The following is a 144179-nucleotide window of genomic DNA, read 5'->3' as shown; positions in this document are numbered from 1 at the left end:
TCATTCATGACATACTTTGAAAGACGTTGCATTCAAGTCGTTGAGTTCATCAAGATTAATATTAAGTCAATTATAGTTGGATGTAATATGAAATGGTATGCATGCCGTCAATTTTTTATGTAAAGAAAGTTTGTCTTTTAAAAACGAATGCAATGTTTGTAAAACGTATCATATAGAGGTCAAATACCTCGCGATGTAATCAACTATTGTGAATCGTTTATAATGTATATGAACAGGTCCTTTCATGAAGTCAAACACAAATTAATATACAAGTTTCAGACTTCAGTTTATCGTTACAGTGTTTCTATTACAATTGTCATACGGTATCATGACAACGGTGCTCAAACAATTCCACATAAGTCAAAATGTGTGTTACCTGGAATATGGAACTTGGTAGGTGTTTAGGTTATCCAATTACCTTTTCAAATATGTAAGCCATCATGTCATATCATATCATCTATAGAATGGTACATATAGTTCAGATTGCACACAACAGTTTCAGCTCGCGCATCAGATTTGAAACATCTACTATTTTATTCTAGAAAAATGAAAAACAAATAAAACTAGTGGGAGGTGGTCACAAACATTTCACTTGTAAAAAGGGCTAAGCTATTGGTGTAGCTAATTCGTATAGTTTTGCACCGAAATCTGAGTTCTGATTTGGACAAATTCTAGACATTGCATTTTATGACCCATATAGCAAACAATGAATAAGGTTTTACATGTTGACATACAAATGAAATTTGCATCTTAACATGTAAATATTTACATATCAAAAGACCAAGTCTCAAAATAACACAAAACTCATGTTATGCCATTTTCTGTGTACTCGGGACAGATTCAGTCCCATTCAGGTGGTCATTTTTGAACGCATATATCTCAACATCTAAGAACATTTGGGATACAATACCTATATGAAAATTCAAGTAATAATACCAAAATTTTCAAATATCATATTCATATGTTCCATAAATTAAAGAAATTAGCCATGCAAGTTTGTTTTAAGTTAAAATTAACAAACATTGTCACGAATAATCAGATGAGCATAAAACGAGTCTTAAGAATCCGATTTGTGTGATATCTTAGCCTAACTTGTTTGATTTTTCAATAGATATATTTTAATGAGAATTTCATATATCTAAACACAAAGAAATTCGTACAAAAATTAGTTTTACACAAAACACAAACTGAAAATTTTATTAATCATATCTTGCAAACCGTTAATCGAAACTAGGCGATTCTTAAGCCTAACATTAGTAGTTTTTTGAGGAACTTTCAAATATGAAATAACATTTTAAAATTTATAAGTCAAAGTTTCTGTTAGAGCATGTTTCAAATTCGGGATTTTACACAAACATACCAATCGAGCAAATTATTGAATATAATCAAGCACATACACATGGACTAGAGCAATAGACACTAAATACATATGTAATCATCAAAAAAGTTGAACTATAAGAATTTGGGTTACATGATTTATACCTCAAACAATCAAATTGTTTATGTCTATTTGTAGAGGAAGATGGAAGGAGCAAGTTTGATCAAAGAAGCACAAGCTAATTCTAAAAAATTGATGGTGTTAAGAGAGAGAGAGAGAGAGAGTGTGTGTGTGTGTGTGTGTGTGTGTGAGTCATCGATGGGAAAGAGGAGGGAGACCAAACAAAAGCTGCGTTTGATATTTTTTTAATTAGGTTAGGGAATGATTTTGTGTTGTATCTTTTATGTGTCTAGTTAATTAGGGCTTAATTCAATTATATGGACTAGCAATTAACAAGACATGGACAAAAACAACCCAACAAGGGGTGTGGGGTGAGGTTCGGCTGAATGGCCAAGTGGGGTGATTCTCGGGCTCGTTTTGATTATTTAGGTGCTCGTATGGCCCATTTCTAGTTGCCGCTAAACGTACCGAATTTCCGGAATGTTAACCGGACGTTTAAAAAATCCACAAATTTTAATTTATTAAACCTATTAATAATTTAATTATTATTTTCTAAGTTAATAATTATTAAATAAATATTAATAATTACTCCGGACGTTTCGTTATCCCGAAAAACATCTTTTGCAGTTATCAAAACTATCGTTTTCTTCCTGATTCATTATCTAAAATAAGTTATTCAATTAATATAATATCATATCATATTAATCTAAGTAATCCTGTAAGGATCAAGTATGCATTTATTAAACTAAACACATAACGTTCAAGTAATCACCGTAAAATATAAAAAATAAAATAAATTAAAAATTGACGTAGGAGAATCGTATGATTTAACTAACGATCGTCTAGTATTTAACGAACGTTTTAACAGAATAGCTCGGGTTGTTACATTAGCTACACGTTATTGAAAATTTTGTCCCAAACTTTTGGTTCACACTTGTGGAAGGTGTCATGAAATTAATGTGATACGCATGGGATATAAATGTTAAGTAGGTTTGTTGAACAAGAACGTACTCGTGACTAGATTAGGATTCCTCGCTATCCTCTGTAGCATTTATGTTGAATACACGCCCACGAGTGGGTTCGACATTGTTGTTCTTCGGGCAATCCTTCACGAAATGACCCAGTTATCCGCAACAAAACAGTTCTTAGTATTGGTCCTGCAATCCTTGGCCAGATGGCCATACTTCTTGTACTTATCTCAAGTCAACCTATTGTAGACTCCAGTGTGGTGATTGCCACATTTATGACATTGTGGCAGTTTACCCTTATACCCAAAGTTAGTAGTTTCGATAGTGGTGTTATTATCGGGAATCTCTTACCTCTTATAGGATTTCTTATTAGAGTTCTTGTCTTGATCATCGTTCCACTTTCTTTTACCATCACCAGATTTAGTCTCAGTAGTCACAAAAGCCTTACTCCCACTAGCAGCTTGATCAATCAACAGTTTAGCCATATCTATAGCGGGTTTTGATGTTGTTACACCCCTCTGAATTTCCCCAGTCAGACCATCAAGATATTGTTCAACTATCAGATACTCTGGCGTCACCATACCAGGATACATTAAAGCTAGCTCGAAAAACCTCTTTTTGTAGATGGTTAAATCAGTACCAACTAGCTTCAACTCACAAAATTATTTTTCCAATCTCTTAATCTCGTTGCGTAGACAATACTCCTAAATCATCCTTGCCTTCAGATTTTCCCAGGTTGATTCAAAAGCCTGATCAAGACCTACAGATTGTGAATATGAGTTCCACGATGTGAGTGCGCCATCAAATAGCGTGCATGTAACGAGCTTAACCCTTTTAGTATCCCTGCACCCAAAGAGATGAGAAACACTGCCTCAAGTTTCTCTAACCATCTTGTGAGACTAACAAGCCCTTCAGTTGCACTAAAATTTTGTAGATTACAACTCATGAATGCTTTGTATAGGCATCCACCTCTGTTGTTGTTGTGGTTGTTGGTTGTCTTCATTATTGGTATTGGGGGTATTATTGGTGTTGTTGGTGTGGTTGATATCAGATAACGCAGTGGCGATTCCTTCAACAACAAGCCGTCAGACTTAGGTGGTGGTAGACTCCTTGGGAGGCATGATCTTCGAAACAGAATACACACCAGGTTGGTGTCAGTGAAATCAACAACTTAAAATATACTAGTAACAAGTAGTGATGCATAGTAAGTAGTAGTAAATCGTAGAGATTCTATTAGTAACGAGTAGTACTTAGTAGTGATAAGTAGTAATAAATAGTATTAAATAGTAACCAGTAATGACAAGCAGTGTAGAGTAGTGATCAATAGTGATAAGCAGTGATAAGTGGTGTTGAGTAGTAGTTAGCAGCGGTAAGTAGTAAGGAGTAGTGGTATGAGATGATGAGTATGTCCAACCAGTGTCGTTGTAGTGCGAAGTAGCGACAGGTAATGGCGGGTAGTATCAAGTAGTGATGAGTCGTGACGTGTATACATGCTATCAATAGATTCTAATAATGATATTTCTTCATAGTATACATCTTTAATTATATTTGAGACTATCAGGTTTATATTCTAAGAGGTATTTACCGAAATTAATTTCTTTGTCTCGCTTCCAACTCCTTATGTCACGATGTCGGAACTTCTATATGAGTTACCGTAATATGATCCAGGCCATTATATTACTCTAACTCATATTTTGATTTCACATTACACTATAAGGTCAAGATAGCGTTATCAACTTAATTCAATTTAGATCTTGTGTCGTGTGTATGTACGATTCGTGATACAGTATGCTTAGTTCTAGTCTATATCCGTATAGATATATGTATGTATGTATGTATATATATATATATATATATATATATATATATATATATATATATATATATATATATATATATATATATATAACATCTAGGCAACACAATATCAAGTAAACAGTATAAGCATGGTGTATAGTTTCTAGCAAGCATACAGTTACAGATTAGGTTCACTGATGAATTCGACGATCTGACACACTAATGCATCCTAATTCCCTATAACAGATAGCTCTGATACCAACTTTAACACCCCGCCAAATTTTATTTGACGAAATGTTATAATTCGGTCCCACAACATAACAGTTATGCCATCTATATGAGATGTTTACTGAAAATCATTCGTATTAATTTTTCATTAAAACATTTGACTCAACAAAAATAGTCAACCATATGTTTCAAATACCAAAATTAACGTAGTAAAGGAGCAACAGTATTTAAATGCAACAGTTTTAAAAAATGCGAATGTAAATAATGTCTTTAGTAAATGCCGTTAAAAAAATGTCTATAGTAAATGATGTTGGACCCCATCAAGTAGCTAATCACCTTATTACACAGCGGAAGCAATAGCTCTAAGGACCTGAGATAAAACATACAAAACAAGTCATCAATAATGTTGGTGAATCTACAGGTTTTAGCAACGCATACCAGTATGTTTCATAAATCGGTTTTTAGAAATCCGTTGTCAGTAATCGGTTTTCAGAAATCAGTTATCAGTAAAGTAAGTTATCAGAATTCAGTGTTTAGAATTCAGTCATTTGTAATCAGTTATTCGAAATCAATTATCAGTTTTCGATTATGTGTATTAGACCACGAGTTTTTGTACAACCCAGTTGTATAGCATATACGTTTTTATATGCACTTGAATACAAAGCTTAACCAACACATAGCGAACTTTGTAATCCTTTACCCTATTATTTTATAAAATTTTCTTTACTTTACGTTATACTAAGTAATAAGCACCACAATATGAAGCAGTGAGGTTGTCAAATCTAACGGATCTGTCCCTATGACACGCGCTTCCCAAGTAACTAAGGTATTCAAGCTAAGGAATTTTTAGGCATCAACTCATATATATAAAGATTTAGTACTCGTGTTTTAAGCGTTAAATAGTTTAGAAATCAACATGTTATCTCATCCCAAAAATAAAAGTGAAAATGGGACTGTAAACTCACTTTGTGTGCTCAGTAAAGTAACGAGGTAAGTACAAGTAAAGAAGAAGGTTACAACCGTGTAAAGAAACCAAGAGACATGTCTAGGTTTTCACATAAGTCTATTCCAAGTAGTAGTTTATTCATAGTATTAGTTGTCCTATTGCTCAGTCCGACTCGATTAAGTAGTAAAAGCTAACACATAATCAACAAAGTTCATGCAAGTCAACAAAAGTTAAACTTAGTCAATAATGGTCAACCTAAGTAAAAAACATCAGTAGTTCATGCTATAAAGGTCATGGAGTCAAAACTAAGTCGATATACAAGGTTCAGACCTCAGTTTATCGTTACAGTGTTTCTAGTACGATTGTTATATGGTTTCATTTCAATGGTGCTCAAACAACTGCACATAAGTCAAATTTTGTGTACCCTAGAAATATGGAACTTGGTAGGTGTTTAGGTTATCCATTTATAGAATTATACATATAGTTCAATTTCCACACAATAGTTTCAGCTCGCGCATCGGATTTGAAACATCTACCATTTATTCTAGAAAAATGAAAAACACATAAGACCAGTGGGAGGTGGTCACTAACATCCTAAAGTTTCAATGGTAAAAAGGGCTAAGCTATTGGTGTTGCCAATTCGTATAGGTTTGCACCGAAAGTCTGATGTTCTGATTTGAACAGATTCTAAACATAGCATTTTACGACCCATATAGCACACAATGCATAAGGTTTTACATGTTGACATACAAATTTATTTTCTTCTTAACATGTAAATATTAACATATCAGAAGGCAAAGTCTTAAAATAACACACAACTCATGTTATGCCATTTTCTGTGTACTCGGGACAAATTCGGTCCTATTCAGGTGGTCATTTTCGAACGCATATATTTCCACATCTAAGAATATTTGGGATACAATATCTATATGAAAAGTCAAATAATAATCCCAAATTCTCCAAATCTCATATGCATATGTTCCAGTAATCAAAGCAATTAGCCATACAAGTCAGTGTTTAGTTAAAATCAACAAACATTGTCACGAATAATCAAATGAGCATAAAACGAGTTTTAAGAATCCAATTCTTGTAATATATTAGCCTAACTTGTATGAATATTCAATAGATATCTGTTAATGAGAATTTCATATATCAAAACACAAAGCAATTCGTTCAGAAATTCGTTTTACACAAAACACAAACCGAAAACTTTAACTAGTCATATCTTGCAAACTGTTAATCGAAACTAGGCAATTCTTAAGCCTAAAATTAATAGTTTTTCGAGAAATTTTCAAATATGAAATAACATTTTACAATTTATAAATCTAAGTTTCTGTTATGGCATGTTTCAATTTCGGGATTTTTCATAAACATACCAATCGAGCAAATTATCGAATATAATCAAGCATACACACATGGAAAAGAGTAATACACATTAAATACATATGTAATCGTCAAAAACATTGAACTTTAAGATTTAAGGTTACATGATTTATACCTCAAACAATCAAATTGCTTATGTCTATGTGTAGAGGAAGATGCAAGGAGCAAGTTTGATCAAAGAAGCACAAGCTAATTCTCAAAAATTGATGGTGTTAAGTGGGTGTGTGTGTGTGTGTGTGTGAGAGTCGGTGGGAAAGAGGAGGGAGGCAAAAAAAAAAGCTGCGTTTGATATTTTTTTAATAGGTTAGGGAATGATTTTGTGCAGCGTCTTTTATTTGTCTAGTTAATTAGGGCCTAATTCAATTATAAGGGCTATCAATTAACAAGACATGGCCAAAAACAACCCAATAATGGGTGTGGAGTGAGGTTCAGACGAATGGACCAGTGATTCCCGGGCTTGTTTTGATTATTTATGTGCTCATATGGCCCGTTTCTAATTGCCGTTAACCGTACCGAATTTGCAGAACGTTTACCGGACATTTAAACAAATCTACAACGTTTAATTTATCAAAACTATTAATAAGTAAATAATTATTAAAATAAATATTAATAATTACTTAGACCGTTTCGTTATTCCGAAAAACATCTTTTGCAGTTATCAAAATCGTATCGTTGTCTTCGTATATCAATATCCTAAGTTATTCAATTAATATAACATCATATCAATCCAAGTAATCCTCTAAGTATCAAGTATAAATTTATTAAACTAAACACATAACGTTCAAGTAATCATTGTTACATATAAAAAAATTGACGTAGGAGAATCGTTTGATTTAACTAACGATCGTCTAGTATTTAAAGGAATTTTTTAAAGAAAAAGCTCGGGTTGTTACAAAAATCATACCGCATTATTATTACCTATTAATAAAAGTGGGAAAAAATTATTATTTTAAATTAAATTTTGCTAACAACTGCCACAAAGATTTTTATAAATACGCATAAAACACTTGTACAATCAGGTAACCATCACCACAAAATTAATAACCAACTGCTCAATACAAGTGTGTTAAACGTGTTAACGACATGTAAAGGTTGTTGTTTGTAACAAATTTTTAAATTTTTAATGAATAGATAGAAAGTCTCTGTTATTCGAAAAATGAAAAAAAAAATAGAATTTTTCTAGAAAAATATTATGCTTCAATAGATTGAAATAAACATGAAATATTCATTTAAATTTTTAATTTTTCTTGAGATCTTACAATCACATGTGATTGGATCTTTACAATCACATGTGATTGTCCGACATTTTTAATTTTATCAATTGATTATATTGATCCAAATGCTGAGATTTATCCCTTGATTTCAAGCAAAATTAAGAATGCAAATAAATATTTCTCTTAAATAAATCTTATTTATCCGTTCCAATTTAATTATCTACAGATAAAAAAACACACAATTTCAGATAAAAACACATAATTTTTATATCTTACTTTATCCTTACCATTTTGTATTATGTATACACTAATGGTACAATAGATTTTACCATATTATATTTATATATTTATGTATTTATATAAATAGATAATTAATTTTAAATATTTTAAAAGGAATACTATATACTTTATGGAGACATGATTATCATACAATTCTAAAAAAACATCTTTTGTATACGGAACGGAAGTGATATTTATGGGTGTTTTTCGAAGTGTTTCTTACTCCGGATATTGGGTCCATATCTCTACTGGATACTGGCTTGTTGCATAGTAAACGTTAATGGGTAATTAATAATTTTGAGCCCCCATGGGATATGGGCACTTTGCACTTGCAGAGGTTGCACATGCCCAAATCCGGCCCTGCTAGTAGGAATAGCAATGGATTGGATATGGATCGATGATATCATATCCATTTAATTTTTGTTCATCCATATCCATATCCATTTAATTTCAGTTCATCCATTCATATCCATATCCGATGGATTAAGCGGGTTAATGGATATCCGTTGGATATCAAACGAAATGTTAATCTAATGACGATTTTATCAATTTAAAATAGATTATAACAAATGTAATATGTAATCTTTATGTTTTTTTTATTTGTTATACTTGTTTTGATTGTAATTTGTCACCGATTGTAAATCTAGTTGAGCAAAATACGTTATAATATGAGTAAATATACGTTTAACCTAATCTAAATATGTAATTTTGAACCAACGGATCTTCGGTCCAGCGGTACCGCGGTTACACTTGTGTACTCGCAGGGCTAGAGGTCTCGGGTTCGAACCTCGTCACCCGCTCTAGGATTTGAAATATATTCCTTGAAAGTGGCCCAAAGGGAAGGTTTTACTGACCCGCTCCGGGACTAAGGTCCGGCCCGCCTGCCCCTCGGGATGGTTTAAGGGTCGGATCCTCAGAGTGTGGTTCGGGTTTCCTGCCCGAAAGCGCGTGTGTGTGTGTGCAAATGATGAGTGTCGTTGAAATAAATGATACGCTGATGCAACCTTGCCTTTCAAAAAAAAAAATATATATGTAATTTTAAATAATGTTCGCAACAGTTTAATAACTGTGACTATCACAACCCGTATTTTTTCGTTAATAATTTTAGAATTTGTAAGTTATATGTATATGTATATCGATATGTAGATGTACACACATATTTTAGTAAGTAAACATGTATATATAGATGTATTTCGGGTGATAATGAATATATCCGTGGATGATAAATTGTCATCCATATCTGATCCACGAAATATTTAGATCATCCATATACATATCTATATCCGTTAATCGTCCATTTACATCATCCATATCCACTACAAATGGATCGGATCGGATGGATGTCTATGGAGCGCTGGTGGGGAATGGGAACGAAAACAGAGGTAATGTGAATATTTATGTTGAGAGAAACTTCTATCAGTCAAAAACTAGAGTACAGGTGTGGGTAGTTACCCCATAGTTATTGTATCTTCAAATCATTAAAACACGTGATTAAAATTAGGGATGACAATACTGAAAATATACAAATACATCTACATATTGATAGACATATACATATAACCTATAAATTTTATAGTTATTAACAAAAATAATGGTTATATAAATCACAATTTATTAAATTGTTACTAATAATATTAAAAGTTACACATTTCGATTGATTTAAACATATATTGTAACATTGTAACATTGTAATGTATTTTCCTTAATTGAAATCACATTCAGCGATCAATTACAATCAAAACATGTGTAATAAAACAAAAACATAAAGATTATACGTTCGTATTTGTTATTATCTATATTTAATTTCCAAATCATCGTTAGATTGATATTTTATTAAATATCCAATTGATATGTGTTAACCCGTTTAATCTATTAGATATGAATATTGATAGATGAAATAAAACTAAACGGATATAAATACGGATATTGATGAATAAAAATTAAGTGAATATGAATATGGATATGGCATTACCCGATCTATATCTAATCCATTACCATCCCACCCATTATCACAACGTTTGACCACAACATCAATATTACATCTCAGTATGGCAATGGATGTTCGATTCGTCGGATATCCACCCGTTCCGATTTATTAAAATGGAAATGGATGATCTAAATAGATGATAAGTGGATATGTATATGGATATGAATGATGTTAAAAATTAGTGGTTCGGATAGAGATGACAACTTATCTTTCATAGATATATCCATTTATCATCCGAAATACATATATACATATTTACTAAAATGTGCAATACACATTTACATATTCTTATACATATACACTATAAACTATCAAAGTAGGGGTGGTCAGTATTTGGTTTGAAACCGTGAAACCCGAGAACCAAACCGGAAAAAAACCAAACCGGAAAAAAACCAAACCGAATTTGAAAAACGGTTTTCGGATCGAGTCAAACAAAAACCGAATTTGAATTCGGTTTTCGGTTCGGTTTTCGGTTTTGAAAATTCTGAATTCGGTTTAACCGAAAACCGAATTCAAAACCGAATTCAAAATATTAATATATTTAATTTGTATATTTATGTTTTAATGTCATTATAATTTGTGATCCAATCAATAAACTATGTTCTCACCCATATGACGATTTGGTACCTTACATTATAATTATGTTACTCAAATTATTATATTCTTTTTCTTAATAACAGAAGCAGTAAACTTCATAATTAAGCTGTAAATATTAATAAATCATCGAATTCTTAATAATTTAATAGTACACCATTGTTTTAGGATATAAATAATGACGAAATCAGTAACGCTACAATTAAACTACCACCGTTCTCAGTTTTTCCTTAATATTCGGTTTTAACCGAAAATCGAACCGAATCCGAATTTGAATTCGGTTTTCGGTTTGGTTCGGTTTAACTTTGAATTCGGTTTTCGGTTCGGTTTTCGGTTTTGCTAAAAAAAAAATTAAAACCGAATACACCGAACCGAATAAACCGAACAAACCGAAAACCGAACCGATGAACACCCCTATATCAAAGTGTTATCGTGTTGCACAGACATACCTAGGTATGCAGTTCTATGAAATGGAGATGCTTCATTTTCTGTTTTAAATGTGAATGCATGCATCATGGTATTTTGAATCAGAATTATTTACGAAACGTATGAATGAAATTTTATTTAATTGGGTGTTGTTTGATATCTAACAACCTAAACTTAATTAAAATAGATGGATGCACATGATTACGTTTTTATATGAAATGGAAGTCAAGAATTAAAGTAATGATATAGACGGCTGCATGTGAATATACAGACGGATCCGGGAGTTTTTTGAAGGATGATGGTAAATTTAAAAAGTATTTAGAAGAGTCTTGTACTTTGAAAAGTATTTATAACATTCATTTTTTCTTTTTAGTTTTGATTAAATTTAATAGAATTCTCAAATTACTTGAAAGCTATTGGTTGAAATCTATGTAATAACTACGTGATCGAAATATTTGAATCAGATTATACTTATATTATTTTTTGTAATTATTTAAATGATATCAACAACCAAAATAACATTAAAATAGTATTTTCGTTAAAAGCAAACTATAATTCATTTCATTATATAATTATTAATTATATAACATTATACAATGGGCCTAAAGCCTGCATTTACTGCAACCTTCTAGCACGAGTGAACGATAATATCTGCAAAATTGGGAAACATAATAGACACTCATGTAAACACACAAAATAAACACTATGAACCTATACAGCGATTTACTCTATGAGCGTTAAATTAAATACAAGCTAAAGGATCTAATTTTATACTCTCCAAGTAGATTAACCCATCAAATATTTTTTAAAAGACCACTCATGGATTTTATGCTCAATGATACCGTTATCTTCTCCGAACGACTCCTCATTACCCCTCAACTTGAATTTATATCGTAGTCTAGTCTACTAGTTTAACCCATCTGAATTGCTCTAGAACAATATATTTTAAGAAATTCATAAATCCACCTCCATTGATAAGCAACACTCTTATGAAAATAATTTAAAATACTTGACTTTTTAGTTAAATCATAAAATTGTTTTAAATTTAATCATTGATAAAAATAAAAATATCCTTGTTATCTTGTAGAAAAACGAAAGAAAAAAAAAAAGTAATGCAAGTGTATAATAATCTTATTCAAATATTTTGACGAAGGTAGTCAGTACGTGGAATAGCACTTCGTAATTAGTTAGCTTACATGTAATTTTAGAAACTCTATTAAATTTAATTTAATTAATAATAAAAAGAAAAAATGAATGTTATAAATACTTTGAAAACTACAGGACTCTTTTAAATACTTTTTTAATTTAATATCATCCCTTAAAAAACTCCGTGTGAATATATATACGAAATGGATGCAGTGGCGATGTGTTCATATATACTTTTTGTTAGTAATGGGTCATCACATGTACATATGAATAGAGAAGATGAAATTTTATGTTGTTGACTTGTAAGATATTTACTAGTAGTAATTAAAAATTAAAATTAAATTAAAAATATAGACAAGGGAGATTAAAATCAACAGTAGAGTTCGGTAGTTATGAATTGATCGAATTAGTTGAATAAGGATTTACGTTTACATGCTATACCAAGATTCATTTTGCGAATTAGACGGTTACAAGAGTAAAATACGGTTTGGGAGTTCACATATGATTTTGATACCTTTCCTACCCTTTCAAGTATTTTTGATTAAATCAATATTTTATATTGATTTTAAAGATGAATGGTCAAGAAGTGTTCTTACCAAAACATAAGACAAGAACGTTTGCATATGAACGCTCTTTTATATATATATATATATATATATATATATATATATATATATATATATATATATATATATATATATATATATATATATATATATATATATATATGATCATGCATATATTTTTCATAGAGTCAATATGCCTGTTCAATACATAAAAAGGAGGGTGTAAGGATCTTAGAACAAGGCTCTCCGGTCCGGCTACCGTGAATAACTCTGGCCGACATGATGCTGTCAGCGGGGTGACCAAGTGATTAAGTCCACCTTCGATGACGGTCGTCGATCAGAAGGCCCCAAGCAAGGTTGTAGGTACTAGCTAACAAGAAACTAACCTGTAAACCTCGAGAAGATGATCGCTTGTTGTGTATTAGATGGTGGTTACGTAATGTGATGATCCCAGAATGATAATTAGGGTTGGTATATATAGGCCATCCCTAATTCTAGAATCATCTTAGATAATGATAATCTTGTCCATAACTGACTCCCCCGAATCACGGATATAATTATGGAAAAGATATTTACTTGATAACCAAGTATCCGCTGTACCGGAAACAAAGGCATTCGATACCAATCCGCATGCCGCATACCGCATACAAGTGCACGCATACGCATACTAGCGAGTGCCCGCATACGTATACATTGCGCATGCGGGTTGCAGTATCATTATGTCCCCCCCAGTTTGATGTTATATGACGCAAGACATATGATATCAAACTATTAAGCGAAAAAGAAGGAAAAAGAAAAAACAAGAAAACTGCTAGCATTTAAGTTTCCGCATCCGTTTCGAGGTCATTAAATGCCTGTCACTGTCGCAGAAGCCCATTCGGCTGACAAGACGTAAAGTGGCAGTTGGCAGGCGCGTGTCAGCCAGGCGCTCCTAGTGATCCATACCAAACTGACATCCACGCGCGTACAGAAAATGCCATCCGTTGTTTGCGTTACACGTGTACAGCCACGATGAAACCATTTCACCCCATGACTCCCAATCTTCACTATAAATAGACCCGATTCACACACATTTCCATTTTTCTGCCACAACCTTCTCCAATACGCTGCTAATTTACATTCCGATCAAATCCCGAATATTCCGGCCAATCTTCAAGAGGTTAGTTATTCTCCGATCACTTTTAGAAAATGACTAAAGCTAACGAGACGTATGTAGATAGTGTAGTATCGATTATAGAGCAAAAGCATATAGATTCTTTAGTGAAACAATACCCACCGTTAGCACAGTACAACCCGGTGCCACCCCTGTCTAATCAACGTGCCCACGAACCACCGGAGAAGAAGGTAGACATTTACGAGCATGCGTTTAAGCATGGCAATTTTAGGGTTCCTCCCTCCGACGTTTTCCTAGGCGTTTTAGATCATTTTTGCGTAGGATTAGGGCAACTACACCCTTACGCCATAGGGAAGATTGTATTGTTTGAGATGTGGTGCGTTGCACTCAACAAGGTACCCTTGGTTAAGGTATTTTGCCATCTATACCGCTTAGCTAATCACCACAAATCATGGTTCACATTCTTTGCCCGTCAAAACTTCACCAAAACCCCAAAATCGAATGCGGGTCACTGGAAAGAAACATTCTTTTTATTGACCAAACTGTTGTTGGTGCCAACTTTCCGCAAACGGTTATCTGGTGCGAAAATGTGGCGAAGGACGTGAACAAAACCCCCGTCCTTGATGATGAGGAAACAAAGCTGTTAGCGGAGTGCACTAACGCGCAGCTTGTGCACCGGTCATATGGGAACGTGATGCTGCGGCTAGGAAAGATATCCGCGCACTGGCCATGGAAGGACGTGCGCCCAGCCATAGTCGCACTGAATGGCAAGGGTAGGAATAGTATAAACACATACTAACATAACATTTTGCTATATACTTATATGTTCTAACTCATGCGTGTATGTTTGCAGAGATAAAGATGAAGAAAGTACTCACTGCGGAGGCCCAAGCAAGATGTTAACCAACATTTGGAACAGGAGAGGACTGGCGAGAACGTGGAGCCAGCACCTGCCACCTCGGGCAACAAGCGCAAGGCTGCCGAAGCCCCCCAAACCCAGCAGAAGAAGAAGAAGCTTACTCCCAAACAGAGGGAGGACATGCGGAACGACAAATTCGTTCCCATTGAGCCAGCATCTGCGGATCTACCTCCCCCACTACTGGTAAGCATCCCTTCCCTGCGTAAACACCACATACTCAATGCATGTGCTAACGAGTTACTAATACGCAGAGCATGTTGAGGAGACGCATCAGACTCCACCGCGAGTCAATCCGGAGCTTGAAGCTACCGCCACATCGAGAGATAAGGCGATACATCTGGATTCTGATTCTACACCGACTCCACCCCGCGGTAGCTTCCACCTGGCTAACTTGAGCCAACTCACCCAATCCTCCGCAGAAAATTCCGCCGAGCAGTCGACGTTTCTGCAACAAATATTTCCTGTGGAATTCCGCGATCAACTAGCCGCACTGCCCTTCAACCAAGCGCACAATGCCTTTGTCCAAAACGGCCTTGTGTTCTTTGGCATGTTTGCAGATCAAGCCCGCCGTTCTACTAACTTGTATCAAGTGGCCCTGCGTAAAGAAACAGAGCTAGGGCTACTGCAAGCGGGGGTTGACTAGGTTAAAAAAGACAGGGATGCCGCGGAAGAGGCGTACAAGGCTGTGGAGTTGACTGCGGCAGAAACAAAAACCGCACTGATCGAGGAAAGGAAGAAAAACCGCGATTTGGTTAGTGCGGTTGACCAAGCTAAGGGGGAGATTGAGCACTTGCTATTGGAGATAGAAAGGGTGAGCAGGGAAAAGGATGATGCAGTAACAGGCCGCTAGCTAGCAGAGGCGGACTTGTTAAAGCTACGCACCGCCCTTCCGACCATTGCTCAAAAGGTGATGGACTCGGGGCCCGTATCCGACAAGTTCAATGCCTATGTTGATGCGGTGAAGTATCACGAAATCAACAAGGTAATGCTGGAGGTGATCAAAGGCTGCGGTATGACGCCACCGTACCCCGACATTGTGCAGAAGTACCTGAAGGAGGGTACGGCCGCGGTGCTCATGGAAGCGGAAGATGCCATCACAGCCATCCCAATCCCCGTAATCAATGCTTTTGCTGTAGACCCGAACATGTCGATTGATGGGTTCCTCGAACTTTTCGGATACGGGCCCCGAGTCCATCACCTTTTGAGCAATGGTCGAAAGGGCGGTGCGCAGCTTTAACAAGGCCGCGGTGCTCATGGAAGCGGAAGATGCCATCACAGCCATCACAACCGTTTGCGCCGTAAGTCCTATGCTTAGGCAGGCAATTGTAGATACAATTTTTAGACCCTAAGTCCCGTGTCGGGCAGGCGTTTGAAACAATTGTGATGTGTAATAACTTAATTTTTGTATGTATTATTGTGTTATGCATGCGTTACGTATTTATTGTTTGTATATCGCGAATCAAAATAAAAGATGAACCACATGCCCATGCGCATAGTTAACCAAAACTCATGCGCATAGGCAGGTACTGCGTAAAATAAACCAATATTTTAGCGATTTTACCTTTAACAGTTAGACTCAAAAGCTACTGCGTTATTGCTTTGTCATGTGCTAGAGGTGCACTTTAGCTGTATGGTAAGCAACGCAACTAAAAACAAACCAATGCTTTTATACTTAAGAGTTCCTCAAGCAAACCAATGCGAGAGTAATTACGCACAAGCAAACCAATGCTTGTATTTTTAAGTTGACTTGGCAGCCATCTAGTCTGCGTGGCGCTTGGTTAGGGGAAAGCCAATTCCCTTCACCTGCCGTTAATGTCTAGCCTTGTAACCAAACAGGCTTCTGCCGCACGGGGGCTAGAGGACACCCCTTAAGTAGGCAGGAACCGCATACAAAAAAGAAAGTAATATACAACAAAAGTATGCGCGAGTAAATATTTGAATTGTCATTAATCATGATTACAACCGCGACACATCCAAACGGACGAAAAATACATAGAAAAAATAATGTGCTAAAATAAATTGGAGTGATCAGGTCCATCCAGCTACATACAACATTTTTTCAACAACGTCGCGTGCCAAGTGCGTTTCACAGGTTTTCCATCTAATGTCTCGAGATGGTATGCCCCGCTGTTTCTTGCTTTTGCTACCTTGTATGGACCTTCCCAACGGTGGCCCAGCTTTCCAGTATCTTCCGCATGACTCGCATCATTCTGACGCCAAACTAAGTCCCCGCACTTATAAGAGAGCGAACGCACACGCTGATTGTAGTACTTTGCAATTTTCTGCTTATTATAGGCTTCGTTCACCGCCGCAGAGAGTCTGCGTTCTTCAAGCAGATTAAGATTCTCCCGCAAAGCTTCTGAGTTATTTTGCTCGTCAAAATTTTGTATAAGGAATGTTGGCACCCCAATTTCTGCGGGTACAACAGCTTTTGATCCATAGACCAAACTGAACAGAGTCTCACCAGTGCTTGCTTTGAGTGTTGTTCTATGCGCCCACAAAACCTTTGGTAATTCGTCCACCCAACCAATTCGACCATGGCCCAATCTAGCTTTGATTTCAGCCACTATATCTCGATTGGTGACTTCGCACTGGCCATTCACCTGCGGATGCGCGACGGATGTAAATGTTTGTTTAATATTAAGCTCCGCGCACCAGCGGCGAAAAGGATCCCCCGCAAACTGCGTACCGTTATCACTAACGATTTTGTTTGGTATGCCGAATCGACAAACAATGTCTTCCCACACAAAATTTCGCACCCTTTTTCCTGAAATTGTTGCCAGCGGACGCGCTTCAACCCACTTCGTGAAATAGTCAATTGCAACAATCAAAAATTTGATATTTCCTGCGTGTGCAGAGTATGCGTAAGATACTGATGCAAGCAGCATATGATATAAAATAAATGATAAAATTACATCGGCCTTTTGGAAATGGCCCGACTATGTCAATTGCCCATTTGCAGAATGGCCATGGTGAGGAGACTGGTATCATTGGATGCGCAGGTGCTCTGCTGATAGGTGCATGTATTTGACAAGATTCGCATTGTCTAACTATACGCTCTGTATCTGCGTACATAGTGGGCCAATAATAACCTAGTCGCATAATCTTTGACACAATAGATCTGTGCCCCGAATGAAGAGCGCATGCACCCTCATGCACATCGCGTATAACTTCCTCTGCTTCTTTTGGCCCAATGCACCTTAAATGTGTCCCTAAATAATTTTTTCGATATAAGACCTCTCCCTCAAGGGCGTACAGTGGTGCCTTAGTGCGTACTTTCTTGGAATCAACAGAATCCGCAGGTGAGGTGCCATCCCGCAGAAAAGCAATGATAGGTGTCATCCACGTTGAGCTGGATTCCTCTACAGGTGCCACTAAAGGCATCATAACAATGGATTTCACATGCAGTTCTTCTATAAGAACTTTCTTCCCCAAATGATCAAAAGCCAAAGCAGCCAATTTGCTAAGTGCATCCGCCTTCTTATTGTGCCCCCGCATTACGTGGGAGATTTGGAAAGCCTCAAACTGGTCAGCGAGGTTATGAACAAGCGATAAATACTGCTGCATGGCTATGTCATGCGTTTCAAAGTCTCCGCTGACTTGACTGCATACCAGCTTTGAATCCACATAAGCATGCATAATTTTAACATTTAATTTGTGCGCAATACGCATACCTGCTAACAAAGCCTCATATTCTGCTTCGTTGTTCGTAATAGCAAAATTAAACCGCAGTGCATATGTGTGCTCTTCGCCATCTGGGCCAGTTAAAATTATACCTGCACCCGTGCCACCTGTGCTGCAGGCACCATTGGTGTATAACTCCCATGGTGACAAAGGTGGTACAGGCGTATCCTGATGCTCTGCTGATGCCTCAACATCCGCAGGTAACTCTGCTAGGTAATCCGCATGTATTTGACCCTTAACCGCGCTTCGCGAAGAAAAATTTATTTCATGTTCTTCTAACTCAACTGCCCATTTAGCCATTCAGCCAGAAATCTCAGGCTTGTATAACATCTGAAAGAAAAATGATTGCATTAGTCAATGTGGTAACCCCGGACATTAGCGCAAATTAGGCATGTGTAGTGACCCGAACTTTTCCATGTTTATATATATATATTAAATGAAATTGTTATTTACATGATTAAGTGTTTCCAACATGTGAAGCAATCAAACTTGTTAAGACTTGATTAATTGAAATAGGTTTCATATAGACAATTGACCACCCAAGTTGACCGGTGATTCACGAATGTTAAAACTTGTAAAAACTATATGATGACATATATATGGTTATATATATAGTTAAAATGATATTATGGTAAGTAAACATATCATTAAGTATATTAACAATGAACTACATATGTAAAAACAAGACTACTAACTTAATGATTTTGAAACGAGACATATTTGTAACGATTATCGTTGTAACGACATTTAACTGTATATATATCATACTAAGATATATTATATATCATAATATCATGATAATATAACAATTTAACATCTCATTTGTTATAATAAACAATGGGTTAAAAACATTCAACAAGATCGTTAACCTAAAGGTTTCAAAACAACATTTACATGTAACGACTAACGATGACTTAACGACTCAGTTAAAATGTATATACATGTAGTGTTTTAATATGTATTCATACACTTTTGAAAAACTTCAAGACACTTATCAAAATACTTCTACTTAACAAAAATTCTTACAATTACATCCTCGTTCAGTTTCATCAATAATTCTACTCGTATGCACCCGTATTCGTACTCGTACAATACACAGCTTTTAGATGTATGTACTATTGGTATATACACTCCAATGATTAGCTCTTAGCAGCCCATGTGAGTCACCTAACACATGTGGGAACCATCATTTGGCAACTAGCATGAAATATCTCATAAAATTACAAAAATATGAGTAATCATTCATGACTTATTTACATGAAAACAAAATTACATATCCTTTATATCTAATCCGTACACCAACGACCAAAAACACCTACAAACACTTTCATTCTTCAATTTTCTTCATCTAATTGATCTCTCTCACGTTCTATCTTCAAGTTCTAAGTATTCTTCATAAATTCCAAAAGTTCTAGTTTCATAAAATCAAGAATACTTCCAAGATTGCAAGTTTACTTCCAAGTTTTCTAAATCCATTCCAAGTAATCATCCAAGATCAAGAAACCTTTGTTACTTACAGTAGGTTATCTTTCTAATACAAGGTAATAATCATATTCAAACTTTAATTCAATTTCTATAGCTATAACAATCTTATTTCGAGTGGAAATCTTACTTGAAATTATTTTCGTGTCATGATTCTGCTTCAAGAACTTTCAAGCCATCCAAGGATCCTTTGAAGCTAGATCTATTTTTCTCATTTCCAGTAGGCTTATCCAAGGAACTTGAGGTAGTAATGATGTTCATAACATCATTCGATTCATACATATAAAGCTATCTTATTCGAAGGTTTAAACTTGTAATCACTAGAACATAGTTTAGTTAATTCTAAACTTGTTCGCAAATAAAAGTTAATCCTTCTAACTTGACTTTTAAAATCAACTAAACACATATTATATATCTATATGATATGCTAACTTAATGATTTAAAACCTGGAAACACGGAAAACACCGTAAAACCGGATTTACGCCGTCGTAGTAACACCGCGGGCTGTTTTGGGTTAGTTAATTAAAAACTATGACAAACTTTTATTTAAAAGTTGTTATTCTGGGAAAATGATTTTTATTATGAAACTTGTAACTTATTTTTCTGACTATAAATGTATACTTTTTCTGTTTATATTCATAAAATAGAGTTCAATATGAAACCATAGCAATTTGATTCACTCAAAACGGATTTAAAATGAAGAAGTTATGGGTAAAACAAGATTGGATAATTTTTCTCATTTTAGCTACGTTAAAATTGGTAACAAATCTATTCCAACCATAACTTAATCAACTTGTATTGTATATTATGTAATCTTGAGATACCATAGACACGTATACAATGTTTCGACCTATCATGTCGACACATCTATATATATTTTGGAACAACCATACACACTCTATATGTGAATGTTGGAGTTAGCTATACAGGGTTGAGGTTGATTCCAAAATATATATAGTTTGAGTTGTGATCAATACTGAGATACATATACACTGAGTCGTGGATTGATTCAAGATAATATTTATCGATTTATTTCTGTACATCTAACTGTGGACAACTAGTTGTAGGTTACTAACGAGGACAGCTGACTTAATAAACTTAAAACATCAAAATATATTAAAAGTGTTGTAAATATATTTTGAACATACTTTGATATATATGTATATATTGTTATAGGTTCGTGAATCAACCAGTGGCCAAGTCTTACTTCCCGACGAAGTAAAAATCTGTGAAAGTGAGTTATAGTCCCACTTTTAAAATCTAATATTTTTGGGATGAGAATACATGCAGGTTTTATAAATGATTTACAAAATAGACACAAGTACGTGAAACTACATTCTATGGTTGAATTATCGAAATCGAATATGCCCCTTTTTATTAAGTCTGGTAATCTAAGAATTAGGGAACAGACACCCTAATTGACGCGAATCCTAAAGATAGATCTATTGGGCCTAACAAACCCCATCCAAAGTACCGGATGCTTTAGTACTTCGAAATTTATATCATATCCGAAGGGTGTCCCGGAATGATGGGGATATTCTTATATATGCATCTTGTTAATGTTGGTTACCAGGTGTTCACCATATGAATGATTTTTATCTCTATGTATGGGATGTGTATTGAAATATGAAATCTTGTGGTCTATTGTTATGATTTGATATATATAGGTTAAACCTATAACTCACTAACATTTTTATTGACGTTTAAAGCATGTTTATTCTCAGGTGAATACTAAGAGCTTTCGCTGTTGCATACTAAAATAAGGACAAGATTTGGAGTCCATGTTTGTATGATATTGTGTAAAAACTGCATTCAAGAAACTGATTTCGATGTAACATATTTGTATTGTAAACCATTATGTAATGGTCGTGTGTAAACAGGATATTTTAGATTATCATTATTTGATAATCTACGTAAAGTTTTTTAAACCTTTATTTATGAAATAAAGGTTATGGTTTGTTTTAAAAATGAATGCAGTCTTTGAAAAACGTCTCATATAGAGGTCAAAACCTCGCAACGAAATCAATTAATATGGAACGTTTTTAATCAATAAGAACGGGACATTTCAGCATGTACCAACCTGTTTGATCGGTTGATCAGTTAGAACCACAATTGGATGTGCTTGAAAATACCGGCGCAAACGCCGCGCCGTGTGGACTAGCGCATATACTAGTTTTTCTATTGGTGTATAGTTTACTTCGCTTGATGTCAGCGTCTTGCTTACGAAGTAGACCGACATTTGCGTCTGAGAAAACCTCAGTGTTAAATTTCTGTGAAATAAATAATGCATGTAAATAAAAGTGGATTACTTTTCCGCGATCTGTGAAAAGAACCGAGCTGATAGCCTCTTTCGATGCCGCAAGGTACAGCGTAAGCGTTCTCCTGATACTGGCGCGGTGAGTGTTGGTAATTCAGCGAGCACCTTCTTCATCTCCTGAAAGGCTGTTTCTGCTTCCCGAGTCCATACGAAGTCCTTTTTCTTCAAGCAATTCTTTAAAGTATTGAAGAATGGCAACTGTCGCTTTGCAGCTTTTGACAAAAACCGTGTGATTGCCGCGAGCTTCTCGGTTAAACTCTGCACATCTTTCTTTGTTCTTGGAGATGGTAAACTATCAATGGCCTCAATCTTTTTGGGATTCGCCTTGATTCCTCGCGCCGTAACTACATGACCTAGAAACTTGCCTTCCTCTTCCCCAAAACTGCATTTTAGCGGGTTAAGCTTCATGTTAATCCTGCGCAGAGATGCAAACGTTTATAGGATGTCTGCGAGCATTTCTTCTTCGGTGTTACTTTTAATTACCAAGTCATCGACGTATGCTTCAATATTTCTACCAATTTGGTGCTTGAAGGCTGCGTCAATTACGCGCTGATAGGTTGCGCCCGCGTTCTTTAATCCGAAAGGCATCTTCGTATAACAATAAATACCCTGCGGTGTGACGACCCGGAAATTTCGGACTAAATTTAAACTTTATCTTTATATTATTCTGACACTATAAGCAATGTTTGTTAAGTTAAATCTCAAGGATTTTAAACTATGTTTATACATTCATTTAAACCTCGACCAAATTCCAATGATTCACGAACCATTAAATGAACATATATGAATATGTATGTATATGTGTATATGTTATAAATTGAAAATGTCAACAACGTATTTAAACGTATAATGCTTTATATGAACGTATTTGTTTCAATATGATTATCGACGAAATTAAAAAATATATATATTAAATGATTGGATTATCAGAAACATTGAATTATGATTACAAGTCTCTGTTGAGAGGTCCACTATGATTTGAGAAAATCTATTCCTCTTAACGATATTCGGAATAATTTGTAAAGCTATTTATAAATAAAAATAAAAAGTGTCATTTACGAAAGTTAGACAAAAGCTAGTGGAGAATTGGTTTCCATAATATTCTATTAATCTATTTTCAAACGTACAAAAACGTTTTCAGTTTAAAAAGAACTTTATTATTAAAACGTATATAACTTTTATAAATATCTAGAATCACTTTTGACAACTCATTACTTAACCAGTATAATAAATATAACGATGTTTATATTTTATTTCATTAAATATATATAACGATTTAAATTAATATTATATATATTTATACGCGTATTATACATACATAGTTTTTATACTTTTACTATACTTTAACTTTACCTTTACTTTACTTTTACTTTACTTTAACTTTAATAATTCACTTTAATAATTCATACTTTAATAATTCACTTTAATAATTCATACTTTAATAATTCACTTTAATAATTCATACTTTAATAATTCACTTTAATAATTCAAAAATCTATTATAAATAGAATTCAATAGGTTTCATTATTTCATAGAAACTTGAAAATATATTTCTCTAAACTCTCTCAATCGATTTACATATATATATATATTTGCTCTGTATTATTTCAAGATATTATTAGTATACATAAAATATTACGACAGAGTGATGTCCGAGTGATTTCAAAATAGTTTTTTGAATGAGTCGAAGCTAAGGAAATTATGGGTTATAGCTATGGAGGTGATGGGTATGGTTCATGGGTATGCTCGTGAGGTCAATCTAGTGTTTATCATCTCCGTTGCATCTACGTACTTTCCTGCAATATTGAATCTCAATATTGATACGTGAGCACTCATAACTTAACTTTTATATATCAATAGTGTATCCCTGACTAGTGCTCGAGTATATAGGATTATGCATGCTTGTACATTCGATATTGTCCTTAGATAGGATTGTTGAATCCTGAATCAGATACATATGCTACTGAGATAGGGTATATGATATGCATGTCATTGGAAAGCTAGTGAAAAATTAAGAACTTTTCATTTAGATATCGAATGGTTTCAATGAACGGATTTGAAGTTATAGCCAACTGAATTTTAGTATTATTGTTAAAATAATTATTATTACTATCGTCGTTATTATTTTAATAGAAATATCATTGTTATTATAAAATATCATTATTACTATTATGTTAGTATTATCATTTTATCATAATAACATTTTTAGTAAATATAAATATTGTTATTTTTTTATAGAATAATAATAATTATTATTACAAAATAATACAACTTTTACTTATTATTATTATGATCAATATTATTTTATCAAATAAATAGGGGATACAAAGATATTTTTCACCACGCGTAATATAATTACATTAATAATACTTACCACTATAGTTTTACGATATTAAGTGAACTTTATAAATTTTACTACTTAAGATATATAAAAGTATATTTTATCATATATAAACGTTAATATAAATTTTTATTAATAAATGACTTTTATTATTATAAAATCTAATAAATATATTTAAATATATAAAACGACTATAGTTAAGTTAAATAATAAACACGTATAAATTTTAGAAGTCATTTTGGGTCAAGTTGACTTTTGCTGACTTTTGCATATTAGTCTCGAGCATTAGGATTGTGGTACACTATGACTTGACCAAAAATTGTTAGACAAATATTGACCAACATATAAATATATATAATTAATATAGGTTCGTGAATCCGAGGCCAACCTTACACTTGTTAAATGACGTTATATGTATTTTTACTACGAAATACAGTATGGTGAGTTTCATTTGCTCCCTTTTTAATTGCTTTTGCAATATATATTTTTGGGCTGAGAATACATGCGCTGTTTTATAAATGTTTTACGAAATAGGCACAACTACTAAAACTAATTCTTCGTGGGTTTAAACCAGAAATATACCCTTAGCTTGGTAACATTAAACTACTTGTCTATGTACGGTAGGCGCGAATCCTAAAGATAGATCTATTGGGCCTGACAAACCCCATCCTGACTATGGGATGCTTTAGTACTTCGAGGTTATTTTAAACACACCTGATCTGGTGTACTTCAGAGGGTAAAACATGAACGTTAAGGCTTTTTACCGGGTGCCTACAATTTATAGAATACTTTTTTACACTTGCGAGTGTACATATATTTATAAACGGAAATCTTGTGGTCTATTAATATATTGAAATGATTGTTATGATAAACCTATGAACTCACCAACCTTTTGGTTGACACTTTAAAGCATGTTTATTCTCAGGTATTAAAGAAATCTTCCGCTGTGCATTAGCTCATTTTAAGGATATTACTTGGAGTCATTCATGGCATATTTTGAAAGACGTTGCATTCGAGTCATTGAGTTCATCAAGATTATTATTATGTCAATTATAGTTGGATGTATTATGAAATGGTGTGCATGCCGTCAACTTTCGTTGTAAAGAAAGTTTGTCTTTTAAAAACGAATGCAATGTTTGTAAAATGTATCATATAGAGGTCAAAATACCTCGCGATGTAATCAACTATTGTGAATCGTTTATAATGTATATGAACGGGTCCTTTCAGTTGGTATCAGAGCGGTGGTCTTAGCGAACCAGGTCTGCATTAGTGTGTCTAACTGATAGTCGTTAGGATGCATTAGTGAGCCTGGACTTCGACCGTGTCTGCGTGTCAAAAGTTTTGCTTATCATTTTTGTCGGAAATTGCCTGCTTATCATTCTTAGTCTAGACACGTCTTACTGCATTGATTACATGAATAGTGTATAGACAAAATTCATATCTTATCGTATCTGCTAATCCATATCTTAGCGTATCTGTTACTGTAAACTTTGCCTGACATATCCCGTAATTTCCTCCGTAATCTACGAAATCTTTTGCGCTATATATATAGATATTCTATGTAATTAGAATATCACCCGATAGTCGAAAAATCATTTCATAACAAAAAATTCTTTATTCAATCGAACGAAATAGAATTCGTCATTAGTTCAAGTCCCTCGAATTCCGATATGGAATCCCACTCAAGCTCTGAAAGCAGTGTGACCGGAATGGATCAACCAATTAGCCATCATCTATTCTGGATGAATTGGGGATAGGTTCGTAGCCTCCTCAATAATTGGAGACAAGAAGAAGGTGATCCCTTCCATCCACCACATTGCCCTCTTGGCGATGAACCTGAAGCACTTACCTGCGAACCGGTCCGAAACACCATTTTCTCTCTCATTTCCAGAGTATCTCATCATGATTATATACTACATAAAATTCTAGATTTTATTTATCCGCTCGTCTGAACCGACAATCACCCCGGTGTAATAGAAGAAGTCAACGAGCTTCGCGCTCGAGTAGTGGCTTTAGAGAATATGGTGCAAGGGTTACAAACACCAACAAATAACGAAGTGTTAATTCATAATTTCAATTTTATTGAATAAATACTCCATAAAAGTTATGTAATTTCTAAAGTCTTTAGGGATTATTCAGTTCTAGTTTCAACCGTAAATCAAATGAGTTTAATTTAATATTAACTCATTAAATCTATGTTACATCTGAAGAAAATATGCACATATATATTTTCATAAAGACTGTAATAAAATTCTGTTGTACAAAATATTAATTGTGAAATTTTTTTTAACGGGTAGGTAATACCCGAGAGATATATAAATTCACAATTAATATATTACATTTTTCGAATCTGATTAAGCAAATCATCAACTATACTCCCAAAATCTCACAACAATATACATTCTTGTATAGAAATCAAAACAACCATTCTCACCCAAATTTGATTACGCATTCTGATTTTGACAAATCAAAATCCAAGTCATGATTTAACAGAAGACATCACTCTTAGATTCCTACATCTTTCAAAGCTATCATTTGACTTCAAAACTGTGTTAAAACATCATATGTATATTAACGATTACAAACTGTGTTCAAACTCTCCGAAGTTTCTGAAGACACTTCAAACAATGAACAATCGAGATGATGATCCAACCACATATTACCCACATTTATGTACCTAAAAAGCTCTCGAAGCCAAAGTCATAGTTCGACGCGTATCCGTGTCAGACCCTTTGGCATTTATTAGCTAAAATGACTTTTCAATTTCTTTTCAAAGTAGACAGTTTTGTCACAGCTCCAGCAAGTCAACTTAGACTTTTCAGTCAGACTAGTCTTATTATAACCTCGATAGATACGTTGCCCTTTTGTCATCATTACTGGGGACCTTTCATATCTCGCCACCTTAGCAATAAACTTACCAACAACTTCAATTATCTTTGACTTTTCGAAAAATCATTATATTTATTGAAATCACATCATTTACTCATTCGCATCTTGTAACGAGAATTGTCATACGAATCATCGGAAAACAGTAACCAGTATTTTAAAATCTCGCAGCATGTCTACGCTAACAGTTATATGTGTACGTAAAACGTCTATCTCCTGGACTTACATACTTTGAATGTGAAGTTCTGAAAAATATTTTGAACTGCAAACTAGTTCTTGAAATGCTGATGAAGCATCAAAAACTGTAAACGATCTTAACAGTAAAAAGTTTGATGACAAAGAATAGTAAGGTGGTAAAGCTGAGAAAAAGAGAAGGTTTGGAACTGGAAAACGGATTGAACAGACTATGAAGGAGCCTGTGGACAAATCACAAAGACTAAATCTGCCTTCAAAGAATCCAAATGATTCAGTACCTGCTAAAGTCATTAACGAATACCTTACTCTTTATTCTAAACCTTTACAGACAAATCTTCATCATCATCCATCAATATTAGAAATTCTAAGATATTATCATATCTTTCATTATAAATATCCGCGATATTTCTGAAGATATTTTCACAACTAATCTTATCTGAAGTCATTTATCTCTTTGCGCTATCAGTGTTACATCATATAAGAAACTATTAGTTTCTATATTCTATAAACTTTCGAGTTTAAATTATGAATGTTTTGAAGTAGTGTTGGGAACTGAAGCATGAGTTAGTATAATATAATGACACTTGATCAACGTGATTATATTACAGTAAGTCATGCTGAGTTTCTAATGGGACATGACGATTCACAGACCATTCCGTCATCATGTTACACGACTCTTGTATTCTATTTAATCTCTAAAAATATCAAGAATATATTTTCTTGATGATTCGGTCTTTTCAGGGTATTCTGGTAAATTAACAAATCAAGATCGTGCCATTACCATTTCCTTCTTAGAACATTAACTATGTTCATTCTGAAATTCATATCTGCGAATACTGGACCATTACAAACGTTGCTTAATCGCAAGAAGAAGAAACGAAAGGACAAAACTCTAAAATAGAAATTGGAGTATAAAGCGCAGCAAATAGAAGGGAGCATTAACTGTGGATGTCAATGATTATAGAAGACAAAAGCCGGGGCTTTGAAATATAAGGGAAGATATAAAACCCAACAACCACCCAAAAATTATAAACCGTATATATCGATGCATATAGCAATATAAAGACACGGAAGAACTAAAAACACTATAAAACCAAGAGTATAGTAGAAGTAAATAGATTCTTCCGGAGGCAGATGAAAAAGAAGAACGACAGATATAAAAGTGAGGAGTATATCGAGAATCAGTACTGGATGAAGCATATTGACAAATACTTTAAAATATGAGTTGAGGGAGAAAGAATAGAAGGTGTGAGTTGTATGGAAATGAAGGAGGTGGATTTATAGTGAAATACCCGACAGAGAAATCAAGATGGATTATCGTATTAATTCGAAGAGAATCATAATCTCCTTAATCACCGAAGCATCAAATCCAACATAGATTACAAAGATTTTCTTTAAATTCGGAGATCAATTGTGATGACATCAAAAGATATGACGAATCACTATAATCTTATTTCCTTCATTTACGATAACTTCCCTCATACGCTTTGAGTAATCGAATTATTTTATCCATACTTCTTAGACAAGATAAAACTTCATAATCGTCATAATAACATTCTCATTGTTAGCCATAACGACCTCTAGAAAATTTCGGGGACGAAATTTCTTTAACGGGTAGGTACTGTGACGACCCGGAAATTTCGGACTAAATTTAAACTTTATCTTTATATTATTCTGACACTATAAGCAATGTTTGTTAAGTTAAATCTCAAGGATTTTAAACTATGTTTATACATTCATTTAAACCTCGACCAAATTTCAATGATTCACGAACCATTAAATGAACATATATGAATATGTATGTATATGTGTATATGTTATAAATTGAAAATGTCAACAAAGTATTTAAACGTATAATGCTTTATATGAATGTATTTGTTTCAATATGATTATCGACGAAATTAAAAAATATATATATTAAATGATTGGATTATCAGAAACATTGAATTATGATTACAAGTCTCTGTTGAGAGGTCCACTATGATTTGAGAAAATCTATTCCTCTTAACAATATTCGGAATAATTTGTAAAGCTATTTATAAATAAAAATAAAAAGTGTCATTTACGAAAGTTAGACAAAAGCTAGTGGAGAATTGGTTTCCATAATATTCTATTAATCTATTTTCAAACGTACAAAAACGTTTTCAGTTTAAAAAGAACTTTATTATTAAAACGTATATAACTTTTATAAATATCTAGAATCACTTTTGACAACTCATTACTTAACCAGTATAATAAATATAACGATATTTATATTTTATTTCATTAAATATATATAACGATTTAAATTAATATTATATATATTTACATGCGTATTATACATACATAGTTTTTATACTTTTACTATACTTTAACTTTACCTTTACTTTACTTTTACTTTACTTTAACTTTAATAATTCACTTTAATAATTCATACTTTAATAATTCACTTTAATAATTCATACTTTAATAATCCACTTTAATAATTCATACTTTAATAATTCACTTTAATAATTCAAAAATTTATTATAAATAGAATTCAATAGGTTTCATTATTTCATAGAAACTTGAAAATATATTTCTCTAAACTCTCTCAATCGATTTACATATATATATATATATATATATATATATATATATATATATATATATATATATATATATATATATATATATATATATATATATATATATATATATATATATATATATATATATATATTTGCTCTGTATTATTTCAAGATATTATTAGTATACATAAAATATTACGACGGAGTGATGTCCGAGTGATTTCAAAATAGTTTTTTGAATGAGTCGAAGCTAAGGAAATTATGGGTTATAGCTATGGAGGTGATGGGTATGGTTCATGGGTATGCTCGTGAGGTCAATCTAGTGTTTATCATCTCCGTTTCATCTACGTACTTTCCTGCAATATTGAATCTCAATATTGATACGTGAGCACTCATAACTTAACTTTTATATATCAATAGTGTATCCCTGACTAGTGCTCGAGTATATAGGATTATGCATGCTTGTACATTCGATATTGTCCTTAGATAGGTTTGTTGAATCCTGAATTAGATACATATGCTACTGAGATAGGGTATATGATATGCATGTCATTGGAAAGCTAGCGAAAAATTAAGAACTTTTCATTTAGATATCGAATGGTTTCAATGAACGGATTTGAAGTTATAGCCAACTGAATTTTAGTATTATTGTTAATATAATTATTATTACTATCGTCGTTATTATTTTAATAGAAATATCGTTGTTATTATAAAATATCATTATTACTATTATGTTAGTATTATCATTTTATCATAATAACATTTTTAGTAAATATAAATATTGTTATTTTTTTTATAGAATAATAATAATTATTATTACAAAATAATACAACTTTTACTTATTATTATTATGATCAATATTATTTTATCAAATAAATAGGGGATACAAAGATATTTTTCACCACGCGTAATATAATTACATTAATAATACTTACCAATATAGTTTTACGATATTAAGTGAACTTTATAAATTTTACTACTTAAGATATATAAAAGTATATTTTATCATATATAAACGTTAATATAAATTTTTATTAATAAATGACTTTTATTATTATAAAATCTAATAAATATATTTAAATATATAAAACGACTATAGTTAAGTTAAATAATAAACACGTATAAATTTTAGAAGTCATTTTGGGTCAAGTTGACTTTTGTTGACTTTTGCATATTAGTCTCGAGCATTAGGATTGTGGTACACTATGACTTGACCAAAAATTGTTAGACAAATATTGACCAACATATAAATATATATAATTAATATAGGTCCGTGAATCCGAGGCCAACCTTGCACTTGTTAAATGACGTTATATGTATTTTTACTACGAAATACAGTATGGTGAGTTTCATTTGCTCCCTTTTTAATTGCTTTTGCAATATATATTTTTGGGCTGAGAATACATGCGCTGTTTTATAAATGTTTTACGAAATAGGCACAACTACTAAAACTAATTCTTCGTGGGTTTAAACCAGAAATATACCCTTAGCTTGGTAACATTAAACTACTTGTCTATGTACGGTAGGCGCGAATCCTAAAGATAGATCTATTGGGCCTGACAAACCCCATCCTGACTATGGGATGCTTTAGTACTTCGAGGTTATTTTAAACACACCTGATCTGGTGTACTTCAGAGGGTAAAACATGAACGTTAAGGCTTGTTACCGGGTGCCTACAATTTATAGAATACTTTTTTACACTTGCGAGTGTACATATATTTATAAACGGAAATCTTGTGGTCTATTAATATATTGAAATGATTGTTATGATAAACCTATGAACTCACCAACCTTTTGGTTGACACTTTAAAGCATGTTTATTCTCAGGTATTAAAGAAATGTTCCTCTGTGCATTAGCTCATTTTAAGGATATTACTTGGAGTCATTCATGGCATATTTTGAAAGACGTTGCATTCGAGTCATTGAGTTCATCAAGATTACTATTATGTCAATTATAGTTGGATGTATTATGAAATGGTGTGCATGCCGTCAACTTTCGTTGTAAAGAAAGTTTGTCTTTTAAAAACGAATGCAATGTTTGTAAAATGTATCATATAGAGGTCAAAATACCTCGCGAGGTAATCAACTATTGTGAATCGTTTATAATGTATATGAACGGGTCCTTTCATGCGGCGTATGAAAAGCAGTTTTGTCCTCATCTTCCGCAGCTGTAGCGACCCGACAAAATCATGTTTGACGGCACCGTCTACGTAGGTCCCATTACATGGTCATAAGTCTTTAAGAAAAAGTTTGACCGAAAATATGTCGCATTCATTTCATAAGTGTGGATGTTTCAAAGTTTACAAAAGTAGTTTCCATAACTAGTACATAACGATGTTTAAGTACAAATGAAACACGTGCGACACAGTTTAAAGTAGTCAAAAGACACTCCACATATGCATGTATACTCGACATCCAAAGCAAGTATCAAAAGAATGAGCGGAAGCATGTATCACCTAATGTTCAAGGACCTGAGAAAAATATAGAAATCTGTCAACGAAAACGTTGGTAAAATCATAGGTTTAAGTAAGTAAGTGAGTAAAAGTAAGTCGAACCACAAGATTTACATCAATGATAAAATAGTAATACATTCTAAAAGTTAATATTCACGAGCACCCAATTATCAAGGCTTAACATTTCGTCCGTTGAACCCCATTAATAGTGCTAGAACAACATTGTTTCTCGAAAATATATTTCATCTGTGGACGGTAGCGAACCGTCCGAGATGAGGGTTTGTCAAACCCATATGGCCATACAACATAAGTTCACGCCTACACTTACACCCTGCAAGTGTAACTAATGATAATCTAATTGAGGATTTCGTTCTAAACTCTTATGTAGAATGTTTGTTTTCCTCTACTTGTGTTCACTTAGTTAAAAAGAAATGTTTATGTTTTCTCATCCCAAATGTAAGTTCAAAAGAGTAAAAGTGGGACTATGATCTCACCTTGAGCACAAGAGTAAATAAGTACTTCAACAAGTAACGTGTGCAAAGAACAATGCTAGTCTTGACCTAAACAAATAGGTTGTATCAATAACGATAGTCACGATTGGTCAAAGATGTTCAATTAGTCCTATGGCTCGTTACGACTCGATTATGTAGCATGTGAATCAATTTGTCAAGTTTCATGCAAGATACAAGTATAGAAACAAGTTAGGAATGTTGCATAATCATTTGGTTAAGTTTGACAAAAAGTCAAACTTTGGTCGGTCAAAGTCAATGAAAAAGTCTACACGTTCGGGTCGGGTCAACTTGTATTGTATATTATGTAATCTTGAGATACCATAGACACGTATACAATGTTTCGACCTATCATGTCGACACATTTATATATATTTTGGAACAACCATAGACACTCTATATGTGAATGTTGGAGTTAGCTATACAGGGTTGAGGTTGATTCCAAAATATATATAGTTTGAGTTGTGATCAATACTGAGATACGTATACACTGAGTCGTGGATTGATTCAAGATAATATTTATCGATTTATTTCTGTACATCTAACTGTGGACAACTAGTTGTAGGTTACTAACGAGGACAGCTGACTTAATAAACTTAAAACGTCAAAATATATTAAAAGTGTTGTAAATATATTTTGAACATACTTTGATATATATGTATATATTGTTATAGGTTCGTGAATCAACCAGTGGCCAAGTCTTACTTCCCGAATAAGTAAAAATATGTGAAAGTGAGTTATAGTCCCACTTTTAAAATTTAATATTTTTGGGATGAGAATACATGCAGGTTTTATAAATGATTTACAAAATAGACACAAGTACGTGAAAGTACATTCTATGGTTGAATTATCGAAATCGAATATGCCCCTTTTTATTAAGTCTGGTAATCTAAGAATTAGGGAACAGACACCCTAATTAACGCGAATCCTAAAGATAGATCTATTGGGCCTAACAAACCCCATCCAAAGTACCGGATGCTTTAGTACTTCGAAATTTATATCATATCCGAAGGGTGTCCCGGAATGATGGGGATATTCTTATATATGCATCTTGTTAATGTCGGTTACCAGGTGTTCACCATATGAATGATTTTTATCTCTATGTATGGGATGTGTATTGAAATATGAAATCTTGTGGTCTATTGTTACGATTTGATATACATAGGTTAAACCTATAACTCACCAACATTTTTGTTGACGTTTAAAGCATGTTAATTCTCAGGTGAATACTAAGAGCTTCCGCTGTTGCATACTAAAATAAGGACAAGATCTGGAGTCCATGTTTGTATGATATTGTGTAAAAACTGCATTCAAGAAACTGATTTCGATGTAACATATTTGTATTGTAAACCATTATGTAATGGTCGTGTGTAAACAGGATATTTTAGATTATCATTATTTGATAATCTACGTAAAGTTTTTTAAACCTTTATTTATGAAATAAAGGTTATGGTTTGTTTTAAAAATGAATGCAGTCTTTGAAAAATGTCTCATATAGAGGTCAAAACCTCGCAACGAAATCAATTAATATGGAACATTTTTAATCAATAAGAACGGGACATTTCAGTTGGTATCCGAGCGTTGGTCTTAGAGAACCAGAAAATTTGCATTAGTGTGTCTTATCGAGTTTGTTAGGATGCATTAGTGAGTCTGGACTTCGACCGTGTTTTCTTTAAAAATGATTGCTTAACATTTTTGTTGGAAACTATATATTATTAACATGTATATATTATGTGATATATTAATCTCTTAACATGTTTGATATTGTGTGATAGATGTCTACCTCTAGCACAAATCCCATTGACTCACCTAATAATAACGAAGAGTCAAATATATATTGGACTGATTCACAAGTTCCCGAAGAAGAACCGGAAGAAGAATCAGAACTGGAAGAAGAATCAGAACCGGAAGAGGAGGAACCGGAGGAGGAAATAGAACCGGTGGGGGAAATAATAAAACGGTTAAGTAAAAGAAAATCCTCAACCAACCGACCAAGGTTAATTATGGTCAATAGTGTTTCCGCCAAGGAAGCAAAATATTGGGAGGATTACCAATTCTCCGATGAATCGGATTCTGACGAGATATCCGATGATGTTATAGAAATTACCCCAACTGAATTTAAAAAGGCAAAAGAAAATAATAAGGGAAATGGCATAAAAATAGAGAAATCTAATTCCAACCCCAATGAACTTTATATGTATCTTCAACCCCCGAAGCCCTTAAGTTGTAAAAATGACCCGGGAACCTCTAAACCACCAGGTTTTTCTAAACCGTTGTAGAAAACGACAGCTCGTATTAGGGGAACATCATATATCCCTAGAAACTTGGCAAAACGAACCAAAACCGAAGAAGAAGAAACGAGCGAGTCGGAATAAGATAGTTGTATTCGTGTGGTGTAATATATGTAATATAGTGTGCTTATGCTTTATGATATATGTAAAAATTGCTTGTATTAATAAGTATTTTTTTTTATTATGAATCTAACTTTTGTCTATTTTACAGTATAAAAACACAAAATGGATAGACAACCCAATATTTTAAGAGACCTACCCGGAGACATGATTGATGAAATCTTGTCTAGAGTCGGTCAGAATTCCTCGGCACAACTATTTAAGGTGAGATCAGTTTGTAAGACATTCGAAGAACGTTCCAAGAATTCCTTGGTTTATAAAAGGCTTTCGTTCGAAAGATGGGGGATATCACATTGGGAAATCCATAAGTTACGATGTGTTTACTTTGACGCATATATTGCGGAGAACCCAAATGCTATTTTACGCAACGGGTTAAGAAATTATTTTGACTCAATGTATCCGAATATAGGACTTCATGATTTAGAAAAAGCGGCTAACATGCAACATAAAGAAGCATGCTATGCTTACGGGTTAGTAATGTTCGCTTCTCACCAAAGTGAGAAAAAGAACATCGGGCTACAACTATTAAACAAAACGTTCCCACAAGTGACGGAGTCGGTAATTGGGGTAAGAAATGAGGTTTTTAGGTTATTACGAGACTGTTGGTCATTACGTAACCCTCGTCCCTTTGACGAAATTACAACACGCTGTCTTATCAACGGCCATAACGGTTATGTTCCATAAGACCAAGGATGGGAAGTAGTCCTAGTAAAACCAGAATGCATGACTTGTTTCTGGACGTATGAATTACGTGTCTTTATTGCCTTTACTGAACGACTTGTGTACTAGCTAGAATTATCTTCACAACTATCTTGTATCAAAGTTATTGTGTGCTATATTTCTTGCTATATGTAAAATAAGCGGTATTGTAAGTTTGTAAAATATTGTGTAAAAGTTTGAACGCGAAATATTATTATAATCAGTTTTTCATATAGAATTGTAGTAGTTGAATTGTATATTAGCTACTAAGTATGAACTTAACGGGTAGGTACTGCCCGAATTTAAACTTATAAAACGCTAATATGAAGAAAAAACTTTTATAAATGAGTTCATATTATGCTACGAAATACTATTAACTACTCTTAATATTCTGTATGATTAACTTGTTCCATTTGACTATTTTGAAGGAAATGGCACCGACTACTCGACACACCGTGAATATGAATGAAGAGGAATTCCGTACTTTTCTAGCTTCAAACATAGCCGCAGTACAGGCTGCGCTACATACCAACAATAACCTTGGATCTAGCAGTACAGGAAATCGTGTAGGATGCACCTACAAAGAATTCACTGCCTGCAAACCTTTGGAATTTGAAGGAACCGAAGGACCGATTGGATTGAAACGGTGGACCGAGAAGGTTGAATCGGTGTTTGCCATAAGTAAGTGTACTGAAGAGGACAAAGTGAAGTACGCTACGCATACCTTCACAGGTTCTGCGTTAACATGGTGGAATACCTATCTAGAGCAAGTGGGACAAGATGATGCTTACGCACTACCGTGGTCAGCATTCAAGCACTTGATGAACGAGAAGTACCGTCCCAGAACTGAGGTCAATAAGCTCAAGACAGAACTTAGAGGGTTATGAACCCAAGGATTTGATATTACCACGTACGAAAGACGATTCACAGAATTGTGCCTATTGTGTCCGGGAGCGTTCGAGGATGAGGAAGAGAAGATCGACGCGTTTGTGAAAGGATTACCGGAAAGAATCCAAGAAGATATAAGTTCACACGAGCCCGCCTCCATACAACAGGCATGTAGAATGGCTCACAAACTAGTGAACCAGATTGAAGAAAGAATTAAAGAACAGATTGCTGAAGAGGTCAATGTGAAGCAAGTCAAAAGAAAGTGGGAGGAAAACGGTGATAAGAATCACCAATACAACAACAACAGCAATTACAATAATAATCGCAACAATTATCCCAACAATCGTAACATCAATCGCAACTACAACAAATGGCCCAACAACAACAACAACAACAACAACAACAACAACAACAGCAACTACAACAATCATCTCAACAACAATAACAACCGCAACAACAACAACAATCAGAAGCAGCTATGCCAAAGGTGTGAAAAGTATCACTCGGGGTTCTGCACCAAATTTTGCAATAAGTGTAAAAGAAATGGTCAGAGCGTGGCGAAGTGTGAGGTCTACGGACCAGGGGTTAACAGAATAAAAGGAACAAATGGTGTCGGAATGAGTAATGGTGGAGCAAGTAGTGTCGGAGCAAGTTCTGCCAATGTAGTTTGTTATAAATGTGGAAAAACGGGCCACATTATTAGAAATTGCCCGAACCAGGAGAACACGAATGGACAAGGCCACGGAAGAGTTTTCAATATTAATGCGGCAGAGGCACAGGAAGACCCGGAGCTTGTTACGGGTATGTTTCTTATTGACAATAAATCTGCTTACGTTTTATTTGATTCGGGTGCGGATAGAAGCTATATGAGTAGAGATTTTTGTGCTAAATTAAGTTATCCATTGATGCCTTTGGATAGTAAATTTTTACTCTAATTAGCAAATGGTAAATTAATTTCAGCAGATAATATATGTCGGAATCGAGAAATTAAACTAGTTAGCGAAACATTTAAGATTGACTTGATACCAGTAGAGTTAGGGAGTTTTGATGTGATAATCGGTATGGACTGGTTGAAAGAAGTGAAAGCAGAGATCGTTTGTTACAAAAATGCAATTCGCATTATACGAGAAAAAGGAAAACCCTTAATGGTGTACGGAGAAAAGGGCAACACGAAGCTACATCTTATTAGTAATTTGAAGGCACAAAAACTAATAAGAAAAGGTTGCTATGTTGTTCTAGCACACGTCGAGAAAGTACAAACTGAAGAAAAGAGCATCAATGATGTTCCCGTCTCAAAAGAATTTCCCGATGTATTTCCGAAAGAATTACCGGGATTACCCCCACATCGATCCGTTGAATTTCAAATAGATCTTGTACCAGGAGCTGCACCAATAGCTCGTGCTCTTTACAGACTCGCACCCAGCTAGATGAAAGAACTACAAAGCCAATTACAAGAACTTTTAGAGCGTGGTTTCATTCGACCAAGCACATCACCGTGGGGAGCTCCTGTTTTGTTTGTCAAGAAGAAGGATGGTACATTTAGGTTGTGTATTGACTACAGAGAGTTGAACAAACTTACCATCAAAAACCGTTATCCACTGCCGAGAATTGATGACTTATTTGATCAACTACAAGGCTCGTCGGTTTATTCGAAGATCGATTTACGTTCTGGATATCATCAAATTCGAGTAAAGGAGGATGATATTCCAAAAACTGCTTTTAGGACGCATTATGGTTATTACGAGTTTATGGTTATGCCGTTTGGATTGACTAACGCACCAGCTGTGTTCATGGACCTTATGAACCGAGTGTGTGGGCCATATCTTGACAAGTTTGTCATTGTTTTCATCGATGACATACTTATTTACTCAAAGAATGATCAAGAGCACGAAGAACATTTGAGAAAAGTGCTAGAAGTATTGAGGAAAGAAAAACTGTACGCTAAGTTTTCAAAGTGTGCATTTTGGTTGGAAGAAGTTCAATTCCTCGGTCACATAGTGAACAAAGAAGGTATCCAGGTGGACCCGGCAAAGATCGAAACCGTTGAAAAGTGGGAAACCCCAAAAACTCTGAAGCATATATGTCAATTTTTAGGATTGGCTGGTTACTACAGAAGATTCATCCAAGATTTTTCCAAAATAGTAAATCCCTTGACTGCATTAACGCATAAAGGGAATAAATTTGAATGGAAGGATGAACAAGAGAAGGCGTTTCAATTATTGAAGAAAAAGCTAACTACGGAACCTGTATTGTCATTGCCTGAAGGGAATGATGATTTTGTGATTATTGTGACGCATCAAAGCAAGGTCTCGGTTGTGTATAAATGCAACAGACGAAGGTGATTGCTTATGCATCTAGACAATTGAAGATTCATGAACAAAATTATACGACGCATGATTTGGAATTAGGCGCGGTTGTTTTTGCATTAAAGACTTGGAGGCACTACTTATATGGGGTCAAAAGTATTATATATACCGACCACAAAAGTTTTCAACACATATTTAATCAGAAACAACTGAATATGAGGCAGCGTAGGTGGATTGAATTGTTGAATGATTAGGACTTTAAGATTCGTTACCACCCGGGGAAGGAAAATGTGGTAGCCGACGCCTTGAGCAGAAAGGACAGAGAACCCATTCGAGTAAAATCTATGAATATAATGATTCACACTAACCTTACTACTCAAATAAAGGAGGCGCAACAAGGAGTTTTAAAAGAGGGAAATTTAAAGGATGAAATACCCAAAGGATCGGAGAAGCATCTTAATATTCGAGAAGACGGAACCCGGTATAGGGCTGAAAGAATTTGGGTATCAAAATTTAGAGATATGAGAGAAATGGTACTTAGAGAAGCTCATAAAACCAGATAATCAATACATCCTGGAGCGGGGAAGATGTACAAGGATCTTAAGAAACATTTTTGGTGGCCAGGTATGAAAGCCGATATTGCTAAATATGTAGAAGAATGTTTGACGTGTTCTAAGGTCAAAGCTGAACATCAGAAACCATCAGGTCTACTACAACAACCTGAAATCCCGGAATGGAAATGGGAAAACATTACCATGGATTTCATTACTAAATTGCCAAGGACTGCAAGTGGTTATGATACTATTTGGGTAATAGTTGATCGTCTCACCAAGTCAGCACACTTCCTGCCAATAAGAGAAGATGACAAGATGGAGAAGTTAGCACGACTGTATTTGAAGGAAGTCATCTCCAGACATGGAATACCAATCTCTATTATCTCTGATAGGGATGGCAGATTTATTTCAAGATTCTGGCAGACATTACAGCAAGCATTGGGAACTCGTTTAGACATGAGTACTGCCTATCATCAACAAACTGATGGGCAGAGCGAAAGGACGATACAAACGCTTGAAGACATGCTACGAGCTTGTGTTATTGATTTCGAAAATAGTTGGGATCGACATCTACCGTTAGCAGAATTTTCCTACAACAACAGCTACCATTCAAGCATTGAGATGGTGCCGTTTGAAGCACTTTATGGTAGAAAGTGCAGGTCTCCAATTTGTTAGAGTGAAGTGGGGGATAGACAGATTACGGGTCCGGAGATAATACAAGAAACTACCGAGAAAATCATCCAAATTCAACAAAGATTGAAAACTGCCCAGAGTCGACAAAAGAGCTACGCGGACAGTAAAAGAAAAGATATAGAGTTTGAAATTGGAGAAATGGTCATGCTTAAGGTTTCACCTTGGAAAGGCGTTGTTCGATTTGGTAAACGGGGGAAATTAAATCCAAGGTACATTGGACCATTCAAGATTATAGATCGTGTCGGACCAGTAGCTTACCAACTGGAGCTACCTCAACAAATCGCGGCTGTACATAACACTTTCCACGTCTCAAATTTGAAGAAATGTTTTGCTAAAGAAGATCTCACTATTCCGTTGGACGAAATCCAAATCAATGAAAAACTTCAATTCATCGAAGAACCCGTCGAAATAATGGATCGTGAGGTTAAAAGACTTAAACAAAACAAGATACCAATTGTTAAGGTTCAATGGAATGCTCGTAGAGGACCCGAGTTCACCTGGGAACGAGAAGATCAGATGAAGAAGAAATACCCGCACTTATTTCCAGAACATACGTCAACACCTCCAACAGCTTAAAATTTCGGGACGAAATTTATTTAACGGGTAGGTACTGTAGTGACCCGAACTTTTCCATGTTTATATATATATTAAATGAAACTGTTATTTACATGATTAAGTGTTTCCAACATGTTAAGCAATCAAACTTGTTAAGACTTTATTAATTGAAATAGGTTTCATATAGACAATTGACCACCCAAGTTGACCGGTGATTCACGAATGTTAAAACTTATAAAAACTATATGATGACATATATATGGTTATATATATATAGTTAAAATGATATTATGATAAGCAAACGTATCATTAAGTATATTAACAATGAACTACATATGTAAAAACAAGACTACTAACTTAATGATTTTGAAACGAGACATATATGTAACGATTATCGTTGTAACGACATTTAACTGTATATATCATACTAAGATATATTATATATCATAATATCATGATAATATAACAATTTAACATCTCATTTGTTATAATAAACAATGGGTTAAAAACATTCAACAAGATCGTTAACCTAAAGGTTTCAAAACAACATTTACATGTAACGACTAACGATGACTTAACGACTCAGTTAAAATGTATATACATGTGGTGTTTTAATATGTATTCATACACTTTTGAAAGACTTCAAGACACTTATCAAAATACTTCTACTTAACAAAAATGCTTACAATTACATCCTCGTTCAGTTTCATCAACAATTCTACTCGTATGCACCCGTATTTGTACTCGTACAATACACAGCTTTTAGATGTATGTACTATTAGTATATACACTCCAATGATCAGCTCTTAGTAGCCCATGTAAGTCACCTAACATATGTGGGAACCATCATTTGGCAACTAGCATGAAATATCTCATAAAATTACAAAAATATGAGTAATCTTTCATGACTTATTTACATGAAAACAAAATTACATATCCTTTATATCTAATCCGTACACCAACGACCAAAAACACCTACAAACACTTTCATTCTTCAATTTTCTTCATCTAATTGATCTCTCTCAAGTTCTATCTTCAATTTCTAAGTGTTCTTCATAAATTCCAAAAGTTCTAGTTTCATAAAATCAAGAATACTTCCAAGATTGCAAGTTTACTTCCAAGTTTTCTAAATCCATTCCAAGTAATCATCCAAGATCAAGAAACCTTTGTTACTTAGAGTAGGTTATCTTTCTAATACAAGGTAATAATCATATTCAAACTTTAATTCAATTTCTATAGCTATAATAATCTTATTTCGAGTGGAAATCTTACTTGAAATTATTTTCGTGTCATGATTCTGCTTCAAGAACTTTCAAGCCATCCAAGGATCCTTTGAAGCTAGATCTATTTTTCTCATTTCTAGTAGGCTTATCCAAGGAACTTGAGGTAGTAATGATGTTCATAACATCATTCGATTCATACATATAAAGCTATCTTATTCGAAGGTTTAAACTTGTAATCACTAGAACATAGTTTAGTTAATTCTAAACTTGTTCGCAAATAAAAGTTTATTCTTCTAACTTGACTTTTAAAATCAACTAAACACATGTTCTATATCTATATGATATGCTAACTTAATAATTTAAAACCTGAAAACACGGAAAACACCGTAAAACTGGATTTACGCCGTCGTAGTAACACCGCGGGCTGTTTTGGGTTAGTTAATTAAAAACTATGACAAACTTTTATTTAAAAGTTGTTATTCTGGGAAAATGATTTTTATTATGAACATGAAACTATATCCAAAAATTATGGTTAAACTCAAAGTGGAAGTATGTTTTCTAAAATGGTCATCTAGACGTCGTTCTTTCGACTGAAATGACTACCTTTACAAAAACGACTTGTAACTTATTTTTCCGACTATAAACGTATACTTTTTCTATTTATATTCATAAAATAGAGTTCAATATGAAACCATAGCAATTTGATTCACTCAAAACGGATTTAAAATGAAGAAGTTATGGGTAAAACAAGATTGGATAATTTTTCTCATTTTAGCTATGTGAAAATTGGTAACAAATCTATTCCAACCATAACTTAATCAACTTGTATTGTATATTATGTAATCTTGAGATACCATAGACACGTATCCAATGTTTCGACCTATCATGTCGACACATCTATATATATTTCGGAACAACCATAGACACTCTATATGTGAATGTTGGAGTTAGCTATACAGGGTTGAGGTTGATTCCAAAATATATATAGTTTGAGTTGTGATCAATACTGAGATACGTATACACTGAGTCGTGGATTGATTCAAGATAATATTTATCGATTTATTTCTGTACATCTAACTGTGGACAACTAGTTGTAGGTTACTAACGAGGACAGCTGACTTAATAAACTTAAAACATCAAAATATATTAAAAGTGTTGTAAATATATTTTGAACATACCTTGATATATATGTATATATTGTTATAGGTTCGTGAATCAACAAGTGGCCAAGTCTTACTTCCCGACGAAGTAAAAATCTGTGAAAGTGAGTTATAGTCCCACTTTTAAAATCTAATATTTTTGGGATGAGAATACATGCAGGTTTTATAAATGATTTACAAAATAGACACAAGTACGTGAAACTACATTCTATGATTGAATTATTGAAATCAGATATGCCCCTTTTTATTAAGTTTGGTAATCTAAGAATTAGGGAACAGACACCCTAATTGACGCGAATCCTAAAGATAGATCTATTGGGCCTAACAAACCCCATCCAAAGTACCGGATGCTTTAGTACTTCGAAATTTATATCATATCCGAAGGGTGTCTCGGAATGATGGGGATATTCTTATATATGCATCTTGTTAATGTCGGTTACCAGGTGTTCACCATATGAATGATTTTTATCTCTATGTATGGGATGTGTATTGAAATATGAAATCTTGTGGTCTATTGTTACGATTTGATATACATAGCTTAAACCTATAACTCACCAACATTTTTGTTGACGTTTAAAGCATGTTTATTCTCAGGTGAATACTAAGAGCTTCCGCTGTTGCATACTAAAATAAGGACAAGATTTGGAGTCCATGTTTGTATGATATTGTGTAAAAACTGCATTCAAGAAACTGATTTTGATGTAACATATTTGTATTGTAAACCATTATGTAATGGTCGTGTGTAAACAGGATATTTTAGATTATCATTATTTGATAATCTACGTAAAGTTTTTTAAACCTTTATTTATGAAATAAAGGTTATGGTTTGTTTTAAAAATGAATGCAGTCTTTGAAAAACGTCTCATATAGAGGTCAAAACCTCGCAACGAAATCAATTAATATGGAACGTTTTTAATCAATAAGAACGGGACATTTCAGCATGTACCAACCTGTTTGATCGGTTGATCAGTTAGAACCACAATTGTATGTGCTTGAAAATACCGGCGCAAACGTCGCGCCGTGTGGACTAGCGCATATACTAGCTTTTCTATTGGTGTATAGTTTACTTCGCTTGATGTCAGCGTCTTACTTACGAAGTAGACCGACATTTGCGTCTGAGAAAACCTCAGTGTTAAATTTCTGTGAAATAAATAATGCATGTAAATAAAAGTGGATTACTTTTCCGCGATCTGCGATAAGAACCGAGCTGATAGCCTCTTTCGATGCCGCAAGGTACAGCGTAACCGTTCTCCTGATACTGGCGCGGTGAGTGTTGGTAATTCAGTGAGCACCTTCTTCATCTCCTGAAAGGCTGTTTCTGCTTCCCGAGTCCATAAGAAGTCCTTTTTCTTCAAGCAATTCTTTAAAGTATTGAAGAATGGCAACTGTCGCTTTGCAGCTTTTGACAAAAATCGTGTGATTGCCGTGAGCTTCTCGGTTAAACTCTGCACATCTTTCTTTGTTCTTGGAGATGGTAAACTATCAATGGCCTCAATCTTTTTGGGATTCGCCTTGATTCCTCGCGCCGTAACTACATGACCTAGAAACTTGCCTTCCTCTTCCCCAAAACTGCATTTTAGCGGGTTAAGCTTCATGTTAATCCTGCGCAGAGATGCAAACATTTATAGGATGTCCGCGAGCATTTCTTCTACGGTGTTACTTTTAATTACCAAGTCATCGACGTATGCTTCAAGATTTCTACCAATTTGGTGCTTGAAGGCTGCGTCAATTACGCGCTGATAGGTTGCGCCCACGTTCTTTAATCCGAAAGGCATCTTCGTATAACAATAATACCCTGCGGCGTATGAAAAGCAGTTTTGTCCTCATCTTCCGTAGCTGTAGCGACCCGAAAAAATCATGTTTGACGGCGCCGTCTACGTAGGTCCCATTACATGGTCATAAGTCTTTAAGACAAAGTTTGACCGAAAATATGTCGCATTCATTTCATAAGTGTGGATGTTTCAAAGTTTACAAAAGTAGTTTCCATAACTAGTACATAACGATGTTTAAGTACAAATGAAACACGTGCGACACAGTTTAAAGTAATCAAAAGACGCTCTACATATGCATGTATACTCGACATCCAAAGCAAGTATCAAAAGAATGAGCGGAAGCATGTATCACCTAATGTTCAAGGACCTGAGAAAAATATAGAAATCTGTCAACGAAAACGTTGGTGAAATCATAGGTTTAAGTAAGTAAGTGAGTAAAAGTAAGTCGAACCACAAGATTTACATCAATGATAAAATAGTAATACATTCTAAAAGTTAATATTCACGAGCACCCAATTATCAAGGCTTAACATTCCGTCCGTTGAACCCCATTAATAGTGCTAGAACAACACTGTTTCTCGAAAATATATTTCATCGGTGGACGGTAGCGAACCGTCCGAGATGAGGGTTTGTCAAACCCATATGGCCATACAACATAAGTTCACGCCTACACTTACACCCTGCAAGTGTAACTAATGATAATCGAATTGAGGATTTTGTTCTAAACTCGTATGTAGAATGTTTGTTTTCCTCTACTTGTGTTCACTTAGTTAAAAAGAAATGTTTATGTTTTCTCATCCCAAATGTAAGTTCAAAAGAGTAAAAGTAGGACTATGATCTCACCTTGAGCGCAAGAGTAAATAAGTACTTCGACAAGTAACGTGTGCAAAGAACAATGCTAGTCTTGACCTAAACAAATAAGTTGTATCAATAACGATAGTCACGATTGGTCAAAGATGTTCAATTAGTCCTATGGCTCGTTACGACTCGATTATGTAGCATGTGAATCAATTTGTCAAGTTTCATGCAAGATACAAGTATAGAAACAAGTTAGGAATGTTGCATAATCATTTGGTTAAGTTTGACAAAAAGTCAAACTTTGGTCGGTCAAAGTCAACGAAAAAGTCAACACATTCGGGTCGGGTCCCGAACTATTTTTCTGAGGTTTTTAATCATATATGAGCATGTTAGAACAAGTTACATGTGAATCGGAGGTGCATAGCATAGCAAACATTATTCGAAAATTGACAAAATTGGACAGACCACTTTGGCGCGCCGTGCGGGTATATGGCGCGCCGCGCCATTACCTGTACAGAGAAATCTGGCAGTTTTTAAGTTTTATGCACGAACCTAACTTCAAACAATCACCATTTATGACCACAAACAACCAAAACATGTATCTTATATCATCGGAAAGGTATTTTGACAAGGAAAACAACTAAACACATTTCAACAATCACATTTACTTTTACAACAACCAAAATCACATTCAAAGCTCCTCATTAAATGCATTCAAGTTCATAAATGAAATTTGATGATTCGGTAACCAATTTACATGAATGATATGCCGTTTCGAAGGTGATCAAGCATACAATACAACCTAACACTTACAAATAACATTTCATGTCATTCAAAGCATTAAATGTTCACATTAAATTCTATCAAACCCTAACCAACAACATCAAAATCACTAATCATGTTTATGAAGTTTTCTAAAACAACCTACACATCAAATTGAAGCTAGTGATACTAGGAACACATTTAATACATGCATTTATAACTTTTAACAACATTCAAACAACCAAATCACCAAATCAAACACACCAAAGTTCATACTCAAGCTAATTACTTCAAATAACGAAATCGAGCATATAAATCATATATTCATGTTAGACTTGAGCCATAGACACTAATTAATAACTTTATAACTTAAAAACATCAAGAACACAAAATCTAGTGATTTTAGAAAGTTACCCAAATGAGATGTAATCGGTATGGAATCGAAGAGGAAGTTGCAAGGATTCCAAATATGAAATTAGTTTAGATTGAAGCTTGCTAGATTTTGATTAGATGATGAATCTTTGAAATGGTGTTTGAGATAATTTGTGAAAGTATTAGAGAAAAATGGAAAAGAAAAGAAATAATGAATGGAGGAGGAAGAGTGTTGACTCTTTGACCTAGTCACCTCTTTGCTCCTTTGTCAAACTTAGTCCCTCAACTTTGGAAACGGGTGCGTGAATTACCTAAACGAGATAATTTAAAACGCGTATTAACGGGAAATGTTATAAACATATAACGGAGTTTAAAATAGTATAACGGAAAAGTAAACGGAAAAAGGCGGGATGTTACATTACCTACTCCTTAAAAGAAATTTCGTCCCGAAATTTAAGTAGGCGTAGTAGTCGTTGTTGCTTCCTCGGAATCTTGCGTTTCCGGAACCGGGAACAAGTGAGGGTATTTCTTTTGCATTTGATCTTGCCTTTCCCAAGTAAACTGTAGTGACCCGAACTTTTCCATGTTTATATATATTAATTGAGATTGATATTTACATGATTAAATGTTTCCAACATGTTAAGCAATTAAACTTGTTAAGACTTGATTAATTGAAATATGTTTCATATAGACAATTGACCACCCAAGTTGACCGGCGATTCACGAACGTTAAAACTTGTAAAAACGACATGACGATATATATATGGATATACATATGGTTAACATGAGATTATGATAAGTAAGTATCTCCATAAGTATATTAACAATGAGTTACATACATATAAACAAGACTACTAACTTAAGGATTTCGAAACGAGACATATATGTAACGATTATCGTTGTAACGACATTTAAATGAATATATATCATATTAAGATATATTAATATATCATAATATCATGATAATATAATAATTTAAAATCTCATTTGATATTATAAACATTGGGTTAACAACATTTAACAAGATCGTTAACCTAGAGGTTTCAAAACAACACTTACATGTAACGACTAACGATGACTTAACGACTCAGTTAAAATGTATATACATGTAGTGTTTTAATATGTATTTATACACTTTTGAAAGACTTCAATACACTTATCAAAATACTTCTACTTAACAAAAATGCTTACAATTACATCCTCGTTCAGTTTCATCAACAATTCTACTCGTATGCACCCGTATTCGTACTCATACAATACACAGCTTTTAGATGTATGTACTATTGGTATATACACTCCAATGATCAGCTCTTAGAAGCCCATGTGAGTCACCTAACACATGTGGGAACCATCATTTGGCAACTAGCATGAAATATCTCATAAAATTACAAAAATATGAGTAATCATTCATGACTTATTTACATGAAAACAAAATTACATATCCTTTATATCTAATCCATACACCAATGACCAAAAACACCTACAAACACTTTCATTCTTCAATTTTCTTCATCTAATTGATCTCTCTCAAGTTCTATCTTCAAGTTCTAAGTGTTCTTCATAAATTCCAAAAGTTCTAGTTTCATAAAATCAAGAATACTTTCAAGTTTGCTAGCTCACTTCCAATCTTGTAAGGTGATCATCCAACCTCAAGAAATCTTTGTTTCTTACAGTAGGTTATCATTCTAATACAAGGTAATAATCATATTCAAACTTTGGTTCAATTTCTATAACTATAACAATCTTATTTCAAGTGATGATCTTACTTGAACTTGTTTTCGTGTCATGATTCTGCTTCAAGAACTTCGAGCCATCCAAGGATCCGTTGAAGCTAGATCCATTTTTCTCGTTTCCAGTAGGTTTATCCAAGGAACTTAAGGTAGTAATGATGTTCATAACATCATTCAATTCATACATATAAAGCTATCTTATTCGAAGGTTTAAACTTGTAATCACTAGAACATAGTTTAGTTAATTCTAAACTTGTTCGCAAACAAAAGTTAATCCTTCTAACTTAAATTTTAAAATCAACTAAACACATGTTCTATATCTATATGATATGCTAACTTAATGATTTAAAACCTGGAAACACGAAAAACACCGTAAAACCGGATTTACGCCGTCGTAGTAACACCGCGGGCTGTTTTGGGTTAGTTAATTAAAAACTATGATAAACTTTGATTTAAAAGTTGTTATTCTGAGAAAATGATTTTTATTATGAACATGAAACTATATCCAAAAATTATGGTTAAACTCAAAGTGGAAGTATGTTTTCTAAAATGGTCATCTAGACGTCGTTCTTTCGACTGAAATGACTACCTTTACAAAAACGACTTGTAACTTATTTTTCCGACTATAAACCTATACTTTTTCTGTTAATATTCATAAAATTGAGTTCAATATGAAACCATAGCAATTTGATTCACTCAAAACGGATTTAAAATGAAGAAGTTATGGGTAAAACAAGATTGGATAATTTTTCTCATTTTAGCTACGTGAAAATTGGTAACAAATCTATTCCAACCATAACTTAATCAACTTGTATTGTATATTATGTAATCTTGAGATACCATAGACACGTATACAATGTTTCGACCTATCATGTCGACACATCTATATATATTTCGAAACAACCATAGACACTCTATATGTGAATGTTGGAGTTAGCTATACAGGGTTGAGGTTGATTCCAAAATATATATAGTTTGAGTTGTGATCAATACTAAGATACGTATACACTGGGTCGTGGATTGATTCAAGATAATATTTATCAATTTATTTCTGTACATCTAACTGTGGACAACTAGTTGTAGGTTACTAACGAGGACATCTGACTTAATAAACTTAAAACATCAAAATATATTAAAAGTGTTGTAAATATATTTTGAACATACTTTGATATATATGTATATATTGTTATAGGTTCGTGAATCAACCAGTGGCCAAGTCTTACTTCCCGACGAAGTAAAAATCTGTGAAAGTGAGTTATAGTCCCACTTTTAAAATCTAATATTTTTGGGATGAGAATACATGCAGGTTTTATAAATGATTTACAAAATAGACACAAGTACGTGAAACTACATTCTATGGTTGAATTATCGAAATCGAATATGCCCCTTTTTATTAAGTCTGGTAATCTAAGAATTAGGGAACAGACACCCTAATTGACGCGAATCCTAAAGATAGATCTATTGGGCCTAACAAACCCCATCAAAAGTACCGGATGCTTTAGTACTTCGAAATTTATATCATATCCGAAGGGTGTCCCGGAATAATGGGGATATTCTTATATATGCATCTTGTTAATGTCGGTTACCAGGTGTTCACCATATGAATGATTTTTATCTCTATGTATGGGATGTGTATTGAAATATGAAATCTTGTGGTCTATTATTATGATTTGATATATATAGGTTAAACCTATAACTCACCAACATTTTTGTTGACGTTTTAAGCATGTTTATTCTCAGGTGATTATTAAGAGCTTCCGCTGTAGCATACTTAAATAAGGACGAGATTTGGAGTCCATGCTTGTATGATATTGTGTAAAAACTGCATTCAAGAAACTTATTTTGTTGTAACATATTTATATTGTAAACCATTATGTAATGGTCGTGTGTAAACAGGATATTTTAGATTATCATTATTTGATAATCTACGTAAAGCTTTTTAAAACCTTTATCTATGAAATAAAGGTTATGGGTTGTTTTAAAAATGAATGCAGTCTTTGAAAAACGTCTCATATAGAGGTCAAAACCTCGCAACGAAATCAATTAATATGGAACGTTTTTAATCAATAAGAACGGGACATTTCATAAACTCGGGTCCTCTTTTGGCATTCCAACGAACCTTGACAATCGGAATTCGGCTTTGTTTCAACGTCTTGACGGAGGTGTCCACAATTTCAACCGGTTCTTCCACAAAATGGAGTTTGTCATCAATAGTAAGTTCCTCGAGAGGGATGACGATATCGGGTTTGGCAAGACACTTTTTCAAGTTAGATACATGGAAGGTAGGATGAACGGAGTTCAATTGAGGCGGAAGATCTAAACGATAAGCAACGGTTCCAATACGCTCCAAGATTTCGAAAGGACCAATATACCGCGGGTTTAGCTTCCCACGTTTCCCAAAATGGATTACACCTTTCCAAGGTGCGACTTTTAACATTACTCGGTCACCGACTTGAAATTCGAGGTCGTTGCGTCGTTTGTCGGTATAACTCTTTTGACGACTCCGGGCCGTCCGAAGCCTATCTCGGATTTGTACGATCTTCTCGGTGGTTTCGTGAATGAGTTCGGGTCCGGTGATTTGCACGTCGCCTACCTCGGCCCAACAAAGAGGTGAATGACATTTTCGGCCATATAGCGCTTCAAAAGGTGCGGCTTTAATACTCGTGTGATAACTATTGTTGTAAGAGAACTCGGCGAGAGGTAAGTGCTTGTCCCAAGCTTTTCCAAAATCAACCACGCAAGCTCGTAACATGTCCTCTAAGGTTTGAATTGTACGTTCGCTTTGTCCATCGGTTTGAGGATGATATGCGGTGCTCATGTCTAAACGCGTTCCCAACGCTTCTTGCAAGGTACGCCAAAATCTAGAAACAAAACGGCCATCTCGGTCGGAGATAATCGATAAAGGTACACCGTGTCGGGCTATGATCTCCTTGATGTAAAGTTGTGCAAGTTTCTCCATTTTGTCCGTTTCTTTCATGGCAAGGAAGTGTGCGGATTTGGTGAGACGGTCAACAATAATCCAAATAGTATCATAACCACCCGACGTTTTTGGTAGTTTGGTGATAAAATCCATCGTTATCCTTTCCCACTTCCATTGCGGGATTTCGGGTTGTTGAAGTAATCCGGACGGTCTTTGGTGTTCGGCTTTGACTTTGGAACATGTCAAACACTTGGAAACATAAGTAGCTACGTCCCTTTTGATGTTCGGCCACCAATATTGTTGTTTAAGGTCATGGTACATCTTATTGGCACCGGGGTGAATCGAGTATCGTGACTTATGGGCTTCATCTAAAATAAGACTTCGTAGGTCCCCATATCTAGGCACCCAAATCCTTCCGGTGAAATATCGAAGTCCGGTCTCCCTAACTTCGAATCAAGAGACGAGAATGTTCAAGAGCTCGTGTGAAACGTTTTCATCCTTGAGAGCCTCATCTTGGGCTACCCGAATTTGGCTATTAAGGTTGGTGTGAATTGTGATGTTTAAAGCTCGGACACGAAGAGGCACCGCTCTTTCTTTTCGACTTAAGGCATCGGCTACTACATTTGCCTTTCCGGGATGGTAACGAAGCTCGCAATCGTAATCGTTTAAGGTTTCAATCCACCTTCGTTGTCTCATGTTTAGTTGCTTTTGATCGAAAATGTGTTGGAGACTTTTGTGGTCGGTAAAGATAGTACTCTTGGTTCCATAAAGATAGTGTCTCCACATTTTAAGTGCAAAGACAACGGCTCCGAGTTTGAGATCATGCGTCGTGTAGTTTCGTTCATGAATTTTGAGTTGTCGAGAAGCATAAGCAATGACTTTCGTTCGTTGCATCAATACACACCCAAAACCATGTTTTGAGGCATCGCAATATACAACAAAGTCATCATTGCCTTTGGGAAGTGACAAGATAGGAGCGGTGGTTAGCTTCGTTTTCAAGATTTGGAATGCGGATTCATGTTCGGTTGCCCAAACGAATTTTCTTCCCTTATGAGTTAACATGGTTAGAGGATGAGCAACCAAAGAAAAATCCTTGATGAATCTACGGTAGTATCCGGCGAGACCCAAGAATTGACGGATGTGAGTAGGAGTAGTAGGAGTCTCCCATTTACTAATGGCTTCGATTTTCGTTGGATCGACTTTAATACCTTGGTCACTTACAACATGACCAAGAAATTGAACTTCCTTTAACCAAAATTCACACTTGGAGAATTTGGCATAGAGTTGTTCTTGTCTTAAAAGTTCAAGCACAATTCGGAGGTGTTCCTCGTGTTCTTCTTCGCTTTTTGAATAGACTAAAATATCATCGATGAACACGATAAAGAATTTGTCAAGATACGGTTTGCACACGCGGTTCATAAGATCCATGAACACCGCCGGTGCGTTAGTGAGAACAAATGGCATTACAAGAAATTCATAACTACCATAACGAGTTCGGAAAGCGATTTTGGAGACATCTTCCCCCTTAACCCTCAATTGATGATAACCCGAGCGGAGATCGATTTTTGAATATACACAAGACCCTTGTAATTGATCAAAGAGGTCATCGATGCGAGGAAGAGGATATCGATTCTTTACCATCAATTTGTTTAGTTCACGATAGTCAATGCACATTCATAGGGATTCGTCTTTCTTTTTAACAAACAAAATCGGAGCGCCCCAAGGTGAATGGCTAGGTTGGATAAAACCACGATCAAGTAGTTCTTGGATTTGACTTTGAAATTGTTGCATTTCGGATGGAGCGAGTCTATATGGTGCACGTGCTACGGGTGCGGCTTCCGGAATAAGATCGATTTGGAATTCAACCGGTCGATGAGGTGGAAGACCCGGCAATTCATCGGGAAATACATCGGAATAGTCACTAAAAATTGGCACATCATCGATGTGCTTCTCATCGGACTCGACTTTCTTAACGTGAGCAAGGATCGCAAAACAACCCTTACGGAGTATTTTTCTAACTTTAATACACGAAACGAGGTTGAGTTCGGTGCAACTCTTATCGCCATAGACGATCAAAGTTTCACCATTCCCGATAGGGATTCGGATTGCGTTAAGATCACAAAGGATGTGAGATTTCATTTTGGCTAGCCAGTTCATACCGATTATTACATCGAAGCTCCCTAGTTCCATGGGTATCAAGTCAATTTCAAACTCATTACCCAAAATGTTTAACGTACACCCCCGGTAATATGTGTCGGCACTCAATAGTTTTCCGTTGGCCACTTCAATGGTATAAGTGGTATCTAGTGGACGTGGTGGAGTATTAAAAGAATGAGTCAAAGTCTTGGATACAAAACTCTTATCGGCACCCGAATCGAATAAACAAGTAACATAAGTGTTGTTGAGAAGAAACGTACCCGTGACCAATTCATTATCATCTCGGGCTTCCTCGGTGTTGATGTTGAAAGCTCGGCCGCACGTATTGGGGTTATCTTTCCTCTTCGGGCATGCATTTCTATAATGGCCCGTTTGGCCACATTCGTAACAAGTGACCGTTTTTGGAGGATTGGGCCCTTTTCGAGCGATGGGGGCGGCGCTTGTGCAATTGTTGGCCTTATGACCAACTCATTGGCACCGGTGGCAAATTAGCTTGCCGCATTCACCCGAGTGGTGCTTGTGACATTTGTTGCAAAAAGGTTGAGTTCCGGCATAACCTTTCTTGCCGTCGTTGTTGAAAGGCTTTTTGGTGAAGGTATTGTTGTTGTAGTTGCTTGATGGAGTGGCTTCCCATTTCCTTTTGTTGCCACCCAATTTGTCTTCGGCCTTAGGAGCCAGCACTACGATTTCATCAACTGTTTCAATCAATTGGCGGGCCATGTTCAAAGCGGCTTGGTGATTAACGGGTTTGGATGACATCACTCCTTGTTTGATGCTTTTTGGAAGACCGTCCATATATAGTTCAACCCTTTGAGATTCGGGGTTCACGAGTTTAGGACACATCAAGGATAGTTCGACGAAGCGTTGGTTGTAGGCCTTGAGATCGTTTCCGACCGCCTTCAAAGTTCTTAGCTCTTGTTCGAGCTTTCGGGTTTCTTCGCGAGGGAAATATTCAACAATCATCTTTTCCCTTAAATCGGCCCAAGAGAGGGCATGAGCTTCATCGGTACCCACCGATTGTATATAGGTGTTCCACCATGTGAGGGCGACACCGGCGAAAGTGTGTGAGGAGTATTTGACCTTGTCTTGGTCCCGACAACCGCTTATGCTAAAGACGGCTTTCGTTTTCTCAAACCATCGGGTGAGCACGACCGGTCCCCCGGTTCCATCAAAAGTGTGAGGTTTGCACCCCATGAAGGATTTGTAGGAGCACCCTTCGTTTGAGTTACCGGCTCCATTGTTGTTGTTGTTGTTGTTGTTGTGGTTGTTGTTATTGTTAGAGGAGTGATCGGCCATGGCCGCTTCCACGGCGGTGGCTATCATTCGTTGTAGAGCTTGTTCAGGAGTCTCATGGCGTGGCACACGACGAGGAGGCATTGTTCCTTCAAAACACAAGAATACCGTTGATTAGTATTTTCAATAATACTAATCATGATATGGAATAAGGATAGAAAAAAAAAATTTCCTTGACTCGCCTTAAATTCTTTATGCCACAATATCGGAACTTTCATATGAGTCACCGTAATATAATCCCGGAAATTATATTACCCTGATTCATATGTGCATTCGACATCATTTCACTAAGTCAAGGTGGCGCGTCAATCAAATTAAACAACGTGAGATTAAGATGAAATAAAAGTAGATGTGAGTAGAAAGGTTCGAGTATAATGCACAAGTAGTCAAGTAATTCCTACTTCAAGTCTATATGCCGGTTGTAGTCTAGACTCACTAATGTACCCTATGACTCGGGGTTGACACCAGTGAACTCTAAATCCCTACAACCAACGCTCTGATACCATCTGTAGCGACCCGACAAAATCATGTTTGACGGCGCCGTCTACGTAGGTCCCATTACATGGTCATAAGTCTTTAAGACAAAGTTTGACCGAAAATATGTCGCATTCATTTCATAAGTGTGGATGTTTCAAAGTTTACAAAAGTAGTTTCCATAACTAGTACATAACGATGTTTAAGTACCAATGAAACACGTGCGACACAGTTTAAAGTAGTCAAAAGACGCTTCACATATGCATGTATACTCGATATCCAAAGCAAGTATCAAAAGAATGAGCGGAAGCATGTATCACCTAATGTTCAAGGACCTGAGAAAAACATAGAAATCTGTCAATGAAAACGTTGGTGAAATCATAGGTTTAAGTAAGTAAGTGAGTAAAAGTAAGTCGAACCACAAGATTTACATCAATGATAAAATAGTAATACATTCTAAAAGTTAATATTCACGAGCACCCAATTATCAAGGCTTAACATTCCGTCCGTTGAACCCCATTAATAGTGCTAGAACAACACTGTTTCTCGAAAATATATTTCATCTGTTGACGGTAGCGAACCGTCCGAGATGAGGGTTTGTCAAACCCATATGGCCATACAACATAAGTTCACGCCTACACTTACACCCTGCAAGTGTAACTAATGATAATCGAATTTAGGATTTCGTTCTAAACTCGTATGTAGAATGTTTGTTTTCCTCTACTTGTGTTCACTTAGTTAAAAAGAAATGTTTATGTTTTCTCATCCCAAATGTAAGTTCAAAAGAGTAAAAGTGGGACTATGATCTCACCTTGAGCGCAAGAGTAAATAAGTACTTCGACAAGTAACGTGTGCAAAGAACAATGCTAGTCTTGACCTAAACAAATAGGTTGTATCAATAACGATAGTCACGATTGGTCAAAGATGTTCAATTAGTCCTATGGCTCGTAACGACTCGATTATGTAGCATGTGAATGAATTTGTCAAGTTTCATGCAAGATACAAGTATAGAAACAAGTTAGGAATGTTGCATAATCATTTGGTTAAGTTTGACAAAAAGTCAAACTTTGGTCGGTCAAAGTCAACGAAAAAGTCAACACATTCGGGTCGGGTCCCGAACTATTTTTCTGAGGTTTTTAATCATATATGAGCATGTTAGAACAAGTTACATGTGAATCGGAGGTGCATAGCATAGCAAACATTATTCGAAAATTGACAAAGTTGGACAGACCACTTTGGCGCGCCGCGCGGGTATATGGCGCGCCGCGCCATTACCTGTACAGAGAAATTTGGTAGTTTTTAAGTTTTATGCACGAACCTAACTTCAAACAATCACCATTTATGACCTGCAAACAACCAAAACATGTATCTTATATCATCGGAAAGGTATTTTGACAAGGAAAACAACTAAACACATTTCAACAATCACATTTACTTTTAAAATAACCAAAATCACATTCAAAGCTCCTCATTAAATGCATTCAAGTTCATAAATGAAATTTGATGATTCGGCAACCAATTTACATGAATGATATGCCGTTTCGAAGGTGATCAAGCATACAATACAACCTAACACTTACAAATAACATTTCATGTCATTCAAAGCATTAAATGTTCACATTAAATTCTATCAAACCCTAACCAACAACATCAAAATCACTAATCATGTTTATGAAGTTTTCTAAAACAACCTACACATCAAATTGAAGCTAGTGATACTAGGAACACATTTAATACATGCATTTATAACTTTTAACAACATTCAAACAACCAAATCACCAAATCAAACACACCAAAGTTCATACTCAAGCTAATTACTTCAAATAACGAAATCGAGCATATAAATCATATATTCATGTTAGACTTGAGCCATAGACACTAATTAACAACTTTATAACTTAAAAACATCAAGAACACAAAATCTAGTGTTTTTAGAAAAGTACCCAAATGAGATGTAATCGGTACGGAATCGAAGAGGAAGTTGCAAGGATTCCAAATATGAAATTAGTTTAGATTGAAGCTTGCTAGATTTTGATTAGATGATGAATCTTTGAAATGGTGTTTGAGAGAATTTGTGAAAGTATTAGAGAAAAATGGAAAAGAAAAGAAATAATGAATGGAGGAGGAAGAGTGTTGACTCTTTGACCTAGTCACCTCTTTGCTCCTTTGTCAAACTTAGTCCCTCAACTTTGGAAACGGGTGCGTGAATTACCTAAACGAGATAATTTAAAACGCGTATTAACGGGAGATGTTATAAACATATAACGGAGTTTAAAATAGTATAACGGAAAAGTAAACGGAAAAAGGCGGGATGTTACAGCAGCCATTAAGATTTGGTGATAACCCTTGTATGCATCTAGAAAACACTTGTATCGAAAACCTGATAATGATTCCACCTTCCAATCTATCTCCGGAAGAGGGTAGCTGTCCTTTGGACACGCTTTATTAATATCTTTAAAATTGATACACATCCGCCAATTACCGTCAGCCTTTTTCACCAACACAGGATTAGCAACCCACGTTTGGTACCGCACTTCCCGTAGGATGTTTGCTTTGACAAGGTTATCTACCTCTGCGCATAACCAATCACTGCGCTTAAGAGCCATATGACGCTTCTTTTGTCTGACGGGTGTGAGTGATGGATTAACATTCAACTTATGTTCCGCAAAATCACGCGGGACCCCAGTCATGTCTGATTCATGCCATGCTAAAACATCTGCGTTTGCGGATAATATTCCATGTAACTTAGCCTTGGTTTCGGCTGACAAGCCTGCGCCGATTTTGATACGCTTGTCCGGATGCAAATGGTTAGCTATGACCGCACTGCTTGCAAGTTGTTCTCCCATGCTGGGAATGTTTATAGGCACAACTGAACCACACAACTTGGTTGTTTGATGAGACGCAATTGTGGCAACCCCTCCCTTCGTAGGAAACTTGATCAAGTCATGAACCACCGATGGTATAATGTTAAAACGTCGTATGAAATTTCTCCTAAGCAACGAATTGTACCGCGAAGTCGAACGAACAACATAAAAGTCGACTAACTTGTGTCTGACCAACTGCGGATTCTTATCATCTACAAGCTCTATTATTAGCTCTATCCGGCCTAGCGGCCATGAGCTTTCTCTGGAGAATCCAGATAGCGTAATATCAGACTGGCGTAACTACGTTTTAACTTCTACAGGGAGGAAACGATAGCAATTCTCGTACATAATATCAATGCCACTCCCGGTGTCAACATGCATGCATTTAATTTGTACTCCGTAAGTAGGGATGCGACACTTGATGATAATGAGCTCGTTAACTGTGTCGATTGACATTACAGGAGGGAATGTGATTAGGAGAAGATCCCAGTCCTGTGATCATTGTACTTTCTCCACTGGCTAACTTTCTCTGCGTCGACCATATTAATGGTTAAATCGTCGTTTTTGGTTTTATCAACTTTTTGCTATGCGAAAGTTTTAGCCTTCGACCCTTCCTCTGCGGCTTTTCCCTTATCCTTCTTAGGTGGTTTTAGGTGATCCAATTTACCTGCGCGCAGTGCTTCAAGCACTCGTTCCATCAAGTTTTAGCATTGATTAGTGTCATGAGCGTAATCTTCATGGAATTCGCAATACTTTGTTTTATCCCACTTACCAAATTCTGTAAGCGGAGTTGGAACCGCAAAGGTCGCGCACACTGGTTCGGTTGCCAAAATTTCTTTTGGTGTTTTAGACAAACTTTTGAGCAGCGCATAGTTCTAATTATTAATGCCGCGCAGATTATTGTTTCGATAATTGCCACTTGATTTCCCTTTATCATTCCTGATAGGACCACCACTAGGATACCTTTCGCGAGAATTACTTCCGTGGCTTTGATCACGTGATCGATCATCATCGTCTTTTCTTTCATCGCGCGAGCTGGCGGTGGGAATATCGTTATCTTCGCCACTCCGCATATAATCATGACATTCTTTAAGTGCTTCAGCATAAGTTGTTAGCACTGTATGGCGCATACGCTTGACCAACGTTGGGTGTCATTCCGAATTTATACCATGTATGAGCCCAGAAATTTGTTGCTCTGGCTTAAGATCTGGTATGCGTAGACACTCATTAGTATACCTTGTAAGAAATTCACCCAAAGATTCCTTGGATTTCTGCACAATATCATGACATTCGATATGAGTGCGTTTGCGCGACCTCTGATTCTGATACTGAAGCAAAAACTTCATCCGCAGATCCATGAATCCGGATATGCTACCTGCCGGGAGTTTATTAAACCATTCGCGAGCAATGCCCTGCAGCGTCATGGGAAATATCTGACACGCAACCGGATCCACCCTCCCTTGGGTGCGCATTGCGCCTTCAAAATGCTGTAGGAAGTCATCTGGATCAGTTAAGCCATTGTAAGTACCCAACTTGTGAGGTATCTTTGGCGCTGACGGAAACGGATATTGAAATGTCCCGTTCTTATTGATTAAAAACGTTCCATATTAATTGATTTCGTTGCGAGGTTTTGACCTCTATATGAGACGTTTTTCAAAGACTGCATTCATTTTTAAAACAAACCATAACCTTTATTTCATAAATAAAGGTTTAAAAAGCTTTACGTAGATTATCAAATAATGATAATCTAAAATATCCTGTTTACACACGACCATTACATAATGGTTTACAATACAAATATGTTACATCGAAATCAGTTTCTTGAATGCAGTTTTTACACAATATCATACAAACATGGACTCCAAATCTTGTCCTTATTTTAGTATGCAACAGCGGAAGCTCTTAATATTCACCTGAGAATAAACATGCTTTAAACGTCAACAAAAATGTTGGTGAGTTATAGGTTTAACCTATATATATCAAATCGTAACAATAGACCACAAGATTTCATATTTCAATACACATCCCATACATAGAGATAAAAATCATTCATATGGTGAACACCTGGTAACCGACATTAACAAGATGCATATATAAGAATATCCCCATCATTCCGGGACACCCTTCGGATATGATATAAATTTCGAAGTACTAAAGCATCCGGTACTTTGGATGGGGTTTGTTAAGCCCAATAGATCTATCTTTAGGATTCGCGTCAATTAGGGTGTCTGTTCCCTAATTCTTAGATTACCAGACTTAATAAAAAGGGGCATATTCGATTTCGATAATTCAACCATAGAATGTAGTTTCACGTACTTGTGTCTATTTTGTAAATCATTTATAAAACCTGCATGTATTCTCATCCCAAAAATATTAGATTTTAAAAGTGGGACTATAACTCACTTTCACAGATTTTTACTTCGTCGAGAAGTAAGACTTGGCCACTGGTTGATTCACGAACCTATAACAATATATACATATATATCAAAGTATGTTCAAAATATATTTACAACACTTTTAATATATTTTGATGTTTTAAGTTTATTAAGTCAGCTGTCCTCGTTAGTAACCTACAACTAGTTGTCCACAGTTAGATGTACAGAAATAAATCGATAAATATTATCTTGAATCAATCCACGACCCAGTGTATACGTATCTCAGTATTGATCACAACTCAAACTATATATATTTTGGAATCAACCTCAACCCTGTATAGCTAACTCCAACATTCACATATAGAGTGTCTATGGTTGTTCCGAAATATATATAGATGTGTCGACATGATAGGTCGAAACATTGTATACGTGTCTATGGTATCTCAAGATTACATAATATACAATACAAGTTGATTAAGTTATGGTTGGAATAGATTTGTTACCAATTTTCACGTAGCTAAAATGAGAAAAATTATCCAATCTTGTTTTACCCATAACTTCTTCATTTTAAATCCGTTTTGAGTGAATCAAATTGCTATGGTTTCATATTGAACTATATTTTATGAATCTAAACAGAAAAGTATAGGTTTATAGTCGGAAAAATAAGTTACAAGTCGTTTTTTTAAAGGTAGTCATTTCAGTCGAAAGAACGACGTCTAGATGACCATTTTAGAAAACATACTTCCACTTTGAGTTTAATCATAATTTTTGGATATAGTTTCATGTTCATAATAAAAATCATTTTCTCAGAATAACAACTTTAAAATCAAAGTTTATCATAGTTTTTAATTAACTAACCCAAAATAGCCCGCGGTGTTACTACGACGGCGTAAATCCGGTTTTACGGTGTTTTTCGTGTTTCCAGGTTTTAAATCATTAAGTTAGCATATCATATAGATATAGAACATGTGTTTAGTTGATTTTAAAAGTCAAGTTAGAAGGATTAACTTTTGTTTGCGAACAAGTTTAGAATTAACTAAACTATGTTCTAGTGATTACAAGTTTAAACCTTCGAATAAGATAGCTTTATATGTATGAATCGAATGATGTTATGAACATCATTACTACCTTAAGTTCCTTGGATAAACCTACTGGGAAAGAGAAAAATGGATCTAGCTTCAATGGATCCTTGGATGGCTCGAAGTTCTTGAAGCAGAATCATGACACGAAAACAAGTTCAAGTAAGATCATCACTTGAAATAAGATTGTTATAGTTATATAAATTGAACCAAAGTTTGAATATGATTATTACCTTGTATTAGAATGATAACCTACTGTAAGAAACAAAGATTTCTTGAGGTTGGATGATCACCTTACAAGATTGGAAGTGAGCTAGCAAACTTGAAAGTATTCTTGATTTTATGAAACTAGAACTTTTGGAATTTATGAAGAACACTTAGAACTTGAAGATAGAACTTGAGAGAGATCAATTAGATGAAGAATATTGAAGAATGAAAGTGTTTGTAGGTGTTTTTGGTCGTTGGTGTATGGATTAGATATAAAGGATATGTAATTTTGTTTTCATGTAAATAAGTCATGAATGATTACTCATATTTTTGTAATTTTATGAGATATTTCATGCTAGTTGCCAAATGATGGTTCCCACATGTGTTAGGTGACTCACATGGGCTGCTAAGAGCTGATCATTGGAGTGTATATACCAATAGTACATACATCTAAAAGCTGTGTATTGTACGAGTACGAATACGGGTGCATACGAGTAGAATTGTTGATGAAACTGAACGAGGATGTAATTGTAAGCATTTTTGTTAAGTAGAAGTATTTTGATAAGTGTATTGAAGTCTTTCAAAAGTGTATAAATACATATTAAAACACTACATGTATATCCATTTTAACTGAGTCGTTAAGTCATCGTTAGTCGTTACATGTAAGTGTTGTTTTGAAACCTTTAGGTTAACGATCTTGTTAAATGTTGTTAACCCAATGTTTATAATATCAAATGAGATTTTAAATTATTATATTATCATGATATTATCATGTATGAATATCTCTTAATATGATATATATACATTAAATGTCTTTACAACGATAATCGTTACATATATGTCTCGTTTAAAAATCATTAAGTTAGTAGTCTTGTTTTTACATATGTAGTTCATTGTCAATATACTTAATGATATGTTTACTTATCATAGTATCATGTTAACTATATATATATCCATATATATGTCATCATATAGTTTTTACAAGTTTTAACGTTCGTGAATCACCGGTCAACTTGGGTGGTCAATTGTCTATATGAAACATATTTCAATTAATCAAGTCTTAACAAGTTTGATTGCTTAACATGTTGGAAACATTTAATCATGTAAATATCAATCTCAATTAATATATATAAACATGGAAAAGTTCGGGTCACTACAGTACCTACCCGTTAAATAAATTTCGTCCCGAAATTTTAAGCTGTTGAAGGTGTTGACGAATCTTCTGGAAATAGATGCGGGTATTTCTTCTTCATCTGATCTTCACGCTCCCAGGTGAACTCGGGTCCTCTACGAGCATTCCATCGAACCTTAACAATTGGTATCTTGTTTTGCTTAAGTCTTTTAACCTCACAATCCATTATTTCAACGGGTTCTTTGATGAATTGGAGTTTTTCGTTGATTTGGATTTCATCTAACGGAATAGTGAGATCTTCTTTAGCAAAACATTTCTTCAAATTCGAGACGTGGAAAGTGTTATGTACAGCCGCGAGTTGTTGAGGTAACTCAAGTCGGTAAGCTACTGGTCCGACACGATCAATAATCTTGAATGGTCCAATATACCTTGGATTTAATTTCCCTCGTTTACCAAATCGAACAACGCCTTTCCAAGGTGCAACTTTAAGCATGACCATCTCTCCAATTTCAAATTCTATATCTTTTCTTTTAATGTCAGCGTAGCTCTTTTGTCGACTTTGGGCGGTTTTCAACCGTTGTTGAATTTGGATGATCTTCTCGGTAGTTTCTTGTATAATCTCCGGACCCGTAATCTGTCTATCCCCCACTTCACTCCAACAAATCGGAAACCTGCACTTTCTACCATAAAGTGCTTCAAACGGCGCCATCTCAATGCTTGAATGGTAGCTGTTGTTGTAGGAAAATTCTGCTAACGGTAGATGTCGATCCCAACTGTTTCCGAAATCAATAACACATGCTCGTAGCATGTCTTCAAGCGTTTGTATCGTCCTTTCGCTCTGCCCATCAGTTTGTGGATGATAAGCAGTACTCATGTCTAGACGAGTTCCTAATGCTTGCTGTAATGTCTGCCAGAATCTTGAAATAAATCTGCCATCCCTATCAGAGATAATAGAGATTGGTATTCCATGTCTGGAGATGACTTCCTTCAAATACAGTCGTGCTAACTTCTCCATCTTGTCATCTTCTCTTATTGGCAAGAAGTGTGCTGATTTGGTGAGACGATCAACTATTACCCAAATAGTATCAAAACCACTTGCAGTCCTTGGCAATTTAGTGATGAAATCCATGGTAATGTTTTCCCATTTCCATTCCGGGATTTCAGGTTGTTGAAGTAGACCTGATGGTTTCTGATGCTCAGCTTTGACCTTAGAACACGTCAAACATTCTCCTACGTATTTAGCAACATCGGCTTTCATACCCGGCCACCAAAAATGTTTCTTGAGATCCTTGTACATCTTCCCCGTTCCAGGATGTATTGAGTATCTGGTTTTATGAGCTTCTCTAAGTACCATTTCTCTCATATCTCCAAATTTTGGTACCCAAATCCTTTCAGCCCTATACCGGGTTCCGTCTTCCCGAATATTAAGATGCTTCTCCGATCCTTTGGGTATTTCATCCTTTAAATTTCCCTCTTTTAAAACTCCTTGTTGCGCCTCCTTTATTTGAGTAGTAATGTTATTATGAATCATTATATTCATAGATTTTACTCGAATGGGTTCTCTGTCCTTCCTGCTCAAGGCATCGGCTACCACATTTGCCTTCCCCGGGTGGTAATGAATCTCAAAGTCGTAATCATTCAATAATTCAATCCACCTACGCTGCCTCATATTCAGTTGTTTCTGATTAAATATGTGTTGAAGACTTTTGTGGTCGGTATATATAATACTTTTGACCCCATATAAGTAGTGCCTCCAAGTCTTTAATGCAAAAACAACCGCGCCTAATTCCAAATCATGCGTCGTATAATTTTGTTCGTGAATCTTCAATTGTCTAGACGCATAAGCAATCACCTTCGTTCGTTGCATTAATACACAACCGAGACCTTGCTTTGATGCATCACAATAAATCACAAAATCATCATTCCCTTCAGGCAATGACAATATAGGTGCCGTAGTTAGCTTTTTCTTCAATAGCTGAAACGCTTTCTCTTGTTCATCATTTCATTCAAATTTCTTCCCTTTATGCGTTAATGCAGTCAAGGGTTTTGCTATTCTGGAAAAGTCTTGGATGAACCTTCTGTAGTAACCAGCTAGTCCTAAAAACTGGCGTATGTGTTTCGGAGTTTTCGGGGTTTCCCACTTTTCAACAGTTTCTATCTTTGCCGGATCCACCTTAATACCTTCTTTGTTCACTATGTGACCGAGGAATTGAACTTCTTCCAACCAAAATGCACACTTTGAAAACTTAGCGTACAATTCTTCCTTCCTCAATACTTCTAACACCTTTCTCAAATGTTCACCGTGTTCTTGGTCATTCTTTGAGTAAATAAGTATGTCATCAATGAAAACAATGACAAACTTGTCAAGGTATGGTCCACACACTCGGTTCATAAGGTCCATGAACACAGCTGGTGCATTAGTTAAACCAAACGGCATGACCATAAACTCGTAATGACCGTAACGTGTTCTGAAAGCAGTCTTTGGAATATCATCTTCTTTCACCCGCATTTGATGATACCCGGAACGTAAGTCAATCTTTGAATAAACAGACGAGCCTTGTAGTTGATCAAATAAGTCGTCGATTCTCGGTAGTGGGTAGCGGTTCTTGATGGTAAGTTTGTTCAACTCTCGGTAGTCGATACACAACCTGAATGTACCATCTTTCTTCTTGACAAACAAAACAGGAGCTCCCCACGGTGATGTGCTTGGTCGAATGAAACCACGCTCTAAAAGTTCTTGTAATTGGCTTTGCAGTTCTTTCATCTCGCTGGGTGCGAGTCTGTAAGGAGCACGAGCTATTGGTGCAGCTCCTGGTACAAGATCTATTTGAAATTCAACGGATCGATGTGGGGGTAATCCCGGTAATTCTTTCGGAAATACATCGGGAAATTCTTTTGCAATGGGAACATCATTGATGCTCTTTTCTTCAGTTTGTACTTTCTCGACGTGTGCTAGAACAGCATAGCAACCTTTTCTTATTAGTTTTTGTGCCTTCAAATTACTAATAAGATGTAGCTTCGTGTTGCCCTTTTCTCCGTACACCATTAAGGGTTTTTCTTTTTCTCGTATAATGCGAATTGCATTTTTGTAACAAACGATCTCCGCTTTCACTTCTTTCAACCAGTCCATACCGATTATCACATCAAAACTCCCTAACTCTACTGGTATCAAATCAATCTTAAATGTTTCGCTAACCAGTTTAATTTCTCGATTCCGACATATATTATCTGCTGAAATTAATTTACCATTTGCTAATTCGAGTAAAAATTTACTATCCAAAGGCGTCAATGGACAACTTAATTTAGCACAAAAATCTCTACTCATATAGCTTCTATCCGCACCCGAATCAAATAAAACGTAAGCAGATTTATTGTCAATAAGAAACGTACCCGTAACAAGCTCCGGGTCTTCCTGTGCCTCTGCCGCATTAATATTGAAAACTCTTCCACGGCCTTGTCCATTCGTGTTCTCCTGGTTCGGGCAATTTCTAATAATGTGGCCCGGTTTTCCACATTTATAACAAACTACATTGGCATAACTTGCTCCGACACTACTTGCTCCGCCATTACTCGTTCCGACACCATTTGTTACTTTCGTTCTATTAACCCCTGGTCCGTAGACCTCACACTTTGCCGCGCTATGACCATTTCTTTTACCCTTGTTACAAAATTTGGTGCAGAACCCCGAGTGATTCTTTTCACACCTTTGGCATAGCTGCTTCTGATTGTTGTTGTTGTTGCGGTTATTATTGTTGTTGGGATGATTGTTGTAGTTGCTATTGTTGTTGTTGTTGTTGTTGTTGTTGTTGTTGTTGGGCCGTTTGTTGTAGTTGCGATTGATGTTGCGATTGTTGGGATAATTGTTGCGATTATTGTTGTAATTGCTATTGTTGTTGTATTGGTGTTTCTTATCACCATTTTCCTCCCACTTTCTTTTGACTTGCTTCACATTGGCCTCTTCAGCAGTCTGTTCTTTAATTCTTTCTTCAATCTGGTTCACTAGTTTGTGAGCCATTCTACATACCTGTTGTATGGAGGCGGGCTCGTGTGAACTTATATCTTCTTGGATTCTTTCCGGTAATCCTTTCACAAACGCGTCGATCTTCTCTTCCTCATCTTCGAATGCTCCCGGACACAATAGGCACAATTCTGTGAATCGTCTTTCGTACGTGGTAATATCAAATCCTTGGGTTCGTAACCCTCTAAGTTCTGTCTTGAGCTTATTGACCTCGGTTCTGGGACGGTACTTCTCGTTCATCAAGTGCTTGAATGCTGACCACGGTAGTGCGTACGCATCGTCTTGTCCCACTTGCTCTAGATAGGTATTCCACCATGTTAACGCAGAACCTGTGAAGGTATGCGTAGCGTACTTCACTTTGTCCTCTTCAGTACACTTACTTATGGCAAACACCGATTCGACCTTCTCGGTCCATCGTTTCAATCCAATCGGTCCTTCGGTTCCATCAAATTCCAAAGGTTTGCAGGCAGTGAATTCTTTGTAGGTGCATCCTACACGATTTCTTGTACTGCTAGATCCAAGGTTATTGTTGGTATGTAGCGCAGCCTGTACTGCGGCTATGTTTGAAGCTAGAAAAGTACGGAATTCCTCTTCATTCATATTCACGGTGTGTCGAGTAGTCGGTGCCATTTCCTTCAAAATAGTTAAATGGAACAAGTTAATCATACAGAATATTAAGAGTAGTTAATAGTATTTCGTAGCATAATATGAACTCATTTATAAAAGCTTTTTCTTCATATTAGCGTTTTATAAGTTTAAATTCGGGTAGTACCTACCCGTTAAGTTCATACTTAGTAGCTAATATACAATTCAACTACTACAATTCTATATGAAAAACTGATTATAATAATATTTCGCGTTCAAACTTTTATACAATATTTTACAAACTTACAATACCGCTTATTTTACATAAAGCATGAAATATAGCACACAATAACTTTGATACAAGATAGTTGTGAAGATAATTCTAGCTAGTACACAAGTCGTTCAGCAAAGGCAATAAAGACACGTAATTCATACGTCCAGAAACAAGTCATGCATTCTGGTTTTACTAGGACTACTTCCCATCCTTGGTCTTGTGCAACATAACCGTTATGGCCGTTGATAAGACAGCGTGTTGTAACGTCGTCAAAGGGACGAGGGTTACGTAATGTCCAACAGTCCCGTAATAATCTAAAAACCTCATTTCTTACCCCAATTACCGACTCCGTCACTTGTGGAAATGTTTTGTTTAATAGTTGTAGCCCGATGTTCTTGTTCTCACTTTGGTGAGAAGCGAACATTACTAATCCGTAAGCATAACATGCTTCTTTATGTTGCATGTTAGCCGCTTTTTCTAAATCACGAAGTCCAATATTCGGATATATTGAGTCAAAATAATTTCTTAACCCGTTGCGTAAAATAGCATTTGGGTTCCCCGCAATATATGCGTCAAAGTAAACACATCGTAACTTATGGGTTTCCCAATGTGATATCCCCCATCTTTCAAACGAAAGTCTCTTATAAACCAAGACATTCTTGGAACGTTCTTCGAATGTCTTACAAACTGATCTCGCCTTAAATAGTTGTGCCGAAGAATTCTGGCCGACTCTAGACAAGATTTCATCAATCATGTCTCCGGGTAGGTCTCTTAAAATATTGGGTTGTCTATCCATTTTGTGTTTTTAAACTGTAAAATAGACAAGAGTTAGTTTCATAAAAAAATACTTATTAATACAAGCAATTTTTACATATATCATAAAGCATAAGAACACTATATTACATATATTACACCACACGAATACAACTATCTTATTCTGACTCGCTCGTTTCTTCTTCTTCGGTTTTGGTTCGTTTTGCCAAGTTTCTAGGGATATATGATGTTCCCCTAATACGAGCCGTCGTTGTCCACATTGGTTTAGAAAAACCTGGTGGTTTAGAGGTTCCCGGGTCATTGTTAAAACTTAAGGACTTCGGGGGTTGACGATACATATAAAGTTCATCGGGGTTGGAATTAGATTTCTCTATTTTTATGCCCTTTCCCTTATTATTTTCTTTTGCCTTTTTAAATTCAGTTGGGGTAATTTCTATAACATCATCGGAATTCTCGTCGGAATCCGATTCATCGGAGAATTGGTAATCCTCCCAATATTTTGCTTCCTTGGCGGAAACACCATTGACCATAATTAACCTTGGTCGGTTGGTTGAGGATTTTCTTTTACTTAACCGTTTTATTATTTCCCCCACCGGTTCTATTTCTTCATCCGGTTCCGATTCTTCTTCCGGTTCCGATTCTTCTTCCGGTTCCGACTCTTCTTCCGGTTCCTCTTCGGGAACTTGTGAATCAGTCCACGAATCATTCCAATTTACATTTGACTCTTCATTATTATTAGGTGAGTCAATGGGACTTGTTCTAGAGGTAGACATCTATCACATAATATCAAACGCGTTAAGAGATTAATATATCACATAATATTCACATGTTAAAAATATATAGTTTCCAACAAAATTTGTTAAGCAATCATTTTTCAAGTAAACACGGTCGAAGTCCAGACTCACTAATGCATCCTAACAAACTCGATAAGACACACTAATGCAAAATTCTGGTTCTCTAAGACCAACGCTCGGATACCAACTGAAATGTCCCGTTCTTATTGATTAAAAACGTTCCATATTAATTGATTTCGTTGCGAGGTTTTGACCTCTATATGAGACGTTTTTCAAAGACTGCATTCATTTTTAAAACAAACCATAACCTTTATTTCATAAATAAAGGTTTAAAAAGCTTTACGTAGATTATCAAATAATGATAATCTAAAATAACCTGTTTACACACGACCATTACATAATGGTTTACAATACAAATATGTTACATCGAAATCAGTTTCTTGAATGCAGTTTTTACACAATATCATACAAACATGGACTCCAAATCTTGTCCTTATTTTAGTATGCAACAGCGGAAGCTCTTAATATTCACCTGAGAATAAACATGCTTTAAACGTCAACAAAAATGTTGGTGAGTTATAGGTTTAACCTATATATATCAAATCGTAACAATAGACCACAAGATTTCATATTTCAATACACATCCCATACATAGAGATAAAAATCATTCATATGGTGAACACCTGGTAACCGACATTAACAAGATGCATATATAAGAATATCCCCATCATTCCGGGACACCCTTCGGATATGATATAAATTTCGAAGTACTAAAGCATCCGGTACTTTGGATGGGGTTTGTTAAGCCCAATAGATCTATCTTTAGGATTCGCGTCAATTAGGGTGTCTGTTCCCTAATTCTTAGATTACCAGACTTAATAAAAAGGGGCATATTCGATTTCGATAATTCAACCATAGAATGTAGTTTCACGTACTTGTGTCTATTTTGTAAATCATTTATAAAACCTGCATGTATTCTCATCCCAAAAATATTAGATTTTAAAAGTGGGACTATAACTCACTTTCATAGATTTTTACTTCGTCGAGAAGTAAGACTTGGCCACTGGTTGATTCACGAACCTATAACAATATATACATATATATCAAAGTATGTTCAAAATATATTTACAACACTTTTAATATATTTTGATGTTTTAAGTTTATTAAGTCAGCTGTCCTCGTTAGTAACCTACAACTAGTTGTCCACAGTTAGATGTACAGAAATAAATCGATAAATATTATCTTGAATCAATCCACGACCCAGTGTATACGTATCTCAGTATTGATCACAACTCAAACTATATATATTTTGGAATCAACCTCAACCCTGTATAGCTAACTCCAACATTCACATATAGAGTGTCTATGGTTGTTCCGAAATATATATAGATGTGTCGACATGATAGGTCGAAACATTGTATACGTGTCTATGGTATCTCAAGATTACATAATATACAATACAAGTTGATTAAGTTATGGTTGGAATAGATTTGTTACCAATTTTCACGTAGCTAAAATGAGAAAAATTATCCAATCTTGTTTTACCCATAACTTCTTCATTTTAAATCCGTTTTGAGTGAATCAAATTGCTATGGTTTCATATTGAACTATATTTTATGAATCTAAACAGAAAAGTATAGGTTTATAGTCGGAAAAATAAGTTACAAGTCGTTTTTGTAAAGGTAGTCATTTCAGTCGAAAGAACGACGTCTAGATGACCATTTTAGAAAACATACTTCCACTTTGAGTTTAATCATAATTTTTGGATATAGTTTCATGTTCATAATAAAAATCATTTTCTCAGAATAACAACTTTAAAATCAAAGTTTATCATAGTTTTTAATTAACTAACCCAAAATAGCCCGCGGTGTTACTACGACGGCGTAAATCCGGTTTTACGGTGTTTTTCGTGTTTCCAGGTTTTAAATCATTAAGTTAGCATATCATATAGATATAGAACATGTGTTTAGTTGATTTTAAAAGTCAAGTTAGAAGGATTAACTTTTGTTTGCGAACAAGTTTAGAATTAACTAAACTATGTTCTAGTGATTACAAGTTTAAACCTTCGAATAAGATAGCTTTATATGTATGAATCGAATGATGTTATGAACATCATTACTACCTTAAGTTCCTTGGATAAACCTACTGGGAAAGAGAAAAATGGATCTAGCTTCAATGGATCCTTGGATGGCTCGAAGTTCTTGAAGCAGAATCATGACACGAAAACAAGTTCAAGTAAGATCATCACTTGAAATAAGATTGTTATAGTTATAGAAATTGAACCAAAGTTTGAATATGATTATTACCTTGTATTAGAATGATAACCTACTGTAAGAAACAAAGATTTCTTGAGGTTGGATGATCACCTTACAAGATTGGAAGTGAGCTAGCAAACTTGAAAGTATTCTTGATTTTATGAAACTAGAACTTTTGGAATTTATGAAGAACACTTAGAACTTGAAGATAGAACTTGAGAGAGATCAATTAGATGAAGAATATTGAAGAATGAAAGTGTTTGTAGGTGTTTTTGGTCGTTGGTGTATGGATTAGATATAAAGGATATGTAATTTTGTTTTCATGTAAATAAGTCATGAATGATTACTCATATTTTTGTAATTTTATGAGATATTTCATGCTAGTTGCCAAATGATGGTTCCCACATGTGTTAGGTGACTCACATGGGCTGCTAAGAGCTGATCATTGGAGTGTATATACCAATAGTACATACATCTAAAAGCTGTGTATTGTACGAGTACGAATACGGGTGCATACGAGTAGAATTTTTGATGAAACTGAACGAGGATGTAATTGTAAGCATTTTTGTTAAGTAGAAGTATTTTGATAAGTGTATTGAAGTCTTTCAAAAGTGTATAAATACATATTAAAACACTACATGTATATCCATTTTAACTGAGTCGTTAAGTCATCGTTAGTCGTTACATGTAAGTGTTGTTTTGAAACCTTTAGGTTAACGATCTTGTTAAATGTTGTTAACCCAATGTTTATAATATCAAATGAGATTTTAAATTATTATATTATCATGATATTATCATGTATGAATATCTCTTAATATGATATATATACATTAAATGTCTTTACAACGATAATCGTTACATATATGTCTCGTTTAAAAATCATTAAGTTAGTAGTCTTGTTTTTACATATGTAGTTCATTGTTAATATACTTAATGATATGTTTACTTATCATAGTATCATGTTAACTATATATATATATCCATATATATGTCATCATATAGTTTTTACAAGTTTTAACGTTCGTGAATCACCGGTCAACTTGGGTGGTCAATTGTCTATATGAAACATATTTCAATTAATCAAGTCTTAACAAGTTTGATTGCTTAACATGTTGGAAACATTTAATCATGTAAATATCAATCTCAATTAATATATATAAACATGGAAAAGTTCGGGTCACTACAGATATGCAGTTATATGCGGAGGAAACTTATCAAAAGTAGTTGGGAGCTCAAAAGGTGGTTTAACAGGGTCCCCCTTCAACCCCGCAAAGAAACACTTCATCATGTCCTGAACAAAGTCAGGCTGTGAAAATAAGTGAACCATATCAAGAGGTGCGGCCTGCATAAATTGACCTGCAAGATTTGCCTGCCCCTGAATATTTTGCCAAGGTTGAACCTGCATCTGCGGATATAACCAAGGCTGCTGCATTGGAAAAGAAGGAAGAGTTGAAGGCGCAGAGTATACAGGTGGTTGCAAAGGGACCGAAACCTGTGGCGCAGATATCTGCGAAACTTGAGGATATGCTGTTAAGAGCCTAACTGTATGCGCAGTGCTTTGCTGTTGCGCGGTTATCGGCGTCCAATGAGAGTTTGCGTCTGGAATGACACCAAACCCCTAACTATTAAGTAATGCATGCGCATTCGCAGGAGTCAGAAACTGCGAAACTAGACGCTGTGGTTGCCAAGGTTGCAACGGTGTAAACGATGAATTCTGCTGAACACTCTGCGTCTGCAGAGGGATTGAAACCGTGGTACTATAAATAGGTACCTGGCCGCATCATACCACATGCGGGCCTACTGTTTCACTGCTAGTGCCTACCAGGATGACCCTTGGATCCACCGAGGAAAAATTCAGCCGCGTGGTTGTGACTGGTGAGTTTGCCCTTGGCGGTGTAATCCCATCTGGATATATCGGCTTATACCTCTGAAAAGGCTCACCGGATACAGATGGAAGATATGGCGTGTATCCCGCCCCCGTAGTCATAGCTTGCGTCTGCTGATTACCAAACGGTGTATTTTGATTGTCTGTTTGAGTACGTTCCGATGAGTCCCCGGAAGTCATGATACTGTAAAAGAAAAAATTCAAATATTTTGTGAATAATAAGCCTTATAATTCAAAACTTTTTAAAAGAAAAAACAGTCTTTGACTAATTCGACTCTCAATGAAAGCACCACTTGATCATGCATATATTTTCTATAGGGTCAATATGCCTGTTGAATACATAAAAATGGGGGTTTAAGGATCTTAGAACAAGGCTCTCCAGTCCGGCTACCGTGAATAACCCTGGCCGACATGATGATGTCGGCGGGGTGGCCAAGTGATTAAGTCCACCTTTGATGACAGTCGTCGATCAGAAGGCCCCAAGCAAGGTTGTAGGTACTAGCTAACAAGAAACTAACCTGTAAACCTCGAGAAGATGATCGCTTGTTGTGTATTAGATTTTGGTTACGTAACGTGATGATGCCAGAATGATAATTAGGGTTGGTATATATAGGCCATCCCTAATTCTAGAATCATCTCAGATAATGATATTCTTGTCCATAACTGACTCCCCCGAATCACGGATATAATTATAGAAAAGATATTTACTTGATAACCAAGTAACCGATGTACCGGGAACAAAGGCATTCGATACGAATCCGCATGCCGCATACCGCATACAAGTGCACACATACGCATACTAGCGAGTGCCCGCATACGTAAACATTGTGCATGCGGGTTGCAGTATCATTAATATATATATATATATATATATATATATATATATATATATATATATATATATATATATATATATATATATATATATATATATATATATATATATATATATATATAAAGGGCGAGAACTGTGAGAACCTTTTAATTTCATAGTTTTTATACATTTAAATGCAACAAATTACATGCAACAGTTAATTAACTTTCATATAATAAATAAACAAATGTTCATTACTACAAATTACATGTTAAATTGTTAATTATATGAATTTGTCCACATGTTCACAACCAAATGTACATGTGAAAGAGAAACTATATATTTGATTATATATGTAAAATATAAGTTTTTTTAAACTATTTATGTTCATTTTTACTCTCCATCAACATTTATGGGTGATTCAGTATACTCATATGTGAAAATCTTTGTAAATAAAAATTTCTCATAGTTCTCGTCCTTTTTGTGGTTCTCGTTTGAACTTTTGACTATATATATATACATATATATATATATATATATATATATATATATATATATATATATATATATATATATAGTGGTAGGATCAAGAGAGAAGTAACCAATCGGGGGGAAGCGGGGGGAAGCAAAAACTTTTTTTTTTCGTTTTTTGAAAAAACTTTGTTCCTGAACATTATAGATGGGATAAAAATATGAACATTTAGTAGAAACACTTTGTGATAAATGTTTTTATTTTGGCGGAAAAACGCTCGAAGAAGTAATATATAACAATTATCGTGTTTTTCGAGCGTATGTTGAGGTTTTAGCTATTGGGGTTTAGATATTAGGGTTTAGATATTAGGGTTTATAGGGTTTAGATATTAGGGTTTAGAAATTTAGGGTTTAGGGTTTAGATTTAGGATTTAGATTGAGTTTTTAACATGAACGGTTTAGAGTTTAGGATTTATAGTTTAGGGTTTAGGATTTGGTGTTTTGGGTTTATGGAATAAACCCAAAACACCAAACCCTAAACCCTAAACTCTAAATCGGGCTAAATTTTACTTCACAAAACATGAAATATATATATATATATATATATATATATATATATACATATATATATATATATATATATATATATATATATATATATATATATATATATATATATATATATATATATATATATATGTGTGTGTGTGTGTGTGTGTGTGTGTGTGTGTGTGTGTGCGTGTTCATATTCTTCACGAATAATATTATCTTGAATGTTATTTTTGTCGAATGTTTTCCGCCTAAATAATAACATTCATCACGAAGTGTCTCTACTAAATGTTCATATTTTCGTGTGATCTTGATGCCGGAAAAAAATTCCAAAAAAACGAAAAAAAAAAAATTTTTTTGCTTCCCCCCGCTTCCCCCCGATTGGTTACTTCCCCATTAATCCTACCCCTATATATATATATATATATATATATATATATATATATATATATATATATATATATATATATATATATATATATATATATATATATATATATATATATATATATTAAAATTTAGCCCCGCTTCATGTTTTGTGAAGTAAAATTTAGCCCGATTTAGAGTTTAGAGTTTAGGGTTTAGGGTTTAGGGTTTAATGTTTGGTGTTTTGGGTTTATGGAAATAAAAGTATCATTATTGACAATATATGTATTATTATTAATATTATCATTTTTAATAATGTTATTATTATTTGTAGATCATTAATATCAAAACTACCGTTTTTAAAACAAATAAATATCTTGTACATAAAACATATTTACTACATATACTACAAATATAATAATATTCCACATAACTATATATAAATCATATTAACTTTATTTATATGAAAACATACATACAACAAATTAGATATTTTAATATAATCCTAAATATATATATAGGTATTAACATAGCTATATTAATCACTTTAAATATATATACAAAATAAATAAATATATATATATATATATATATATATATATATATATATATATATATATATATATATATATATATATAACATATAATTGAAGATATAACATAAAGTACATGTTTTTAAATGAAACCTAGTATAAATCTTATATAACTACAAAAAATATATAAATAATATATATTAATAAATGAAATTATGATATTTCTATTATATGTTTTAATAGAAATTCAATTAATATAGGTTCGTGAATCCGAGGCCAACCCTGCATTGTTCAGTGTTATCATATGTATTTTTACTACAAAATACACTAGGTGAGTTTCATTTGATCCCTTTTACTCTTTACGTTTTGGGCTGAGAATACATGCAAATGCTTTATTAACTGTTTTACAATATTTATATGTGTGAGTTTCATTACTCCCTTTTTAAATGCTTTTGCAATATATATTTTTGGGACTGAGAATACATGCGCTGCTTTTATAAATGTTTGACGAAATAGACACAAGTACTTAAAACTACATTCTATGGCTGGATTATTAAACCGAATATGCCCCTTTTTAGTCTGGTAATCTTAGAATTAGGGAACAGACACCCTAATTGACGCGAATCCTAAAGATAGATCTATCGGGCCCAACAAGCCCCATCCAAAGTACCGGATGTTTTAGTACTTCAAAATTTATATCATGTCCGAAGGAGGATCCCGGAATGATGGGGATATTCTTATATGCATATTGTGAATGTCAGTTACCAGGTGTTCAATCCATATGAATGATATTTTTGTCTCTATGCATGGGACGTATGTTTATGAGAAATGGAAATATGAAATCTTGTGGTCTATTAAAATTATGAAATGATTATTTATGTTAAACTAATGAACTCACCAACCTTTTGGTTGACACTTTAAAGCATGTTTATTCTCAGGTACGAAAGAAATCTTCCGCTGTGCATTTACTCATTTTATAGATATTACTTGGAGTCATTCATGGCATATTTCAAAAGACGTTGCATTCGAGTTATCGAGTTCATCAAGATTATTATCAAGTCAATTATAGTTGGATATATTATGAAATGGTATGCATGCCTGTCAACTTTCGATGTAATGAAAGATTGTCTTTTCAAAAACGAATGCAATGTTTGTAAAATGTATCATATAGAGGTCAAGTACCTCGCGATGTAATCAACTGTTGTGAATCATTTATAATCGATATGGACTTCGTCCGGATGGATTAGGACGGGTCTTCACAGTTGGTACCACATGTCATACACCGTCCAAATTTTCCTGAACGAATACAATAACATATGGTACCATTGCGATGAACGGACCTCTATATGCCATGAACGACTCCATGTAATATGAGCAAATGCACAGCGGAAGATTTATTTTATACCTGAGAATAAACATGCTTTCAAGTGTCAACCAAAAGGTTGGTGAGTTCATAGGTTTATCATAAAACAATAAAATTCATCATTTTTATAGACCACAAGATTTAAATCCTGCATGGTACAAATGGGCCCGAATCCTATACCCACCTGTAATGTACATGCTATATCTTTTAAATACAGTACACCTTTTTCGTGTACAAAATCATCTTTCATAAATCTTAGTAATCGTACATATATCTCGTGCACAAAAATAACATACACATAACCTGTGTATAAAATCATTCTCTCGATACATAACATTCACTTTTCATTGCTTTCATAGCTTGGCTTGGTAACTGACCTTAACATATAATGCGCATAATAATATCCCCAAAACAGAACATCTCGTCTGTATAATAATAATAAACCTCGAAGTACTAAACACCACGCCCACTAGCCCTTTCGTCTAGTGAACATTCTGGGTGGGGGTGTTAAAACTGGTAGCTACCTTTCGGATTCGTGTGAATTAGGGCCATACCCGATTCTAATTCTTAGGTTACCAAGCAATAATAATCAAGGGGAAATATTCATAACAATTAGTGGCAATTATCACATCCAACTAATTCAATAATAAACCACAGAACATCTGTCTGCATAATAATTCATTCGAGGAATGTTTTGCTTGTGTCTATCTTGTCAAACATTTATAAGAGAATTTCATGTATTCACAGTTCAAAATGTATTTCAAAAGCATTTAATAAAGCAGTTGTAAAAGTAGCGCATGTATTCTCAGTCCCAAAAATGTAAAGAGTAAAAGGGAATCAAATGAACTCACTATACTGTATTTTGTAGTAAAAATACATATGACATCATTGAACAAGTGTAGGGTTGGTCTCGGATTCACGAACCTATATTATTCATATATTTATTAGAGCATATACTTGTAATCGAATAAGTTTAGATATTATTATTAATTGTTATTTCAGTAACTTGTATGTTTCATTGGTAACTATATTAACTAAAATTATTTTATATACTTTAGATAAATAATTAGTATTTATTATGAAAATATTAAGGTTGTTATGCGATATGTTTTAAATATATTCTTATGTAGCTATTTATTTAGTAAAATAATATTAATAATAATAAAAAAATAAAAATTGTATCTTTTTATGATAATAATAATAATACAAAAAAATAATTAGATTTAGTAATGATACTGATACTAATAGTTTTGATAATAATACTAATAATAAAAGTAATGTAAGTAATAATAAATTTTATTAATTTTTTTTTAAATTATAATAATGATAAAATAAAAATGTTAGCTTTCATAAAAATAATGTTTTTAATAATGATGGTAATTTTAATAAAAAATGATGGTTTTAGTAGAAACTTTAATATTCATATTAATAATAATACAGATATTAATGTTAAATAATAATTCTAATACTATTATTACTAAAAGTGATGTGTTATACATATATATAATCTATAAACTTAATTCGCTTTCATATATATTCATAATTTTATTTATTATCAATACTTATGATTTTTATCTCTATTTGCATCCTACATTCGTACTCATGATCATAATATTATCCATAATTATTGATATTACCTTTACTACTATATTCATATATTACATCTTTTATATTTATAAGTATAAGTTTCTAATAATAATAATAATAATATCAGTAGTAATAATAATAATCACAATAATAATAATAATAATAATAATAATAATAATAATAATAATAATAATAATAATAATAATAATAATAATAATAATAATAATAAATCTATAATGATACTAATACTAATATTAATGATAATAATAATATTTTGCGTTATTTGCGTAATAACAATATTCATAATAATCATATTCATACTAACCACGCTTATATCAATGATAATAATAATATTATTAATAATTACTGATACTACATTATAATAATTAAACTGATAATAATAACAATAATCTTATTAGTCACATTAATACTAATTATAATAATATTCATAATGATGCTAGTAACAATGATATTAATACTTATATAATGATATTAATCTTATTAATAATAATAATTTGAATTTATAATAATAATTATAACAATTAACATAACAATAATAATAACTAATAATAATAATAATGATAATAATAACAATAATTATAAGTACGGTACTAATAACAATAATAATCACAATAATATCAATAATAACTTATCATGATAATAATAACATAAATAATAATCAAAATAATGATAATTACTAAAATACTAATAATAGAATAAAAATTTAAGTGTATACCCTTGAGAAGCTTTCTCGAAAATTTTTTTGCCATGGACCGGGCTCGAACCCGTGACCTCCCGCTCACCCGCTTAACAACATAACCAACACTCCATCTACTGTCTTTCTGCTTTACCTATTAACCTAAATTTATTTAAACCGATTTTCTGTCTCTTCATCTTCACAAATCAGCAGACACGTCGACTAAAATTCTAAACTACCACCAGAGGTTTAAATCGTTTGCTTCAAGATGTATAAAAGATTCATAAACATTTTATGATTGATTTAAACCATTAATAAACGCAAAAAAAATATATATCGAAGATAGCAGTGACTGTTTTCACGAAAAAATAATATTTAAACTCAATTATCAAACTTAATTTTAAGATCGTTTTTAGATAAAGACTTCAACACGAATTATGTTTCAAATTACTCATAGAATCTGTTAGAAACATCAATTTATCATGAATCATCAAAACAAGTTCAAATATTACCAAGAACAAAAAGTTTGACTTTCATTTTGAAAGTTTGACTTCAAAAATTAGAATCAAATTCGAGGAATTGGATTTCGAAACCTTACAGATAGTTTTAATAGATACCTCTTAACACATCTGCGTTATTATATTTTTGGATTTGATCCAAGAATTGATTATGGATTAAAATGGGTTTACGAACCAGGAAAGAAAAAAAAAATTTGATAGCTGGTTTTTCTCTTTTGGATTTCACTAACAACCGCAGGTGTATAAATTACAAGTAACCGATTTATATAATAACAATTGATTGAAGTTTGATTGTGGTGATGAAAAATTGACATTTGGTCACGGGCTAGAAGAACAGAGAAAAAGAGAAGGAGAAAAAAATAGATTGATAGGAATCTGATAATGAACCCGTGTATATATCTGATTACCTAATATATCTATATCATTTACCTAATTCAATTATTTGTATAATATAAAATATTAATATTAATAATAATAATTAAATTTACATTAATAGTAATAATAATAACTATTATTATATCCATATAATAATTATATAATAACTTGTAAATATTGCCATAAAAAAATATTAAAAATATTCTCATACTATTTTTATAAATTATGATATACATATAATTATTATATATAGACCTTATATAATATGCATATATATATATATTGAAAGATATAATTTATTAATATAAATTTTCATATTAATGCAAGTAGTCATAATACAATACTAACTTTAACCTTACTTGTATTTACATTTATTACTATTAAAATTTATTAATCTTATAATATCTAATAATTACATATTTGTATATAACAGCATCTTTTGAATATTTAGTATCTATATATTATATATATTATAATGTACAAAGTCACTAATTTTGTATATACATGTCTGTTTACAATTACAGGTTCGTGGATCTTCGAGAGTAGTCAAAAGGATAAATGCATTTATGTAAACTGTTTCAAAATTTTTCAAGACTAAACATTACAGACTTTGCTTATCTTGTCGAAATCATATAAGATTTAAGTTTAAATTTGGTCAGAAATTCCCGGGTCGTCACAGTACCTACCTGTTAAAGAAATTTTGTCTCGAAATTTGAGTGAGGTGGTCATGGTTAACAATAAATATGTTTTCATGACACATACGAGCTGAGATTTAGAGTTTCATCAACATTGGTAAATATAGATAGAACAATTCTATTATTCGAAGAGTACGAATGAAGCTATCACAAAGGAGTGAAATGAGAAAGACAAGTTTCATCATAACTTTTGTCTAGTCATGGTTTAATTTAGAAAAATAGGTTCGTCTTTACTTTTGACGTTGTCTCGGTTGAATTCCGGAATTCAAGGGATTTTAAGAAAATTTTCGAAATCTAAAAGATTTGATTCTTCGGCGAATAAGGGAATTAAGATCTCTATAATTAAATACGGTGATCTGCCTCGATTACTCTGTCTGATATTTTCATTATAAATTTACCTCTTTCCGTTCCATTAGTTTCCACCACTTCTATACCTTCTTTCTTAGTTCATATATCCAAAAGATTATAATAATGCTTAATCCGGTTCTAATCCTTGTTCTTATTCTGACTATCGCAACGATCGTTCTTCTTTTCCAACTTCCACCGGAAGAATCTGTTTATTTCTACTATGCTCTAGGGATTATTGTATTTATAATCCTCCCGTGTCTTTATATTGCTTTACGCACTGACATCCACAGTTTATAATTTTGGTGTTGTCATTGGGCTTTATATTTTCTCTTATACTTCGAAGTCCTTGCTTCTGTTTTTCTATATTCATTGTCATTCCCAGTGAATACTCCCTCTTTTTGCTGCGATTTATACCCCCTTTCTATTTCGGAGCTTCATGCTTTTGTTTTCTTTTTGCAAGTAATGGTCCAGAATTCATAGGTGTGGAGTTTCGAATGATCTTAATGTTCTAAACAAGAAAGAACGTAATAGCACGATTTGATTTGTCAAATTACCAGAATCCCTGAGAGTAGAACTATCAAGAATATATTTTCTTGATATGTTCAGAAGTTAATCAGAATGAAAGAGTTATGTAACATGACACATGATGACGTTATAATCTGTGAATCATCATGTTCTATTTAGAAACTCGGCATGACTTACTGTAATATAATCACGTTGATCAAGTGTCATTATATTATACTAACTCATGCATCAATTTTCAACACTACTCCAGAAGTCATTCATGATTTAAACTCGAATTTTAAAGAAATTTAGAAACTAAATGGTTTTCGTTTATGATGTAATACAGATAGCACGAAGATATAACTAATTTCGGACAAGAAGAGTTATGAAAATATCCTCAGAAATATCGAAGATATTTATGATGATATTTTGGGATTTCTAAGTTCGATGATTGATGAAGAAAGATTTACGCAAGATTTTAACATGAGTACGGAGCAAGATATTCGTTGAAGGTTTCATCGGATCCAGAATTACCTGGATTCTTTAAATATAGAATTTGGTCCTTTTATTTGTCCTTGGTCTCCTTCATGGTTAGCTCAATCCGTTTTTCAGTTTCAACATTTCTGAGCTTTTCCAACATACTATTCTTTATCATCAAACTTCCGATGATTAAGGACGTTTACGGTTGTCTATGGTTTCTGCTGCTTCATTCAGCTTTTTCAACATTCAGAGTATTGATTTGTGACTGAGTGCTTTTCAGAATTTCAGAATGAGAGATCATAATTCTAAGAGATAAATGTTATACATATAACTGTTGATGTAGATATGCTGTGAGTTTTCAAAGTATTGATTGCTGATTCCCGGTAATTGGTATGGCAGTTCTAGTTACAAGATGCGGATGAGTATATGATAGGGTTTCAATGAATATAATGATTTTCGGAAAATCAAAGATCAACGGAGTTGCTGGTACATCTTCTGATAATGTCGTGGAATATAAAAGGTTCCTCGGTAACAATAAAAGAGTACACATATATATCAAGGTTATAATAAGGTTGTTTTGAACGAAAAGTCGAAGTTGACTTGCTGGAGCTGTGATAAAATTTGCTACTTTGAAAGGGATTACCAAGTTATTTTGGGTAATAATAATGCTAAAGGAGCTAACACAGATACGGGTTAAATGTTTTACTCAGGTTCCGAGTGTTTTCAGATGCATAACTATATGCGTCAATCTCTTCTTCCGTAGATGAAGTGTGGTTGGTTCATACTCTCGATTGAGGTGTTTTCAAGAATCATGAAAGGTTTGAACGTAGATTGTAATTGTCAAAATACAAATGAGGTTTAAGATGAAATCAAGTGGCAAACTTGAAGAAATGTTTAGTTTCATATGTTATAATCAATATTTTAAATCATTTTAATTGTCCAATGTTATTAGTCCACAGTCGATAGTCCATAATTAACAGTCCAGTAATTCATATATAGTTTAATATATAATATTCGAATTAATTAATACGTGTCGTGACCCGTATACGTCTCAGACTCGATCACAACTCAAACTATATATATTATTGTAGAATCAACCTCAACCCTGTATAGCGAACTCGATCATTACAGCATATAGAGTGTCTATGGTTATTCCAAATAATATATATAGATGCGTTGATATGATATGTCAAAACCTTGTATACGTGTCTCGATATTTGAAGTGCGTAAAATAAATAACAAAAATTAAATGACGATAAATGATATCGCGATAATTAAATTGCGATAAATAAATTGCGATGAAATAATATGTAATACGGAATTAACAGTTAGCTAGGAATAATTATCTAGGAATAGTTAGCGTGGATTCTTAACAAATTTTCTCATAGTTAAATTGTTTGTTTCTAACAAATTTTATTTTTGTCCAATGTTTTCTTCATTATGCCACTTGTTGAATTCTGATAAATCAAGATCTAAATATGAAATTAAATGAAAATGATTATTCTGTGGTAAACGGTTACGTATATCTGTGGATGTAAGTAGGATAGTAAACGACTGTTGAATCAGCTTCGAAGAATGTACATTGTAACTTATTAATGTGAAATCTGAATATTCCTCAGGTATTACCTACCCGTTAAAATATTTTCACCATTAATAGTTTGTACAATAAAAATTTTAATTACAATCTTTATGAAAACATATATACATATATATTTTCTTCAGACATAATCATGGATTTAATAAGTCAATATGATATTAAACTCATTTGATTTACCGTTAGAATTAGAATATATAGTCTCTAAAACATTAGAGATTATATAATCGTCATGTCGAACGAAGATAAATGATGTAGAACGATTCGTAGATTGATGATTATGCTCGAGGTACATAATGAGATGTTGAGGCATAGATTGTTGATGGTACTGGTGCCGTTATTGATGGTACTGTTGGTGTCGGTGATGTTGCTGAAACTGGTATGTTTTGCACCATATTTTCCAAGGCTACAACTCGGGCGCGAAGTTCGTTGACTTCTTCCATTATTCCGGAGTGATTGTCGGTCGGAACGAGCGAATGAATAAGATCTAGAATTGTGGATAGAATATAATCGTTGTGGGATATCCTGGCAATGAGGGTGAAAATGGTGTTTCAGATAGGTTCGCCGGTAAACGCTTCGGGTTCATTGGCAATAGGTGAATTCGGTTGGTGGAAGGGATCGCCTTCTTCGCGTCTCCTTCGATTAAGTCGACTACGAATGCATCAGATGAATTGGGGATGACTGATTGATTGATCTATTCCGGTCACACTGCTTTCGGAGCTTGAATGGGATTCCATTTCGGAATCTGAGTGACTTGAACTGATGACGAATTCCATTTCGTACGATTGGATAAAGGATTTTTTTTTTTGATATGAAATGATTTTGGCTAACGGATGGTATTCTAATTACATATATATATATATATATATATATATATATATATATATATATATATATATATATATATATATATATATATATATATATATATATATATATATATCAACAGATTTCGTAGATTACGGAGGATTTTGCGGGATATGTCAGGCAAAGTTTAAAGTAACAGATACGATAAGATATGATTTAGCAGATATGCTAAGATATGAATTTTTATCTATACACTATTCATGCAATCAATGCAGCAATACGTATCTTAGACTAAAAATGATAAGCAGGTAATTTTCTGAGGATGATAAGTAGTTAATTTTTGACACAAAATGATAAGCAAAACTTTTGACATGCAGATACGGTCGAAGTCCAGACTCACTAATGCATTCTATCGACTTATCAGTTAGACACACTAATGCAGACCTGGTTCGCTAAGACCACCGCTCTGATACCAACTGAAGCGCCCCGTCCTAATCCATCCGGACGAAGTCCATATCGATTATAAACGATTCAATCAGTTTATTACATCGCGAGGTACTTGACCTCTATATGATACATTTTACAAACATTGCATTCGTTTTTGAAAAGACAATCTTTCATTACATCGAAAATTGGCGGCATGCATAACATTTCACAATATATCTAACTATAATTGACTTAATAATAATCTTGATGAACTCAACGACTCGAATGCAACGTCTTTTGTGAAATGTCCCGTTCTTATTGATTAAAAACGTTCCATATTAATTGATTTTGTTGCGAGGTTTTGACCTCTATATGAAACGTTTTTCAAAGACTGAATTCATTTTAAAACAAACCATAACCTTTATTTCATCAATAAAGGTTTAAAAAGCTTTACGTAGATTATCAAATAATGATAATCTAAAATATCCTGTTTACACACGACCATTACATAATGGTTTACAATACAAATATGTTACAACAAAATAAGTTTCTTGAATGCAGTTTTTACACAATATCATACAAGCATGGACTCCAAATCTCGTCCTTATTTAAGTATGCGACAGCGGAAGCTCTTAATAATCACCTGAGAATAAACATGCTTAAAACGTCAACAAAAATGCTGGTGAGTTATAGGTTTAACCTATATATATCAAATCATAATAATAGACCACAAGATTTCATATTTCAATACACATCCCATACATAGAGATAAAAATCATTCATATGGTGAACACCTGGTAACCGACATTAACAAGATGCATATTTAAGAATATCCCCATCATTCCGGGACACCCTTCGGATATGATATAAATTTCGAAGTACTAAAGCATCCGGTACTTTGGATGGGGTTTGTTAGGCCCAATAGATCTATCTTTAGGATTCGCGTCAATTAGGGTGTCTGTTCCCTAATTCTTAGATTACCAGACTTAATAAAAAGGGGCATATTCGATTTCGATAATTCAACCATAGAATGTAGTTTCACGTACTTGTGTCTATTTTGTAAATCATTTATAAAACCTGCATGTATTCACATCCCAAAAATATTAGATTTTAAAAGTGGGACTATAACTCACTTTCACAGATTTTTACTTCGTCGGGAAGTAAGACTTGGCCACTGGTTGATGCACGAACCTATAACAATATATACATATATATCAAAGTATGTTCAAAATATATTTACAACACTTTTAATATATTTTGATGTTTTAAGTTTATTAAGTCAGATGTCCTCGTTAGTAACCTACAACTAGTTGTCCACAGTTAGATGTACAGAAATAAATCGATAAATATTATCTTGAATCAATCCACGACCCAATGTATACGTATCTCAGTATTGATCACAACTCAAACTATATATATTTTGGAATCAACCTCAACCCTGTATAGCTAACTCCAACATTCACATATAGAGTGTTTATGGTTGTTCCGAAATATATATAGATGTGTCGACATGATAGGTCGAAACATTGTATACGTGTCTATGGTATCTCAAGATTACATAATATACAATACAAGTTGATTAAGTTATGGTTGGAATAGATTTGTTACCAATTTTCACGTAGCTAAAATGAGAAAAATTATCCAATCTTGTTTTACCCATAACTTCTTCATTTTAAATCCGTTTTGAGTGAATCAAATTGCTATGGTTTCATATTGAACTCTATTTTATGAATCAAAACAGAAAAAGTATAGGTTTATAGTCAGAAAAATAAGTTACAAGTCGTTTTTGTAAAGGTAGTCATTTCAGTCGAAAGAACGACGTCTAGATGACCATTTTAGAAAACATACTTCCACTTTGAGTTTAACCATAATTTTTGGATATAGTTTCATGTTAATAATAAAAATCTTTTTCTCAGAATAACAACTTTTAAATCAAAGTTTATCATAGTTTTTAATTAACTAACCCAAAACAGCCCGCAGTGTTACTACGACGGCGTAAATCCGGTTTTACGGTGTTTTTCGTGTTTCTAGGTTTTAAATCATTAAGTTAGCATATCATATAGATATAGAACATGTGTTTAGTTGATTTTAAAAGTCAAGTTAGAAGGATTAACTTTTGTTTGCGAACAAGTTTAGAATTAACTAAACTATGTTCTAGTGATTACAAGTTTAAACCTTCGAATAAGATAGCTTTATATGTATGAATCGAATGATGTTATGAACATCATTAATACCTTAAGTTCCTTGGATAAACCTACTGTAAAAGAGAAAAATGGATCTAGCTTCAACGGATCCTTGGATGGCTCGAAGTTCTTGAAGCAGAATCATGACACGAAAACAAGTTCAAGTAAGATCATCACTTGAAATAAGATTGTTATAGTTATAGAAATTGAACCAAAGTTTGAATATGATTATTACCTTGTATTAGAATGATAACCTACTGTAAGAAACAAAGATTTCTTGAGGTTGGATGATCACCTTACAAGATTGGAAGTGAGCTAGCAAACTTGAAAGTATTCTTGATTTTATGTAACTAGAACTTGTAGAATATATGAAGAACACTTAGAACTTGAAGATAGAACTTGAGAGAGATCAATTAGATGAAGAAAATTGAAGAATTAAAGTGTTTGCAGGTGTTTTTGGTCGTTGGTGTATGGATTAGATATAAAGGATATGTAATTTTGTTTTCATGTAAATAAGTCATGAATGATTACTCATATTTTTGTAATTTTATGAGATATTTCATGCTAGTTGCCAAATGATAGTTCCCACATGTGTTAGGTGACTCACATGGGCTGCTAAGAGCTGATCATTGGAGTGTATATACCAATAGTACATACATCTAAAAGCTGTGTATTGTACGAGTACGAATACGGGTGCATACGAGTAGAATTGTTGATGAAACTGAACGAGGATGTAATTGTAAGCATTTTTGTTAAGTAGAAGTATTTTGATAAGTGTCTTGAAGTCTTTCAAAAGTGTATGAATACATATTAAAACACTACATGTATATACATTTTAACTGAGTCGTTAAGTCATCGTTAGTCGTTACATGTAAATGTTGTTTTGAAACCTTTAGGTTAACGATCTTGTTGAATGTTGTTAACCCATTTTTTATTATAACAAATGAGATGTTAAATTGTTATATTATCATGATATTATGATATATAATATATCTTAGTATGATGTATATACAGTTAAATGTCGTTACAACGATAATCGTTACATATATGTCTCGTTTCGAAATCATTAAGTTAGTAGTCTTATTTTTACATATGTATTTCATTGTTAATACACTTAATAATATATTTACTTATCATTTAACATAGTTAACTAAGTGTATCAATATCATAATATGATTCATATGTACCTAGTAAGACGTTGTTATAACGATAATCGTTATATATATCGTTTTCGAGTTTCTTAAATTAATAGTCTCATTTTTATGTATATAACTCATTGTTAAAATACCTAATGAGATACATACTTATAATAAAAACATGTTAACTATATATATAACCATATTTATGTCATCGTATAGTTTTAACAAGTTTTAACGTTCGTGAATCACCGGTCAACTTGGGTGGTCAATTGTCTATATGAAACATATTTCAATTAATCAAGTCTTAACAAGTTTGATTGCTTAACATGTTGGAAACATTTAATTATGTAAATATCAATCTCAATTAATATATATAAACATGGAAAAGTTCGGGTCACTACAGTACCTACCCGTTAAATAAATTTCGTCCCGAAATTTTAAGCTGTTGAAGGTGTTGACGAATCTTCTGGAAATAGATGCGGGTATTTCTTCTTCATCTGATCTTCACGCTCCCAGGTGAACTCAGGTCCTCTACGAGCATTCCATCGAACCTTAACAATTGGTATCTTGTTTTGCTTAAGTCTTTTAACCTCACGATTCATTATTTCGACGGGTTCTTCGATGAATTGAAGTTTTTCGTTGATTTGGATTTCATCTAATGGAATAGTGAGATCTTCTTTAGCAAAACATTTCTTCAAATTCGAGACGTGAAAAGTGTTATGTACAGCCGCGAGTTGTTGAGGTAACTCAAGTCGGTAAGCTACTGGTCCGACACGATCAATAATCTTGAATGGTCCAATATACCTTGGATTTAATTTCCCTTGTTTACCAAATCGAACAACGCCTTTCCAAGGTGCAACTTTAAGCATGACCATCTCTCCAATTTCAAATTCTATATCTTTTCTTTTAATGTCAGCGTAGCTCTTTTGTCAACTTTGGGCGGTTTTCAACCGTTGTTGAATTTGGATGATCTTCTCGGTAGTTTCTTGTATAATCTCCGGACCCGTAATCTGTCTATCCCCCACTTCACTCCAACAAATCGGAGACCTGCACTTTCTACCATAAAGTGCTTCAAACGGCGCCATCTCAATGCTTGAATGGTAGCTATTGTTGTAGGAAAATTCTGCTAATGGTAGATGTCGATCCCAACTGTTTCCGAAATCAATAACACATGCTCGTAGCATGTCTTCAAGCGTTTGTATCGTCCTTTCGCTCTGCCCATCAGTTTGTGGATGATAGGCAGTACTCATGTCTAGACGAGTTCCTAATGCTTGCTGTAATGTCTGCCAGAATCTTGAAATAAATCTGCCATCCCTATCAGAGATAATAGAGATTGGTATTCCATGTCTGGAGACGACTTCCTTCAAATACAGTCGTGCTAACTTCTCCATCTTGTCATCTTCTCTTATTGGCAGGAAATGTGCTGATTTGGTGAGACGATCAACTATTACCCAAATAGTATCAAAACCACTTGCAGTCCTTGGCAATTTAGTGATGAAATCCATGGTAATGTTTTCCCATTTCCATTCCGGGATTTCGGGTTGTTGAAGTAGACCTGATGGTTTCTGATGCTCAGCTTTGACCTTAGAACACGTCAAACATTCTCCTACGTATTTAGCAACATCGGCTTTCATACCCGGCCACCAAAAATATTTCCTGAGGTCCTTGTACATCTTCCCCGTTCCAGGATGTATTGAGTATCTGGTTTTATGAGCTTCTCTAAGTACCATTTCTCTCATATCTCCAAATTTTGGTACCCAAATCCTTTCAGCCCTATACCGGGTTCCGTCTTCCCGAATATTAAGATGTTTCTCCGATCCTTTGGGTATTTCATCCTTTAAATTTCCCTCTTTTAAAACTCCTTGTTGCGCCTCCTTTATTTGAGTAGTGAGGTTATTATGAATCATTATATTCATAGATTTTACTCGAATGGGTTCTCTGTCCTTCCTGCTCAAGGCATCGGCTACCACATTTGCCTTCCCCGGGTGGTAACGAATCTCAAAGTCGTAATCATTCAATAATTCAATCCACCTACGCTGCCTCATATTCAGTTGTTTCTGATTAAATATGTGTTGAAGACTTTTGTGGTCGGTATATATAATACTTTTGACCCCATATAAGTAGTGCCTCCAAGTCTTTAATGCAAAAACAACCGCGCCTAATTCCAAATCATGAGTCGTATAATTTTGTTCGTGAATCTTCAATTGTCTAGACGTATAAGAAATCACCTTCGTTCGTTGCATTAATACACAACCGAGACCTTGCTTTGATGCATCACAATAAATCACAAAATCATCATTCCCTTCAGGCAATGACAATATAGGTGCCGTAGTTAGCTTTTTCTTCAATAACTGAAACGCTTTCTCCTGTTCATCATTCCATTCAAATTTCTTCCCTTTATGCGTTAATGCAGTCAAGGGTTTTGCTATTCTGGAAAAGTCTTGGATGAACCTTCTGTAGTAACCAGCTAGTCCTAAAAACTGGCGTATGTGTTTCGGAGTTTTCGGGATTTCCCACTTTTCAACAGTTTCTATCTTTGCCGGATCCACCTTAATACCTTCTTTGTTCACTATGTGACCGAGGAATTGAACTTCTTCCAACCAAAATGCACACTTTGAAAACTTAGCGTACAATTCTTCCTTCCTCAATACTTCTAACACCTTTCTCAAATGTTCACCGTGTTCTTGGTCATTCTTTGAGTAAATAAGTATGTCATCAATGAAAACAATGACAAACTTGTCAAGGTATGGTCTACACACTCGGTTCATAAGGTCCATGAACACAGCTGGTGCATTAGTTAAACCAAACGGCATGACCATAAACTCGTAATGACCGTAACGTGTTCTGAAAGCAGTCTTTGGAATATCATCTTCTTTCACCCGCATTTGATGATACCTGGAACGTAAGTCAATCTTTGAATAAACAGACGAGCCTTGTAGTTTATCAAATAAGTCGTCGATTCTCGGTAGTGGGTAGCGGTTCTTGATGGTAAGTTTGTTCAACTCTCGGTAGTCGATACACAACCTGAATGTACCATCTTTCTTCTTGACAAACAAAACAGGAGCTCCCCACGGTGATGTGCTTGGTCGAATGAAACCACGCTCTAAAAGTTCTTGTAATTGGCTTTGCAGTTCTTTCATCTCGCTGGGTGCGAGTCTGTAAGGAGCACGAGCTATTGGTGCAGCTCCTGGTACAAGATCTATTTGAAATTCAACGGATCGATGTGGGGGTAATCCCGGTAATTCTTTCGAAAATACATCGGGAAATTCTTTTGCAATGGGAACATCATTGATGCTCTTTTCTTCAGTTTGTACTTTCTCTACGTGTGCTAGAACAGCATAGCAACCTTTTCTTATTAGTTTTTGTGCCTTCAAATTACTAATAAGATGCAGCTTCGTGTTGCCCTTTTCTCCGTACACCATTAAGGGTTTTCTTTTTTCTCGTATAATGTGAATTGCATTTTTGTAACAAACGATCTCTGCTTTCACTTCTTTCAACCAGTCCATACCAATTATCACATCAAAACTCCCTAACTCTACTGGTATCAAATCAATCTTAAATGTTTCGCTAACCAGTTTAATTTCTCGATTCCGACATATATTATCTGCTGTAATTAATTTACCATTTGCTAATTCGAGTAAAAATTTACTATCCAAAGGCGTCAATGGACAACTTAATTTAGCACAAAACTCTCTACTCATATAGCTTCTATCCGCACCCGAATCAAATAAAACGTAAGCAGATTTATTGTCAATAAGAAACGTACCCGTAACAAGCTCCGGGTCTTCCTGTGCCTCTGCCGCATTAATATTGAAAACTCTTCCGCGGCCTTGTCCATTCGTGTTCTCCTGGTTCGGGCAATTTCTAATAATGTGGCCCGGTTTTCCACATTTATAACAAACTACATTGGCATAACTTGCTCCGACACTACTTGCTCCGCCATTACTCGTTCCGACACCATTTGTTCCTTTCGTTCTATTAACCCCTGGTCCGTAGACCTCACACTTCGCTGCGCTATGACCATTTCTTTTACACTTGTTGAAAAATTTGGTGCAGAACCCCGAGTGATACTTTTCACACCTTTGGCATAGCTGCTTCTGATTGTTGTTGTTGTTGTTGCGGTTATTATTGTTGTTGGGATGATTGTTGTAGTTGCTATTGTTGTTATTGTTGTTATTGTTGTTGGGCCGTTTGTTGTAGTTGCGATTGATGTTGCGATTGTTGGGATAATTGTTGCGATTATTGTTGTAATTGCTGTTGTTGTTGTATTGGTGATTCTTATCACCGTTTTCCTCCCACTTTCTTTTGACTTGCTTCACATTGGCCTCTTCAGCAGTCTGTTCTTTAATTCTTTCTTCAATCTGGTTCACTAGTTTGTGAGACATTCTACATGCCTGTTGTATGGAGGCGGGCTCGTGTGAACTTATATCTTCTTGGATTCTTTCCGGTAATCCTTTCACAAACGCGTCGATCTTCTCTTCCTCATCTTCGAATGCTCCCGGACACAATAGGCACAATTCTGTGAATCGTCTTTCGTACGTGGTAATATCAAATCCTTGGGTTCGTAACCCTCTAAGTTCTGTCTTGAGCTTATTGACCTCGGTTCTGGGACGGTACTTCTCGTTCATCAAGTGCTTGAATGCTGACCACGGTAGTGCGTACGCATCATCTTGTCCCACTTTCTCTAGATAGGTATTCCACCATGTTAACGCAGAACTTGTGAAGGTATGCGTAGCGTACTTCACTTTGTCCTCTTCAGTACACTTACTTATGGCAAACACCGATTCGACCTTCTCGATCCACCGTTTCAATCCGATCGGTCCTTCGCTTCCATCAAATTCCAAAGGTTTGCAGGCAGTGAATTCTTTGTAGGTGCATCCTACACGATTTCCTGTACTACCAGATCCAAGGTTATTGTTGGTATGTAGCGCAACCTGTACTGCGGCTATGTTTGAAGCTAGAAAAGTACGGAATTCCTCTTCATTCATATTCACGATGTGTCGAGTAGTCGGTGCCATTTCCTTCAAAATAGTCAAATGGAACAAGTTAATCATACAGAATATTAAGAGTAGTTAATAGTATTTCGTAGCATAATATGAACTCATTTATAAAAGCTTTTTCTTCATATTAGCGTTTTATAAGTTTAAATTCGGGTAGTACCTACCCGTTAAGTTCATACTTAGTAGCTAATATACAATTAAACTACTACAATTCTATATGAAAAACTGATTATAATAATATTACGCGTTCAAACTTTTACACAATATTTTACAAACTTACAATACCGCTTATCTTACATATAGCATGAAATATAGCACACAATAAATTTGATACAAGATGGTTGTGAAGATAATTCTAGCTAGTACACAAGTCGTTCAGCAAAGGCAATAAAGACACGTAATTCATACGTCCAGAAACAAGTCATGCATTCTGGTTTTACTAGGATTACTTCCCATCCTTGGTCTTGTGGAACATAACCGTTATGGCCGTTGATAAGACAGCGTGTTGTAACGTCGTCAAAGGGACGAGGGTTACGTAATGACCAACAGTCTCGTAATAACCTAAAAACCTCATTTCTTACCCCAATTACCGACTCCGTCACTTGTGGGAACGTTTTGTTTAATAGTTGTAGCCCGATGTTCTTGTTCTCACTTTGGTGAGAAGCGAACATTACTAACCCGTAAGCATAACATGCTTCTTTATGTTGCATGTTAGCCGCTTTTTCTAAATCACGAAATCCTATATTCGGATATACTGAGTCAAAATAATTTCTTAACCCGTTGCGTAAAATAGTATTTGGGTTCCCCGCAATATATGCGTCAAAGTAAACACATCGTAACTTATGGATTTCCCAATGTGATATCCCCCATCTTTCGAACGAAAGCCTTTTATAAACCAAGGCATTCTTGGAACGTTCTTCGAATGTCTTACAAACTGATCTCGCCTTAAATAGTTGTGCCGAGGAATTCTGACCGACTCTAGACAAGATTTCATCAATCATGTCTCCGGGTAGGTCTCTTAAAATATTGGATTGTCTATCCATTTTGTGTTTTTAAAATGTAAAATAGACAAGAGTTAGATTCATAAAAAAATACTTATTAATACAAGCAATTTTTACATATATCATAAAGCATAAGCACACTATATTACATATATTACACCACACGAATACAACTATCTTATTCCGACTCGCTCGTTTCTTCTTCTTCGGTTTTGGTTCGTTTTGCCAAGTTTCTAGGGATATATGATGTTCCCCTAATACTAACTGTCGTTTTCCACAACGGTTTAGAAAAACCTGGTGGTTTAGAGGTTCCCGGGTCATTGTTACAACTTAAGGACTTCGGGGGTTGACGATACATATAAAGTTCATCGGGGTTGGAATTAGATTTCTCTATTTTTATGCCCTTTTCCTTATTATTTTCTTTTGCCTTTTTAAATTCAGTTGGGGTAATTTCTATAACATCATCGGAATTCTCGTCGGAATCCGATTCATCGGAGAATTGGTAATCCTCCCAATATTTTGCTTCCTTGGCGGAAACACCATTGACCATAATTAACCTTGGTCGGTTGGTTGAGGATTTTCTTTTACTTAACCGTTTTATTATTTCCCCCACCGGTTCTATTTCTTCATCCGGTTCCGATTCTTCTTCCGGTTCTGATTCTTCTTCCAGTTCCGACTCTTCTTCCGGTTCCTCTTCGGGAACTTGTGAATCAGTCCACGAATCATTCCAATTTACATTTGACTCTTCATTATTATTAGGTGAGTCAATGGGACTTGTTCTAGAGGTAGACATCTATCACATAATATCAAACGCGTTAAGAGATTAATATATCACATAATATTCACATGTTAAAAATATATAGTTTCCAACAAAATTTGTTAAGCAATCATTTTTCAAGTAAACACGGTCGAAGTCCAGACTCACTAATGCATCCTAACAAACTCGATAAGACACACTAATGCAAAATTCTGGTTCTCTGAGACCAACGCTCTGATACCAACTGAAATGTCCCGTTCTTATTGATTAAAAACGTTCCATATTAATTGATTTCGTTGCGAGGTTTTGACCTCTATATGAGACGTTTTTCAAAGACTGCATTCATTTTAAAACAAACCATAATCTTTATTTCATCAATAAAGGTTTAAAAAGCTTTACGTAGATTATCAAATAATGATAATCTAAAATATCCTGTTTACACACGACCATTACATAATGGTTTACAATACAAATATGTTACAACAAAATAAGTTTCTTGAATGCAGTTTTTACACAATATCATACAAGCATGGACTCCAAATCTCGTCCTTATTTAAGTATGCGACAGCGGAAGCTCTTAATAATCACCTGAGAATAAACATGCTTAAAACATCAACAAAAATGTTGGTGAGTTATAGGTTTAACCTATATATATCAAATCATAATAATAGACCACAAGATTTCATATTTCAATACACATCCCATACATAGAGATAAAAATCATTCATATGGTGAACACCTGGTAACCGACATTAACAAGATGCATATTTAAGAATATCCCCATCATTCCGGGACACCCTTCGGATATGATATAAATTTCGAAGTACTAAAGCATCCGGTACTTTGGATGGGGTTTGTTAGGCCCAATAGATCTATCTTTAGGATTCGCGTCAATTAGGGTGTCTGTTCCCTAATTCTTAGATTACCAGACTTAATAAAAAGGGGCATATTCGATTTCGATAATTCAACCATAGAATGTAGTTTCACGTACTTGTGTCTATTTTGTAAATTATTTATAAAACCTGCATGTATTCTCATCCCAAAAATATTAGATTTTAAAAGTGGGACTATAACTCACTTTCACAGATTTTTACTTCATCGGGAAGTAAGACTTGGCCACTGGTTGATTCACGAACCTATAACAATATATACATATATATAAAAGTATGTTCAAAATATATTTACAACACTTTTAATATATTTTGATGTTTTAAGTTTATTAAGTCAGCTGTCCTTGTTAGTAACCTACAACTAGTTGTCCACTGTTAGATGTACAGAAATAAATCGATAAATATTATCTTGAATCAATCCACGACCCAATGTATACGTATCTCAGTATTGATCACAACTCAAACTATATATATTTTGGAATCAACCTCAACCCTGTATAGCTAACTCCAACATTCACATATAGAGTGTCTATGGTTGTTCCGAAATATATATAGATGTGTCGACATGATAGGTCGAAACATTGTATACGTGTCTATGGTATCTCAAGATTACATAATATACAATACAAGTTGATTAAGTTATGGTTGGAATAGATTTGTTACCAATTTTCACGTAGCTAAAATGAGAAAAATTATCCAATCTTGTTTTACCCATAACTTCTTCATTTTAAATCCGTTTTGAGTGAATCAAATTGCTATGGTTTCATATTGAACTCTATTTTATGAATCTAAACAGAAAAAGTATAGGTTTATAGTCAGAAAAATAAGTTACAAGTCGTTTTTGTAAAGGTAGTCATTTCAGTCGAAAGAACGACGTCTAGATGACCATTTTAGAAAACATACTTTCACTTTGAGTTTAACCATAATTTTTGGATATAGTTTCATGTTCATAATAAAAATCATTTTCTCAGAATAAAAACTTTTAAATCAAAGTTTATCATAGTTTTTAATTAACTAACCCAAAACAGCCCGCGGTGTTACTACGACGTCGTAAATCCGGTTTTACGGTGTTTTTCGTGTTTCCAGGTTTTAAATCATTAAGTTAGCATATCATATAGATATAGAACATGTGTTTAGTTGATTTTAAAAGTCAAGTTAGAAGGATTAACTTTTGTTTGCGAACAAGTTTAGAATTAACTAAACTATGTTCTAGTGATTACAAGTTTAAACCTTCGAATAAGATAGCTTTATATGTATGAATCGAATGATGTTATGAACATCATTACTACCTTAAGTTCCTTGGATAAACCTACTGGAAAAGAGAAAAATGGATCTAGCTTCAACGGATCCTTGGATGGCTCGAAGTTCTTGAAGCAGAATCATGACACGAAAACAAGTTCAAGTAAGATCATCACTTGAAATAAGATTGTTATAGTTATAGAAATTGAACCAAAGTTTGAATATGATTATTACCTTGTATTAGAATGATAACCTACTGAAAGAAACAAAGATTTCTTGAGGTTGGATGATCACCTTACAAGATTGGAAGTGAGCTAGCAAACTTGAAAGTATTCTTGATTTTATGTAACTAGAACATGTAGAATATATGAAGAACACTTAGAACTTGAAGATAGAACTTGAGAGAGATCAATTAGATGAAGAAAATTGAAGAATGAAAGTGTTTGTAGGTGTTTTTGGTCGTTGGTGTATGGATTAGATATAAAGGATATGTAATTTTGTTTTCATGTAAATAAGTCATGAATGATTACTCATATTTTTATAATTTTATGAGATATTTCATGCTAGTTGCCAAATGATGGTTCCCACATGTGTTAGGTGACTCACATGGGCTGCTAAGAGCTGATCATTGGAGTGTATATACCAATAGTACATACATCTAAAAGCTGTGTATTGTACGAGTACGAATACGGGTGCATACGAGTAGAATTGTTGATGAAATTGAACGAGGATGTAATTGTAAGAATTTTTGTTAAGTATAAGTATTTTGATAAGTGTCTTGAAGTCTTTCAAAAGTGTATGAATACATATTAAAACACTACATGTATATACATTTTAACTGAGTCGTTAAGTCATCGTTAGTCGTTACATGTAAATGTTGTTTTGAAACCTTTAGGTTAACGATCTTGTTGAATGTTGTTAACCCATTTTTTATTATAACAAATGAGATGTTAAATTGTTATATTATCATGATATTATGATATATAATATATCTTAGTATGATGTATATACAGTTAAATGTCGTTACAACGATAATCGTTACATATATGTCTCGTTTCGAAATCATTAAGTTAGTAGTCTTATTTTTACATATGTATTTCATTGTTAATACACTTAATAATATATTTACTTATCATTTAACATAATTAACCAAGTGTATCAATATCTTAATATGATTCATATGTACCTAGTAAGACGTTGTTATAACGATAATCGTTATATATATCATTTTCGAGTTTCTTAAATTAATAGTCTCATTTTTATGTATATAACTCATTGTTAAAATACCTAATGAGATACATACTTATAATAAAAACATGTTAACTATATGTATAACCATATATATGTCATCGTATAGTTTTTACAAGTTTTAACGTTCGTGAATCACCGGTCAACTTGGGTGGTCAATTGTCTATATGAAACATATTTCAATTAATCAAGTCTTAACAAGTTTGATTGCTTAACATGTTGGAAACATTTAATCATGTAAATATCAATCTCAATTAATATATATAAACATGGAAAAGTTCGGGTCACTACATTTTGAAATATGCCATGAATGACTCCAAGCAATATCTTTAAAATGAGCAAATGCACAGCGGAAGATTTCTTTCGTACCTGAGAATAAACATGCTTTAAAGTGTCAACCAAAAGGTTGGTGAGTTCATTAGTTTAACATAAATAATCATTTCATAATTTTAATAGACCACAAGATTTCATATTTCCATTTCTCATAAACATACGTCCCATGCATAGAGACAAAAATATCATTCATATGAATTGAACACCTGGTAACCGACATTCACAATATGTATATAAGAATATCCCCATCATTCCGGGATCCTCCTTCGGACATGATATAAATTTCAAAGTACTAAAGCATCCGGTACTTTGGATGGGGCTTGTTGGGCCCGATAGATCTATCTTTAGAGTTCGCGTCAATTAGGGTGTCTGTTCCCTAATTCTTAGATTACCAGACTTAATAAAAAGGGGCATATTCGATTTCGATCATTCAACCATATAATGTAGTTTTGAATACTTGTGTCTATTTCGTAAAACAGTTATAAAAGCGCATGTATTCTCAGTCTCAAAAATATAGATTGCAAAAGCATTTAAAAAGGGAATAATGAAACTCACGCATATAAATATAGTAAAAACAGTTAATAAAGCATTTGCATATATTCTCAGCCTAAAAATGTAATGAGTAAAAAGGGAGCAAATGAAACTCACCTAATGTATTTTGTTGTAAAAATACATATGACTATATTGAACAACTGAATAATGCAGGGTTGGCCTCGGATTCACGAACCTATATCATTTGTATATATATATATATATATATATATATATATATATATATATATATATATATATATATATATATATATATATATATATATATATATATATATATATATATATATATATATATATATTAAAACATGTAATCGTAATCAAACAAAATTTATATATATTTAGTTATATATTATGGTTAATATTTATATGTGATTTTTATTAATACTTCTAATGTATTATAATAATAATAGTAATAATAACAAAGATAATAGTTTTTATAAAAATGATACTCTTAATTAAAATGATAAAAATAATAACTTTAATAAAAATGAAATTTTTAATAATAATGTTAATTCTAATAAAAGTGATAGTTTTAATGATAATGATAATAAAAAGTGATAATAATAATATTAATAGTAGTATAAATACTAATATACTTATAGTAATGATATTAATTATAATTTTAATAGTAATTATAATAAAATTTCAATATTAAAAGATGTGTTATACATATATATAATCTATAAACTTAATTCGCTTTCATATATATTCATAATTTTATTTATTATCAATACTTATGATTTTTATCTATATTTGCATCCTACATTCGTACTCATGATCATAATATTATCCATAATTATTGATATTACCTTTACTACTATATTCATATATTACATCTTTTATATTTATAAGTATAAGTTTGTAATAATAATAATAATAATATCAGTAGTAATAATAATAATCACAATAATAATAATAATAATAATAATAATAATAATAATAATAATAATAATAATAATAAATCTATAATGATACTAATACTAATATTAATGATAATAATAATATTTTGCGTTATTTGCGTAATAACAATATTCATCATAATCATATTCATACTAACCACGCTTATATCAATGATAATAATAATATTATTAATAATTACTGATACTACATTATAATAATTAAAATGATAATAATAACAATAATCTTATTAGTCACATTAATACTAATTATAATAATATTCATAATGATGCTAGTAACAATGATATTAATACTTATATAATGATATTAATCTTATTAATAATAATAATTTGAATTTATAATAATAATTATAACAATTAACATAAAAATAATAATAACTAATAATAATAATAATGATAATAATAACAATAATTATAAGTACGGTACTAATAACAATAATAATCACACTAATATCAATAATAACTTATCATGATAATAATAACATAAATAATAATCATAATAATGATAATTACTAAAATACTAATAATAGAATAAAAATTTAAGTGTATACCCTTGAGAAGCTTTCTCGAAAAAAAAAATGCCATGGACCGGGCTCGAACCCGTGACCTCCCGCTCACCCGCTTAACAACATAACCAACACTCCATCTACTGTCTTTCTGCTTTACCTATTAACCTAAATTTATTTAAACCGATTTTCTGTCTCTTCATCTTCACAAATCAGCAGACATGTCGACTAAAATTCTAAACTACCACCAAAGGTTTAAATCGTTTGCTTCAAGATGTATAAAAGATTCATAAACATTTTATGATTGATTTAAACCATTAATAAATGCAAAAAAATATATATCGAAGATAGCAGTGACTGTTTTCACGAAAAAAAAATATTTTAACTCAATTATCAAACTTAATTTTAAGATCGTTTTTAGATAAAGACTTCAACACGAATTACGTTTCAAATTACTCATAGAATTTGTTGGAAACATCAATTTATCATGAATCATCAAAACAAGTTCAAATTTTACCAAGAACAAAAAGTTTGACTTTACATTTTGAAAGTTTGACTTCGAAAATTAGAATCAAATTCGAGGAATTGGATTTCGAAACCTTACAGATAGTTTTAATAGATACCTCTTAACACATCTACGTTATTATATTTTTGGATTTGATCCAAGAATTGATTATGGATTAAATTGGGTTTACGAACTAGGAAAGAAAAAAAAAATTTGATAGCAGGGTTTTCTCTTTTGGATTTCACTAACAACCGCAGGTGTATAAATTACAAGTAACCGATTTATATAATAACAATTGATTGAAGGTTGATTGTGGTGATGAAAAATCGACATTTGATCACGGGCTAGAAGAACAGAGAAAAAGAGAAGGAGAAAAAAATAGATTGATAGCAATCTGATAATGAACCCGTGTATATATCTGATTACCTAATATATCTATATCATTTACCTAATTCAATTATTTGTATAATATAAAATATTAATTTTAATAATAATTAAATTTACATTAATAGTAATAATAATAACTATTATTATATCCATATAATAATTATATAATAACTTGTAAATATTGCCATAAAAAAATATTAAAAATATTCTCATACTATTTTTATAAATTATGATATACATATAATTATTATATATAGACCTTATATAATATGCATATATATATATATATTGAAAGATATAATTTATTAATACAAATTTTCATATTAATGCAAGTAGTCATAATACAATACTAACTTTAACCTTACTTGTATTTACATTTATTACTATTACAATTTATTAATCTTATAATATCTAATAATTACATATTTGTATATAACAGCATCTTTTGAATATTTAGTATCTATATATTATATATATTATAATGTACAAAGTCACTAATTTTGTATATACATTTCTGTTTACAATTACAGGTTCGTGGATCTTCGAGAGTAGTCAAAAGGATAAATGCATTTATGTAAACTGTTTCAAAATTTTTCAAGACTAAACATTACAGACTTTGCTTATCGTGTCGAAATCATATAAGATTTAAGTTTAAATTTGGTCGGAAACCCTAAACTCTAAACCATTCGTGTTAAAAACTCAATCTAAATCCTAAATCTAAACCCTAAATCTAAACCCTAAATCCTAAATTTCTAAACCCTAATATCTAAACCCTATAAACCCTAATATCTAAACCCTAATATCTAAACCCCAATAGCTAAAACCTCAACATACGCTCGAAAAACACGATAATTGTTATATATTACGTCTTCGAGCGTTTTTCCGCCAAAATAAAAACATTTATCACAAAGTGTCTCTACTAAATGTTCATATTTTCATCCCATCTATAATGTTCGTGAACAAAGTTTTTTCAAAAAATGAAAAAAAAAAAGTTTTTGCTTCCCCCCGCTTCCCCCCGATTGGTTACTTCCCTCTTGATCATGTCACTATATATATATATATATATATATATATATATATATATATATATATATATATATATATATATATATATATATATATATATATATATATATATATATATATATTAATTCTCTTTCTCAAAAAATATAAAAGGAAGGAGTCTATGCCCTAATATCATTCATAAAAGGGTCAAGTCATAACTAATGCGAAGCTATACGACTTAACTCCAGCATAATGACTTTGATATAACTTATAACTGGCCTTTTAGGGATTTGAATATTGCCTAATTGCTCTGGCACAATTACAATTATGGCTTCTGTGAACATAGTAGCGAAATAATCTTAACGTGTTACATAAGGCAAATATTGTATATTTGTTCGATTTTTCGTATTTTTTCCATACCTCTGTGTAAATAACCCAATATTAGTTCACAGTCAATAACATCTTCACCATCTAAAGTAAGAATGAGTCGAAAAACACCTTGCATTGATGGGTGGTGAGGTCTCATAATAACTATCTTGAGATCTTTTCTTATAGCTGGTACAATCATAGGTTTTTTATGATTCATTTTTTCATGAATTGTTGAAAGTGAAAAAAAGTTCACCAAACATTAAACGAATAATTCAAACTAACTCTTCAACTTAACTTGGTTTTTTCTCTTGAATATCCAACTAGCCTATTAAATCTTTATAACGTGTTCTATTTATTAATATTGCAATAATATATTAATAATTAATATTAATATATTTTACTAAATATCAAGTAACGAGCCTCACGTTTTATTTACTCTCCTTTCATGTTTTATTCTACTATTCGTACCAACTTGCATATGAGTGGTCCAGCTTTCAATCTAGATTCTAGAAAATAACTTTTCCTTTTTTCTTTTAAAAAACCGAGTTGTAATCACTTAAATCCAATAATTTGCTTGAGATTCAACGGACCAATCAGAGCGCGACATGTGGCGCGACAATCACATTTGATTGAAAAAAATTATTTTTTTCAAAAAAAAAAATTTAATTTAAAAAAAAAACATTTTTGAAATTTTTTTTATATTTTTGAAATTTTTTTATTTTTTTTTTAAATTTAGCATCTCAAATCTAATCATATGTGATTGTAAAACCCAATCATATGTGATTGTAAAACACAATCACATGTCATGTCAAATCCAATCACATGTGATTGAAAAAAAAATTCAATTTTTTTTTCAATAAAAAAAAATTTCAACCGGAAACAGACTTCAATTCGTTGATTTGATCAAGTTTTTTAACGTTTTGTGATCATATCTTCAAAATTTCAGACTTTAATTCAGTGATTTAATTATGTTTTGATTAAAAACTTGGTGTTTAAAGGTTTAGAACAAACTTATTGAAATTCGTCATTTTAGTAAAAATTTCTTTTTTCAATCACATGTGATTGGATTTAAAATGCAGAATCACATGTGATTGAGTTTTACAATCACATGTGATTGGCATGGAGAATCACATGTGATTTACTGCATGTTAAATCCAATCACATGTGATTGAAAAAAAAATTCGAAAAAAAAGTTCGAAAAAAAAAATTTCGGAAAAAAAATTTTCTAAATATTTTTTTTTTAAAAAAATATATTTTTTTTCAATCACATGTGATTATCGTGCCACGTGTCACACTCTGATTGGTCCATTGGTTCTCAACTTAAAAGTTGGTTTCATTTGAATATTTCTCTAAAAAACCATCTATATTAAAAATGAAAAAATTTCATCCAAATATGAAAAACAAAACAAGCACCAAACACATAACAAAAGACGAGACACGGTCAACAACACGATGAAACAACGTACACATTGTAACCGAACAACAAACTGCCAAAATGAAACTGACAACCAAGGCTAACTAAGACTATGAAACACAACACTAATAGAATACTTACATATTATACTGTGAACTAAACTCCCTAAAAACCTAAAGGATCTTCTTTATCAACATCCCTGTTCATGAGAAAATCGAGCTTTTCCGTCGGCACACTAGCTTTTTCACTCTTTGAGATCGGCTTGATAAGTTTGCCTTCCACTTTGACAAATCAAATAGCCTTGCCCGATCGAGAAGAGAAATAGAATTCCACATTATTCGCGAGTCTAAAATTCGTGATCACCTCCAAATGGAAAGATTTACTTTTATGAGTTGTGCACTTAAATTCAAATAAGTCGTATCTTGAGCAGTCCAATAAATAGAGCTAAGGTTATTAGTTAATATTTACAAAGAAAGTTAGAAAAAAAGGAAAAATTATTACGAGTAGTGTCCTCTAATGATGAACAAGTATGGGCACATTCGCTCATAGACAGTGGCATTAACCTCCCCATTGCGTATTTGTACTTATCAAGTATAGAATAAATCTGCTTCTATGTTTTCCTATTAACAAAACTGTTCCATTGTTACCAACAAAATAGAACAAATATGAATCCTTAAGTTGAAATAATCTTAATTGGGGGTGGGGGCTCATAGTATAGTTTTTTCCAATGCAATAAAGTTACATAGTGTCTTTTTTCTTTCATAAAGGGGTATTTTCATGGGTTTGTCTTGGTATATAGTGTTCATACCGTTGTATTGAATAATCACAGGCGTTTGCTTTATGTTCATGTAATGCATACTGCTTTGGTTGCTGGTTGGGATGGTTCGATGGCCCTGTAAGAATTAGCGATTTTTAATCCTTTTGACTGTGTTCTTAATCCACTGTGGAGACAAGGCATGATCGTTATACCCTTCATGGCTCGTTTAGGGAATAACCATTTCATGGGCGGTTGGAGTATCACCAGGGGGCGGTGAGTGTAATGAATCCGGGTATTGAAGTTATGAAAGCGTGGTTGGATCGCATATATTCTTTTCTAGATTGTGCTTTTTGGCAGCTATCTGACATTGGGTGTATTGGGATCTAGAATGTATATTCGAGCTCTTGGGATATGCTCAGACTCGGGTTCATCTATCAAGTATTCTTGAACGAAGTCAATAATAGCTTTATCTTCTTTGTAGGGTTTAAACATAATATTATAAGATTCCATTTTATATAAAGTTAGATGGGATGAAAAATGTATGTATAGAGTTGTTTTAAAATCGTATTAAAATAATTTGGTTTCTACACGTAAATAATTGATATTTTTTACTAAAAATAAAAAAATAATTAACTAATGGTAATAATATCGTTTGAAAAATTGTAAAAAAAATTCCAGTCAATTAGAGAAAGACACGTGTCCTATACCTATTTTTTCCGTTAGCTTCATGACTGACACTCCGCCGGCGTCAGCCCTGACACCGCTAGAGGTGTGGCAGTGACAACTTTATGTGTATTGGTGTGGTGTCCATGGACCCCACTACTTTAAAAATCTTTTATACAATGTACTATTAAAATTGTATAGGACAACGATAAATTTAACTATAGGGCCCTATCTATTTTTATAATTTATCGTTTTTAGAGGTACACTACTACTAAATTACTCTTCAAATATAATTAACTTTGAAATTTATTTAGGACTATTAGGACCCCCAAAATGTATAATGTTAATGTGAATGAAGCCTAAATGGCTATATATAGAACCTAAGTAGTCCTAATTAGATAGTCAGTGTATTGTAGTGAGTTTAAGAAGCTGTGAAATTTCATTTTGTCCGAATTTCTCTCTATCCGAATATGTTCACTGTTTATCCGAATCTCATTCTTTCTCTTATTTTTTGATATTCAATCATGATCTGACCTATCATTTAATACCAGAGCATCCAGGAAGTGATTCTTTATCACTAGATCAATCCAGATATCAAAGATTTCAAGTATAGATCACATTCGGCTTTAGTAAATCAGATTTGGCTATTTCGAATTTGATATTATGACATTCAAATTTGTTTGAAAAGCTGAGCAAAGGTTCATTATACTCGATAGAAAGTAATTCGGTCAATAAAACAGCTTAACAACATCAATTATGGAGATTCATGCATTTTATTAGAGTCCATGGCTAAAACTCTCATATTCAGTATTTTCAAGTTAATTATGTGTTCTATTGAAGATCAGTGGATTCAGCGTTGCTCGTTTCGTGATTACGCATCATTTTGACGGTTTAATTTCATCAATTGATTCTAAGTTGATGATTTGATCAACATTCGGACTTGTAACTGCTCAACCGAATCTGCTTCAACTCAAAAATTCAGCTAAGGTGTTATTGTTTGAGGTGTTTAAGTGATTCAGTTACATTCGGTCAATGGATACGAAGCTCATTTAAATGATCCCGGGGAATTTCTGATCAATTCTCACGATTTCAGACTTAGATTCGCAGGATTCAACTGCTACAGTGATATTCGCTCACAGATTATGATTCACACTTTTTGTTTTTCACTTTTTACTAACTAGTTTTCTTTTGCAGAATGGTAACCGAATCTCATGATATGACCAAAACATATAGTTTTATTTATGCGGTGTCGTTAGGTCCCAAAACGTCAGAATTAGTTATAAGAAGGAAGTAATGGTTTTATTATTTATATTTAGCTGGGTTATCCTAACTATATTTCACCTACTTGTCTTCATTTAAATGAGTAAGTGGTAACTATAACTTAGGTTCGTATTTTTATACGTTTGCTCAGTAATGTGGGATCAAAGTGCCTATAAAGTCAACCCTAATGACAAGTGGTGAGAGAATAAACTTAACTAAGCTAATATGAATTATAAAGATAAAAGGGATAGGTATGGAGAATATGATACTGATGGAGAGTTGTTAAGTTTAACTTCCTAGAATGAACACTAAACCTCAATTAATCAGGTTAAGGACCTAATAAATTTGTCACTAAGAGTTTAGGCTTTGAAGATTCTGACTACGACGAATATCCCTACTCCCAGTGTTGACCTTAAAGGGTTTAAGCGACCTTGAGGAGGGAATCCTAGGTACATGAATAAAGTGGTATATCCTTTAAAGAATGTCTCAACTTTTCTTAATCCTAGTCGGTTTAACTACAGTAACATTCCTCCACTTAATACTAAGCCATGCCTTAACATTAACAGATGTAAAATCTTAGATATTATAAGGTACTGCTAATTAGGTTAAAGGTCTCTCCTTTACAATCACTTACTCAACTCCGGATCATCTTACATCTGTAGAACATTGCTTCTGACGCGCATCATGCTTTTGAGTAAGCTAGTGTTCACTGAACTCTATATTGCCTACTCTAGTCACAACCTAAATGGGCAGCTCTTCTTTGACGGATAAGTGATTAACCGTACGTAGGTACTATTTCCCTATTGCGACGTTAAGTACATATAACTACTTACCTTTTATCCTAGGTTTGATCAGGTCCTAACACTAGGTTATAGCCTCGTGAGTAAATGGAAAGGGTGGTCCGTAAATTAGACTTCTAAACCTGACAACGTTTCAGCATAACAATAGTATAATTTTCAGATAAGATATTCAACATATAATAAACATTTGTAATATATAGTCAAGCATGCAAGATGAAAGCAACTAAAAGTAACAAAGTAACTTTATTAAATTAAGGAAGGCGTTCACCATTTACAATTTTTTGAAATTTTTAACAGAATATACAAGTATTTTACAAACTCTACCGCATTTTGGTTATAAATTTTAAGTTTTAATGGTGGTGAGGGAAATTACTTCCCCTCCTGGAAATGCATCTTTTTTAAAGTAGATTTTTAATCGATGACCATTTATTTTAAAGGTTTCTCCCTTTTTATTATATAACTCAACATATCCAGTAGAAAAAGATTGTTTAACTATAAAAGGACCCATCCATCTAGATTATAATTTCCTAGGAGAAAATTTATATATTGATTGAAAAATTAGGACTTTATCCCATGGTTAAAACTTTTTGATGTTTCTAATTCGAGCATCGTGCAATCTTTTCATTTTCTCTTTATAAATCATTGAATTTTCATAAGCAGAAAGTCTAGGTTCATCATGTTGGTTTAGTTGAAGGAGTCTATGTTTTTCTGTTTCTTTAGGATTTAAGTTACATTGCTTTAAAGCCCAATATGCGCGGTGTTCAATTTCAACTGGTAGATGACAAGCTTTTCCATAAAACAACCTAAAAGGAATAGTTCCTATAGGTGTTTTGTAAGCAGTTCGGAAAGCCCATAATGCATCATCTAACTTTCGAGACCAAAGTTTCGGGTTATTTTCAACTGTTCGTTCGAGTATCCTTTTTAATCCTCGGTTAGTATTTTCAACCTGACCACTTGTTTGAGGGTGGTAAGCTGTAGAAAAATGATGGTTAACACCATATCTTTTAAGAACTCTTTCAAGCAGTTGATTAGTGAAATGAGTTCCATGGTCACCAATTAAAGCTTTAGGAAAACCAAATCGACAAAATAATTTCTTTAGAAAATCAACTACTACTCGTGAGTCATTAGTAGGAAGAGCTTTTGCTTCAGCCCATTTAGAAACGTAGTCAACAGCTACAAGAATGTATTGATTTCTTTCAGAAGAGAGGAATGGTCCCATGAAATCAATACCCCATACATCAAATATTTCACAGACTTGAATATTTTGACAAGGCATTTTATCACGTTTTGAGAGATTTCCTCCTCGTTGTCATGCATCACATGATCGGAGTAATTTATGTGCGTCTTGGAATATGATAGGCCAATAAAATTCTGTGTCTAAAACTTTGCGAGCTGTGTAATTTGGACCAAAGTGTCCCCCTGGTGTACTACTATGGCATTGTAATAGGATTTCATTTGCTTCTTTACCATGAACACAACGACGAATAATTTGATCGGGACCTTCTCTAAATAAGTAAGGACTTTCCCAAAAGTAATGTTTTAATTCGGCGAAGAACTTTTTTCTTTGTTGATAAGTTAAGTCTTTTCTTAATTCTTTGGCAGCTAAATAGTTTGCAAAATAGGCAAACCATGGATATGACTCATCAGAGATCATTAAGAGACATTTATCAGGGAATGTGTATCTAATTTCAGTTAAATTGTCTAGATTAGGATTCTCTAAACGGGAAAGATGATCTGCTGCAAGATTCTCAGCTCCTTTTTTATCAATAACTTGCATATCAAATTCTTGCAGGAGTAGAACCCATCGTAAGAGTCAAGCTTTAGAGTCGGGTTTATTTAGTAGATATTTAAGTGCAGAGTGATCGGTGCAAACCGTTACTTTATTCATTATTAAATATGGACGGAATTTATCAAGAGCGAAGACTATAGCTAATAATTCTTTTTCTGTGGTTGTATAATTTAATTGAGCACCTGCTAGCATTTTACTAGCATAGTAGATTAGATGAAAATGTTTTTCTTTTCGTTGTCCTAACACATCTCGTATAGCATAATCACTTGTGTCGCACATAAGTTCGAAAGGTTTGGACTAGTCAGGTGATATAATAATAGGTGCGTTAGTGAGTTTTTCTTTTAAGATGGAGAAAGTTTTTTTACAATCTTTATTAAATTCAAAAGGTGCATCTTTTTCTAAGAGTTCTGTTAATGGGGGAGCAATTTTGGAAAAATCTTGAATGAAACGTCTGTAAAATCCTGCATGTCCTAGAAAACTTCTAATTGATTTAACATTAGTGGGTTCAGGTAGGTTGAAAATAACATTGATTTTTGCTTTATCAACCTCAATTCCTTTATTAGAAATTTTATGGCCAAGGACAATACCTTCTTTTACCATAAAATGGCAGTTTTCCCAATTAAGAACAAGATTCGTTTTTTCACAACGAGCAAGCATTTTATCGAGATTGGATAGGCAAGAGTCAAAGGATGTTCCAAAGATGAAAAAATCATCCATATAGACTTCCATAAAATCTTCCACCATGTCGTGAAAGATAGCCGTCATACATCTTTGGAAAGTGCCTGGGGCATTGCATAACCCGAATGGAATTCTTCGATAAGCAAAAGTACCAAAAGGACAAGTGAAAGTAGTTTTCTCTTGATCCTTTGGATCTATCGGAATTTGGAAATATCCAGAGAAGCCATCCAAGAAGCAGTAATATTCTTTTTCGGCTAATCTTTTAATCATTTGATCAATAAATGGAAGTGGAAAATGATATTTTCGAGTAGCTTCGTTTAATTTACGGTAATCTATGCAAACTCTCCAACCGGTAACGGTTCGAGTTGGAATTAATTCATTATTTTCGTTTTGGACAACCGTGGTTCCTCCCTTTCTAGGGACACACTGTACCGGACTAATCCATTGGCTATCAGATATAGGATAAATCATTCATGCGTCTAATAATTTTAAAACTTCCTTTTTTACAACTTCAGCCATGTTGGGGTTTAAACGTCTTTGTCTTTAAACTACAGGTTTTTCATTTTCTTCTAATAGAATCTTATGAGTACAGAAGGTGGGATCAATTCCCGGAATATCATAGATTTTCCAAGCGAATGCCTTTTTATGTTTCTTTAGGACTTCCAAGAATTGCTCTTTTTGATCTTTAGATAATTCAGAAGAAATGATTACGGGAAGTTCGGAATTATCTTTTAGAAAAACATATTCTAAATGAGAAGGTAGTTCTTTAAGTTCTAGTTTTGGTGGTGCTTCGAGAGAGTGTTTTATTTTCAACTCATCGGTTATAGGGTCATGTTCTTCTTCTATTACAAAATCATTTAGTTCGTCTTTCATTAATTCTTCAAATTCATCATCAAGATTTTCTTCTTTTATTTCACACACAAATTCATCTATATCCATTGATAAAAATTCATCAAATTCTTCTTCAATACATGTTTCTACATATTTTATCATTGGACAAGTAAGATCTAGTTCAAGATGATTATTCAAAGTAATTCTATCGTCTCCTATTCCTAAACTGTATGTCTTAGTCTGCATTTGAAATTCGAAAGCAGCAGTTCTTAAAAATGGTCTATCTAATATTATTGGAACGTTATCAATTTATTACGGGTATGTTTTCGGCTATTCCCATTGGGTAATTAAAAGAACTATCGGCCAAGCAAATAGATATTCTAGTGGGAGTTAATTCTCCTAGACCTTGTCTTTTATATAATGAATATGGTATTAAATTTATACTAGCACCGGTACATAATAAGGTTAAAAAACATTTCCCATAATGTGGATTTTCTTTTAATAAGTCTATCAAAGGAATATTAACGTTTATCTTATTAAACATATTAGCGAAATCCTCAAAATGTTTCTGTTGTTTTGTTTTCCTTAGTTGTTGAGGGTATGGAACCGGTTCTAAAGGCTTATCAATCTTAGGGGCTGAATCTGTTTTTAAAGTAGTATCCTCATTACCTTTTTCAGTACTAGTTTCATTAAGCGGTTCATGATTTTCCTCTTGATTAGGTGTGATGGGGTCCTGTGTTGTTTTACCACTCCTAGTAGTTATAGCTTGTATTTCTAAACTTCCCCTTGGATTCTCTAATGTATTAGATTGTAGTGTTCCAATTTCCCTAATAGTTAACTGTTTAGATAAGGTTTCTAGATTTTTCTCTAAACTAAGTATAAAATTTTGATTATTACGATATAGCGCAGAGATTTTATATAAAATAACATTATTTAATTCGGTCTGATTATAAATATATCCTCGCATCATGTCCGCTAATCCCTTACTTATAGTTTCTTCTTGTGATATTTGCGAGACGTTTTCTATAATAAGTTTTTGATGTGTCAAAAGTGTGTGCAGTAGTGCTTAACTTATCTTTCAACTTTTAAATTTATAAAACCTTTATTTAATATACTTTAACAACCTTACGAGCAACAAAACCCGATTAGATGTAGTATTTTAGGTTATCGTCCCAAGAGAGCGTTGATGCGGATAAGAGTTGTTTTATTATTTAGTTTAATTCTTATTACAGAATTAAAGATAGATTTTTATATCTTTTATCGGATAGATTCTTATCTCTTAGGAAATAAATGCTTTAAAGATAAACAAAACAATAAAGTAAAGTAAGGAATTAAAGATTCAAAATAAACAGATAAAAGTAAAAGCAGTTACATGAACAACCAACTCATACGAGAATCATATTAGGCAAGTTTCATAACTTATATTAACACAAAGCAGAAAAACAATCATAGACCAACTATTATCCCTTAATAGGTTAAGCTAAGTGTCACATATCATTTAACAAGTAGGACTTAAAGCATATGTTAGATATGTGATGTGCATAACTAACATCTTAATTCTTCATGTTCAATTCAATTATGTGATACACATTATTCTGTGATGAGGATCAATATGCAAATAGACTGACAAATCATATAAGCTATCAAAAAACAGGTAGATCAACTCAAGTTACTAGCTGAAAGTTAATTACTATTAAGTTTTCATGCAATCATTAATTAAACAAATCCAAACAAAGGTTCTTTGATCAAGCCTAAATAAATCAAACTTTATTATATAAGCGTTATTCCATTTAAACAAGTTTATCACCATTAAGCTTTTTAACTTAGTTGCATGCAATCCAATTTAACAAGTCTGATGGAGTAGATCTAAACAAGTAGCATGAATCGAATAATAGATCATCGGATTAAGTACTAATCAATCCTAAAATCATGTTATATAATCATTAAGAATGACAAACAAGTGTATTTAAGCAAAACAGATTCGAAACAGCTCAAACATCATTACAGAAACTCGACCATTCAGATCTGGAAAAGAACCAGTAACTGTACGTGTTAGTCCACAATTAGGGTGTTCGATCTGTTCTTGATAGTGTTAGTGGGTTTTGAGAGTGTTTCTTGTAGAGAGATGCTAGTGAGAGAAAGTAAAGTGTTATTTATTACTAGCAAAGTTACAAGGGTGGGGAGCTTGCTTTATATAGTAGCAAGCTCCCAAGTTACAAACGCATGGTAAATACTAAGTTACCGTGGTAAATAGCCTAATCTAGACTATTACAATTTTAAGATTAAAACGCACACACCACTAGACTAATACACGACCTAAACCACACAACATTAAATATGACAATAAAGATTGTCAACAATCTCCCCCTTGTCGTGGGGATCTATTGGGCCTAACAAACCCCATCCAAAGTACCGGATTCTTTAGTACTTCGAAATTTATATCATATCCGAAGGGTGTCCCGGAATGATGGGGATACTTTAAAGTGTCAACCAAAAGGTTGGTGAGTTCATTAGTTTATCATAATCATTTATTTCCATCATTTTAATAGACCACAAGAATTTCATTTCCAGTTCTCATAAATATACGTCCCATGCATAGAGAACCAGAAAATTTGCATTAGTGTGTCTTATCGAGTTTGTTAGGATGCATTAAAATGATTACTTAACATTTTTGTTGATGACAAACTTGTCAAGCTATGGTCCACACACTCGGTTCATAAGGTCCATGAACATAGCTGTTGCATTAGTTAAACCAAATGGCATGACCATAAACTCGTAATGACCGTAACGTGTTCTGAAAGCATTGAGTCAAAATAATTTCTTAACCCGTTGCGTAAAATAACATTTGGGTTCCCCGCAATATATGCGTCAAAGTAAACACATCGTAACTTATGGGTTTCCCAATGTGATATCCCCCATCTTTCAAACGAAAGTCTCTTATAAACCAAGATATTCTTCGAACGTTCTTCGAATGTCTTACAAACTGATTTCACCGTATATAGTTGTGCCTAAGAATTCTGACCGACTCTAGACAAGATTTCATCAATCATGTCTCCGGGTAGGTCTTTTGGATTACGACCTTTGTTGAAACACCTCATGAGTGCGTGTACTTGTTCTCTACACCTAGGAGTGTTACGGTTGTGTAATCTGTGAGATTTTCAACAATCTTCCCTCTTGATAGGGTTTATTGATCTTTCTTCTTTGAAAGGTGCGATCATGTCTTCGTCTTTTTGTCTTTTTGCAGTGGCATGGGTTCTTCAAGATATAACACCTCCCGTGACTCTTATGGATTCTTTTGGATTCTTCATTCGAGAGTGTTATGTTTACAAATGTTAACTCCTCCTATGATCATTTTCTTGCAGTTTCTTGTGCAGCCTTCTTCTGGGCCTTGGTTTCGGTTTGAAGCTATGAAGCTTTTGATGCTATCAACTTTGAACACGAACATTTGCACATATGAAGAGCTGATCCGTGAGTGTTATGTTTGATTTGATTTATCTTCTTCTTGGGTTCAGACAAAGAGGTCTTGATCGTGGCTTGATATGATCTTTCTTAGTTGCGAAGACCTCTTTTGCTCCTCCTCAAATGTTGAGTCGTCTTTTTCATGATCGTGACTGGTTTATTTTTGACTCGTGTGTCATTATCCCCGCATGATGAATATGGTGTACTGTGTTCAGCATGTGTAGCATGAATATGACATCCTGTGTTCATCGCAAAATAGCAGAGAGAGAATATATGTTTATCGCCAGAGTGGGAACGTGTACCTGCTAAGAAAAGACAAAGAGGTTAAGGTAAAATTTGATCCTTAAAGAAAATAGGATCTTCAGAAACCGTTTGTGGTTTTGTAAAAATTAAGCTAGTTGTTACACTAGACAGGTTTAAATCAGGCATGCTAGTTGTTACACTAGACAAGTTTTCTGAAACCAAAAGTGTTTCCGAATTTGGGACCTCACCGGTATTGGTAGGTCCGAGTTTAACCTTGGTGGATGTTGAGGATGACTAGTCACCGAAGTTCCAGTTGGCGTTAGCAAGCTTTCAACCTCCATGATTAAAGTATCATGGGACTTTTGTGCGACTATGCCGCTCTTGGTTATACCAAGTCTTCCAACTGTACCTAACACCGCATTGGTGTCGATCGAAATCGATGTAATGTAGGAAGATTTTACATCGCGTTATGAAGTCAATGATATGTTATGATGTGACACATCTCTTTTGGTTGTTGCACTCTCTAAGGAGTGTGTGTAGTCAGGCTTAAATGCTGACTGATCGTTTGTGTCATTTCACATTTGAGGCAGTCATCTAGACACATCCTCCTGAGGCAGTCACTAGAAAACATCCCCTGTCATTTGTTGACTTATGTGGTTGAGATAGTCATCTAGACACATCCTCCTGAGGCAGTCACAAGGACACATTCTCCGTCATTACTGACATTTGAGTCTTTAAACTCCTCCTTGATAGTTGCACGTTTTGGGTGAGTTTGATGTGAAAGGTCGGGTTATAAAATTTTATGTGTGCAAAAGTCGTTTTGATGTTTAAAACCACTTTGAAGTGTGTTTGACACCACTTTGAGAAGCGGGTTCTACACAGAAGTATGTAGAAGCCATCAGATTTTGCAAAAATTCGTTCTTTCTCCCCCTCAAAATATGTTTTACTTTGTGAGAACCTATTTTGAAAAACAAATTTTGCAAATTTAGGTTTTAGAAAGCCTTATTTGAAGATCGAGTCTCATAACGAGTGTATGGAACTCATTTTGGTTTAATCCTGTTATCCTCCCCCTCAAAATATGAGGTGTTAAATTTTGATAAAACCTTTATTTTCTTGGTCTTTTTCTCCCCCTCAAAATATGATTTATTTAGAATTAAAACATATTTTGACAATTTGCTACACAGAGAATATAGGTTTTGATGAGAAAGAGTGGAAGGCAGTTGATACGCGGGCTATTTAAGGTCTTGGTGAAAAACTTTCTTTGGAGTGTGGGTCCTAGCTAGTCTTTCCATCGTTGAGTCTAGTGGTTGGTTGTGGCCTTTGTGTTATGTTTCATTTTTGCGCTGTAGTGCTCTACTGTAGCCTGTGAGCTTCATTGTTTCTATTCTTTTATTATTTTAATAATTTTCATCGAGGTAACCCATTACCCAAAAAAAGAGTGTAGGTCCCATAGAGATCTATTATGGGAACCATCATGATATATATGGGAACCAACATTCCCCCTTCTCCCCCTAAAAAAATTTTGACGTTTCAGATTTTGATAACCATCATTTCATTGTAGGTCTCATTGCTCCCCTAGGCACATGCATTACTCCCCCTCGGCACATGCATTGCTCTCCTAGACACATGCAGTTACCAAGTTCATCCAGGAGAAGAATCTCAGATGAGTCTTTTTCAACGGATGGTAATTCGCCTACAACTACTGAAGTATATGTACCAAAGGTTATGGATTCGGGCAAAATTTGGTTTTGGATTAATAGGGGATTGGACGAGGTCGGAGGAAAGATAGGTTCAAACAACACATCAGGTCATCTGAGGTTGTGAGTCATGCATGTGTGTACAGTCAGGTGTCAGTGGGTTAAGTCCGGTTCTGAACCGTTGTATCCAAGAGCCATATTTTAGATCAATTCATTTTGAAAGTCAAATTTGAATACCATTTATAGGCATTATCAATTTGATTTATTGACATTGAGTTCCACTTGGGTTTGTTACACGGTGTATCCTTTGAAAGTAGTTCGGGTGGAATCAATGAAAATGGAAAATCATTTAACCTAGCAAGAGAAATAGATCTCGGCTTCATTTTAAGTAACTCTGACGAAGAGTACTTAACAGGTTTTGAAGAAGAAGTGGATCTTGCTGTTGAAACTCGTTTGGTTGTCCACTTCCTATTTGATATTTGTTTAGCAAAATTATTCCTTGGGTGTTTAGAAACAAGATCAATTTTGGTGTGCGGGGTATTTCTAGAACCTATGGATGACTTCATGGGTTTGTGTGGAAGCCAACCATATCGATCACGAAGCCCCGTAATCTCGAAATTTTTCCCATAAGTTGTTTCCAAAAACGGACGATTGATCTTGGTCTTGTAACTAGAGTAAGTCCTTTTCCTATGGGGAATGGAAATTCCAGGTTGTGAAGCCTGAGGGTCTTTAGGTTTCAAGGATGTTTTTCTCGAAGTCATCGTTGACTTTGGAGATCCTTGATTGGTTGGTTTGGGGTTCTTTGAAAAACTAACCCGCTTTTCAACCGTCTTGGGTGTAGACGTTGAAGCATTAGGTGACTTGGTTTCAACCTGAATCATGTTAAAGTAGGACTGCCTGGCCCGACGAGCTTGCTTGCGACTATTTCGCTTTTGATTCTTTGGCAAACCACCAGATACCGTGCACACAACCTTATCAGTGGCAGAATCCAAATGATGTTGAATTTTTGATTGTTGCAAATTTCTGGTTGTTTCAGACTCTTATGTTATCGGTCTTCCACTCCTATTTTAAACATGTTTGAGTGGTTGGTTTGGTTCTTTTCAGACTTTGAGGGACCCTGATCTTTTGGTGAAGTTGGTGGTATAGAAACCCTAGATGTATTCTTAGGAAAGACAATGTCAACAGGAAATCTAGTCGGGTTCATCACTTTCTTGGACCTAGAAATCTTAGGGGTCTTTGGATTAATAGGGCGTTTCTCAATCGTATGAGAGATTGGTGAAGATGTTGCTTTGAGAATTGTATTGTCAAGGGTGTCTTATAATTCATAGCAGACTGTGAGGAACAAATGGAACATACATCATTCCTAACAGTATCTTTCTTCGAAGGCCTGAATTCTCTGATTTAACATGTTGAGCATTATACAGTAATTGTTGTTTAAAAGTCTTAAAACTAGAATATACTGCAATGATGTCAAACAATTTATTTAAGAAGGCTCTGTTTTTAGCAATTTCAGAGTATTCAGGCAACTCAGGGATGGTCACATTTGTTCCAATGGATACCATTTTGGGTGTTAAATGGTGTTCAGGTTTCATGGATCGAGTATTCTTTAAGAACTGACATTGATCTTGTAACCCTACATTTTCTCTCTCAAGTTGATCATTATATTTTCTCAAATCTTTAATCTCTAACTTAAGATCAGAAAGTAGCTCATTGTCTAGGGCTAATGTAGGTCTACATTGTATGTAAGATAAACACCTAGCATGAAGTTCACTAGATTCCTGTTCTAGAGTATCAACTAGTGTTTTCAACATTGTAATCTCAATCTGAACTCCTACGGGAACATTTTCAGGTGTGGTTGAAGGCATTTCGCAAGATGATGTTTGGACACACATCGACACCATTTTGGGTTTCAAACGGTGTGATGTGTTCTTTTGCAATTCAAAGACCTTGATTTTCTGAATTAAACATTGCTTTTCATGCTCAAAAGATTCTTTTTGAGAATATAAATCACTTTCAAGTTTATTGATTTTGTAATTTAAAGTAACTTATTCGGATTTGTAATTCCCGCATTTAATTTCAAATTCGTTTGATTGAGCTATCAAGGCAAGTTTTTCACCAATCAACATGTTATTCTCAGCTTGTAAAGAGTGAAAGGATTTAGATGTAACTGTAAGCTCATGATTGAGTTGAATATGCAGATTCTGAAGTTTGATCCTTTCTTCTTTAAATAGATCATGTTGTTCCTTCAGATTCTCTTCGTACTTTGCGATTTGTTCTTTTAACTGAAATTCACTCCGTGCAAGCTCTTGTATCCAGTTGGCCATCCTGGATAAATTCACATCCATCTTTGACTGAAAGAGTTATTGGACAAAATAAGTTTTTGGTCAGTTAACACTTTGATCACTAAAAGATTTCGAGCCTCAAAGTTTTCGGTAAGTAGGGGTTTTCAAACAAACAATGTTTTGGGCATCAACTTTTTGGAGCGCCAAGTTTTAGAGCGCCTAAGTTTTAGAGCGCCAATGTTTTAGAGCGCTGGTGAGGACCACATATGTAAATATACAAAAGTTAGGGACCAAAAGTGTAACTTTTTTGAAACTTTGGGGACCAAAAATGTAAATTTTTGAGAGTTTAGGGGCCAAAAAGTAAAGCTTTAAAAGTTGAAGGACCAAAAGTGAAAATTCTGAAAAGTTTACAAAATTTTGCAACAGAAGTCCCTTAGAATTAACAGCCGTTAAATAATTTAACTGTAGGACTAACATCGTTAAAATATTGTTGGGTATGCTGTTGGGTCAAAATTCGGGTCTGAACCGGGTCAGGAATCTTGTTATGGTTCATGAGTTAAAATGGTGGTGGTTTAAATGGAGGGTTAAGTGGTAAAGGGGTTCATGAGTGGTGAAGGGTTAAAGGAGAAGCTTCAAGTGATTGAGAGGGGGTTCATGAATGAGGGGGGTTCAGATGGTTTGGTGGGTTCAAAGGTTCAAGGACGAATGTGTTCACATGTGAATCTTGTTTTGTTTGGTAAGAGGGGACAAGAAAAAAAAAGATATCACGTGGGTACCCTGGTGCAAATTATGTTCACTCAATTTACAGTCATGCCATTCTCATTTTTCAAGTGTTGTACTCTTTCTTCTTTAATACGGAGTACAACAACAACAAAAAAACGATGTATCACTTAAAATCCACACATTCAACCTTTATTTTGGTTAAATCATAAGCTCGAGAACCTCTTTTCGAGCAGATATCTTTTGAATACAATCACGAAGTTTTCGAACAGCTACAGCAGTGAAGAAATTTTCAAGCATCGTCATGGAAAGAAAGAAAATTTTCGAGCACCTTCATTGAATGATTTCGAGCAGGAGAGGAGAGCAAGATTTCGAGCATCCTGTTTTTGAGCACTAAGATTTCGAATACAAGCAAATGAAGAACTTTAAGAACATGAAGAACATTAACATGAACTTCAAAATTGATATTTCGAATTAGGCACTTTTAGGACATGAATCCTTCATGAAAACATCTTCAAATCATCATACAAACACACGTTCATCATCAAACAACTCTGAAAATCACAGATTCATTTGAATTGAAAGTTTGACATTTTATTTGACCATAAAAGATTTTCAGATCTGGAAAAATTGTGATGTTTTTGGTTCGATTAACAGCTCAAGAAGCTTGAAGGAGTGTTCTGAGACCTGAATCTGTGATTAATTTCATTTAATAGTATCTCGATTTCGTGTCTAAATCAGTTTTGGTGATTCAAGTGTGATGAACAAGGTCGATGTGAACCTGATGGTTACAGGGATAGTTTTAGGTGATGTGTGTGTGTGTGTGTTGTGATGTATATAGCAGCTTGTAATGACTCTATTACACAAACAACAATCACCACGAATTAAGTGATATGGGAAAAGCAAGTAATTTTGGTGTTGTCATTTGATGCTATATGTGTACACTAGAACAAAATTAGAGTCAAGAACAGATTTTTCTTTGTAGATCTAAAAAAAATTTTAAATTCAGTTTTTCAGATATAGATCTATTAAGAAAAGATTTATCTTGTTTTGATTTATGGTTTTAAAATCTATATCTATATTTGTTCTAGATTAAAACAGACGAGAATTTATGATTAAAGTAAATTAAACAACTTAAAAAAAGGAACAAGGATATACTTTGTCAAGATCTAAGCAAAACCGGGTAAGAGCACGAACACGAAGAACGCGATGAACACCTTGAGAAAGGATCTACCACACGAATGTGTAGTCCCACTCTGATACCAATTGTTAGTCCACAATTACGGTGTTCGATCTGTTCTTGATAGTGTTAGTGGGTTTTGAGAGTGTTTCTTGTAGAGAGATGCTAGTGAGAGAAAGTAAAGTGTTATTTATTACTAGCAAAGTTACAAGGGTGGGAAGCTTGCTTTATATAGTAGCAAGCTCTCAAGTTACAAACACATGGTAAATACTTAGTTACCGTGATAAATAGCCTAATCTAGACTATTACAATTATAAGACTAAAACGCACACGCCACTAGACTAATACAAGACATAAACCACACGACATTAAATATGACAATAAAGATTGTCAACAGTACGGATAAAGCACACGAAGCCGGCGGCTTTGTTCCAACCAAGCCGGTGGCTTGGGTTGGTGAGGCCGGCAGCTTCATCTGATTCCCAGATGAAGTTCAGTTTTTGTCCACGTAACCACTATAAACGTTTAATTCATAGCAGAAGACGAACGGAAACAATTGCAGTAAATAAAATAGATTAAACAATAAAGTAAAGATAGAATCATACCTTAAAAAGGTAGATGCAAGAAACTTGAATTAAAAACTTGAATGATTCTTGATTACAATGAATAAATTTAATCTAAGGGTTTAAAAAAAACCCTAAAAATAAAAAACGAACTAAACATAATTATTGAATTCTGAACTGCATATGAAAACGGAGACCAGAGAACTCTATTTATAATATTCAAAAACGGTGGCCAAGCCGGCGGTATAACGACCCTCATTTTTTCATTCTTTATTTTTCCAATATTAAAATGCCCAAACAATATAATTAAGACTTAATGATTAAACTTTAATCAACAATTGTTAAGTATTAAAAATTATAAAACATAATAATTAACTTTGTACAATAAATGACAAGTTAATAAAAGATTGAAATAATAAGCTAATTAATTTTCGTGAGCAAAATGTAATAAACTAAAACTTAATGTATATAACTAATTAATCTTAAACAAGTTTGGAATTATTTAAACTATTCTAAAGTACAAGGTTTAAAACGAAAAAGTTCCAAACCCTAATCCTCCTAACCCTAGTCGAATTTTTAATAAAAAAGGGGAAATGACCATCCTACCCCTCAAAATTTAGGCCACCTTTACCTCCTCCCTAAAACCTAACTTGTTCCCTAAGTATTACTTGCTAAACCCTAAATCTAGAATTTTCTAATCTCTCCTATAAATAGGGACCTAGGCTAGAGCTATTCTTGTACCAAATCATTCTAGCAATTCTCTCCCAAAAATCACAAAACCCTCTCCCTCTCTCTCTTGGAATTCGGCCAAGAAACCTCCACCACATCATCACCATCTTCAAGTGATCTTCAAACAATCTTCAAGTGATCTTCATCGCGTTCTTCGTGTTCATCAAGATCTTCAAGTGTGTTCTTCATTTTTCAAGTGTTTTGATCATCATCTTCAAGTTTTCTTCATCTTTTCTTGTTAAACTTCATCTTCATTCATCAAGGTATAACCCTAGATCCAAACTTTTAAATTCTATCTTGTTAATTCATGTTTATGTTCATAATCATATTCATATTGTTTAAAAAAAATATATATAAGTATACATATACATACATGCTACGGTTTAAAAAATATTTTTTTTATTTGATCTTTAAAACCTTAAAGATTTGATCAAGATTTGTTAATGGTTTAAAAATGGAAACAAGATATATATACCACATATACATATATTTATTATATATACATATATATATATATATATATATATATATTTATATATATATATATATAAATAAATAAAAACTCTATATATATATATATATATATATAGGCGTGTGTATATATATATATATATACACATGCCTACATATATATATATATATATAAATAAATAAATAAATAAATAAAAACTATATATATATATATACATATATATATATATATATATATATATATATATATATATATATATATATATATATATATATATATATATATATATATATATATATATATATATATATATACATATATATATATATACATATATAATACTACTAAACCCTAATCATTAATTAATTAATATTACTACATTAATTAATTAAAACCCTAACCTACTTAATTAAATACTACTATTTATACCTATCTAACACTTATACACTTATATTATTACCAACACATGTAATATACTACTATTTATATTATGTTATAAGATTGCAATAGTCATTCACGATAGCGTGAAATTACTTGAACATCGACGCTGCTTAAGGCCTAGGGTGATCCTTGGTACCACTATGGGACGCTTGTGGATTTCGAATGCCAAACTTAGATTTTGGTCGAGAAATCCTGGGCCAACCGGTAACAATTGATCATTCTAGTGACTCGGCGGTGGCATAGGTGTTTGGGTATGGTCCACAATATCAACCCGACTATAGTAATCATACACTTAGTTACTTTCACACCTAATAAGTGGTATACTTATTAAGGACAACTCACTAGTGTTCAACACTAACTTACTATAAATGGAAACTTTCTAAACGTGGAAACTATCTAAATACGGAAACTTACTAAAAGAGGAACTTACTAAAAATGAAAACTTTCTAAACATGGCAACTTTCTAAATATGGAAACTTTCTAAAAATGAAAATCTACTAAAAGTGGAAACTTACTAAGAATAGAAACTTAGCAAAATGAACTATACTTAAGTACATACATACTTAAACTTATCTTTAACTCGGGCAAAACATCTAAACTATTCTTAATGTCATTAGGTTGACATTCGGCTCACGATCATCCAACTCATTTATCTTTCTCTTCCAAGGAATAACTCTCTCATCTACTTACTAAGGTGAACTCATAGCCCCACTTACTATTGCGCAATTTATTTAACTTATTGGGGTGAGACACATGCTACTTTTACTATTTACAATTTAGACACAAGTACCAACTGTTAAACTATGTAATAGCTGCCTATGTCCAACCAAGTCCCTACAGTGATATTTTAATTGCTCGTTAAATGCATTCTTAATTATTGGGGGTAGGCCTATCGGGAGTAACGTCCCCGATACATTTGACTAAGTCTTTGTATTACTTAATAATGAAATTAAACCGACAAGGACAGACACAACTTGTCATTGGGGCAAACTTTGAACGTTTAGTCTAAATATCACGAACTGGCATAACTTTTTGATCCCTGCGAGATCAACTTTTAAGATCTTTATGATATTCTTTGACAACTAAAGATCTGTGTGATCTACTTAAGAAAACAAAATGTGGTCTAAAAACAACGATAACAACTTTTGTTAAACCTATGATTTCACTCAACCTTTTTGGTTGACACTTTAGCATGTTTGTCTCAGGTGCTGATTGCTCAAGCTTACTTATCTTCTACTTATGTGATGCTACTTGGACATAGGATCTCAAGAATTATCGCATTTATTATTCTTGCATTTGAAACATTTATATCATTGTACTTTCAATTCTTGTAACGACATTCTATTTTCCGCTGCGTACTCAATAAAGTTTATTTTTATCATATAGAATTGTTCTCGTATTATAATATGTTGGTTAATTTGATATTATTGACGTTTTCTTCCAGACCCTATATGGAGGACGTCACAGAGTGGTATCAGAGCATAACCAGGCTGTTATAGAGAACCAGGATTGCATCTTTATGTGTGTCTTACTTGTTAGCTAGGGTGCCTTAGCAATCTCGGAAACTATAATCTTTCCTGCCTTAGACTTAAAGCACTTAGGATTTCCTTATAAACTTAAAACATTGCTTTAACATTCATGGCTAAAAATCTAATCGAAATCTCTTTCCTATTGTTAGGATGTCTAATTTTCATCAAGCGTACAAAATGACTCTTTTCAAGCCAACTGAAAAAGATACTGAAAGGTCTTCCACTGAAAGACCAGTCCAAAGCCCACCTTATGGCTTTGGTGGTTCTCCCTCACCAAATTATGGTCCAAATACTATTCTAAATTCACATGGGTCTCCTGAATACTATCCAACCCCTAGAAATAAAGACAAGAGGAAACGTCTTGAAGAAACTGGCCCGTCAAAGAAAAGATCCCAATCTCCTTCCTACAATGAAGTTGATGCCAAGTACGAGATCATGAATCTATGAAAAACTACCGATGTCCTAATTCGCCATATTGAAAGGATCGATGTTCAAATGTAGGAAAAAGACCTAGCGATCAAGAAGCTCATGGAGGAAAATGCTGAACTAAAGAAAGAGATAAAGTTGGTGAAGTATGAAAGTGATAGAAATGCCCGATGGGGGAAGCAATCTCTCTCCTACCTAAGAGAAGATGTTGACCTTAGATTGAAGATGGAGGAAAACCGCGTGAACAATCAACTTTCTATGAAGGACTACAAGTACCATGAAATCAACAATGGTGTTTCTAATCTTTATGATAATCTCGAGTTCCTGCATGAGAAACAACAGGTAAAGAATGAGGAAGTTGAGAAGTTTATGAAGAAGGTTGAGGACGAGAAGAATAGATATGAAGACTACTTCAATCTTGATATTTCCTAGTTTATTTTTCCAATTTCTTATCTATGTAAAGGCTATGCCTTAAACTATTTCTATTTCCGAATCGTGTAATAAAAAGGCTTGTTTAATGCCTCGTTCTTAATAATATAAAGTATTTCATTTATATCATATTCATCTTTATTCCGCTTAAAATTTTTTCAAACTTATGACCTATCAGGTTTATCAAACTTCTAGTGAAGAATCATGGTTCGTCCAACTGCACCAACTCTTACCAAGATGTTTCATAACTTTCTCATTTGACGACGTCCATTTCATAACTTTCACAACTTCCATAACTTTCAAAGATATGAAAGTTGACCAAGTCTATAAAGACTGCAACTTAAAACTAGCCAACCATAACTCGACAAGTTCGTAACTGTTTTCATCTGCTCCAAGAGTGAGAAAGGACGTGAGCAACATTTGCAAATTCATTCTTGAACTCTTAAGAAAAAAAAAAAAGAGAACAACTCTACACAAACTTTTCCAAGTGCAAGTTTTGGCTTAAAACTGACATGTTTTCGATCCAGCTAAGATTACTGCTATCCTTAACACACTATATTAGAAATCATCATTGATCACATATCCTTACCTTATGAAGTGACCTTGAAATGGAAATATGAATTAGTGATATATAATGACGGTGGCCAACGTGATTATATTACGGTAATTCATAGAAATATTCCAATATCATGACGTATAGAATAGAAAGTGAATCAAAGAAAAACTCTCAAGCTATCTGTTCAAAAACCCAAAGGCAAGGGCATGAAGGGTGAAAAATGATCATCTCAATATTTGAAGATATACGAAAAACTCATTCTAATCAAACTATCTATCTATCTCATACTCATTTAACAAACTTTCATGTACCATAAAAGTTGTAAACAATCGAATCTTGAAATTTAACATTCATTTATCCTAAATGGATATCTCCTAATCATTGATACTTAATCATCACTTGTTATATCCAGATCCTCTCTGTTATTACACTTTTGGTGTAAATTTACATATGACATTCATAAACCCATTTGAACCCTCAGACGTCGATATCACAAACACCATGTTAGCTATTACATTTTCTATGTCAAGGTGGTAAATTTGAAGAATAGAATCTCCGTACGTGTATCGTTTTGACTATCATAGTCAAGAAACTTATGTACTCGTACATCTATGTATAATAGACTACTTGGCACCATGCAAGTAATGGTGTCATACTCAAACAATAATCGATCATTGTCAACTCGGAAATCAAAGGTGAAATACACTATCTCAAGTTATGACTTGAGCTAAACTCATCACATCTGAAAAACTGATGTAACAATTGAAATCATTCCATCATACTTTAACGTATCCTCCTCTCAGACCAACTAAGGCTGAATTCAAACGATCATTACATAGTTGAAAGTCACTGCTTTAGCATTTATTTATACTTGTCTATGCGACTGCCAGATTATTAATGCCGAGTTCCCAAACTCTCACTATCACTCGAACGATTCAAAGTTGCAAATCTTATTTGAAGTTCTTTCATACATAACTCTAAATCTGAGGGATTTACTCATTTGATGATAATCACATTATCATCCTTCTTACTTTAATGTTAACATTTTGAGTCCAAGAACTCATGCCCTGATAAAAGTCAATTCATTAGTTTTCATTACCTCGAAACAATTATTACACAATTATTTCTCCGGAATTTTAAAATCTTCAATCAATTTTTCTCAAACAAATAATCTCTTATATACAAATATCCTGTTTTTCAAATATTTCTTACACGTGTTTTTATTTTCAAATTATCCCAGAATTTATAAAGAAAAAATGATTTTTCACTTATGCGATCTATAAAATCTTATACATAAATTTACCTTTGCGTATTTTGACTAGTACACATCAAATTATACTTTCACTTTTACAAATTTCCACTTTAACTGAATCGAAATTATTTTACCAATTATACATAACCCTAGTTTTATTATGAACTACAATTCATCACATCCTCCAAAATTACTTCCACTTATTATATAAACACTTTCGTATTGTATCAATTTACCTTAGTTTTATCAAATTATACTTTTTTTTATCAACTCTTTTTGTATTGTTCGAATTATTTCACATAAAATAGTACGTTTGTACATAACTCAAGTCTTACTAAGGTTTACGCACAAATGGATCCGCAGGGTAAGGCACAACCCACTTACGGGCGGTGACCCTAGTCCTCAGTCCATGTGCGCTAACGAATGGTCGACCTCCATTAACCCCTGGGATAATGGTACCATCGAAACGATATCGCTTCTTCGGCGGGGTAGAGGGTGGTTGCACGGGCGTCTCTTCAGGGTCCTCGTCGGAATCATCGTCACTGGAATCGTCGGTGGATGAGTCGTCGGATGATGAGTCGTCGTAAACAGCTGGAGGTGGCGGCGCTCGGCGGCCTGTAGTCATAATCCGGTATCTGAATGGTGGGATCGGTATGACACGTCCATCAGGAAGGAGTCAAAACCAATGGTTATGTTCATTACGGAACGGAACGTCCCCGTATTCTCCGGGAATCACAGCACCACCGGGATGGGGCTGTGGCTCTGGAGGTACTGGGATGAGTGGAGCTGGAATCTCCGATGGATCCTCATGTCCGTCTGAGGTGATCACTGGGTCGGGTGCATGGCCACTGGCTCTAGAGGACAAAGCGCCAGAGTCACTAGAGTGTGTCGACTACGGGATCTGCGAATCGGCAACAATGGCAGTCGAGGTGGTGGATGTGTCTGAGTCACTCTCCAAAATGACAACGGGCGGGATATCCGACATCTGAACAAGGAAAAATAAATTTTTATGTGTCAGCAAGTCATAAAGCAAGCACGTATTAGGCACTACAGCAACCTAGGTTGTCTAAAACAGTATACAGCATGGCAATAATAACAACGCTTAAACTGAAATAACATGAGAAAGCAGATAGTAATCATGCAATAGCAGAAATAAGCATACATCTAGTTCGCATGGCAGTAAAGATAAGTAATAGCATGCCGTAATATCACATAGCAGTAAAAGTAATCAGCAGCATGCAGAAACAAGTAAACTAGCAAGTTGTAGATTAGTCCTATTAGTGAATCCTACTTGGTCCGGTCTAGACTCACTAATGCAACCTAATTCCCTACAACCAATGCTCTGATACCAAATGTGACGCCCCGTACAAAACCATCGTGTACGATTCGTCAACAACAGGATCTTTACACGGTCAAGTACTACATGCTGTTTGAAAACCATTTTGCATTCATAAAAACATAGTGTTTACAAAAGATAACATGACACAGAGGTCATTACAAAGCCATTATTCAAATAACATAAGTTGCGAATGCAAATTAAAAGTTTCATGATTGAGACATCTCTAAGTCACGCAGCGGTTATCTAACACAGCAGGTCCTTTACAGCAAGTCTAACAACATGACAGCAAGTCTAACAGCGGAATCAACAAACCTCTAAGTACCTGAGAAAACATGCTTAAAAACATCAACAATAATGTTGGTGAGCTATAGTTTAAATTGTAACAGTAATAAGATTGACCACGAGATTTTAATGTTTCAAAATAGTATGAAAAGCATATGTATAACCGTGGGCACATGGTAACTAGACTTAACGTAAATATAAATATCACCCCCTAAAAGTACACCTGGCGAGTGCGTATATCCTCGAAGTATTAAACACCCGTTAAATGCTAGCGCGACTAGCCTGAGTGGGGATGTCAAACCCTATGGATCCATATCTAATATTCGCATCTACCGGTTCAAAAACCAATAGTTAAACGTTACCGTGCTAAGGGGAATCTTTATGCCGTTGTATAACCCATACATATGTAAAGTTTAAGTACTCGTGTCAAGTAAGTAAAACATAAAAAGCGCATGTATTCTCAGTCCCAAAAATAGTATAAGTAAAAAGGAATGCTATAACTCACAGTGATAAAAGCGGTAAAGTCAGTAATGAAAGTATGCAAGTAGTAAGTCGGTCCGAAAGGTCGTCAACCTAAATCAAAGGTTACTAGGTCAGTAGATTGTCTTTATACGTTCTAATAGTGCATAAAATAAGTTTAAGTGTCATCATCATCATCATTCATCATCATAAAAGCTAAGTAAGTTTGACAAGAATAGAGATCGAAACAATAGGGTGACTTCGGTCAGCTGTTACGACCTCTACGTAAATCTAAAAGACGCGTAATCAGTGGCTATGCCTCCGTATGTGAGTCCCCTAGTTTCTGACCAATTTCCAGAACCAAACTAGTCTTAGTTTGACCGTGGCGACGGTTTAAGTCCGAGTAGGTCAGAAATTTCAGCACAACGTTAATAGGGTGTAACGACTTTCGGAAGGCCATAAATCCTAAACTGTAACTCGGATTAAGACGAGGTCTAAATGGAAAATCATATACTCAAACCGAAATAACTGAAAATCAACTTTCCAATAGCCCAGGTTACTGATCAGATCTCGAAAAACAGTGAACAAGTGCTCCGGTGGGGTTCTTGGTACTTGATGCTCATCACGGTTCTCATCCTTGATGCTTGTAGCTTCAAGTGCACAACTCGTTGATGGTTTAGCATCACTTTTGACCAAGATTCTACCATCAATACACAATATGTTAAGACCAAGTAATAACACAACTCATTTAAGAGTCTTAGATGGATGATGAACCAAGGTTTCATCATATCCTTAGTCTTAACACAAATACAAGTCCTATTTACAAACAAAGTTACAAACTTTACATCAATCAAACAAGTATGAACATGATCTAAGTGAAATGAAGTGATGGAACCCTAAGCTAGAGAGCTTGGATCCCTTTCACACAAGTTATAAGGTCACAAAGCTAGAAAGCTTGAACCTTTAGTGTTCTTGAAGATCTTGAAGCATAAAGCTTAGATCTTTAAGTTACATGAAGACCATAAACACAAGTTTTGATCTTTATAACAAATTAATGAGATCATAAGTTAGAAAACTTAGATCCAACAAAAGATATGAAGATCCAAGCTAGAAAGCTTGCATCTTGATTGTTCTTGAAGATCTTGAAGCATAAAGCTTGGATCTTTAAGTTACATGAAGATTACAAACACAAGTTTGAATTTTTATAATAAAATAGCAAGATTAAAGTAAGAAAATATAGATCTACAAAGTGGGTGAAGATTCAAAGCTAAAAAGCTTGAATCTTCCATGTTCTTGAAAGATTCAAATCCATGTTTGAATCTATAAGATGTAATCAAGATCAAAAGCTAAAAAGCTTGATCTTCTAAAGAATGATGATGATGGTTCGAAAATGATGAAGAAAAGAAGAAGAAAAGAACAAAAACTTACAAGTTTTAGAGTGAGAAAGACTAGAGAGAAGATAGGAGAATAAGTGTGTGTGAAATACTAATGAGAGCAAGTGTAAAATGAGATGCATAAGGCTAGTATTTATAGTGAAATGAGGGTGGGGGGAGGCCTTGTGGCCGTGAGTTTTGGTAGGGGGAGGGGGAGACAAGATTTACTTTTTGGTTAATGGTTGTCTAAAGTAGGTACTTATGTTGGGATCCCATGCAACATTAGGGATAATACTTGACATAAATGCTAGCATGTTCTCTCTAATAAATGGGCATTTGTCTTACCTATTAATGGATCAATAGTAATTAATAAGTGGGCTAAATAAATGGGCTACTAGCTAGAGTAGGGTGGGCTTAAGTCCAACAAGGTAGAAAGTCCAACAAGACTAACTAATAAGCATAATTAAATTACTACGCATAATTAAGCATCCATAAACCCAAGTAATTATTATTATGAAATAATAATTAGAATTCTGTAGTCATAATATTCCGATTACGACAAAAGTTAAACGTGCGCGCAGTTCGCGGTTTAATCGAAACGTTAAGTGACACTAACGGTCATAAAGCATCCGGTGATCAAGTTAAGTATCCTACGTACTCTAAGGAACGTTTTAACATATAAATGAAAGTAAACCTTGTATATAAAGGTTCCAGATTATAAAGTAGCACAGTACACACAAATACGCTGTTTCGCTAAAAACACAAAGCACAAAAGCAAGTCAAAAAAGTCGGGTCGTTACATTAGTGATTGTGAAACTGTGCTTAATTGGTACTATGATTAATTAAACTGTGCAAGTTATTGAGTGACTATTTTGTTTTCTTTTCCTATCTATCTAAGTGTTATATATATACATGCATATATCGTGCTCAATCACCAACATATACAAACCACTCACTTTATAATTTAATATCTATGTTTATGTTATCCATCTCTATTAATCTATCTTTACTACTTATATATTAGATATATACATATGCATGATACATGATTATCACCACTATTTCTAATTATGCTTTTCTATTTTTATTTCTAGTTTGACTAGCACATCTACTTGTACAATTTCTTTTCATCCGTGAATTTGTGATGATTGAAGGATTACTATGTTATGATTAAAATTGTAATTGATTATTGTATTTATTATTATCTATCTAAGTCTATATATATATATATATATATATATATATATATATATATATATATATATATATATATATATATATATATATATATATATATATATATATATATATATATATATATCCTAATTTACATATACATAAACACATATAATTGCACACCCATCTATTTATCCTTCTCCCTCAACCTTCTCTTCTCCTACAATCACCCTCGCCACCCCACTTTCGACTAACCACCAAGTACCACAACCCTACAACCATCACTCTACGATTCTATATTTTTCTGTTTTCTCCTATCGTGAACACAATAAACCGCCACCATGGTCATCTAGTTTTACAAGTTGGTTCCTACTGTTTCGCTTCCATTCTATACCACCACATCACCGTGAGCACCATCTTCATCGAGTTTCCACCTCCGTTGAACCCGCACTAAACAGCTCACACAACCATAGAGCCATCTTACGATCACCACTTTCAACCACCATAACCCTCGCCACCATCTTCTCCATGTCAATTCATCAACAAACCCTTTTGATATGTTTTTATTGCGTTTGTAGCACCATCAAATAACCACTATCATCTTACACCTCTTCTTGTTACATTTACAAACCCACGACTTTGAAACCGTATGCCATCATCAGACACCGCCACCGGTTACTACTAGTTTCGGTTCAAAACAAGCAACACAAAAACTCGCTGCTAATTTACTGCTTCTACTTGCTCACTAACGTTTGTGTTTCACTCACTAGTCACCCAAATATCACCACAAATCATCGTGAAGTGCAGTCAAGATCATCATCTTTAACCAACCACCGTGACCTGCTGCTGCAGTCCTATCTGCAGTTACAACAATCACCATATTGCTACTACTTTTCGAAGGGTTAAAACCCACAAAACATGAAAATGATGATGAACAGTGGTGATAGAAAAAGAAAATGAGGACGATTTAGATAATGATAGGAAGATGATGAGGTTATGGTCTTCATGATGAACTAAGTGATGATAGACGAGGTCGAGAATGATAATCACGATTAATGTGATGATGAGAGTGATTCGATGATGATGTTAAAGAAAGATAATAATGAAGATGATGATAATGATATTTACGTAATATTGATAATAAAATAATATGATAATTACACGGTAATAATAAATAATGAATGAATGATATTGATGAAGATGTAATTGAAATGGTTTTGTATTAATAGGAATGCAACAGGCATTTATAGGTTAAAATAATTAACAGTGTGATGTAATTCAGAAAAGTAGCGAGCAGTTCAGTGGTTAGTAGTGGGTTTGCTAAACAAGAGGTCCTCAGTTCGAATCTAGGGGACTGCAAATTATTTTATTTTTCAATAGAATCTGTCTTGATATATGGGCCAGTTGGGCTGATTGCTTGAAAACCAAATTGGGCTGTTTATTTAAAAACCGAGCTGGGCTTTAGACTGGGCTGCTGCTATTTGTGACCTAACAACACATTTGATTTATATGGTATGATTATTATTTTTGTCATTTATACATTATTATTATTATTATCATTATTAATTATTATTATTATCATTATAATTATTATGATTAATAGTCATTATTAGTATTATTATTATTATTATTATTATTATTATTATTATTATTATTATTATTATTATTATTATTATTATTATTATTATTATTATTATTATTATTATTATTAGCATTAACATTATTTGGACTATGATTATCATTATTATTATTTTATTAATATTATTATTATTATTACTATAAATAAAGAGACTAATGTTATTTTCAAAATTATTATTATCAATATCATTATTAGTATTATTATTTTTATTATTTTAGTATTATCATAATTATTTTTTTAACAAATAAAAGCTATTTATATAAAAAAAATATAATTTTTACATATATCATGAGTATATCTAATTTACTATATAAATAACATATATAGATATATATATATATAACAATTGAAATAACAAATAAACTATAATAAGTAATATATTATATAATTAATATATATAAACTAGTTTGATTATTATTACATGTTAATTATACGTTTTAATATATATAACTGATATAGGTTCGTGAATCCGAGGCCAACCCTGCACTTGTTAAATGTCGTCATATGTATTTTTACTACAAAATACAATAATGTTAGTTCATTTGATTATCTTTTACTCTTTACATTTTTGGGACTGAGAATACATGCGCTACTTTTACAACTGCTTTATTAAATGCTTTTGAAATACATTTTGAACTGCGAATACATGAAATGCTTTTATAAATGTTTGACGAGATAGACACAAGCAAAACATTCCTCGAATGAATTATGTGGACGTGATAATAACCACCATTGAATTATGTGGACGTGATAATTGCCACAATTGATATGAATATTTTTTCCCTGATTATTATTGCTTGGTAACCTAAGAATTAGGGAACATCACTAATTTTGAGAATTAGTGCACGCCTAATTGACGCGAATCCTAAAGGTAGCTACCGGGTTTAACACCCCCACCCAGAATGTTCACTAGACGGTAGGGCTAGTGGGCGTGGTGTTTAGTACTTCGAAGTTTATATGATTATTATACAGACGAGATGTTCTGTTTTGGGGATATTATTATGCGCATTATATGTTAAGGTCGGTTACTAAGCGAAGCTATGAAAGCAAAGTGAATGTTATGTATTGAGAGAATGATTTTATACACAGGTTATGTATATGTTATTATTGTGCACGAGATATGTGTACGGTTACTGAGATTTATGAAAGATGATTTCGTACACGAGAAAGGTGTACTGTATTTAAAAGATATCGCATGTACATTACAGGTGGGTATAGGATTTGGGCCCATTTGTACCATGCAACATTTAAATCTTGTGGTCTATCAAAATGATGAATTTTATTGTTTTATGATAAACTTATGAACTCACCAACCTTTTGGTTGACACTTTAAAGCATGTTTATTCTCAGGTATGAAAGAAATCTTCCGCTGTGCATTTGCTCATATTACATGGAGTCGTTCATGGCATATAGAGGTCAGAACCTAGCAATGGGACCAACTGTTGAAGACTTCTTCCAGATGGATTAGGACGGGTCATTACAACGACCCTTGGGACTCCAACGACCCGCTAAATACATTAGAGTATCGATTTCGACCCAAATGAGTTTAATTTCCAAACAAAACGATGAGCATGATGTTTGGGGATAAACTACCCAATCCTAGGTCAAAACCAAAAGTAATCCAAGCAAGCAACCAAAAGGGGAATCGTCTAAGTCCCGAGCATACCCTTGCCAACTCCACTTCTGAACCTAAAAATGTAAACAACGAGAGGGTAAGCTAATGCTTAGTGAATGCAATACTTATATGCATACATACATAATTCAATCACTTGCATACACCTACACAAACAACGCAATAAACATTAGCAAACCGCAATAAATGAATAAACGAAATAATCGACCTACAATGCTAATAAACTTACACATCCCAATATACCCAATGTCGAAATTCGACTCGATGGTGGCCGACGAAGAGTAGTAGGTCAAATACATTAACTACTCACCACCCATCGCAACGCGTACGTGGCCGACAAAGAGTGGTAGGTCAAAATCGTTAACCACTCACCACTACGCACCATGAGGCCGACGAAAAGTGCAACCGAAACGTTAACACTTACCTCAATTATAAGGATGGCCGACGAAAAGCGGAACCGCTTACCATCCCACGATAAGTGGCCAACGAAGAGAGGATCCCGAAATGGATAACACTCACCACTTACCCAACACACATGTGGCCGACGAAGAGTGATAGGTCAAACATTAATCACTCGCCACATAACCAAATACTCACATGTGACCGACGAAGAGCGATAGGTCAAATGTTAATCACTCGTCACATGCTCACCTCCAATTGTGGTCGACAAAAAGAGTCATTCCTTTCGGATATCACTCACCACATTCCAAACACACACATACACACATGGCCGATAAAGAGCGATATGTCAAACGTTAATCGCTCGCCACATACACAAACCGAATATAGCCAACAAAGAGCTATCCACACGGATATCACTCACTATATTTTCCCAACTCAATTGTGGTCCACAAAAAGTGAATCCTAACGGATGTCTCCACTTCCCACGCAAGCAACCAAATTATATACATAAGCGTATAAATATTCCACTCACCTCGATTACTTGAAAAGCAATCCCGCTTGAGCTCCTAATCGTCCAAATGCAAATCACCTAAATAATTCACAATAAATAAGCTAAACAATCTAGCTTATAACCAAAATACCAATAAGTGCAATATTAACCCAATTGCACTTACTTCCAATGACTAAGTCAAAATCTCACCCGAAACACCCATAATCACAATCGACTAGTGATTATGTTCCAATAACCCATTTACTCAAGGTTTCATCATCAAAACACATTAATTACATCAATTTACACAAAACCCATTTTGACCTAATCTCAAGTCAAAACACCCATTTGCAAGTTTACACTAATAATCACTTATAACATAAGTTAAAAAGTGATTTCACATCCAAACATGATTATCAATCAATCAATTTCATAATCCAATCCAAAACCCACCAACAATGGTTATCAACACCATTTACTAACTCAATCACCCAATTATCAACTAGTGGGTCTTATTTAAGAACACACAATCAAAACCCTAACTTTGAATATCAAATCCAACAATGAAATTCGGAGTTAGAACTTACCAATACTACCACAACGTAGCTAGGAGGGAGATGAACAACTTTAACACTCGAGCTTTTGATCGATTCAAGATCCTTCTTCTCCAAATCTCCAAATCTCTCTCTAGAAATCTCTCTCTCTCTCTCTAGATGAAATGGGAGTGCTTGTGGATGTGAAATATGATCCAAAACTAGAACTAAAACTGATTTTATGGCTACAAATCCGTTCTCAAGTGAAAAGACACAAATATCCCTCATTTAACTCTTTTAAAAATTCCAACAACACCCACTCAGGGCCAAAAGCAGCGCTCCTAGGCCAAGAGCAGCGCTCCTATAGACTTCCAGCTCATAACTTGAAATTAAAAACGTCCGGGCTTGAATTATTGTCATCTGGGCTTTTGATTCGCCTCAATCCGAGTTCGTATGAGAAAGTTATGACCAAATTGGTGAAAGTGCACATAACCTCTCGGAACATTCGCTCTACGAAAACGGGGTGTTACACCTTCCACGCAACGAACCTTTATCAACAATTGCTCACTTTCACGGAGAAGAGTGACCAACCCGACACAATAATTACGTCGACCGCAATATCAACACCTCATCATACCCTTCGGACTAATTGGCCATTAAGTCCGTCACCGGCACACCGGTCATCTTTTCCTGTCTAACACTTAAGAGTAACAAGATTCGCTCATTCGTCACTTCCTAAGAAGTATTTACCGCAATGCTCTTAAACTTCGACTTTCATAACCGTCGAATCACTATCACCCGTCAATCGCTATATAATATCCGCTGCTTCCAAGGGTATCTCACGGGCACCCTAAGCACAAAGTGATCACACCACTACTGGAGTTGGACATTACACTAGCAGGTATAAAGAGGCACCTGACGCAGTGTCATGTAGACTCCCACCATAATCTACCGAATTTTAGAAACTCGATCTTTAGGTTCCATACACCCGATGTCACCCATCTCACCACAATAATAACCCGAAGTCATACCTAACCGACAAACCTTACGGTTTATTGTCTTCTCGAAAGTTCCTAGCGATCACATGCTACCCACAATTTCCACAAGGCCAAAACAACATAGCTTAACAAAACCTTTCGTCCATCTCTAAGGAGATGCTTGGAAACACCAAGTCTTACATCCTTCTACACATCGGCACAACCACATCTAATTGGGATATTCCGGTAGGAATGTTACCCTATAATCCACAACACACTAACGCGACCATTGTCATATGGGTCCCACTCCCATGATTTTAATGACCTTAAGACTCCCCGATTCGCCAATTCCAAGGCGACTCAGAATTAGAATCCTTACACGATTCTCTAACCAAACACGCTCTACCGAGTGTAACCCAATACCACAATCATTAGACTTGTTGCATCCCATTGCGGAATTCAAGTCCTCGACGTATACATTAATCGATCATCCAAGTTAAGATGGGTAACTACAACCAATGACCATTTCAACAGTGCACCCACTACTTAGTGTGACTAAGCACGCACCAAACTCGTGAGTTGGCTCACTCACTTAGCTAAACGAATCCACCGTAACGCTTCCCGAATCGCAAGGAACTCGATGTGACAACAAGCACATCACCCGAGACAACTATAACCTAGGAACCATAAAAAGATTCCTCACTCATCCCAATTCTACCCCAACCATGCCACGTTTCCTCCGTTCAGTACTTGTCATGTCATGCTTGATGTCAAGATACACTTTCGTAATAATGGTGATCAATCACTATTACAAATGCGTACCTTATCATTTTCACATGGTCACGCAAAGTACTTTACCTGGACTAATTCAACATTCACACAAGATAACACGCGATAACTCCTAGTACCCGAATGACCAAAGTCCTTACCGCGAACTTGATCACTCAAAACCGCCAATTATTCGAATCTCTCCAATAGATTCGTCCCTAGGACACCGCACAATTAGATACCTATATATATATATACACATATATACAATATAATAATAAATATACACAAGTACACACCAGAACACAAGTCAACCTACAACCTAGGTGACTATCACTAAACAGCGTTCAAGTCCGCCTGCTTACATTAGGCACTAGCTATCTAAGGCACAAATTTTCTCACGAAATAAGGCCCCACATAATCACACTTTGGACAAGCACAAGTCGTAGTTAGTCACCTACTCTATGGCACTAACAAATCTCATCATTCATCAAGGTATAACCCTATATCCAAACTTTTAAATTCTATCTTGTTAATTCATGTTTATGTTCATAATCATATTCATATTGTTTAAAAAATATATATATATATAAGTATAAATATACATACATGCTACGGTTTTTTTTTAAAAAAGATTTTTATTTGATCTTTTAAACCCTAAAGATTTGATCAAGATTTGTTAATGGTTTAAAAATGGAAACAAGATATATATACCACATATACATATATTTATTATAAAAATATATATATATATATATATATATATATATATATATATATATATATATATATATATATATATATACACACGCCTACACACACACACACACACACACACACACATATATATATATATATATATATATATATATATATATATATATATATATATATATATATATATATATATATATAACTATATATATATATACATATATATATATATATATTAAATACTTAAAAACCCTAATACTACTAAACCCTAATCATTAATTAATTAATACTACTACATTAATTAATTAAAACCCTAACCTACTTAATTAAATACTACTATTTATACCTATCTAACACTTATACACTTATATTATTACTAACAAATGTAATATACTACTATTTATATTGAAACAACCCCAATCCGTTTAACCAAAAACGGAGTACATTTTTTATTTTATTTTATAAGATAGGTCCCATTAAATATTCACTTTACGTAAACCATTTCAAATAATTTAACCGAATACAATTTATCATAATAACACGTTAACGTTTTATCTCGACTTTTGGTTTACAAATGACATCATACATCCTTACGAGAATGTATTTCACATACAAGGTTTGACTCAACACAACAAAACAATACGACCTCGAAACATTTACACAACACCACGGTTAAGACACAATAGGCCAACCTGATACCAAGAGCATAATCTCGAGGATCTACCAAATCCCCAATCCGCGTCCAATATCCAATAGATACCCCATCGAGCCCAAGTGCTCCTACACAACTAGTCTAACAACTAGCTATCTTCATAACACAATACCTATAAAAAGGTAAACAACGAGAGGGGTAAGCTTAACGCTTAGTGAATGCAATAATTATACACATACATATAAAATCTACTTACTTGCAATCACTTACACAATACCGCATACAAGCTAGCAATTCGAAAACTATGCAAACATCATGCATAAACTACTATCCGTAATTTACAATAAGCTAGCAACATTAATAGCATATAGTTCACAATTTAATATGCTAAATATAATTCACACAACCATGGTTAACCAATCGAACGAGGGAACGGTATTTAAAAGACCGTCAGAGTTCATAACAACCATTAGTGCACTTAACATGTCGTACACTAACCCCACATGTGGCATCTTAACACGTCGATACTTCACCCCGGGTGGTGTCTTAACACGTCGACACTTCACCCCGAGTGGTGTCTTAACACGTCGACACTTCACTCATTACATCTCTTGGAGTGGCATCTTAACACGTCGATACTTCACTCCAAGTGGTGTCTTAACACGTCGACACTTCACTCTTCATATTACTTGGGGTGGTATCTTAACACGTCGATGCTTCACCCCAGAGTGGTGTCTTAACACGTCGACACTTTACTCGCCACGTGAGAAGTGGTGTCTTAACACGTCGACACTTCACAACTCATCTTACACAAATAAATACATTATATATGCACACGCATAATTATTCCACTCACCTTGGATTGCCCGCATAAGTCATGTATGTAATTCGCATCCAAAAGCAATCGAGCAAGCCTTTACCTATAATACGCATATAGGTATACACAGAATCAACATACATTCTCTACAAGAGAATTCGACTACAAAGACCTTAACCAAGGGTTTGTATCTACTTCCACAATCCACCCATCTAGACACCTAAATTGGACTTCACCAATTACCACTACGGGTGGTAATTCCGACCCATTCAAACAAGTACAATTTAACCTAAATTATACTTGACGCCATTTAAACCAACCTAGGTCTTAACACTAAATTACTACTTAGGTAGTAATCATATCAAATGCCGTTTAACACTTAACAAAAGTGCTTATCATCCAATTAATCCAAATTAGTGTCATTACCAATTTTGACCCATCTAAGTCAACCCATTTTGACATAAGTCCCGAAAACGCCCAAAATCATTAACGACTAGTGATTATATTTCCAAAACACTAATTAGCACTAGATTTAAACATTTAAACACTTGATTCATCAAATCTTGACCCAAAATATAATTTGACAACAATTAAAGTCAATACCCATTTTGACTAGTAAACAAGTTCTTAAGAACTTTCCAAATCATCAACACACTTATAATCTAGTGATTAACACCCAAACCATGACCAAAATCGTCATCAAACTCTAAACCACCAATAACGGGTCAAAACCCATCTACTAACCATAACAAACCCATTTCACAACCATTAAAGGGTTTCTACCAAAATCAAGCTCAAACCCTAAATTGAATATCAAAATTAAATAATGAAAATTGGAGTTCGAACTTACCAACACTACCAAAATGTAGCTAAGAATGCAAGGAACAACTTTAAAACTTGGGCCTTTGATCGATTTAAGCTTCTTCTTCCCCAAATCTCTAAATCTCTCTCTAAAACTCTACTCTCTCTCTAGAAATTAAGATGAGAGAGTTGTGGATGTGAAAATGATCCAAAAGTGGATCTAAAACTAATATTATGGCTACCAATCTATTCTCAAGTGAAAAGACCATAATACCCCCTAAAGATTCCATTAAAATGGGTTAAAAGTGACATTACAGCGACATTTGTCACGTTTCGTGACACCAGGACGCGACACACAACACTAAAACGCGTCAAAAAGACAGAAACCATGTATCAGAAGTTGTCGCGTTTTGGTCATGTTTGTCACGGATCACGACAGACCAGAACGCGACAAACCACCTCCGAACTCGACTGTTTACCTGATTTTCTCCAATTTCACTTTTAAAACATTCCAAAGTCCAACGTGGTCAACTCATTACATCTAAACTATTAAATAATCATTCTTGAACTTCAAATGACGCCCCGAGCGTCATGTTTAGAAAAATGGGGTGTTACATATATTATGTTATAAGATTGCAATAGTCATTCACGATAGCATGAAATTACTTGAACATCGACGCTGCTTAAGGCCTAGGGTGATCCTTGGTACCACTATGGGACGCTTATGGATTTCGAATGCTAAACTTAGATTTTGGTCTAGAAATCCTGGGCCAACCGGTAACTATTGGTCATTCTAGTGACTCGGCGGTGGCATAGGTGTTTAGGTATGGTCCACAATATCAACCCGACTATAGTAATCATACACTTAGTTACTTTCACACCTAATAAGTGGTATACTTATTAAGGATAACTCACTAGTGTTCAACACTAACTTACTATAAATGGAAACTTTCTAAACGTGGAAACTATCTAAATACGGAAACTTACTAAAAGAGGAACGTACTAAAAATGAAAACTTTCTAAACATGGCAACTTTCTAAAAATGGAAACTTTCTAAAAATGGAAATCTACTAAAAGTGGAAACTTACTAAGAATAGAAACTTAGCAAAACGAACTATACTTAAGTACATACATACTTAAACTTATCTTTAACTCGGGCAAAACATCTAAACTATTCTTAATGTCATTAGGTTGACATTTGGCTCACGATCATCCAACTCATTTATCTTTCTCTTCCAAGGAATAACTCTCTCATTTACTTACTAAGGTATACTCATAGCCCCACTTACCATTGCGTAATTTATTTTAACTTATTGGGGTGAGACACATGCTACTTTTGCTATTTATAATTAGGCACAAGTA

The sequence above is a fragment of the Rutidosis leptorrhynchoides genome, chromosome 1 (genome assembly GCF_046630445.1).
Source record: "Rutidosis leptorrhynchoides isolate AG116_Rl617_1_P2 chromosome 1, CSIRO_AGI_Rlap_v1, whole genome shotgun sequence".
Lineage (NCBI taxonomy): Eukaryota > Viridiplantae > Streptophyta > Magnoliopsida > Asterales > Asteraceae > Rutidosis > Rutidosis leptorrhynchoides.
Note: the sequence above shows the minus strand (reverse complement) of the source record.